We start from the raw sequence: 134,281 nt of genomic DNA, 5'->3' as shown, positions 1-134,281 counted from the left end.
GACATCACTATCATTACCTTAAAATCCATCCCATCCCTCCTAATACCATGGGATCTGTCCGGCCAAACAGGCCCTAATATTTGCATTTTACCTACATCTAGGTTTGCGTCACTAAATCAAGAGGTCGGATGGCAAATAAAAATTTCAATGGGCCCTATTAAATCACCGCTATTTCTTTTGGTGTGGTTTACTTGAGATTTAGATCTTCTTCATTTTTTGGCTAATGGCTTAAAATAATGATCTAAAATGGATGTACGGCGTGGATAAAACATATACTTCGTAGGGCCCACCTGAACACCATTGTCATGATGCAATCGCCTTCCTTTTTGGGCCACACAGTAAGCAATCCGCAATCCTTTGTTGGCCCGCCCTGCGTGGTCACTCCGTCCATAGCTGCTCTCAGTCTAAAAATCAGCAGATCCATGGCTCCAAGTGGGCCACACCACTGAAATCAGTAGAGATAGGACGCCCACCGTTCGAACCTTCTTAAGGCTCACCGCCATGTCTATATAGTATTCAACCCGTTAAAAAGGTCAGTCCCACGTGAGGGTGGGAGCGGCTTCGGTGGATCGAAGTGGGTGAGACCACTGACTGTGGGAACCACTGTGATGCATGTACCTTGCATCTACGACCGTCCAACCATTTCGACATTTCATTTCAGGGCATGATCCAAAAACTGAAGTAGACCCAAACTTTAGGTAGACCACACCTGAGGAAATAGTTGTGATTGAATTCCGACCATTAAAAACTTCTTAGAGTTCACTAAAATATTTATTTGGCATTTAACTTGTCAGTAAGGTCACAAAGACCCAAATGACGAGACCATCTTCATCCAAAGCTTCTGTAACCTGTAAAAAGTTTTTAATAGTTAATTACTATAGTTTATAAGTATTGTGGTCCATTTGAGATTTGGATCGTGTCCTAAAATGAGTTTTTAATTAGCATGGGCTGTGTGCATGTAAGGCACATACATAGTGGGCCCCACAGTCAAGGGTCCCACCCCCCTCAGGATCCACCAAAGTTGTTCCCCACCCTAAGATATCCTAAACACAAATATCAAACTTTCAAAACTTGATCAATATGATGCCAAAGCTTAGTCAAAGTTATTTCCTTTAACACTTCTCTATCTTTAGGTGGAGAAATCTATGACATCTAAATAACTTTCAAACATGCTTTACATGCTCTCATCATTTATAAAAAATTTCTCGTTCAACCATATCTCCATTGGGTGAAGGTGGCTATCTAGAAGGCACTTCACAACCTGCCCAACCAAGGTTTCGCCACTGATTAGGTACCATCCCCTCAAGTACCTAGATAGACACGTGCAGTTCTACATAAACATTGTGAGGCCCACTGTAATGTATATATTTATCCATGTAATGTGTTCATCTACATCAATGTATTATTTTAGAGCATGAGTCCATAAAAATGCCTGATTAAAGGCTCAAGTAGATTACACCACATGATACAATGGAGATGGAAAACTTCTCAAGTGCAATAAAAGTTTTGAGTTTAGCTAATATTTATGTTTACCCTTCTTCAAGATCTAAGTGACCTTATGAAGAAGTTGGATGGCAGATACATATGATTTTAAAAAGTTTTCAAATCTCTACTACTTATGGTGCGGTCCACTCGAGCTTCCCATCTGCCATCTTTCATGGTCATGCCCTAAAATAATATGTTAAAATAGATGAACGTATGCATCATGGCGGGCTCTACAAAGCCCTGACAAGACCATTTGTCTCGATCTAGGTCCCGGAGGGGGTGGCCGGTGGTACCAATCAGCATCCCCAAGGTTTCAATGGTGGGCGCCCATTCCTGTGATGTGGCCCATCAGAGCTGCAGATCTGTCAGATTTTCAGGTTCACCTTTTGGTCTGTTGCAAGGGATAGACTAGGTCGATGTCACGTACACATGGGTTCCACCCAGCCACCTGTGACAGGGCTTGCTTTTGGTCTCCCACCGTGAAGAGGTAGTATTTATTGGGTTACCCAAAAAAGGATAGCACTCCCTTCCTCATTCCAATTTTGGAAACTTAAATATCTCTTTATTCACTGCAGGGTTTGAAATAGAGTTATTTGATACTCCGTCTAAGTACGACACTCAATACACAGTCACTTGGAAATTACATCTAACCTACATAATTAACTATATTTAACTAACTAAATTGTGGAAATCAGTCTCTAAATCGCGGTCCCAGAATCAGTTTGAACAAATCTTGTTTTCTGATTTTTTGTCCATGTTTTTGTTGTAGGACAGCTGGATATTCATCATTTTAAATGTCTAATAAATGTCCACCAATCTGATAATTAGTTAAACCAGTAACCTTGAATTTTGAAAATGACACATCTAAATGGGACCCTCAGTTTGGACAGTTTAATTTGAATAAATTGCATTCAAAGTATGCAATGTCAAAGTGCTTGCGCATCATCCATCATAGTCTCCGGAAGTTTTTCTCCATCTGATGTATAGCCAGACCTAAGCTTTGTGGGGCCCACCATGTTGTATGTGTGAACCCATCAGAGCCATATCTAAGCTTTGTGGGGCCCACCATGTTGTATATGTGAACCCACTCCACGCTATCAGGTGAGAACCCTTATTTGAATGGTAGACACAAAAAATCAGTCTAATAAAAAACTAAATGGACCACACTAATGGGAACAATGTAAAATCATAGCAATGTGGACCCCACACCACCTGTCTTTTATCAGGCTGATTTTTGTATCTTTGGTATATCTTGGTAAGCTACACATGATTAATAAGTTTAATGAAAGACACAATATGGCGAACCTATAGTCGAGATCATCCCATGTTTTTCCAGTTTGTGTGGCCCAACTGAATTGTGTGTTTGGCTCATTTTTACACCCGTGGCCTACAATTGAGAATAGAACTATTGGATTGTACAGTTGCAAATCTCCTATTGTAGGATTTTCCTTTATTAGATTGTACAGTTGTAAATCTCCTATTATATGTTTTTCCTTGTAAATACAGCTAGTAATAGGTTGTACTATACCTATAAGAGGGGTTTCTCTCCTTCGTATGAGATATACGGAAATACAATTGATTTCTTCTCACCTTAAATGGTATCAAAGAGCACTCTCCTTTGTTTTTGTTTCTGTCTCCTCTGCTGCTATTGTGATTACTGCCTCCACCATCAACACCCACCACCACCATTATCTTCACCACCTCGTTAATACACCATTGCCGGTGCACATCAGGCCGTACACACAAAAATACAATTGATTTCTTCTCACCTTACAAGAACCTGATGGACAAGTGGAAAAATTTGTAGAACTAATGAATATAGGATTTCTCTTCATTTTATTTTTAAAAAGTAAGCCATTTAGCCTGTGCTAGTATGTGGGTGGGCCTGATCTCTCGTGTCATTTTAATTCGTGGATGATTTGGAAAAAGAAAAAAAATGGTATTAATGGCATTTTTATCATTTAAAAAAAAAAAATTAGACCTGTTGAATTATAATCAAAGGTTGTTATATAAAAATGTTAATAATTCTATGATAAGTAATATATTAATGCAAGCATTGAACCATTTCAGTAAAATATGACTAAAATGAGGACCATTTCACAAAAAGTTTTTTTTATTGGTAGTGTGATCTGAGACTGTAACCGAGTAGGATGCTTGATACATAGGCATTCAGAACATGTACATGTTATATGATTGATTGGAATTAAACCAATGAAATTGTGGAACCCACCAACAACAGTCAGCTCAAAGAGTAACAAGGTTGACTGCAACCACAAGTGATTGCCATGTTATAGTGACACATAGAGGTGGGCATCAAGCCGAGTCGAGTCGAGGTGGGCCAAGCTCAGCTCGGCTTGTCTATGTTGTACTTGAGTTCGAGCTCGAGCTCAACATTGAAGCTTGGCTTGTTTGCCGAAGTTGTCGAGTCGAGTTTGAGTCGAGCTAGTGGTTTGAGTCGAGTCGAGGTCGAGCTTGTTGGGTGAGAGAGTAATGGATTCTATTCTTGATCCTCCTCCGTTGATGAAAAATTTAAAAATCTTAGGACAATCAAAGCAAAACCCGATGAAAAAACCAAACAAAGCTTCGAATCGGATGAAGAAACGTGTAAGAACCAATCTATTCTTGATCTTCTTCCACCAATAGAAATCTAAGTACTAAAAAAGAAACAGAGCAGAACACATAAAAAAATCCAAATAAAGAACTCTAGCCAATCAGATCATTGGATTTCCTTAAAGCTCTAACAAATCTGAGAAGAACTCATCTCGGATTTCTTGAATTTCTTGCCCAAGAAGTAGTTCTCAAGATATTGAGATCATACTATTGTGGAGCTGAAATGAAATGAAGAAATAAAAAATTCCACTAAACGGGTTATAAGAAAAGTAAGGTAGAGACTCTCTCTCTTGAAAATAATATACTTATTAATCGAGCCAAGTCAATATCGAGTTCAAGCTTCGAATCGAGTTGAGTTGAGTTGAAATGTCCCATGGTCGAACTTGGCTCGAACTCAACTCGAGCTATACAAAATGAGCTTGACTAGGCCTGAGTCGGCCATTCAAGCCGAGTCAATCCGAGATGACTCGAGCGAGTTTTTGAGCTAACTCGACTCGTGAACAACCCTAGTGACACATGTGCTCTTAGCAGGAGCAAATTAGGTGCGGCCTAACCTCACCCAAGACACTGCAGCCCTTACCTTAGGCCTCAGCTTGATGTATGTACTCCATATATCCACGCTATCCATATGTTTTTAATAATTATTTTAGAGAATTAGTTGAAAAATGAAGCTGATCAAAATTTCCAAGGGAACGAGCTGAAAAATGAAGCAGATTGAAAATTTTAAGGTAATGAGCCGAAAAATGAAGCAGATTGAAATTTCAAGTGGACCGTACCATAGAAAATAATGGTGATTGAACACTCCACTAAAAACATTTTAGAGCCTACTATAATATTTGGTTGGTGATTATTTGCCATTCAACTTGTTGATAAAGTCACTAAAACTTGGATGCAGGGCAAAAAACAAATAAATTTCTATGGCCGACAACTAAATTTTAATGGTAAATCATCGTTGTTTCCCATGGCATGGTCTATCTAAGATTTTGATATGTTTGATTTTTAACTTATGCTCTAAAATAATATGGCAAAATGAACGGACAACATGAATATAGAATACACACATCAAGGTGGGCCTTATGGTAAGAGCCACGCCATCTTATGTGAGGTATACATCCATAGGCCCACCATGATTTATTTGCGAGATCTAATCTGTGAGTTAGGCCAATTTAGGAGGAAGTAAATTTAAAAAAAAAAAAAAAAGAAATTATGCCAAACCAAAACTCAAGTGGGCCACACTATAGGCAAGTATAGGATTAAAGACGTCCACCGTTGAATTTTCAAAAAACACAGCATGTTGTTAAGATGACATACAACCCATTCATAAGGTGAGCATATGCAGGATAAAGCCAAAAGAAAAAAAAAAAAAAAAAAAATCGTGTAAGGAAGATTTGAGCTGTGTATCTTATCCCACCCATTATTATATGTGGTGTGGCCCACCTCAGCTTTTTATATGCTTGACTTTTGGGACCAACACTTACAATGATCCATCCCAAATGATGAGCAAAAGCGAATTTCACTAAAACATCCTTATCAGCTTTGTAGGTATGTATGCTGCACTCTTTGCCTTCTTGGAGAAAGAACTTAAAAATTTTAATTTGAAATTCTCATAGGCTGAGTATGCAATTTCTATGTAATTTTTGTAAATACCAGCCAGTGTATCAACTGTCACACACTACCAGAGTATTAAAAAAAATTCCCCATGACATATATGGTTTTAACTTTTTAGCAATCACCCTGCGATGGAGCCGGAATAACCGTAATATAGTATGGGTGATGGAGCCGGAATAACCGGTAGTGTAGGACAGCCATCTCTCCATCCGACGCCGCTTTAGTGGATCCTTGACTGTGAGGCCCACCTTGATGTATGTGCCTTACACTCATGTAGTCCTTCCGTTTTGACAGATAATGTTAGGGTATGATCTAAAAAATGAATTAGATTCAAATCTCAGTTGGACCACACCACGGAATCAGTGGTGGTGAATGAATGCCCACCATCAGAATGTTTATTTTCCATCGAACCTGTTGATAATGTCTCAAAGACCTGGATGAAGGGACCGGACAAATATCAGCTTGACCCAAAACTTTTGTGGCCCACACGATGTTTTAAGTGTTAATAACCACTCTTTCCTTTGGTGTGATCCACTTGAGATTTGGGTCTCCTTCAATTTTGGTATCATACCCTAAAATGAGCTTTCAAAACAGATGGACAGCGTGGATGCAAGGAATATATATCAAAGTGGGGCCCACTATCAGGTACCCACCGACCTCTGCGTACCTGATATCCACCGAACAAGTGGCAGGGTTATATGCAAATCAAATCCGCCCATATGCATGGCCCTATCACGGATGGTCTATGTCCTGGTTTTTCTACGGTTTATCTCACTGCATTTCGGCCGTTAACTCTTTTGTTTTTCATCGTGACATTAATGGTCACAGATCAGATGAATGTGATTGCAGGAGTGATTTTTGAGATATAAGCCGTCCATATAGAGCCCTGCATATGGACGGACCTGATTTGAACATAAGCCGCAACGTGTCCTGTGGTGACTGGTGAGATGGTTCTATCATGTGGTGACTGGCTCTACCGTATCATCTCCCTGCCACGTGTCCTTTGGTGAGATCAGGAATTTGATTCTTATGTTAGTTCCGCCCACGTGGCACTGATGGAGAGCTATCTAGATCATTGAAATTGGGATTCTAATGGACTACATCTCTAAAATCACACTGATCAAGCAATTCTAACCGTCCAATTAATAGCTATAAAATGGACGGTTAAAAGTAGTAAGTGGTCCAGAGTTGGAAGGGAAATCAGATGGTTAATATTATCTTTTCAGTTTAATTTTTTGGGTATTCTTTATCCAGGGTTGGGTCAGCGATTTGGACGGTCTGGATTGTACCACCATGCCGCGTGTACGGTTGAAGAATCATCACCATTTTTATACGGTGCGAAACTAACATAGGATTCTAGCCACGTGGCAGAATGTCGTATATTACATTTTCAGTTCATTTTTTGTCAATGACGAAACGATAGTGGGCCCACATTTGGACCGTGTAATTTTGACGTACGTGGGTGGATGACGCGTACTGCCTGCGTGTGGTGGAGTCTGCCAGAGTATCAACATTGTTACTCTGAATATGCTTGTACCTGCGCGGATCTTCCACACGCAGCCACGTGTGCCAAAGTGTGCGATATCTAAATGTCCGGGATGTGGACCCCACCTTTTAGATTCCATGCTCATCAGGCCAGTTCACTAATGAGGCGGGTCAGGGTGGATTAGAAAAACTTGATTAAGCTTTCCTTAAGCGTCCATTTGTTTTGAATACTACTGCAACCCACGTATTGAGTTAACGGACCTGATTTTCATGAATTGGCATTTAAATGGTAGGGTTCACCTCACAGACGGTTTAGATCACGCGAACTTGTTGGCATTGTGATAGTGCACGCGCATGGACTTGGCAAACATCCACATCGCTCAGCAGCATCGAAGAGGCTGAGATGTTTCGAAAAAAGTACCAAAAATTGCTGGGTATTTTATTAAGGAGAAAATCTTTGGTACTCTGAAAGAGTGTGATGGATGATACGCAGGTACTTAGAAAAATGCACGAAATATGTATATCAGTTTAGATGCATCGTGACCCAAAAAATATACTTTTAAATTATTTGATTATCTTATTCCACATAAAAATATCCAAAGGTTAATAAATAAAAAAGTGTCCATGAATCAAAGGTTTGGATTGTTCCACCAATTTGAGTTTTGGACTGTAATTTAACTACAATGGTTTCCACGGCTTGGTCTATTTATTTTGAATTAATGCATGCCATCGTGTGTATGTGTATGAAGCGTCATACACAACCAGAGTACCGGATAACTCTCCTTGATTGCGAAAACGACCATGTCCCGTCTTGTATGGGCCGAAATTTCGGTTAGTCTGTCACAGACAAGAAATTTGGTGCTATTTTACTCACCGATTCATGGTGCGTTTTGCGTGTGAAGAGATTCCAATTTTCGGCTGAATTGACGTGAATTTCTTGTAACGGCTGTAGCGTACTGTGCTGTGAGGCTCTCACCACCTTTTATGTGGTGTGAATACTCGGTGGGGCCCACCAAGATGTATGTATTTTATCCACACCCTTAATCTGTTTTTTCAGTTAATTTAAGGATGTGAACTAAAAATTGAAGCATATAGAAAACTCAAGTAAACCACACCACATAAAAGAGTGAGATAATGACATTTACTGTGGAAACCTTTATGGGCCCACAATCACACAGTCCTAGATGAAGGGAAAACACAAATATCAAATTGATCTAAAACTTTTGTGGCTATAAGAATTTTTCAATGGTAGGAGTTCAATTTGAATTATTTCCTATGGTGTAGTCCACTTGAGCTCTAGATATACTTTAATTTTGTTTTCATGCCCTAAAATGAGCTAGAAAAATGGTTGGACCATATTTATAAAACATTTATATCACTGCGGCCCACACAATCTTCACCTCAAATGGTGGTGAGCGGCTCCCTACACAATTCCAGCATGCATAACAAAAAAGTCGTGTGGGGCCACCTTGATATATTTATTTTACCATAATGTTGATTAAACTGCCTTTCCCAATTCAACTAGGTCCCTGTCATTGCTCTAGCTATAAGCTATGGCATCTCCTGTCACCCAAAGGGGCCTGCCTTGCAAGAGGTCAAAGTGGGCTCTGATTCATTGCTCCAATCGGTATCAAAAGGAAATGGTACATAATTTCTTTCCTTTTCCTTATCTATGTAAATTTGTGTGTCATTCAATAGAAAATTCCTCAAACTCATGTAGTATAAGGTTTCTCAACGTTTGAAAACGCGTTGGGCTTGCTTTCTTGGATCGATTTCGAATGAATGGTTGGATGAGCCTCGAATCCATCCAGTCAGAATTTTAGCCCCACACCTAATTCATTAAAATTTTGGTAGAGTATAAGGAAAAAAAGGCCTACCCATTTATTTATTGGGTTAGGTATGGCATTAAGAGCACTTATATCTAATACAATTTATCTCATGGGTCCGAGTCTTGGTCGAGCCTAAATGAGGGATAAAAGTCACAAGTGGGATTTCACAAAAACAAAATTTTAAATGGTTTTGTTACTTTTCCCCAATCCTTTTAAGTGACACCTGGAGTGTCCAGTCACTGATCTGGATCATCCATTCATTCCTATAGTTAGGGTCAAGCCATGGTAAAAAAATCACATCGATGAGATTATCAGAACCTTCTTAATGGAGCCAACTTGTTATAACCGTCTATTTTTATGAGCCATAGCTCAGATGGTTATAATCATCAAACCATAGTGCTATTTTGGAATCATAAGCAATACGAAATTGGATCTATCCAATAAAAGTTTTAAGATGATGCCTGGACCTATTTTGTTTCTCCACTCAATCTTGACTGTTCTTTTTTCGTGCTATTAATAATGTGTTAATGATAATCCAATCTGTATAATGGCTTGGATCAATGATTGGCCACTCCACATGTCACTTAAAAGCATCTTGGGAGATATTGGCAAAATCTTTTCTTAAATATGTTAATTAGTTGTATAAGGTTTAAATCAAATGAGATTCAAGATTGTGATGGGTATTAGATAGTTTAGCTGGAGAGGTTATTTGCAGCTAATACTCTACACAAGAAAGTTTCTAATGCAATTTCTTCTTAAACCCAAACTGCATATTTGAATTTTAACTGTAGGAAAAGTTATAGAATTATATTTTCTGTAAAAAAAAATGAAAACCGAAAATCCAAGTTGATATGAAATAAGGACATGCTGAAGCACGTTTGGAACGCTGTCCTTAAAGCGTTATTTGACCCTACTAAAGTGAATTGAGTATGCTGAAAGGTTACAAGCAAACTGCTTCTATGATACGACGAGGCTGATATGGGTCCGCGTTTAGCAAACACGAAAGCCCACTAATGGAACTCTATTACATAGTCTGACAGAAATATATAAAAAGAAAAATCCCAGAAGAAAAAGAGAGAAGTAAATTTTTGTGAATTAGACCGCTGCACTGGTCTGTTCTTCCTGTTCTTCAGCTATTAGTTCAGTTGAACAGTTCTAGACCACACTGTTGGTTTGTTCTTCAAGCAATGGTTTTGATCAACCTTACTGTATTGCTGAATTTTGGTCTGTAGGAGAGGAGAGGCTCCAATTCATATTGCTATTGTTAGAGTGTGTTGAGATGCTTTGGAAATTCATCCTGGCCCTCTTTTATATAGGTCATGGTGGCTGGGGGTTTTGGTCTAGGGACATAAATCCTATTAAACCATTTTTTAGCTGTTAAGAAACTAGTCGTTTATGGCCGTTTTCTGACTGTTATGCATGAACCATAATAGCTGCTGCATGCTGACTGTTGTGAGAGCAAGCTAGTCGTTTTTAACTGTTGGGTTAGCCATGCAGCAGTTTCAGCATGGCTTTGCAATCAATAGCATAAGGAGTTATACCTCTGCTGCAACAGTCATATTTCAGCCTCTATATATTAAGAGAGACTCTCATTCAGTCATTTAGTTTTTCTTTCCAGCCAGCCATCCGCCTTAGATACTTAGTCGCACCGCGACTCGCTCCGGTTTGTGAAGGAGCAACACACAGCTGCTACATGCTGACTGTTGTGAGAGCAGGCTAGCCGTTTCTAGCTGTTGGGCTAGCCATGCAATAGTTTTAACATGGCTCTGCAATTAATAGCATGAGGAGTTATACCTCTGTTACAACAATCATATTTTAGCCTCTATATATTCAGAGGTACTCTCATTCAGTCCTCTAGTTTTTCCTTCCAGCCAGCCATCCACCTTAGCCACTTAGTCACACCACGTCTCGCTCCGGTTTGCCAAGGAGCAACATGATGCGAACGTGCGAAGTACAAAGTGCGCCTCTAGCGCATCTACAACCACACTGCCTCACATGCCCACGCCCTCGTACCGAGCCTGTGACCGAGCCCGAGCGCTGGTACGCACTGGAACATGCAAATTTCATTCTCCTTTGGACCATGTGGGTAAGTATTATAGTACTCCACTCTGTTACGTAGCACGCCAATAATGTAGTGAACTGAGATCCAATCTCTGGTCTCACCCACAAACGATAAATAGAAAGAAATATAAAATAGAAAAAGAATCAAAGCATTCTAAACAAACCATAAGAGAAGATATACGTGGAAAAACCTCAACAAAGGTAAAAAATCATAAATGCAAACTTCCACTGTGAAGAAAAATGAAAATTACAAGACAATATACTAACATCTCCCTTGGAAGTATAGAGAAAACCATTTACCCACACCTTAGAATTATTTCTCATACTCTAGAAAAGCCCTAGGGATACCTATTTATAGTTTAGGCAACTTCCCTTTCGTACCTCTGCAAAAATCGACTCAAAAATCTGCAGTCCGCATCAAATCCGAAAACGAATTTGTGTAACTTTGACTGGTCGAGTAAGCTGTTCGACCGGTCGGTGGACCCTCGACCGGTTGAGCATGGGCCACGACCGATCGAGCACCTCGGAACCCAAAACTTGACGCTCGCTGGACTTTGAGTTGAGCTAGTCCTCAACTAGTCGAGTGGGCCACTCGACATGTCGAGCAGGGCACTCGACTGGTCGAGCGACCCCCAGATGTGACTCCACATCTCAAGAATCTCCCACTTGGAGACACATCGCTATAAACATTCGACTTCTACATCTGGAGTGCACAACGTGAGCCACCAAGAGACGATACCTGTGCCGGTCCCCACACATCAGTGTGTACAAGCTCCAACAGATGCGTCTTTAGAACGCGTCATGTCTTCTTGAAGCTTACCCTCTTCTGCTTGCCATACACGCAATCTTCGCAGAATTATAAGTCAATAGACCTCAGCCATGGTAGCTTCCCTTTTGACAATAGCACTTTCATCCCTTTCTCACTCATATGTCCCAACCTCTGTTGCCATAACTGCCCATTCACTCCAGTTGATGCGACTGCAAATAAACTATACGATCCCGAAGTTACGTATAATGTATTTTCCTTCTTCCCTCGAGATATCACCAAGGCACCTTTTGTGATCTTCCAGAAATCACTGGTGAATGTCGTTACATAACAGATATCGGCCAACTGCCCCACTGAGATCAAGTTCCGTTTCAAACTCAGTATATGTCTGACATCCTTCAATTTCAAAGTCATTCCGTCTTTCTGATTTACATGAACGTCTCCCTTTCCAACGATACTGCACGACTCATCATCACCTAAGTAGACTATCCCGAAGTCACCTGATGCATAATTATACAGAATTTCCTTACATGGAGTGGCATGAAACGAATCACTCAAGTCTATAACCCAAGACTCATTCCTCACATCAGGAGACAAGATCAACGCCTCTGTGTCACTCTCCTTAGATAGATTCATTGAATCTTTTCCGCCTTGAGAGCTTCCTTTTTGTTTCTTGAGCGCCATGCAATCATGTTTCATGTGCCCCTTCTTGCCGCAATGCCAACACCTGTCTTTATCTTTTGATCCCTTTGACATCTTCCCCGACCTAGAACGTCCGTATTTATTGCCTCTTTTGTTCAGCGATCTTCCTCTTCCTTCAACGTTTAGAGCATTCCCTGAATCTCATAAAACTCCTGATGTCTTTTTTATAGATTCTTCGCTGAGAATTTGAACGGCCACATCATTAAAATTCAGCTTTGTCGACCCTGAAGAATTGCTCACAACAATCATCAAACCATCCCAACTGTTTGGTAGACTGGATAAAATAAATAACGCCCTCACCTCATCCTCAAAAACAATGTCAATGGATTCCAACTGGCTCATGACTGTATTGAACTCGTTTAGATGTTCAGCCACGCTCCCACCATCTGACATCTTCATGTTGAATAGTTGTTTCATAAGATGAATCTTGTTGGACGCTGGGGGTTTTTTATACATGGTGGCTAGGGCTTCCATTAATTCTTTTGTAGTTTTCATCTTGGATATATTAAAGGCGACACTCTTAGACAAAGAGAGTCGGATCGTTCCTAAAGCCTTCCGATCCAATAAAAATCATTCATCATCTATCATCTTTTCTGGTTTTTTCTCTTTTTCTCCTAAAGGAATATAGATGTCCTTCTGATACAGATAATCCTCAATCTACATCTTCCAGAAGGTAAAGTTTGAACCATCAAACTTCTCAAAGTTTGAACCGTCATCTCTCTAGATAGAACTAAAACCAATAGTTTTGATACCAGTTGTTGCGCAGCACGCCAACAACGCAGTAAACCGAGATCCAATCTCCGGTCTCACCCACAAATGATAAACAGAAAGAAATATAAACTAGAAAAAGAATTAAAGCATTCCAAACAAACCACAAGACAAGATATACGTGGAAAAACCCCACCAAGGATAAAAAATCATGGATACAAACTTCTACTATAAAGAAAACGAATATTACAAGGCAATATACTAACCTTTCCCTTGGAAGTAAAGAGAAAACTTTTTGCCCATACCTTAGAATTATTTCTCATACCCTAAAAAAGTTCTATGGACGCTTATTTATAGTTTAGGCAACTTCCCTTTCGCACCTCTGTGAAAACCGACTAAAAAATCTGCAGTCCGTATCAAATTCGGAAATGAATCTGCGTAACCTCGACTGGTCAAGCATGGGCCACGACCAGTCGAGCATCTCGGAACCTAAAACCTAATGCTCGCTGGACTTTGAGTAGAGCCAGTCCTCGACTGGTCGAGTGGGCCACTCGACCAGTTTAGTAGGGCACTCAATTGGTCGAGCGACCCCCAAATGCGGCTCCACATCTCAACACACTTTCCACATATAAACCACAAAAATCCCTTCTCTTTTTCCAATGTAGGACTATTCCCAAAACCATGAAAAATGTGTTTTGCAAACACTTTTTGTATATAATATTTAATATTTTTATTATTAAAAAATATTTTTAAAATCAACATTTTGCAACAATAACTTGGGATGCATTTAACATTAACAATAAATCTCATCCAAAATGGGCTAATTTTCTTAGTTTGGGTTGAGTACGACCTTCGGCTATATTTAGCTTAGGATGGCTCAAATTGTACACATTTAAATATTAGGCTTAGATTATAGAAGCTTGGGTTAATTGTAAAAGACCCGGACCTAATTCATTTAGTAATTTAAGTCGAACTTTTAGACTCAAACCCTATTATCATTGGGCTGAATCAATGACCCATCAGGTAAATGTCTTGATCAGCGTGTATTGAGTATAAAGATAAACAATGTTACAACTTAGTTTTATCAAGGTTTTAAATTAGAATGAGATTCAAGAGTGTGATTGGTATTTGATTGAGAGATTAACTGCAATTAATGAACATTGATGTGTTGTATAGTGGACCATTGCTTGAAAAGTTAAGATTGAGTAAATTTAAATAGTGGGATACTAGGGAAGTTTAGGATCAAAGCAAATAGCATCTACACAATAGAGATAGGCATGAGCATGTGTGCATGTCCTTTCTCTTGCACCGGTGGTAGACTCTCAGGAGTTTCAACACCTGGTCAAGGGTTCAGAAATATTATATCTTTGAAATAAAAACTGTAGAGAAATGCTGGAGAGCGACTACCATGAAAGAATCACGCTGATTGGATGATCATATCTATCTTTGATTTGCATGCTTTCCTGTAGTATTCTTTTTTGAAACGATGAATGAGAGGATGGTAACAATTACCTAAAGGAAGTGATTCTAAAAAATTATAAGTAATTCATGATGGGCCCTAACAAACAGATGGATCTAATCATTGAAGCAATCTTATTCTCTCTTTTTTTTTTTTAATTATTATTATTAAAAGCCATTGATCAAATGATTAATATTTGTTGGACTTGCGATATTTACCAGTAGCCTACAAAAATTGCATTTTCTTTCCCAACAAAGTGTTCACTTGTGCAGAACATCTAACTGAGTAGAACATCTAACTCGATGGACAACTAATGGTCTGGCCCAATTTATGAGTGTGGACCACCAAATGAGGGATCCAACCAGGGCGGTTAGAACTGGGTGGAGCCCACAATGATGTTTGTGAAATGTTCATATGTTCTGTCAGATCGCGTGGGTACATAGGCCAAAAAATAAGGCTGATCCAAAACTCAAGTGACTATGCAGCAAGAAACAGTGGGGAGGGAACGCCCACCGTTGAAATATTCACTGGGCCACGAAAGTTTTGGATCAGGCATTATGTTTGTGTTTTTAGCTCATCCTAGTGGGAATGGATAATGACCTTATAAACAGTTTAGAAAGAAAATATACATCACTGTGGACTCAAAAGGTTTCAACGGCTGGCATTTCCTCTCACTATTATTTGTGGTGTGGTCTATTTAAGTTTTATATCTGCCTCATTTTTTGGACGCACTTCCTAACATGAGCCGGCAAAACAGTTGTACAGGGTGGATTTCTCACAAACACCATCGTGGGCACCACCTAGGCCTGTGTATTGGATTGGTCTTTGCCCCACTCGATCTTCTCAGTGAAGCCCGCCTTTTGCACGGCTCAGATGTTCTACACATGTGAAAAATTAGTAAAAAAGAAGGCATTGTTTAATGAAAGCTAACATACAACACTTTTAAGCATTTCTTTATGTTTTATTAGATCATGTTTTACTTTTATTTTTCTCAAATTCATATTTTAATCACATGGCTGATTAACCCATATTCCATGAAATCGTAGATGTCTAAAATTGGGTCCCTACTCATGACTCGATGGTAAACTCACGAGAGTTTCAACATAGAGGTCAAGGGTTCTTGTGCTTATTATAGTATGTTTGGTTGTGCATTAAAAAATGAAAAAGAAAAAGGAGAGAAATATCCAAAATAATATATTAGTATAACAATAATGTGTAACCAATGTGAGGCCCACCAACATGAAAATAATGGTCCGACGGAGAATCAAATCGAATTAAGAATCATAGTTATATGAAAATATATTAAAGATAAGAACACCACCGATGCCTCGGTTTCAACTGTTTCTTGTCTTCTTCTTCTTTTTTTATCTCAATTTTGTCATATGAGAAAGCACATCGAACTGTGCCATGCGAAGTTAATCGGTCCACCTACAAGGATTTAATTTTTGGTATTTAAATCCTATGTGGTTCCTTTAATCTACCTCAATTGATTTATAATTAGTTGGTTTTAGAGGCAAAACAAATAAATTAACAATGACTGAAGAGAATTGGTTGGATTATTTTATTATTGGTATAGAGATGGTGAGAGGTGATCCAATGATCGCTATGTACTATAAGTTAAAATGATCTTAGTTGCATTTCTTTACTTGGACACTCCAATCGAATAGATCCGAGCTGTCCATTAAATCCAAAACACATTTCATGGGCTACTATATAAAAATTGCATTGATCGATGATCCAATGCATCCTTGATTTGGCCTTTTTAGGGTAGCCATCCATTTTCTAATCCATGGATGGGATGTTTATGATTGTCTAACAAAATTGATTCTTTAGAATTATAAGCAATCAATGATGGGACCTAATAAATAGATGCATCGAATTGTTGATTGGACCTATTTTTGTGTAAATGTTCTCAATCGTCCATATTAAAGGCCATTAATCAAACGGTCAACATTTATCGGATTGGTGTCATGTCTGCATTTCAGCCCATGAAATGTCCACTGGACCTAATGAACGGTATAGATAAATGGATTGGACTGTCTAAACATCCCAATACAACTCGGAGCATTGCATTAGGTTATTTGGACAGTTCAATTGATCAATCTGAATGGTCCATTACGTATACAGTACATTTCATGGGCTACCATATGAAAATTGGATTGATCAGATGATCCAAATCATCCTTTATTTGTTCTTATTTTTGGTAGCCCTCCTTTTCCTAAACCATGGATGGGATGGTTAGGATTGCCCAACAAAAGTAATCCTTTCCAATCATAAGTAATCCATGATGGGTCATAAGAAGTACATAGATTAGATTATTGATTGGCCTATTTTTGTGTAAGCGATCTTGATCGTCAATATTAAATGCTATGCATCTGACGGTTAAGATTATCAGATAGATGTGATGTTTTCTTGGTAGCCCATGAAATGAGAATTGAACCTAATGGACAATCCAGACCAATGGATTGGATTGTCTGACTGTCCTAGTCCAAATTGGAGAACTATAACTTAAAGTGCTCTCTCAGAGCACTTTAAGCATTTCTCATTATTATATTAGGAATGCATGTTAGGTTAGGTTGGATTAGGTTAAGATGGTATGAAAGAGATTACATGTGGGGCCCACCGAAACTCAAAATCCCATGACAAGAGCACTCATTGATACATCCTAATCATACAAAGACACAATACACCTATTTTAGTAAAATAATGAATGGAAAATGTACATGTTTGCTTGTCTTCCAAGCTTAGGATACTGTCCAATGAATGGGCTTTTTTATTCATTTATTTTTATTTTTCATTCAAATAATCAAATTTTTATCATGCTAGTGCTTGCAACATGCAGTTGGGCCTGTTTGGCTGCCACCTTAAAATGATTTGTATTAAAAAAATTGCATTGTTGGAGAAAGAGCACGATGAATTTATATATGAGTCCTGCGGCTTGTGCTGATTGGTAATGGTTGAGTTGGATCCAAACCGATCATGTGTCACTGAATGACATTAAAGCACCATGCTCAAGATATAAGGTCCATCCTAAATTTAGAATGACCACAGTCTAACAGAATGCCTGAATGTTCATGGTAGATTTAGGTGGGGCACACTATGCAAGAGAATCCTAATTGTCTGAAGGTTAACTGACAGACATTGACAGCTACTATAGCACCTATTGACTAACAATCAATTTAGTATCATGCTGTAAAGAAAAAAAAAAATGAGGTCATCCTAAATTTAGGTGGGTCTCACAGGGAGGGAAGGTCCATCCTAGATTTAGGTGGGCCACATTATACAAAGAGAATTTGACAATTTGAGAGTTAGCCAACAATTGGATTGCCAATTAGATTAATTGACAACTACTATATCACCTACTGACTTAAAACCAATTACATTAATTTTTCGATACCACCCATGTAGGACCTCAACAGGTGGCATTAAATAAAAATACAATGGCCGCGGGGCAACGGACGCGATGAGAGAGACAGAGGAAGGGAGGAATTTGAGAGAGATGGAGAGAAAATTACGCCAGAGTTTGAGTAGAGAGAAGGTTGGAGTGTTGACTTTTTATGGGCCACATGGATACCAATCACATTTTCAGGTTTTTAAAATATCATTAAATTTTTTTTTTTTCAAGCTTCATATATGCCTTCAAAGCATAAGAGCCTTTTCACCCTAGAAAACGAATTGCAGGGGCAAAAATATTCAAGACATACTTGCATGGCATGGTAGAAATAGGGGATAATTATAAACACCTCCCTTTTTATTTTAACAATTGTAAACATCTCCCTCTAGTTTGGATTATTTCAAGTACTTCCCTTTTGATTTTAATATTAGTTGCAGATTCCTCCACTTGTTGTGCTTAGAGCTGTACACGAGTTGAACCGAGTTGAGCTTGGCATAGCTTGGTTCGGCTCGGCCAGTAGCTAACTCTACCTTGAACTCGGTTCCCTAAGCAACTTAGGTCAATTTAAGCCGAATTCAAGCCTATGAGACATTTCCTCAAAAACATATAATGCATCTTCAATCTTTCACAGAATGCAAAATAGTAACAACACCTCACAAGCATTTTATCAAATAGTCAGCAAATAATATAGACGGACTCGTGAGGATATATATATATATATATATATATATATATATATATATATATATATATATATATATATATATATATATATATATATATATATATATGTTAGTAATTTGTTTTGTATCTATTCCTTCCTAGCCACCAACTGATTCTTTGGAGAATGCACACATCCGAAACAATACTTCATTGAGTTATTTTATCAAACACTTAGCGAGTAGCATCATGATAAAAATTAACTGAGTCACCAAATCGATTCGATCTGAGTTGATTCGAGTTGAGGTTCGAGCCAAGCCGGGTTGGGCTTGGGCAAGCTTGAACATGGTTCAAAAATTTCTCAAGCTCCAAAAACCAGCTCGACTTGATCCAAATCTAATTTTGAGTTGAGGCAAATCAAGTTTTTTTGAGTCAAGTCAACCGAGTTGACTGAGCTAACTCAACTCATGTACAACTCTAGTTATGCTAGCACCGTTAATAGCTGCGCATGAGCCTATCATAGTGTGCCTAAGTCATCTAGCCCATTAAGCATAATCATGACACCATAAAAATGGGAAACACAAAAAAATCAGGCTACTCCAAGCATTAAGTGGCCTACCACATAAATGTTGGAAGCTATTGAGTTGGGATGGCCCATGTGAATTAATATATTTTTTTGAGTGTCGAGTATTTATGATGTAAAAATCTAATAAATAGGTGTGTCCCAAACTCAGGCAAAACAAACTCTTAATTAGAAAAAAGTTACCATTTGATTTAGATTCTTACAACCACTCTAGCAAAAGGGAGGTATCTAAAATACGAGTGTATGTGTTTACAGTTATCACATAAAATATTTTACCAGTGGGATTAGAAAAGAAGTATCTTTCTTTATAATATTCTTGGGGTAGAAAGATGGCAGCATGGATAACTGTTTTTGAACCGTCCAAAAATTATCTAATTAGTACCAATATATATATATATATATATGTGGGAAAAGGTACTATGCGCTCGACCTCACAATAAGCTCCCGTGAGGTCGAGCTCTGTGGGCCCCACCGTGATGCGTGTCGACCATCAACACCGTGCATTTGATGGGTCCCCTTTAAAGTATGGGATATCCCAAAAATCAGCCATATACGGAACTCAGGTGGGTCATACCATCTAAAATCATGTGAACACATGCCAAAAACATATAAAAGCACTTGGTGGGGCCCACCTGAGTTTTGAATGTTGTTGAAACTTGGTCTGAACCCTCATCCAAGTGAGACACACATAATGGATGGGCTGGATTTGCAAACCACATCTCGGTAGGCCCAAAAAATGATTATGAATGTTTTAATGGTGCACCACCCCTCTCCACTTCTGTACGTGGTGTGGCCCAAAAAAGTCACGGATTGACTTGATTTTTGAGACCTACGCCCACGATGGAATGGTTCATCTGACTGATGGGGTAGATGTTCGAAAAGCATCACGGTGGGGCCCACACAGCTCGACCTCATGGGATGTTCCTATCCGCTCGAGCGCATAGTACCTTTTCCTTTTATATATATATATATATATATATATATATATATACACACACACACACGGAAACGCTCACCTGCGAACCAGTTCGTACGTACTACATACGAACTTTTTTGAGAACCCATCATACGTTATGTGAATTCAAAATCTGAACTGTTCATGTGAAGCAGCACCTCGTAAAACCTCATGGGGCGAAGTTTTACTTTGATCTAAAACTTTGATGGGCCATGAAAAATGAAAACAGTTTTCTCCATTGATTTGCATTTCTCTTTTCTGTGGCCCACCAGAATTTTAGATCAGGATGAAAATTGGTGACAGGGGGTTTCATGGGATTCCACATCACATGGAGTGTTCAGATTAGACACACATGACATGTGTGCAAAAGTGCGCACGTGCATAGGTGCGCAGGGGAGCATGGCTCTCTCTCTCTCTCTCTCTCTCTCTCTCTCTCTCTCTCTCTCTCTCTATATATATATATATATATATATATATATATATATATATCTTCGGTTACTCTCTCTATTCGGTCTATTCGGGTAGGCCCATATTGGTACCAGAACTTGATGGACTAGAATCCAACCCTGACTGTGGGGGCCACTTTGATGTATGTTCCTTAAATCCATGCTGTCCATCCAGTTTGAAAGATCATTTTAGATTAACATCCAAAAAATGAAGCATATCCAAATCTCAGGTGGACCACACCACTGGGAACAGTGGTGATTGACCCTTAAAAACTTCTTGTGGGCCAAAAGTTTTTTAGATCAAGCTGATATTTGTGTGGTCCCTTCATCCAGGTCTTTGCGACCTTATCAACAGGTTGGATGGAAAATAAACATTCCGGTGGCCCACAAGAAGTTTTTAATCGTGGATATTCATTCACCAGTGATTCCTGTGGTGTGGTCCGCCTAAGATTCGGATCTGCTTCATTTTTTGGTTCACGAACTAAAATGAGCTGTCAAAATGGATCAACGGCATGGATGTAAGGCACATACATAATGGTAGGCCCCACAATCGAGGATACACCGAAGCTGCGCCAGACCCCTTCAATGGTTCGAATACAGGTAACAAGTCATGGTTTTAAGACTCAGGACGGCCCACCCAACTCGACTGAGTGGACTCGGACTCTATTAGACCTTATCACCCGACTCGGGCGAGTCGACCCAAGACGGGACCTGAGCTTGACCCCTTCACCATCTTAAATATATAAGTTTTAACGGTTCAGATTGGACCGCCTATCAATCAAACGTTTGGATTTTCAAGAGGCCACAAAAAATCATGGATAAGTCTAGCTTTTCAAAGAGATTAATTAAAAAAATCAGACGTTTTGATGGAATATGGGCCCCACATGGAATCTACGGCTGTCCCATTATATTGTCTTTTGACATTTTGACAAAGTTGAAATAAAAGCAAAGGGAATGCACTTTTCTTTTATATCTATATCTGTATCATCTGTCCGTTGCCTTTGTTTATAAGTTTAGAACAAAGAACAACCATTGGGCACAACCCCAGTATCCTATACTTACAGTGCTACGCCTTCTACCTGCCAAAGTGTCATGTATATTGGAAATCCCAACCGTGAAAAACGCCATCCCATCATGAAGACTATATATCTAGAAAATTTGGCCGATCTGATCATCAGGTGGACCATACTGTTGAAATCATTGGACGGATGAAGACTGACCCAGTAGATAAGTGTGCCCCAATTGATAATTAGATTGAACTGATATTTATGCCACGTGAACTTCATGATGTGGACCAATATTTAGACGGATCAGATTTCCTAATGAAGTGACACTTGGGAGGAAAAATTGTATAGCATGGTGAGCTTTCAATCACCACGGTGGTACCTCATCATTGCTCACAAGGAACAAATAGGTTACAATGGGGAGTTATTTGATACTCTGGCAGAGCATGACGCTTGATGCACGGGCACTAAGAATTACACACGTGGCATGCGTTAACTCAGATTCAATTGACTAAATTTTGAACCATCCCAGACCCCAGTTTGGGGACACTTGTTTATTGAAGTAAGACCATTGGATATTGGATCCTTACACTTGCTCGGGTGGTAGACTCCCAGGAGTTTCAACACCCGGTCAAGGGTTCGAGCATCCATAAGTGGTGAAATCCCCCACTAAGGCGTGAGTGTGTAGGGGTGGGTGTGCGTGTGTTAAAATAAAAAATTTAAAAAAAAAATAGACCATTGGATATTTTCATTTGTAACCTTTACATAAATGTACACCAATCCAAAAATCATATAATAAGATAACATTTATTTTTGGTTCATGATTCATGTAAAAGGTGGGACCCAAAAATTGGATGGTTTAATTTGAATTGATTATATCCCATGTGCAATTTCTAAGTAACCTCTAAGTGCATGCATATAATCCACCGTGCTCTGCCAGAGTATCAAAGATTTTTTTTTTTTTTTTTTTCTTTTTACATGTTGCAATATATTCAAAGGTACTGATGCCTTTATAGAAAACAGTGGACACTATTCTCCCTTTGCTTTTAGACCAAAAAAGAGGGAGAGAATTTTATACTCTGGCTGGTGTAATGGTTCGTACACATGCCCTCAAAATTGTAAATATACAACATATTTTTCTAAATTAAACCGTCCAAATCACGGGGCCCACTTTAGATGGGCCAGAGACCAAAAATTACACCGAAATGATGCCGTAATTAGCCGATTGCTATATGTATAACAGATGGTTAAACCCATAGTAGTCCACGGTCACAATTAAACAAACAAATGTCAAGTTAGCAAAGGTTAGGATCATCCGAGCAATCTGATTTTGTGGTTAAGACCTTCATACAGTACGCCACTAGATGTGGACGGTCTAATTTGATTTGCATATATACCGCGAAGTAAAATTGCTGAGTGCATGTGTATGAACTGTCATACTCAACCGGAGTACTAAATACTAACTACAACATGATATCTCCCTCCCAAATGAGTGGATGAGATTGAAAGAGGATTTTGACCCTTATAGGTGGAGAAAGAGACAAGCATTAGCCAAAAATAAAATAGCAAGAGACAACATAACATGGAAATATATGCCAGACTTCCCACTTTCTTCACTAGTTAAGCTAGCTATTAAAAAGTAAGGCCACGTTTGGATGCACAATTCAATTGAATTGCAATCATTAGCTTTACATAGTGGAAATGACCAAATTGCATTACACACTTTACTACTCATATGGAGTTGACTAGGCTTCAAAAAAATGAAATTATGTTACTCTTTGGACTTGAAAGAAAATATGATTGTGATTTGAGGGCTGCTTTCTCTAGGAATATAAAGCTAACTACAACTAGTTGAAACTATAATTGTAATTTAACTAAGTAGTGCATCCAAACACAACCTACTTATTCTGTTTTTACTAAGGGGGTGTTTGGTTTTCCATTTACAATTGTAAATTACTGAAAATGGATAATGATTACTTACTCTTATAATTGTGTAGTGATATCACCTTCATTTGATTGCAATAATACATTTACCATCATTGTTTGTTTCACTCATAAAGGAGTGTTAATGGGTTGGGCTCAGGCTTAAAAAATTACAATTTTGAATAGGCCTTGCTTAAAATAGTTCAAAATTCGGCCAGGACCCATACTTATAGGCCCAGCTTATTAACTGCCCTATTCACCGCGAAGCGATATAAATATGATAGTTTTATAAGGTAAAATGACTACAAAAATATTTTATAAGTGTATTTAGCTCTAGATTTATGAACTATAATTCTTATTTAAGCAAACACTTTAAAATGATAATGATAGCCTATTTACTTTGTATTAAATAAAAATCAAACACACCTAAAGAAAATTGATTGTAGCATCTAAAAACTTGACAATGCCATCTAAAATGATGGTAAGGCTTAGATGTTGCAGCTTGGGCGCCACCACAAATGCAGAATTCCATTTTGAAGCTTGATTTATGAGAAATGTTTTTATTTGCAGTAGGTTATTTTCGTAGCTTGATGTTTTTCAACATTCACATAGCTTTTAATTTTTTGATTAAACCTACATTTGATATCAGAAGCAGTATTAAATATCATATTTTAAGACATGAAGAAAGTCATAAGTAAAAATGATAATTTAAACTAAAGTAAGTGCCGCCACAAGGTGGAATAGGTCACCTAAACATAGCCCAAAATAATTGCCTTATAGATGTTGACTATAGAGCATATGGTGACATTATTATTTCAGTGATTTAAAGACTAGCTTGATGTGTTCTATCAAAATTGCAAAAGATCCGTGTTTAAGCCCGCTGTCGTTTCAACCAAGGGCCACTCTGCACATTGCAAGTAACATCTAAATGTGGTCATGAGCATGCTTCGATAATTTAATATTATGATTATAAGATGACTATAGGCTCGTTTGATCATAAAGAATTCACAGTTTGAATATTAATAATTTATAGTGAATATTTAATAATTGTTTCCATTTATATTACTAAAAAATGAATTCCATTTTTTTAGAGTAATATTTGTTTCACAAGTTAAAATTTCATATTCATATTAAAACAGTCATCTTATATTTTATGTTGAAGAACTACAACTATAAATAAGATTAATAATTACTTTGTAGAATTTATTTATTTTTAAATCAAATCAAGAAAAGAAAATCTTTACAAATTACTCCTGTTTAAATAAGACTATGATTAAAAATTAAAATTACATATATAATAATAGTTTTTGTTTTTTTTGTTTTTTCAAGGAAAGTAATTTAAGAGACAGCCATATATGGTTTGGAAGATGGGTTTAGGATTTTAGAGTTCACCTAAATTCTCTTTGGATAAAATGCCAAAGGAGAAAAGGAGACTGAGTACTTTTATCTTTCCTATTCTTTGGTTGGAAGCAAGCATCTTACATGTATGAAAGGTAGGGAAAGGAATATTTGTTCAAGATAATATTATAGGGAAATCATATAATCCTTGCCTCCATCATGCCTATGTGTTTTTTAGTTTGTGTAAGTAGGGGTGCACATCGAACCGGTAGAACCATGAAACCGGACGGGAACCAACCAAATTGTATGGTTTGGTCCAGTTCTAGAGTGCACTAGTTCCGGTTCTGGTTCCAAAAATCAAAGAACTGTTTAGTTTGGTTTCGATTCACGATTTAAGGTATGTAAAACCGAACCGAACCAGGAACCAATCCATAGAATTGAACCGTTGAACTGAACTTGGAACCTAACCAAGATCCAAACCTATATATATATATATATATATATATATATAAAACCCTAATACACTTCACCTATTCACGCCGACCCTGTTGTGGCTGCCCCCAATTCCCCTCCATTCTTTCTCTCTCTCACTTGGGCTGGATTATAAAAGGCCAAGAACTGTGGAACCGAACCGGTTTTAACGGTTCAGTTCCAATTCGGTTCTAAGGTGCCAACAGTCTGATTTCAGATCCGATTATCCTAAAACTGTTAAGAACGGTTCAATTTCAGTTTGACCCCAGAACCGGACTGAACCGACCCGTGTTCACCCCTACGTGCAAGTGCACCAATGTGGAGTGATACAAATGATTGGTCTATTGGCCCCACCATGGTTGAGCCATGACCCAATAGTCACCCACATTGGAAGATCCTAACCATCAATCTTGGGCCTCTTTTTTGTTGAATGTGGATAGCCGGTGCATTTCTCTTCTTAACCATATACTTGTGGGCCAATTTCAAAGGTCAAGATTATCCTTAGAGGAGATTTAAAAAATAAAAATAAAAATCGTGGCCCATTCATGGAGGAGTCCAACAAACAAATGATATGGATTACTTGAACTTGGGCCTAGGCCCAGCCTATTGAGGGCGCTCAATTGGCCACTGTCAGCCTTCGGATCTGGGTCATATTTTAATTATCCAAACCGTTTATATGACGGGTCACACCTTTTATGGTGGATATCCAATAAATAAAGTATCTTAGATTGGAAATATCTCAACACTTTTAATCATTTGACTCTTTTCCTATTGCCATACATGGGGATGGAACCTATACCTCTCCTACAAACTGGTACTTGAGTATGTCTAGGATCTTATATTTCCTCTCTCAGACCAATGGTCTGGATCTGTTAACCATGGGCCCCACTTGTAGAAAATGAAAACCTGATTATGCCTGCCTATGAGGATCTTATAATTCCATGTAACTTCATAATAGGAGAATGATCGCATGCGTTCCAACATACAGTAATCCCAATATGTTTGAGCTGTGTGGGGCCCACCATCATTTGCCAGCCTAATCTATAACTCGGGTGGGTCAAACCGTAGAAACTTTGAGATGGAATGTGGGGTCCAACATGTTTTGTACATATCATCCAATCCAGTCATCGGGTGTGCCCCTTCAGGATGAAGGCACCCACTAAAACTCAAGCCATTCCAAGACTTTGGTGGGCCACCACAAGTGAATATATAGGTTTTATGCATGATTGTACATTGCTCCCTGTAGTGTCCCACCTGAGTTTTAAATGGTGAAGATCATTGGAAATACTGTGAACATGAGGAGGTGAACCAGATGCACGGTTTGGATTCCAAGTACACATCACAGGTGGGCCCCACACATCCCAACCTTTCATATTAATGACATATCCACAGATAAACAAAAAAGAATATCTGTTAGAATATGCTGATAAAACCTTTGAAAATGCACAACTTTGCAGACAAAGAAAATGTCAGATGAGTGGAGGAAAAGTGGGGTATTGAGGATGATGATGGGGCCTACCTATCGTGCACATGATACATGTGATTGTGACAGTTTTATTTGTTGGTCCACTCAGCATGGTGGTTAGTTATTTCTTTAAAGTTGGTTTATTCAAGCCATCGATCTGATGGGCCCCATCATGGATGGCTTGTTCCCCAGAGAAAAAATCCGGTCATTCGGTTCACAAATACATTATTAAAAAGAAATGCACAAACAAGCCACATTCAATTGAGGAAAGACCAAAGATTCAATGGCTAGGATCTTTTAATTTGGGAGAATGGTCATTTCATGATGGGGACCATCAGATCAATGGCTTGCTAACTCTACAAACTGAGTTTCGCGCAGGAAGTTACCATAGGAAAATCAGCCTATGGGAAGACGCCCTGACGGAGGGATGTACGTGATGAGGTCGAGCACCGTCTTTTTCTGGGGATGATTACTCTGAATCCACGGAGCTTCCCTGGACTCCTTAGAGAGATTCCTTGAATTCAAGAGGAGAGATAGAAAATAGAAATAAATTCTAATAAAATCCAAAATAAATTGATTGATAATAAAAAACGAGTTTACAATAAGTGATAGGAACCCTAGTAAGACGTTTCAGAATCAAACTCTAACTCAAACTCTCTAAAATTGTGACTTACTATAAATAATAAACTTACTATTTATATACGGTCATGATTTCCATTAGACTTCATGGTTTTTTGCCAAAAATAGTAAGTGTCCTATTTGGCTTAACCATGTTATTCTCCTAATTTTTCTAAGAACTTTTCATGTTGGACAACTCCTAAAACTCAATGGATCAAAAGTTATGATAGAACTAAAACTTACTATAAATAGTATAAATGGAAATAAAATGGATTTTCAACCGTCGATATGATGGAATCTCTCAAATTCGGCATGGGCAACCCGGCATAGAGGGGTTGATTGGCTAAAGTAGCTTCTCCTACCCAAAATCATATATGGTACGACGAATAACTCATTCCAGTTTGCGAGATATACTTGTTTTAAGGTTCTAACGGTCCGGATCACTTCCACCTCCGATCGGGTCTTCTCTGGTCCATCTTGGCCATGAAATTGTCTGTGACCCGCTCTACATCACACCTAAAAATGAGTCCATCTCATTTTAGTTAATCTTGAATGAGAGGAACTCATTTTTAGGCGTTTGCCGAACGGGCTGTATGAGAACCTGGAATTTGGGGCTTTTGAAGTAGAGCCCTCTTCTCAATTCCTCAGGAGAGGCTAGATTGCAAATTCCAGGTTGCCAAACCACCATCATTTCTCATCCTTTATTCAGTTGTGCCATGACATCTAGTCAGCAGGAATTCAGAAAGTAAGGGTGCCACAATCAATTTCTAGCTAATCATACTACAATTTCTTGAAATATATTCAGTTATTTAAAAATTACGCCCTCACGGATCACACACCTTCACCAACTGAGAGACATTGTCAGCTGCACAATTTCAGTAGACTAGTATGTTACAAGTTGGTGTCCATGTAATATATATATATATATATATATATATATATATATATATATATATATATATATATATATATATATATAGACACACACACATCACAAATGCACGCATCTAGAACATGTTTACACTAATCGAGTTCAAACAAAAACATTAAGCATCTCAATACCTTCATCTAAGCTTCATTAAACTCCCATCGAAAATTGGCGGTCGATCTTCTTCTTCATAACCTTCCCAACATTCGAAAAGTTCCGAAACACGACTTTTCTGCCATCCCACCACCCTGGGTGAGTAACCACTGCAGGTTTTGGGCTAATCCCAGTAGAAAAACCTTCTTCTTTTGTCTCTTCTTCCTCTTCAGGATCAAGGAGCAAGCCCGTCTCTTCAATAGGAGTATCCCAAAGATGTGCCGAGGGAGATGTCGACTTCTCGTGGGACTCTTGGAAGATGTCTTTGAATTCCTTGTTGGGTGGTTGTAGTTCATGCCTATGAAATTCATCTGGTTCATTGCATGAAGGACTAGAGCTACTGGAGTGGGATCCAAAAGACCAAGATCTTGAAGTTTGAAGGGAAGACAGTGATGGAGATATGATTAGATTCCCGAAGCCTTTGATCTCTTTAGAGACTTTGATAGCTTTCGAACGTTCGTCTTTGAGCAGTTCTTCTTCATCTAGGAGTTGAAGTATTCTCACTGACTTCTTTTGCATGGAATCACCCCAGTTGAAGCTGAAAGAGAATGAAAAAACATGAACTGATTTGGTTATGTCAATGTAAAAAGCTCTTTCTTTCCTTAATCTGAGTAGGAATGCCATTCTGGCATTTGTTGTAAACATCCAAGCTGTCCATCAGGTGGGTCCCCCCTGTGAAAATGCCCTAGACCAAAAATTGGGCTATCCAATTAACAGGTGGGGTACAACTTATGAAACAAATATACATTTAAAACCAGTTGTTTTTAAGCCATCCATTTGTTTCTGATGAGCCTACCAGCCCAATATTGGGCACAAGAGTCCACATGTGGCTCCCACTTGATGAGTGGGTGGTACAGGGAAGGACGTGATGAGGTCGATCACCGTCTTCGTCAAGGGGATAACTACTTTGAATCCACGAAGCTTCTCTGGACTCCTCGCAGAGATACCTCAAATCCATGAGGAAAATAAGAAAATAGAAATAAATTCTAGAAATTCAAAATAAATTGATTCATAATTGTCCAATGTGTATATGTCTGTTACACCATTAATATAGAAAAAAAAAAAAACAAAATTCGTAATTACCAAAAATAGAAAAATCCTAAATCTAATAAAAATCCTAATTCTAATGAAACCCTTCTAAAGCCTAATTTCTAAAAATAAAAATTTTGAATAAACTCTTTCTAGAAGAGTCCTACATGATTACAAGTTATTTTTTAAAAAAGAAAGAAATCTAAAACTCAAAAAATAAGAAAATATTAAAAAAATAAAAATTACTAAAAATAGTAATTTTTCCTTAAAATTTCGTTTTTGAGCTGAAAGTGCATGTTTTATGACAAAACAGACAGACACGACCCACTTTGTGGGTCGGTTCACCTCGGATGGCCCGTTTTAGTAAAGATTGATAGGTTATGCGCCCCGTAACAATACCCTGATCAAAAGTTATGATCAATTTACAGTCCACCTTTTGGTCCAACCATGCTAGCAATGTATTGGTGTCACATCCTACATCAGTGGGTAGGATCTCACGAGCATATGCCAGGTTGGCAAGTGTGCCTGTACGCAGATGAAATGAACCGGGCTACACAAGCATATGCGATTAGCGAAACCCCTTGCTAACATTCAACCAGTCGCTCGCAGAACTCACAAGAAGCATTCAGCACAGCATGGGCTGCCAATGGGAAGAGAAAATCCTAGGATTGTTGAACACTATGCCCTGTCAATCAGGACCTAGGGATAGTAAGGTTCTGCCATGGCCCACCAAATATAAGGGACCCTAAGGCAAAAATCCAAGGATCATGAGGCTGGTATCATGGCCTTGGTGTCATCTTACTCATTAGACAGAATGGATGCCCCATACTTAGAATCTAAGAATGTTAGGTTGTATGTTGGATTCAATACTACCCACCCAAGGGAAAATGACCTACGATTGATGGACCTTGTATCCTGATATCACTGTTTCAACAAAAACAATGAAATACTAGGAAAATCCCATATATGATGAAGAGTTTTTGTTGCAGTAGAAACAAGCAAGCATAAGACCCAATTCGATTAACGTAGTAGCTGGAAGTGGAACAAAATGTATGATCCATGCCTATCGATGTGTGATGCATGAGAAAATAAAAATTTTTTACCCACCAAGAAAATGGATGAGCCTTTATTAGATGCAAGGCTCGTGCTAGTTCAGTGGCTAGGTGATGTAGAGCAGGTTGCGGACAGTTTCATGGCCAAGATCCTTGAGGAAGGCGGTGATTGACCTCATCACGTTCATCCCTGTGTCACTAGGATACAAGGATCAGGGTCTCCTTGCCCACTAGAAAATGGAATAATTTATTAGAGCCAAGCTCTATAGGGTCTCGATGCATGGCTTAGTGGTAGAAGCTCTGTGTTTCAACATTGAAGTCCTAGGTTTGAGTGCCCATGTGAGGCGTGTGTGTGTTAAAAAAAAAAGGAGAAGCCCCATAAGGCTCTACATTAAGTCACAGAAGATTTTGATGGGCCTTTATCAGGGATATTGGCTCTACACCACATCCTAGCGGTCAGCCATAAATGTCTTGACAATGAGGCCAATGGCTCGACACCAACTAACCCACAAGAAAATTAATATAATGAAACATTCATTTGTAAAGAGAGAGAATGCAATTTCCCCTACTGTGATAGCCTCTTATGTTTCAGAAACCGAAAACGAGGGAGAAATTGATTTCCTTTCCCTGGCTTTTCCTCAAAAAATGAGTAAAACCATATTTTAAAAAAGAGAGTTAAACATAGATTTCCACGGTTCTTGCCGTTTTACCATTGACCTTTTAACATGGCTCATAACCGAACAACGGAATTATTGTTGGATTCTGTAGTTTTCCATTTCCTGACGACTCCAAGGGCATTTTCCATGTCCAAAATTTGGATTCTCTCTATCACTTGGATGAACAAATTCGTTCATGTTTTCAATTCAATTGGAATTAGAAGATTGCCTGACCCAATCTTAGCTTTGTAAAAGAAAATACATGAAATAAAGAGGAATGCAATGACCAGTTGAACATATGGGAAAATCCATCTTATGCTTAGGCACCTCTCTGGACTTTCCCATCATAGGAAAGATTTTCCTATCGGCAGCACGACTGGCCTTAGATTCCTCACAAACAAATTACCCTTGTTCATCGATGTGCTTGAAACTTCCCAACTCCTGAATGACATCCATATCACATTGGAATTCTTCAGCAACACTTTCAGGTCCATGAGTCAGTAAGAAATCCAGTAGCACTAACGCTTTGTATTGCTGCCTCCATTGCTTCCAGTCAACAATATACAACCTGCATTCCCAATAACATAAATAAATAAAAGTTCAAACCCACCCATTCGACTTTTGGTAATGCAATGGTACAACCCTTGCATGGAATGCACTTGAAAATAGTAGCTCCTCTTGAAAGGAGGATCACCCTGTTTAATCACCTTGACAAAATGTCCCACATAAGCAATTATTAGAAACTATTTGATCTTTGATTAAATTGAGGTTGTTTGGCCCTGAATATTATTGTTTTTAAACGGTGGGCCATGCATCTAACAACCATCCAAATTTTTATTTTTATTTTTATTTTTTATTTTTTACACACGCACTCACACCACAATGGGATTTCACCACAATGGGTACTCGAACCCATGACCTTCGTGTTGAAACTCTTGTGAGTCTACCACTGAGGCATGAGTAAGGACCCAACCATCCAACTTGCAATGGCTGTTTATTCATTTCCTTTGAAGTATGTCTGTAAGTGGTTAGACCAGATTGTTCCTCTTTCATTAAAGATTAATGATTTTTATGTTAGTTTTCAGTTGAAAGCCTCACTTCCACACCAAAACTATTTAGCAATGACAAATAAAAATGAGAATTACTCCGATGATATCAGAGCACTGTAAGTTAATAGTGCTCCTAGTTGCATTGGGTAACTTGGACAGTCCAATAGATCGATCTATACTGTCCATTAAGTACAGAACACATTTCAAGCTACCATGATAAAATAAAACCGATCTGATGAATCAAATCCATCTTAGATTTGGCCTCACTTTTTGTAGCCATCCTCCTTCCAACCCATGGATGGGATGGTTGGGATTGCCTAACAGAAGCAAGGTATTCAATACGGGAATGGTGGCCGTTAACGGCCACCGTCAATACTGTTACGGCCATTAAAAAAAAAAAACTGTAACAGCCGTTATGGGAGGGCCATTTTTTCTGTAATGAGCCGTTACAGCTCTGTAACGCCAAACAGTACACAGCGGTACCATCAGCCATTAGGTAACCGTTTTGGGATACCTTGAATGGAAGTGATTCTTAGAATCATAAGCAATCCATGATGGGAACTATCAACTAGATGGATTGAGTTGTCGGTTAGACCTATTTTTGTACAAATGAGTTTGACAGTCCATATTGGAGGCCATTGATCACATGGTCAAGATCATCACAGCAGTGTGATATTTGCATGGGCCTAATGGACAATCTAGGTCAATCAATTGGACTGTTTAAATTTCCCAATGCAAGGAGCACCATAACTTAATAGTGTTCGGATAGCACTGCAGCATCTCTCAATAAAAATCAACTAGCACCCAACAACAATCTATTAGAAATTGTTTGAACCATTGGATTAAAGAAAGAGACAGAGAAAGAGAGAGCAATAAAAAGATAGAAAAAAAGAGAGCATGATTTCAATGCACAAGGTCAGTGCAAAGAGTTGGGAGGTGGACATTATCTCTCACCATTTAAAGGCAGTTGGTGGGAATCTATAAGATACTAAGAATTTCAAACTTGTGAATTTTCAAATGCCTGTTCTGAAATGTGTGTGGAGATTCCCATCCATCAAAATGGGAGGGTGGGAGATTGTTTATAGACTCCCCGTGTGCATACTGGGCACACGCATCTTCACCAAAATAAAACAGAAAACACCACAAAACATCAAACTCTTCAGTTAATTAACTAATCAAAATTACCTCTGATGCAATAGATCGACAATTCTCCAATAATCGTCTATGTCAAAGGCGGCCTCCGATATTCTAGCCATTGTTCTGGCATCAGGACCGGACGGGTCATTGTTTGTAGCTTCCTCAGTCAATCTTTAAAAAAGAAGAAGGAAAATTGCCAAAGTTATGCAAAATAAACTGCAGAAATGATTAAGTAATTCCTAGCTAGAAAACTGTTAATTATAGAACGGATCTTGCTAGGTTTAGTTGACAATGGCCTTTTATGGAATCAATGGCCAGTTTTCCATGCCAAGGAATTCTATGATCCTCAAGTGATCCAGACCTTTGGTCTGTTGGACCCCCACTGTGGATGGGATGCCCACCAGATTGGAGGATCCTATCCCCCAATCATTGTCCTTTCCAGCTGTAGGTGTTCTGTTGCTCTATTTTCTCTTCTTTGCCATCCATTTGCGGGCCAAAGCTTGAGAGGTTAGGAATGTCCTACTGAAGAGATTTTTGGTGCATTTTCCATCCCGATGCAGCGCAAGAGATCAATGGTCTAGATCAGTGAACCATGGGCCCAGTTATACAACTGCAAACCAATATCCTCAGCCATAATAGTGGCAAATTCATCATTTGAGTCTCCATGAAGATTAGCCATTGTCACCTTTAGTGGTGGCAATGGATTGGGTTCAGGTCATGGTCAGAGCAAGTCCACCCATTTGCTGGTAAACGGGCCAAGAATTCTGGCTTCGAACCTAAACCCGAACCCATAACCATGTGGCCCTTTCCAACCCATTTAATTTAAATGGGATGGGCTTATCAACCCACCATGACCCCACTCGGGTTAAAGAATGGTTATGGTCTACTAGTTATTTGTTTTGGGTTTTGGGTTCGGTCGGGTCGGGTTGGGTCAGGTCATCTGGACTCACCCCATTGATAAGCTATATGGGTGGGTAGGTTGAGAAAGGTTCAATTTAAGCTTAATCCATTTACTTAAAAGGGCCACATTTTCTAACCCAACCCTACCCCCTGGCCATTTAGCTTCCCCAAACTCACCTCAGAAGCAAGTTGGACCACTTGACCCACGTTGGACCGGACCCATTGCCATGTGAAAATAATCAAAATTATTCTAAAACATGAAGGGAAAATCCTGATATCCTTTTTTCTTTTTCTTTTTTTTTTAATGAATAGATCAAAGAACCCAACAGCTTACAGTTCTGCTTGAGTAACATCAGTTAAGACAAGCCTAGCACTTTTGTACTTGTCATGAATGAAGGAGGATGCTTGCTTCTTAATCTCACTCAAAAACATGGTTCCCATTCCTCAATTTTCAAAACTGCTATTTCCTATTCTACCCCAAGAAAATGTGAAAATTGACATTACCCAAGAAAAAAGACATGAAAAACCACAACCTAAACAGTAGAAAAATCCAACCTTTTATTTTCAATTATTAAACTGTTGGCTTCTGACTTCTCAAAATAAGATTTCAACCAATCCAAATCACCTTTTTTATCAGAACTTTTGAGAGATTTCCCTTTCTAAAGTTTTTTTTTTTTTTTTTAAAATCAAATAAAGATCAAACCCAAAGTTTCTTCTTATAAATTCAAATCAAATCCCAATGCCTAATCAAACCCAAAAACCCTAAGCAATCAACAAGCAAAATCCAAAATCCTAATTATTTTTATTTTTATTTATTTATTATTTTTTTAAAAGGTAATTTCCTAAGTTAGCTGTTATCAAAAACTAGACCCAAATCTAAAAACTCAAAATGCTGATTTTCTCATACCAAAACGAAAACGAGCTCCCCAAAACCCGATATCTACATCAAATGATCAAAACCCATTTCCCCAAACAGTTAAAAAGCATCAAATTCCATCAAATAACAATACAAAAAACCGAAATTCAAAACCCCAATTTCTCAAACCAAAACAAAAACCAAGACCCAAAAACTCAAAATCTCCACAAAACGATCAAAACCCACTTCCCAAAACCGATCAAAAAATACAAATTTCCCTCAAAAACCATGAACTAAACAAGAGCCTGATCTGAGAAAACTGCAACTCTGTTCTCTAAAAAAAAACCAAAGGATTTTAATGGGCAGCCTTAATTTTCGATCAGAAATCCAAGGGTGGAATAATTCAAAGGTCATATCATAGAAAATGGCAGATCGACGGAAAAAGTTGGAAAATTTTGGCGTATTTTGCTCTGATATTGACTCTTTTTGTACTGAAATAGCAGAAAAGTGAGGATTTTTGGACAAGTGGGAACTGATTTTTTCTATCTTTCTGCACTGATTCCTGAATTTTTGTTGGAAAACTGCAACTGATTGAGGATTCCAGAGAACCCATGTGTCCAATTTCGCAACGATTGGGCCGATTTTCCCGAACGGAATCTCTGACATTTTCGGCAGTTTGCCGCGAAATCGGATTGCGTACTGAGTTACTCAGAACGCTTTTATCGTACTGAGTTAACTCAGTTGGGCCCACTGTTAATGTATGTGGTTTATCTACACCGTCCATCCATTTTTAATGATAATTTTAGGGGTTGATACAAAAATTGAAGCGAATCCAATGCTCAAGTGGACCATTACACAGGAAACAGTGTGGAATAATGATTTCCACCGTTGAAATCTTCCTGGGGTCCAAATTAATTTTTAATTGTCATCCAACCTGTTCATAAGATCAAAAATACATGGATGAAGAGAAACCACAAACATCAGCTTGATCCAAAACTTCTTTGGCCTCTAAAAACTTTTTAATGGTAAAGTTTCAATTGAATTGTTTCCTGTAGTGTGATCCATTTGAGATTTTAATTTACTTAATTTTTGGGATCTAGTATTAAAATTATCTTTTAATATGTATTAACGGAGTGGATAAAATAAATAAATAACAGTCGACCCCACACAGTTTACTCAGTATGCTAATGGTACTGAGTTACTCAGTACGCAATCCGGTATTTTGGTCATTTTCTCAAAAGGGTATGTGGTGACGCCGCGATGCACGAACCGAATGTTTGTACGGTACCCTTCGGGGCTTTCTGTTTGTACAAGGTGGGACCCTGGTCAAGTGATCTGGACCTTTGATCTTGTGGGCCCCACTGTCAATTGCCCATGAGAGGAACTTCTTCCACACAGAAGATCGTAAAAATTAAATAGGCGGTCAAACTAATAGACGGTTGATAAACAAAAAAGATCAACCGTTCAATTTCAAGAATCTCCCAACACGGATGAATTTTGTGTTGAGCCCATCATAGAAAAGATTTTGTTCCCTGAACCATGGCTCTCTCAAATCAAAGGTTGTTTAGGGTTTTCAGTTTGTACGTGTGGGCCCACCTCTGATATGATGGGCCCATGCACAAAAGTTTTCCAAGATTGGAACATCGTAGTTGCACGCAGGACGAGGTTTTTTCTTGGTTGAATGTGAACCGTTGATGTATTTTATCTCTCAACCGTCAACTATTGAAGGGTTAATATTCTTCTAATTCAGGGGGTTTTGAGGGATGGACCACCCCTTTAGCCCACAATATCTTTCGTTTGGATCACTGAACTGTGGACCGCTGCCCTGCGGACGTGGTTTGGCTAGTGGTCGGTGCTCTGTGGGCCCCACCATGATGTATGTGTTTTATCCACACCGTCCATCTATTTTTTTGGGGTTCATTTTATGGATCGTTTTAGAAAATGAGGCAGATACTAATATCATGTGGACCACACCACAGGAAAACGGTAGTGATAGAATGACCACCATTAAAAACCTCCTAGGGCCCACTGTAATGTTTATTTGATATCCAACCGTTGATTAGGTCATACAGACCTGGATGAAGAGAAAAAAATATATCAGCTTAGATCGAAAACTTTTGTGGCCCACAAGACGCTCTTAATGATGGGCGTTCAAACAACGTTTTCCTTTGATATGGTCCATTTGAAATTTGGATCTACCTAAATTTTGGGCTCATACGATAAAATGATCTGGAAAAATGGATGGACGGCGTGGATGAAACAAATACATCATGGTGGGGTCCACAGAGCACTGATCACTAGCCATAGGGACAATAGCCTATCCGCGTCCGTTGTCCCAAGGGCCTGCATCCTTGCCAGTTGCCAGCATGCATGGTTTCTCACTTCTGAGTTCTGACAAGTGAGTGCCAAATTCCACTAATACATACCGTTGGTGATGCAGGTCACATTTGGGCAACATTAGTTTCTGCCGTTGATCTTCATACATTCGATATCACGAACCGTTGGAAAAACTAGATTTTCGAGGAATTGTGTATGGATTGTCATCTTAACTACGGAGGATCATGATTACCAGCATTTGAAAGTAACATCGTGGAATCCCACATGAAGGGTCCATGAAGAGTCTTGTTGTTTATATATATATATATATATAGATATATATATATATATATCTATATATATATATATATATAAACATATATATAATTTTTAATTTTTAATTATAGTTATTTAAAATTTTAATTAATATTCCTTCATTTTTCTTCCCACTCACTTTTGGAGTATCAAACAACTTTGAAACAACATAAAATTGGTCAACGTATTAAGTCTCGTGAACGCAAATAATGCAATTCTTGCAATATATATAGTTACGACCAATTTTTGTCATTTTTAATATTTTGTTTGAATAAATGGGATTAGAAGTAAGGACATGGAATACATAGTCATAAATTAACTATAATTAATACTTGGTGTAAATATTGTCATTGCATTGTAATCTAATGGTTGATGTTCTAATTTAGTTTATGGGTTTTTTTTTTTTTAACCCTCCAATTTCGTCTTCTTGTTGTTGAACCACTCTTTGATGGACTATACTTATTGTGTATGTTAGATTGTGGGTGAATCACTTTTATGGCTGTCTTTTTCAAGGGTTTTCGTTTTGTGTACTTGAGACGTGAAGGTACTATATTTGACTAGACCATGTAGAAACTTCAGAAAAAGGAATCGGAGGATCCCCTGTCCTAAAATTACTAATTGATTTAATCGAAAATTTTAAGGAATGGACCACGGTTACAAATAGGGAAGTTGTTAGGCACCCTCTTTGCCCTTACAATTGTACAATCTTTTTTTCGCCTGACTAAACAATTATCAAGGATTCAGATGGTTCCTGCACATGAATGATGCAGGTGTGTGGAATGTGGTGTAATAATGCGATGGCCTGGGTAAAATAAATCTATCATGACTCACCTACTTGACAAAGAGGCTGAGATAACCAGTCAATTCGAGTTTTTTATGGACAAAATCTAATATTTCAACAAGCTGCAGTCATACGCTCAAATCAATTGGGTGCTTAGATGCAATGCATGTAATATATGATGCTGGTGGGCAAAATGAGTAAGAGGGTTGCGAAATGAATAATGTTATATGATCAAAGTTGGATGGATGGATGAACGATCTTGTTGCAAGGGTCGGATTAAGTAGCTTGAATTGGTGTTTTTGGTTGCTAAAGCTGTTGAGTGTTAAGTTATGCTAGGTTGACATAGGCTAGATTCCTCTCCTTTTACTCTCTCCTCCTTAATGGAGGGATGAGATGGGTTATGTGGATGGCAAAGGGGATGGGAAAGGCTTCGAGGGATGTTTGAAAAACTTGATGGATGCTTAGAATGGGAGAGGAGTAGGATATTTATAGCCCTTTGGACTGAATTATTATTATTATTATTTAGATTTTTAATTTTTTTTTTTTTTTTTTTGTAATAGTTGGGAACTCTAAAGTTAAAAAAGGTTCAAATGTTGGGATCTCATATTGCCATGTGATGCAATCCAAGCGGTTGGAACAGGGGTGAAACTTGCAACTTCGATGAAAAGTAAGGGCAACGTTGTCCTTTTCTCTCTTAGTGTGATTACCAAGAAATTCAACTGATGTCACCACTCCAACTAACACTCGCGAAAGTGGGAGAATTGCCACATGCCAGATAGTATACTATGTGATGCCTGACACATGGGATTCTCCCTGCTTTTGCAAGGGGCTCCTTGGATGGTGTATTATCCATGTTTCTTCCGATTTTGCATTACTATGGTCCTAAAGTCTAGCGGGCCTAGGTGTGGGCTTGAACTGAGTTTTGGGCTTGGACCTAAAATTGAGCTTGGTCTTGGGATGTTTGGTTGAGTTGACTAGGTCGATAGGGCTAGTTGATTTGACTGGGTTAAGCGAGTTAATTGAGGAAAATTTGACCATACTAGCATTGTGGTATACCCAAAATCTCGAAAAGAAATGAATGTTTCAAATATTATTAGACTAGTCATTTGACAGGTTTTGAAAATATTTTCGAATCAAATTATCAGTCACTGTATCAGCAGTTTTATGAATTTTGAGTGAAGAAGAAATTATGTAGTATACAATTTTGAAGAAGTGAAATTAATGGGATTAGTTATTGGGCCTATTAGAACCTAGATATAATATGTTTATTTTCTTTATAACGCTCTATTTATATGAGAAGATGCTAATTTCTTACTGACATGATCTCTATGTGGCCCACAAGACCTAATAATTTATAACGGTGTCCATTAGATATTTGATGTGGTCAATGTGACTGGTCGATGTTGATCATGCTTCCAACCACGGCATTTCATAAAATTTCGAAGTTAATGGATAGAGTAGATTCCACACATATGCGATGATAGATCCCATAAACGGTGTACGAATGCCCTTAGAAGTTTTTTTGTGGTGTAGTCCATTTAAGAAGTTTGTGATGGTAGGAGTTTAATCACCATTGTTTCTTGTGGTGTAGTCCATTTAAGAAGTTTTCGATGGTAGGAGTTCAATCACCACTGTTTCTTGTGGTATAATCCATTTAAGCCTTTCGTCTGCCTCCTTCTGGGGCGGCTCATGTGTTAAGGGTCGATGCTGTTATGCATTAAGGGTCGAGGTTGTCATGTGTTAAGGGTCGATGTTGTCATAGTCAATGTTGTCATGTAGGGTCAAGGTTGTTAGGGTCAAAGTTGTCATTTGTTAAGGGTCAAGGTTGTCAGGGTTGATGTTGTCATGTGTTAAGGGTCGAGGTTGTCATGCATTCATTAGCATTCACTATTAAAAATGGATCAAAGGCTACAGATCATCTCTTTCATTATCTTCCACATGACAATCACAACCATCCTTATCTACATTAAATCCCTTCCGATAATCGCTTTTCCTTACCATCCCTCTCTATTAACAATCAACAGTTACTTTCATCTCTAGAAAATGTTATTGCACAAAACATAAAATATAAAATTCATTTAAAATGTCTTCCACGTATCAGTGGCTTTTATTTCTAAGAAATGTAGTCGGAGTAAAAATAACACTTTTGTAAGGCCTTAGAAGTTGTTGACGGTGTCCATACGCCAAAGAAGCTGATGGTAATGAACGTACACCGGAAAATGCAGTTGAAAAGAGCGGTGGTGGTTCCTTAGAAAAAATGTTTGAAAAGAAAGAAAAAGCTAAATATAAATAAAAAAAAATCATAAAGGACTAAGTTCCAAAGTAGGAGTATTTTCATCCACTAATTCTCCAAAAAGTGATCAAAAAGCCAACTAAAGAATATATATATATACGAGAGAACAATTTTCCATTGACTAAGTTGACTAGTTTGGACTAAGCTGATTAGTTTCGACTTAGTTGGATTGAATTGATTGCGTTCGACTATGTTAATTGGTTGGCTGATCAACCTTGGCGTGGGGTGTCTATACTTGTTAACTTAGTTTTGAAAATCAATGTGCATATGGTTCCTTGATAACTTGGCCTGCATTGGTATAAAAGAAAATGCATATGTAACTAGTACTTAAGATTTCACCCAGTAAATGTTATTCTAGTGATGTGAACGCACTAAGCAATTGTATGATGGTATTTTAATGGCATACTTGGCACGTACACATCCCAATGGGTCAAGTTGGGCTATGGAACCTTAAACTACTGAGGTAGGTTTAATTGAATCTATCTGTTAGGCTTCAATTAATTCCACAAATTGATTTAGATGACCTATCTGTTAGGCTTCAAGCTTAATATGGTAGAAGATTCATTAATTCCATAGCTAAATCCCTCTCTAATTTTCTATAAGAATTTGTGGGGGATAACTACTTAAACTACTTCAACATCCATCTTTTTTCTTTTATTGTCGTTTTGAACATCTAGAATTAAGATCAAGTACTGTATCTTTAGTGGTTAATACAAGTTGGCTGAAAGACTGAATCTAGGTAGGTTTAATTGAATCACAGAGAATCCTGACACAGTTGGGAAGCTTTGACTATCTTAAAAAAATGTACAGTAGAATGTACCTTTTAAGTCATTCTTGACATTCCGTAAGTATAAGAAAAAATTTCATATTTTATATTTTAAAATACTGAGGTGGTTGGTGAATATGATATACTATTTAGTTACTCACCGAATTACAGTATCATTTATCAATCGGTAATCACCATCGTTATTGCAGATGTGATGGATCTAGTTTTAGACCATAGGAACGGCCATCATTAATTGGTCTGTTGCAATTTTCCATGGATAGATTTGCCTCAAAAACGTCCTTGATAGGGCAATCTTGTTCTTTTTATTTATTTATTTATTTATATATATATTTTTTACACACATGCTCATGCACACCACCATGGGGACGTCGTCTGCTAGTGGCATAAGGATAGGGGATAAAAAGGCAAATACATGAACACTACAAAGGGTCCTAAACTCCTATTCGTGATAACTAGGATCTTCCAACCAAGGTGAGCTTTGCGGTATTCTCTATCCACGATCACGGTGGGACTCGACAAAACCAACAGTCTAGATTAACTAACCATTGGTTTGTTGTTGACATCACATCCTACCACAGTCAAGAAAGACAACTCAAAACGAATTAAAGGAAAATCATCCTCTCAAAATGGATGCTGAAAATATAAGCAATCAGCAATCCACCGGCACACTGACAAGATGACTGGGATTCCTTCTATCCATGATGGGACCCACCCTGCGAACGAACCAGATCATTGGGGAAAATTACACAATGCCGAAGGAAGCTTTCAGTTTGTACTGGGGCGCATCATTCGATGATCTAAACTGATAGGATCGGACTCACTGTGGATGACCCATGAGCCTAAGATATCCAAAATGGGAAAATCCTAACCATTCAATACGTAGCCAAGTAAATAGACGGACGGGTAACAAATAAAGTATTGCAACAGACATTCAACCATAGATGGGCCTATATTCAATGTCTCGGATCTTCCAATATGGGGGACTTTTAGGGTATGATGTATCCAGTGTGTGCCCATGATATCAACGGTTCGAGTCACTGGATCATGGCTGCGCTGCTAAAACCCAAAATATCCAACCCATGTACTAGCATTGCAAAATGCAAAAAAAAAAAAAAAAAAACTTGATGCTCTGGGGTAAGTCAATTTGAACCATCCAAACGATGGTTCTCAAATTAGATGGACCATAAACCCAAACTTCCACTAATTTGATTGCCTGATTGGCAGACAAAAAGTGGACGGTTGAGATGAAAACTAGCCAGTCCTGCAAATAAACAAGCATTCATGAATCAAAGGTTTTGATTGCTCAACGAATCTGATTTTCAGATAATGACCCATCTGCAGTGGGCCCCAAACGTTAGACAGTTCTGTTAATGGAATGCCAAAAAAAAAAAACCCTCTGTTCAGGGCGAGTGCATGGTAACGTTCCAGTGCACCTAGTTGCATTTTGGCACTTGAACAATCCCTACAAAAATTACAGACCACCCATTTAGATCAACCACCACTCTTTTGTAGGCCACATTGAAAATACCATCCTGACCAGACGATCCTCACCATCAGACCAATAGTGCAGGCATAAATGGGCAAAAAGATAGCTAAAGAGAATAGGCCCAATCATAAGCTTCAATCACCCTCAGATGCCAAGTGGATGATCCTAACCATCCAATCTACATAACAGAAAAATGAACCAACAAGATCATTTCTAGGTGCAATCATAAACGTCTCAACATCCATTTGACGACCACCGACCTTGGATTGTTTATGCTTTTAAAGGATCAGATTGGTGGGGGGTACCAGCTATCTAATCTTGGCACTAAAAATAGATGGCAATAAGAGAAGAAGAATAAGAAAGCAGTGATTCCAGTGCATGGAGTATTTACAGATACACAAATACCTCCCACCATTTAAAAATGTTTGAAGGGAATCTAGCAGCATTTCAAATTTCAAAACAACCAAAGCCGATTTTGACGTTTGTGTTAAGATTCCTACCACCATTTATAGATAAAAAATGATCACATATAACCTGACATTTCCTGCTTGTGTCAGTTCAATTGAGCATCCATGTGCTGAAAAAGAGTGGACCAGATCATGAAGATCACCTTGAGCAAAAATTGGAACAAGCCATTCATCAGGTGGACCGCAGTCATTCATTGATGGTAAGTCAGACCATCAGCTGTACATTGATTTCAATAGTGTAGCTTGCCAGATGAGTTTTTGTCCCAGGTAATCTTTATGTTGCACCCATCCTTATGCGCAGATTGGATGTTGTAAGAATAAAGGTGCTGGAGGTTGAGGTTTTCTAGGATACATGGGCGGAAAATAAAAATGTTAGAGATCAGTCTTTTTCGATGACCCAAGCAGTCTATATTGCAAACCATTCATCAGGTGGGCCACAGTCACCATTGATGGTGAGTACGATTTCATTCTTGAACAAAAATCCAATTTTGGATTTATTTCATTTATTCATGACCAGAACAAAGGGGGATACAGGAAAAAAAAAGAAAAAAAGAGTAAGAGATCAGTCTTTTTTAATGACCCGAGCAGTCTATATCGCAAGCCATTCATCAGGTGGGCCAGTCATCATTGATGTTGAGTCAGACCATCAGCTACACATTGATGTCAATGGTTTAGCTTGCATCTTTATGATGCACCCATCTTTTTGCATGGCTCGGATGCTGTAAAAATAAAGGTGTTGGACATTCAAGGTTTTGTTCGATATATGGGCAGAAAATAAAATTGTTGGAGACCAGTCTTTTTGAATGACCCAAGTGGTCTCTACTAGAGAAACTTCGATACTCTGGCAGAATGCGAAACTAAGAAATTGTATACCTGCTATGCTAATAAGTCAACTTAAACTATCCAAATAATGGTTCCTAGTATAGATGTATCATGAATCAAAGATTACACATTTATCTGACCACATTTGTGGATATTTATTGGATTCTAATCCTATTTCAACAAAAGAGTGTCCACTCCAGCTCATTAGATGAGATGGTACAGACATCCCCTGTTAGGGGAAAGACCTGGCTTCAAAACTGTTTGCCTCGCCATGGCCTTGGAGAATAATCCGCCAACGGAAAAAAAAAAAAATTGGTCCACAAAGATCTTAGGTTAGGATTGTTCAACTAAGCAGATTATGGAACTGTGACTTAACAAAAGTGGGTTCAGCAACTTAGGCTGTTTAACTTATGTATACCATATGTACAATTTCTCAGCGCCTAGGTATATCAAGCATCATATGCCTGCCCAAATATCACATAACTCTATGGATCACAATGTTGATGGGGGATAACCAAAATGACCTCAGATCCAAACATTTCAACCCTTTGATTATTCAAAGGTTAAGGACATGTCCACATTCAAATGTAAAGGTCAAGTGATCAAAGGATTGAAATATTCCTATCTGAATTGTTTTTAATTCTTTTAGAACAACCTCACATAAAAGGTTTAGATCATTGAAAGATGACCATGAATTAAAGGCCAAGTCTCGATGTATCCTACAGCAATACATCCAAATGTATTCTAGCAAACCTGAAAAGGTTGCATGTTAACATACGATTTAGGTGATCTAGAAATGTTTCAAGTTAACCTACATTTTATGTGAAAATTTCCCTTTATCGAAGATTACAGACATTGAGTACGCAAACTCTCACAGCTAGACTTGCCCATGCCATCCTTTCACAAGAAGGGGGTACATGTTCAGATGGATACCCATCACGGTGATGTGATATTTATAACAGTGGCTTTTGATTCTGTTAAAAGCTACACACGAAAAATAATAATAGCAATAATCATAATAATGTAGTTCACCTTTTGCGGTTATAAATGACGTGGCCAATGCCATTCGAATCAGGAGGACACCAACACAGTACTCAATAGCAAAATTTCAAAAGGCTAGGATTCATCTTTATGCAGAAGGTGCATTGTGGATGACAACACTCAATGTCATTGCCTAGTATAAATGATTGGAAAAAGCCCACAGATTTGGGTTACAATTCTGTCAAGTCCGACTTGAAAGCAATGGGATTGCAATTTGTAGGCCAGACCCTAAATAAAAATGATTAGGAAATTACAATTTGGTTATTTCCAGAATATTATATTAATAATTGCAATTCAATTTGGTTGTGCATCCCCTTTTCCAAAAAGGTTGTGCATCCAAACGAATCCTTAGTATTTATAATAGTATGAAAACAGGTGAAGCTGAGTCTGTTTAAGGCACGCAAAAAGTAATGTACACAACAGGACTGGCTCATCCAGTATTGAAGGGGCCCACCTTGAATAAGCCCAATTATCAACAATATGTCAGTATTTATCAGGAAACAAGAAGAAACCATACACTACCTAATTTTTTTTCCCCCTTCCTGACAAAATCCAATAAACAGACAGCATCCTAGCTGTGGACCACAAGCAGAAGAAGAAAGCAACCAGCCATGGCTGAGGCTCGCGGATAAAGACAAACATGCTCCCCATACTTCCATGAGTTGCCATGCAGAACGAACAAGAGAAGAAAGCAACCAAACATGGAACTGATTTTCTTTATAAAAAGAATTGGCAAATATTCTGAAACTATGTTACCTCGTTCTGGTTGATGATTTAAACACAGATCAGGGACTGCCCTCCTTGCTGAGGCATCCAGCATCGTTAACAAAGAATTTCAATGCAGTAATCAGGAACACCGCTCGCCTTCACTTGCACAATGGCCAGATTCCTGCCTGGCGGAGAAATAGACATGACGAAGATTGATTTTGCATGGAGTAGCAAGGAACTTATCATGGATGAGGTCACAAGATGCTGCATAGTTCATCTAAGAAGCATATACACTTGACGCCCATTGTTGCTTTTAATGACTGGCTTAAGTAAGCATCCTAGCTTCTTTAGGCACCTGATGATAAAAAACCAACAGAGAAACCAGATGAATTTCCTGGGAAAATCAACTATAGTGTTAGAAAATTTTACACATACATAAATGAGCAATAGCTAATGTATATATCACTGAGAACAGGCCAGCCATGGGAAGTGGCTCTGTTCGACCATCACACACCAAGTTTTCATCACCTCACTGGAATGACACAACAAGGAACCAAATCATGGACCCATTGGAACCTCATTTCTTTGCAAACAAAGGAGAATGACACATTGTGTATGGCATTTCTTTGCAGACAAATGAGAATGATGCAGTGTATATGAAATGAGTTTGAGGCACACAACTGTCCAATCATACATCCATTCCCATTGCTTATTTCAAAAATCTTTTCAAGATCTCGGACAGATATTTTTACTGATATAACAGATTTCAACATTTAAGGGCACAAATTATATGGCCTAAAACTGAGTGACAAGGTACATGATGTAGTTTTAAGTTTCTTGTGTTGGCTTCTCAGGGAATATAAGTAATTTGTGGTATTTTGAGTATTTATCACAATTTTGGGGTACGGTTCTCATCTGGTTGAGACTAGTCATAGCACAAACCTTAGCGCAAAAGTTTTATTTGGTCATAGTGAGGGGTACGATTCATTCTCCTTCTCCTCCTGTTTTTTTAAAGGTGACACTACCAGGGATTGAACCCTGGATCACCCACACACACTACAGTCTACACCGGCTCATCTAACAAGAGAACCTCCTTTTATTGCTGGCCTTTTCTCTTCTCCTGCACAACTTATTGGACAGTTGATTTATTTATTTATTTTTTTTTTTCTATTTTCTGTTTTCTGATGAATGGCTAATTTTATTAAACAATCACGAAAACAGCAAAACAAAAATAAAATAAAAGATAAGCTATATACGAAGGCATGGAAAAGATGAGAACATGATCGATTCATATTTGTACTGCATTGGGCAGCGACAATGTTGGTATGCTAGCTTCCGCAACTTTGGTGGCCGTCTGAACTGGCATAACCATCAAAACTGCTTCTAGAAGTTTGGGAACTGCATGAATGGTTCAACAATGCAACTGTGAACCACAAAAAGAAAGGCAAGACAAAACAATGATGACAAAAGACTCACCTGGTTGTTGAAATTCAAAAAGGAGCCTCAAGCGACTCATCCCACACTTCTGCACTTCCATTGGAGGCATCTTCACCATCTTCTTCCATGGAAAGTCTAATATATTCTCTATGGGCAAACCGGTCCCACTCTGTCAAGGTAGGATCCTCCCTTTCCTGCTCAGCCAATTGAAAGCATATATAAGGTTATCAGTAAGTCTCTAGGCGAACACTACCATCTCTCAGGTTAGTGACCAAGTTCAAAGGCACACACGAAATGCGAAGTGTTGCAGTTACCTGGCGAATGAGAAATGGATCACGACTTTCAAAAGCCATGAACTTATTCAGATTGAAAAGGATATTGAAAACATTTCCTGAAAGTTTGCAGCCTTTTAGGTCACGTAGAGTAAAATGGGACTCTTTCTGCAAGGCAAACTTGAAGGTGTCATGGCTAGTGATCTTTAGTTGGAATACAATAAACAACCATCCACAAGACAATTAGTAAAAACAAGATAACCTCTGGTCCAATCATGTCAACCATTTGGCATAAAATATCCTCAAAGAGCACAGGTTCCTGGGCCATGCATTCCATACGATGCAACTGCTCCTCATAGAAGAACTGCATTTCATTGGGCGTGAGTACTAAATTTCCATCCAAATCTATACATTTGAACCTGGAAAATAAAAATGAGTAAGATGAATACCATGTACAAGCCATATATAATGAATAAAATTATGATTTAAATTGAGACCACATTGGACAAATACTAAAATAGAATCTGTACAGCATTCATAATGACATTCATCTCACAGAAATTTGAAAGGGAAGAGATAAAAGTCATAAGTTCTAGCTTAGTGTTATCATTTCCAATAAACACTATGCAGGACCAGTCAAATCATCCAATGGAAGACCAAGAGTCATCTCTTCGCTGGTTGATTGAAGACAAGGCGCATCCAAACGTCCTGATTAGAAATTTGGCATATCCAACCGTCCAGATTAAGGATATGGACCATCCAACCATCCCGATTAAAGATCTAGACTGTACGGGTCCAAATTAAGCTGACGAAAGACCAGGATCTCCAATCAATGGTCCTGATGGATGTTATGGACCAGATCAGTGCTCCAATTGGACAGCGGAATCCACATATCCGATCAGATAGCTCATCTAATGGAACAATTGACCAATGGGACCACAGGTTCAATCAGACGTCTTTACAGGTTAACATAGAAATTTGAAACTATATTCAATCGGATGTCTTTACGGCTCATAGCATGCAGGGCGGACCGCCCTCCAAAGTCCTTCAAGAACACAGTTTTGGGAAAATAGTTACTATGTAGGAAGGATATGGAGATGGGAAGCAGGTCGTTGTTGTTGGTTTTTTTTTTTCAATGGTTGAGAAGCACCCCAAGGGCATTGAGAACTCGTGGGTGGCTCTAGAGTGGCGCTTAGTTGCTAAGTTCCACCTAGTGTTCGAATTATCTCTGATATTATCTTTATCTCCACCTCAACGATACCAATAACACTGGTAGCGATACCGATAACGCTGGTAGTACTCGAAATTCCAGGTATTAGCAATGTATCGCTAAGTATCGCCAACGTATCAATATCGCTAATGTAATCACCAATATTTTCAACCATGTAAATTCTAGGTGTCGCTTGTATTGCCAATGCATCAATATCACCAATGTATCACCAATATTTTCGACTATGTAAATTCTAGGTAATCCTTGTATCATGAGTGTATCGACAATATTTCAATAATATCACCAATGTATTGGTATCATCAAAATTTTGTTTATTAGAAAAAAAAAATTTATTTCGATTTTTTTCATGGGCACATGGTTGTATGTAGTGTTCAATTTGCTATTTGATAATATCTCGATATTGTCGATATCGCAACATAAGCGATATTGAGACCACAATATTTCATTTCCTTTCCAATTGTTGATGATTTCTTAGTGAAATATCATGTGTAGTTGATATTTTTGCAATATCGATGAATGTTTGGATGGAAGGTTGGATGGTAAAATAGGTTGGATGGGATGGTTGGATTGATTTCTTATAACAACGCATGCTTTTAAGGCCCCATTAAATGGAAACTTGTTACATATGCATTCTTTTTTCAATTTTTTTTTAAATTTTTTATTATTGTTTTTTTAATTTCTAAATATGCAAATATATACATTTTAACATCTTCTAAAGTCTCGCTGAAAATTCCACCGTTTTCCCCATGTTTCCCTACATTTTCAGTTATCAACGATATTATCGGCGATATCGATATTGTTTCTGTATCCCTGGCCAGCAAAACTTGTAGTGATACCAATACTTCAAGCACTGGTTTCACCCATGATCCTCAGAAGTGCAGACAGAGGAGTGGTTCAAGAATAGTGGCTCGATTTTGGCGAACTTCATAATCAAATCTCTAGCCATATGTGGATCTCCTTGCATCGAAGGGAGGAATTGGACCGTCTGATTATTATCGCCATTGTCTTTGGAGATGGCTTCATTGTATCGTTAACGAGATGGTAGGATTGGTCTATTTTTTTAGTAGAGGAGGTGCGGATCTTGGTGATGGACCTTCCACTGGAGCTTTGGATTGTAATAATATTCTCTGTGAACGCAACTTCTATAGGAGAGTTGGTGGAAATGGACCTACGAATAGATGAATGCGAAGAAACTAGGATTGGAGCTTCAGATGACTAGGATCAAAATTAGGACAAAGAAACTAGACGTATTCCAGGCAATTTGATGATTGAAGTGGTAGAGATGGAGCTAGTCTGCCAATTCAGTTGACGCTTAGGCCAAGTCGTTGATGCGAGGGAGGACCAACATCGATGGACTCCAGGGAAGAAGAGGTTTCAAAGGCATTCAAAGTTGAGAGAGAGGTGTGGCTGCTCGGAGTTCAGTGCCTCGCAGAACAGCATAAGAAGGGTAGGATAGGTGTCCTCAGTCTAGTGTGTTGGGAGGGTCCATAGAAGGACAACATCCAATCAATACAAATGGCCAATGTTTCAAATTTCAATGTGGCAGAACATCAAATTCTCTTGCTTTTGGGCCTCCCTTGGAATCTACTTGTGGACCTTTGGACCCAATTTCTTTCAAGCATAGTTGCAAAACTCATCAAGTACTAAGTCTGGTCGACGGTGATGGCCAGTTGTGGCCAGCCTGCCTCATTGGGTCCTCTTCAAGGATAGATGTATGGCAATCAGATGATGATGGGGATGACAGTGGGTGGGTTAGGACACGTGGCTTCCTCTCTTGTTGAGTTGGTGGTGGTAGCAGCACGTGAACATGGTAGAGAGGAAATGACACGTGTTTCGCCTGCAGTTGTTCTCATTCACAGTGGTCCTAGTGAAGGAACAACTTTAAACTTCAGGGAGGGGAATGGCACAAGATGCCCAAATCTCTATAAAAGGCGGCGCATGCTAACATTGAATTAGGGCCTTGGCATCAACATTTTAAATATCGACAATATCGGTTGATACATCCCACGATATATCTTGTATCCCACATGTGCGATATGAAATGCACAAGTAGTGCCGATATATTCCACATGTTTGATCCGGTGAGCATTTTCAATTTCTGATCCCTTTTTTTTTGTTGAAATTATGTTAAATCAGTGTCAAATGGTTATAAATCCATTAGTTTTTCATGTTTTGCATGAAAAATCATGGAGTTGGAGCTTTGATTTTGATATCCATTGGTTTTTCATGTTCTCCATGTTTTTTTCAAAATTTTCCTTCAACCAGCCGTCAATTGAGACTAATTTCGAAGTATTTAGGAGTATCTGATGAAATGATCATCACATACATTCTAATTTCAAATTTTGAGTTTAGGTGGTTTGGTTTGGGAAAATTTCCCCGATTTCTACCAAATTGCTTGCAATGTTGCACTCTAAACATAAAATCGAGCATGTATAAGGGTTGATCTATTGATTTGTTAAGTCCTTATCAATTTTCAGAAAATAAAAATCATTTTTAATTAAAAATTATTAAAATATTAAAAAATCAAAATTTCCCATCAACCAGCTGTCAATTAAGACTAATTTCAAAGTATTTAGGAGTATTTGATGAAATGATTATCACATACACTCTAAAGGCCTGTTTGGGCAGCTGTATTAGGAGGGATTAAGGTGGATGGAATTGTAAAAGTTGCAATAAATGCAAATGTATGGTATTGTCGGTGGATTTGGTTTATCCCATGTTTGGTATGTAAGTATAAAAAAAGCAAAACCTAGGATTTAAATTCAAATTACGTTTGGATTGGATGTGGATGCAGCAAAATCTGCCATCCGGATACGTTGTTTGGAACTATCACAAGCCACCGACGTGACCTTCTTAGTGTGTTGACGTCAACAAGTTTTGTGGTTCCCACCATGATGAATGTGTTATATCTGTACCGCCCATCCTTTTTGCGAGATCATTTTATGGCATGGGCCAAAAAATGAGGAAGATCTAGAGCTTATGTGGACCACACTAGTAAGCAGTTGGGACAGTGACGCCCACCATTGAAACCTTCCTTGGGCCCACCGTGATGTTTATTTGCTATCCAACTTGTTCATGAGGTCACAAAGAACTGGATGAAGGTAAAACACAAATGTCATATTGATCCAAAACTTCTGTGGCCCCTAAGAAGTTTTCAATGGTATGCGTTCAATCCCCATTGCTTTTTATGGTGTGGTCCATTTGAGCTTTGGATCTGCCTAATTTTTGGGCCCATGCCCTAAAATGATATCGGAAAATGGATGGACGGTCTAGATATATCCCATACATCATGGTAGGACCCACATAACTTGCTAATGTGGATCCCACACCTATTCGCTGGATTCGCATAGTGCAGGGCGGGATGGACACAGTACGTTTTGAATTTCAGATGAATTTGGAAAGCAATGTCGAATGTTGAGAGGCATTCTCATAACCCTTTCTAATACAAGGCTCATATTCCAAAGCATATAAAGCTAATTTTGATCGCATCTCACACACCTTCCAAACATGACATCCCAAATTCCAAAGTGGGATTAGTAATACAATCCCATCTAATACGGCGTAATACCACTGCCCAAGCAGGCCCTAAATGGTATGCATTTAATTTGAATATAGTTACATTAATTTAGTTAGACAGCGAATAGCTTAGGACCCTATGCAAAGGAAACCTATTATGTATACTTCTTTTTTGAGATGTTATGATTTAAAAGTGTGTTAAGGTCTTTTTTAACAATCCTTGAAGTTTCATTGAAAAATTCAACAATTCCCCCAATGCTTCCCCATGTTCCCAAAAAGTGCGACAAGTACTTGATACAAACGATATATCCTGTGCGATAACCGATACATATTTGTATCCCAAGGATGTGAGACGTAATGCGATACCGATATTTCGAACATTGCCTGGGTGTGTGGGATTCAGCTAGTGGGGGTAATGCCTAAGTTCATAAGACCATGGTGGCAAAAAATATCTAGTGGGATGCCATGGGTATGTGGGATTGGGTGGGGAAGGAAGCATCTAAAGCTCTGATTTCTATGCAAGGAGGTGAGCTTGATTCAGTTGGTGGGGGTAATGCTTGGGAATCTCTGTGGGTTAGGGAAAGTAGTCGGGGGCCAATCTAGAGGATGAAGAGACATTCAAGGAAGATATGGATGAAATGCAGAAGTTGTGGAAGCAATCAATTGCCATCTAGCTCATGCATGAGCAAATCTAAGGAAGAAAATGGTTATTGCGCCTCAAATCCTCCATGAAATACAAGGGTAAAAAGGTGAGGGAAGGTATGTAGGGGGTTGGGATATTCTTCTCATTGAGTACCAATGAATATCTTATCATAGAACATTAGAGGTCGGGGGTGATTCTAAAAGGTTGGCGATGAAAAATGTTCTCCTCAACAAAGGCTAAGGTAGTAGCCACTCAGGAAAATATGTGCAAGGTTGTGGACAGGGAGTTGGTAAGATTGATTTGGGGAAATATGACTACTTGGGAGTACATTAACGTAGTAGGGCGATTAGGGGGCATTCTTATCATTTGGAATGCATTGGAGGTGGATAAGTCAAAGGTGATCAAAGGGCAATGGTCGTCGTCGATCCAGTTCAAACTAATTAATTAGTGCTCAGAGTGGACCTTCATAGCAAAATACAATGCAAACCCTTTGGGGCAAAGGCATGATAATTTTTAGGAGCTCAGCTTGGAACACCCTGTGGTGTTTAGAAGGAAATCTTGATGTGATCAAATTTGGCTTTGAAAATCTAGGAGGTTCTTGGATCGTTGCAAACATGTCAGGATTCAATGATTTTGTGAAGAGATGGGAGCTTCTTGATGTCCCAATATTGGGTGCTAGATTCTGTGGTCAAATAATCAATAAAGCATGGTGATGAGTAGGTTGGACAAATTTCTTTTTAACGGAGGGGGGATAGTTTTTCCCCTAACTCGAGTGTGCATGCTCTTCCTAAATCAATCTTCGATGATAGGCCAATTTGTTCATCTTCAGTGCTGTAGTCGTGAGGCCCAAAGTCATTTCACTTTCAGAGCGTGTGGCTCGATCATCTAGAGTTCTTGAATGTAGTCAAGGATAGTTTTTTTTTCAAGGCAAATATTATTGCAAGGCCGAAGCCAAAATAATACAAATACAAAGAGAAAAAAGAAGAAAAATAGAAAAAGCTAAAACAACGAGGAGAAGATTGAAACTAGCCTATTGCCTTAAAAGCAATCGCCCATTCCAAAACATACACTTCAACCCTCTTGAAGACATCTGATGCCAGACTACACCTATTGTTTCTCTCTTCCCATACAACCCAAATACCAGCCATCAGTGATATCTACCATAATCCCTTCCCTTCCTTTTCAATGCCTCCCCCATGCCATGCTCGGAAAGACATTTCAATAGCTCCTGCCATAACCCAAGATATTCTAAAACCCTGCCGCTAATTCGGAGGGCGGAGCCTTATAATGAAGACCCAACCCATAAATGAAACTATAAAAGGATTTAATTGAATTTCCCGGATTTTGCTTCAATCCACACCATAGAATCTCTCTCGCCCGGCACTGACGTGACTTTTAAAAGCAATTTCAATAACTTAATCATATCTTTTACTTCATTTCCAACAAATTCCTTCTACATGAAGGCATCCATATCACCTCGTTTCTTTCATAGGAGAGGCAACTAGCAAGCAAAATATTTGGATCCATTGATCCAAAGATATAGTAGCCAAACTCGAAAAAACTTCTTGAAGAGGTTGATCACCCATCCAAACATCTTTCCAAAGCCTAATGCTACTACTACCCCTCAAAGAAAAGCCAACCCCCTCCTTAAATTTCCCCCGAAGACCTGTTATTGTTTTTCAAGCCCCTGATGCTTTATATAGAGAAGTATCATATCCATCCTCCTCCTTACTCTACTCTATATTTCTTGACTATAACCTATCACCGTAACTTACATTCCTCCCCACCAAGCCGCCACAACCACTTACCCCCAAAACACCATAATCAATTCCAAACTTCTTATACCAGCTCCCCCTTCTTGAAATGACTTGCATACCTCTTCCCAATTCATTAAATGAAATTTGTGTCCTCTCCAAAGAAAATCTCTCCTAATTTTGTCCAAATGATGAACATTGAGCTTGGACATCCAAACAACGACATAAAATAGAACGGAAGATTAGACATTGCTGCCTTTATCAACATCAATTTTCCTTTTAAAATTTAATGTTTTCTTTCCCAACTTGATAGCTATCTTTCGAACCTTTCCACTACCTTGTCCCACTAGTATTTTAGCCAATTTACCTATTCATAATGGTAAATGATCCTGATCGACATCCAAAGATTCTAGCATACTCGCCAACCTTTTCCTTGGACATCTAAATCCCCAACAATTCATTTTACTTATGTTCACCATTAAACCCAAAACTGCCTCAAAAAACAACTGTTTTCCTTAAATTATCCACCTGTTGTGAATCCACATTGCAAAACAAAATCGTAGCATCGGCATACTATAGATGAGATGCCTAAAATTCTGACTAATCCACCTTAAAACCTTCTATATCCACTCCTCTTTATAGCATACAACTTAGAACCTCCATCACTACAACAAATAAATACAGAGATAACAGATCCACTTGTCCTAAACCTCTCAACGCCAAGAAATAATCCTTCGGAGATCTATTTACCAAAATAAAAAACTTAGCTAACATTACACAACTTCGCATCCAACTTCTCCATCTCTGACCACAGCCCAATTAACCTAACATATAATCAAGAAAACCCTAGTCCACATAATCATGTGCCTTTTCAATATCCAATTTACAAACAAACCCCAGTCCACACTGTCAAGGATAGTTAGGATGCATCAGAGGTAGTGGATAATGCAGGTCTCTGCTTCAGCCTTGAACTCAAAAGCGTTTTAGTAAAAAAGAAAGCAGAGGTCTTTGGGAATGTCTTTCAAAAAAAGCAGGTACTGGTTGACAAGTTAGCAGAGCTGGATATCATTGACAAGGAAATAGGAGGCCTTGATGGGGTGGAACAGTCCAAGCGTTTGGGCAGAATGTCAAGGGTAGAACAGTCCAAGTGTTTGGAGTTCTCCTCCAATCTTTCGGATCTACTCCGAAGAGGAGATGTTCTGGAAGCAAAGGGCTACGGAGCAATGGATCATGGGAAACAGCAACACAACTCTCTTTAATAAAGTGGCCAGTGCCTGAAGAACCAATTGCATAAAACTGATCAAGGTGGGGGATTTTATTATCAATACTATGGTGAGGTGTGTTCTAGCTTTGTAATTTTTCTTTTTAATCCTTGTTTGGGGAGAGTTCTCCTATTCAGTCCCATCTTTATAGGCTAGACTGAGCTCTATCCCTATCAATTAAACTGCAGATATTGAGAAATCATTTTTTATTGAAGAAATTAAAGCAGTCATATTTGAGGTGGCAGCGGATAGAACTCCAGGCCTGGATGGCTTTCCTTGACTTCTCCTTCAACGATGCTTGAGGTCATATCAAGAGATCTTATGGCAGTTTTTAAGGAATTTTATCAGGAGTATTTATCAACAAGTCTTTTAGGGCGTCATTATCGACATCACTCGTAAGAAAGACAGCAGAGGCCCTCTCTTACTTCTAGCCTACCAGTCTGACAAGCAGTATTTATAGGATAATTGTGCTAGTCTTGGTGGGCAGATTGAAGAAGGTTATTAGGATGGTAGTGTCTTCTCTTTAGAGAGCTTTTTTTACAGGAAGATGTAAATGAGTTAATTGATATTCTCAGGAGAAACAGTCATCCAAGATTCCTATTCCAGATAGATTTGGAAAGAGTGTATGATTGCATTACTTGGGAATTCTTTCTCCTACTAATTAAATGCATGGGGCTTGGGCAGATGGCAGGTGAGGGCATGTATTTCATCCGCATGGTTTCTATAATTATTAATGGCTGATTCTTCAAAGGTGCTCAAAGTTGCAGTAGGGTGATCCAGTCTCTTCTGTTTGTGATAGTTGGAGGAGCTTTGTCGCATATGATAAACAAAACCGAAAACATGGGTTTTATCCAAGGTATCTGCACAAATAATGGGGGGATGGCTTTCATTCTTCAGTTATATGCGGATGATACGTTACAGATTGGTAATGACTCAACTGAGGAAGCTTGAAGGTTCAGGGACATTTTACTCTGTTTGAAGCCATTTCCGGCCTTAAAATGAAGTGTTACAGGCATAAACATCATCATCATCATCTAAGCTTTATCCCAACTAATTGGGGTTGGATACATGAAACATTTTCTGCCATTCCACTCTATCAAGGGCCATAACTTCAGTTAGGGCATATGTCATCAAGTATTGTTTTACTACCTCCACCCACGTCCTTTTAAGCTTTCACAACAATTTGGTGGATCAAATAACTGCAGAGGTGGACTGTGGAGTGGTTTCCTATAAAGCATTTAGGGGTCCTGATATGCTCAGGAAAACCTCCGGTGGCAATGTTGGGACTCGATTATCAAGAAGATGTAAAGATTCCTGGCAGAAGAAGGGGAGATTTCAGGCAGATGTAGAGATTCCCTATGACGGTAATGATGAAAATTTTAAGTGATCCAAAAGAAGTTTGTGTGAAGCGACGAGAGGGATGCTTGAAGGATGCATCTGGTTCCGTGGGACTTCATATGCATGCCAACGCAGTCAGGTAGTTTGGGCATAAAGTCCATCAGAACAGTTAAATGTTGCTCTCTTGTGCAAATGGTGGTGGAGAAATTGGATGTGTGGAAGCCGTGAAGGTTAAAAGACTTCTGGAAGCGAGATATAGGCTGGCTAAGAATGGATGGAACATAAGTCTTGTGCCGTGAAGGAAAGGTTCATTTGTTTGGCATGCAATCTCTTAGGCACAAAGATTCAAGGAATCAAGAGCAATTTTACTTGTACCAAACTAGGTGATGGTGCTAGAGTAAGATTTTGGAAAGATGGCTGGTGTTTGCCGTCTCCTCTATGCGATGTTTTTTAGCATCTGTTCGCTGCAGTGACTCATAGGACAGAACATTGGCCCAGGTGATCCAGAAGATAGGAGACAAGATATGCTGGTTTCCAATCTTTAGGCAGCATCTCACAGATTCTGAATTGACAGTTTCACTAAGGTAATGAAGTTGTTGGACAGTATTTTTATTCCTGGCATTGGGAAGGATATGCGTATTTAGTGCCTGCAAGCTGATGGCAAATTATCGGTGAAGTCTCTTTCCACATGTCTGATAATACTTGCATTGTTCCCTTTATAGTGGGCAATCTATGGTAAGCTTGCCTAGGGAAAATTTGATGGTAGATCAATTTCCACGTAATCTCCTTGTCCAAAAGATGTTTGATGTGTTGCAACTTGCAAGGCTGAAGAATCAGTGGATCTTTTTATTCACTGTGAGGTAGCGCAAGAGATTTGGTCAGCTGTGTTAGCTAAATTTGGAATGTTGTGTATTCCTGGAAACTGTTTCTCATCTTTATGGAAGTTGGTTAGCTATGGCATGGGGCAAGGTTGGGAAGTGCTGCAGCAAGGGGATATATGCAGTTATTGGACTGTTTGGTTGGAAATGAACGAGCACATATTCCAAGGGAAAACTTCATCTGGTAAGAGTATTCTCAGAAAAAAATAAGTAGTATGTTATTGGACAGGGCTAGGGTTAATCAGAAGATGAGGGCTTTTTTTCAGTGCTATGTTATTACAAAATTGGGAGGAAGTGTTGCATCCTGAGTAAGAGGGGGTGGCTCAGACTGCGACAAGTAGAACGATACATCACATGTGATATTTCCCTATGTTTCCCACAATGTTTTTGTACCCCAAAGGTGCAATACATAGTATGATGCCAATACTCTGAACATATGACGTCGTGGTGGCAGCAGCAGTGGCAGTGGTTGTAGTAGAAGTAATCGTAATGGTCACAATAGTGGTCGTGGTCGTGGTGGTGGCAGTGGTAGCAGTTAAGGTAGTAGTAGTGGCTGTGGTAGCAGTAGTGGTTGGTGGTACTGACAGTAGCAGTCGTGGTAGTAGTGGCAGTAGTGTTGGAGGTAATCATAGTGAGAACAATAGTGGAGGTGGTGGGGGTGGTGGTGGTAGTGGTACTATAGTAGTGGTCATAGTGGTGATGGTTGTAGTACCAGTAGTGGGTGTAATTGCAGCAGCATTAGAGATATTTTTATGGTTTTTGTTCTTTGTTATATATCATTAAAAAAAAAAAAAAAAATTTGTGGTTTTTGTAGTATGTATTTTTATCAAATAAGTTTATAATTCAGTGTTTTAAATAGCTTACGCTATCTACTGTGCAGCTTACACTAGGTAGTGTGTAGGTTACACTACATAGCATAGCTTAGCCTTAACACTGCGTAGCTCATGAAAATAGCTCAAGTCATGTGTAGCCTACACTACACACTAACTTGCATAATCTACAAGCTACATGGCCTACACCACATGCTACATAGCTTACTTCAAAAGATATCTTTCACAAAAACATTAAAATTAATTGATGTTTTTGATGATTTGTTACATTTTCTATTTTCAATAAAAATTAGATCATTTTAATGATTTTAGTAAAATAATATAAGTAACAATATTAAATCAATTTAGTTGCTTTTTCTTCATTTTATACTTACTCTTTGCCCTATGTTTCCTATTATTTTATGTTGTGTTTGTTGCACCAAATATCATGAAATTTCACTATTAACTAGTCTAATTTGGTGGCAACGAAGCACAACCTTAATTAAAAACCTAGAAATAGCATGTAGCTAACGCTACACACTATGTAGCTTATGCCTCACGCATTAGAGGGGTGAATGCTACACAACATGCTATTTGCCATTTAAAAGACTGGTTTATGTAGAAAACATTTCGTAACCCACTTCATTGATCCACAAAGTCCATATTGACCTGACCTAGTGATTGGCAGACTCTCGAGCCATTGCCATTTCCAAATTATGCATGTTTGTTTAAGTTGATAATTTCACTACTTTCTAATCATGCCATACTTAGGGCATGCTTGGATGGCTGGATTCCACCATAATGTTATGTAAATGGGTAATGATTATCACTACCACAGTAGTCCGAGGTAAAGCCATATGTAATACAATACTACTATTGTAGCTTCAATTTTTTGATATGCATGCAATGTACTCACGTGATTACATACATATGGATATAAGTTGCCTAATATGTGTTATATCCACGCCATCCCTTCATTTTGCAATATCATTTTAGGGCATGGCCCCAAATATTAACTTCATCCAACACTTCTGTGACTGCAGGAAGTTTTTAATGGCAAGCATTAATCTCAACTGCTTTCTGTGGTGTGGTTAATTTCTGTTTTGGATGTGCCTCATTTTTTGTCTCTTTCCATAAAATGATCTCGCAAAATGAATGGATGGTGTGGATATAACACATACATCATGGTGGGGCCCACGAAACTATGCCACCTTGATGCTCCTTCGCCCGTCCAAGTTGGTGGTAAGTCTGATGGATTACTATGATTTGACAACTTAGTTTCTCCAATCGGCTACAAGGAATAATGATGTGAGTTTTACAAAACATTACCATGGAATCCAGCCATCTAAACACACCCTTAATGTATGGCTAAATAATCACCTGTATTAACTCATTTCATGGAAGGGTGAGATGCTCAATTTGCCTACTGCAAATTTACCATGTAGTTATTGATTATGATTTTTTTAGTGAAACCCTAATCATATAGAGTAACATGAATCATCTTAAGACCTACGTGAATCACAGATTACATCCAAATAATTTTTTTTATATCCTACGTTTACACCACCCAGGTGCCAAGGTGGGACTCACTGGCCCTGTTCACTCATCAGTTGAGCTACAGTTTACGAAACAAATGGATGGTCAGAAACTTTAGGCAGGTTTTTGTGAGCCATCATTCATTATCCAACATCATGGACTATGGCTATTTGAGGAGAGGATTGGTCTGATACATGTGAAAGGGAATCTAAACAGTGTGACAGACAATGGCCTGGATTTCAAACACATATGCCCTGTTAGTACATAGTGATGTGTAGATGGGCTCCCTTTTACATGTGTATGGACTTAGCAAACCTTGGGTCTTTTAAGGCCACTGATTCAGCAAACCTCAGGTCTTTCAAGGCCACTGATTCTAAGTTTCTAACAGACAATCTGCTCAAAGGTCATACAGCACACTGAGCAAATTCATGTGGCAACCGAAAAAACTTAAGCTCAGAAAGGTCAATTGTATTCTTCCCCAATGAAGAAGGATCCTTTTTTGCTTTTTGCTTCTTTTCTTTCTTTTTTTTTTGAATGGTCCCAATGAAGGAGAATTTTCAGATACTGTTCTTCAGTGGGTTAATCTTTGACATAGTTTCTTCTAGCATGAAAATTCCTCTGGCTACTAATGAAGCACGCTTCCATTTCGAATCATCACAATTAGTGAACACAGTCAAGAGAAAATCCAAGAAACATTACATAAGCTCACAAAATACTTCAAATGGCATTAACAACATTCTTCCTAGACATCAACATCAACAACAATAACAATCAACATAGTCCTACAAGCAACTCTTTCCTCTAGCTAGATGAAAGTGACCTTAAAAACAGAAAATACAAGATGAAGGGTGAAATCATGCAAAACAATGGCAGAGACATATGGATGCCCTTGTTTTTTTCTTTTTGAAGGGTGACAAATAAAAGTCAATCAAAATATTGCAGCTAAATCCATATATTCACAGAATACGGAGTGTGAAAGCTACCAATACTCAAGACCGGGCTCTGATGATTTATCCTCCTCAGACAGCATGAAGTAAACAAAATCCTCATAGCCCATCTTCCCTTCGACCTTGCTAGTGAACTTTTTTGGGACCTGTGATAAGAGTAAAACATCACAATATCAGAGGAATACGAAAATGGGTGTACGTACAAAAGATTCTGTGAGAAGTTTAAGACGTTAATAATATAAGAAGGAAATCAAATTATGCTCTGAAGCTTTCCTTTTGCTGAACACAGAAATTGATTGATGCAGTCTGCATGGAAAAAGTACAAACCTGTGAAAATATTCTCTCGACGATCCTGTAAGTAAGAGAGTGGTTACCATATTTAATAAGGTTCTCCTTATCGATCAAGAAGTCGTGATCCGTATCCAGCTCCCAAAACTTGCAGTATATCACATAAAAGTGTTCATAAGAGAAGTACCTGCAGAAAGAACCAAGAAACAAAAGGAATGAACAGAAGATTTAGACTCTTGCAATACCAAATCATACAATAGGCAGCATTTTCCATGGATGGATGCATAAGATCAAACTTGCATTTGCTAACATCACATTTAGCCACCATGGCATTAAAGATTTGAGAACTGATTCTCACATGCTTCCCGAAGTAGGGAAATCGTTCAACCATTTTCCATGTCATCCCAAATATATGAAAAAGAAACCTTTACAAAAGACTACCTCATTATTTTGGAATTTACATCCAGCTACTCTTTCTAAGAAGGCTTTTCATTAAGATACCTTATTTAGGCATTTTTCATTCTGTATCCTCCCATTAGATTTCTCTAACTGCAGTTAGATTAAGTACTTATTTTTTTGTAAATGACAAAAATTCCCTCCAGTTTTTTGGACAGTTAAAAAAATCCAATGGTCCCATTTCAACAAATAAGTGATCATAAATCAGAGGTGAGGATCATTACATCGATCTGATTTTCTGGTGCAGTGGTGCCTCACCTACAACAATGTGGCCCATCAGATGACTGGGTCAGATCAGCAAAACATGAGCCACTTGTTGATGCACATGATTAGATATATGAGGGGTCCATGTTCCAACGATCCAAATCATTCATCTGATGAGAGACTCATTCTATATAAGGGATGCCCACTAAACTTTTCACATTCAAATGTCTAAACCATTCATTGTTTGACCTTTGTCGGTTTGTCCATCAGATGACCATTGCTGTATTTTCTCTCACCACCATCCATTTTTGGGTCAACATACCAAAGATTTGACATCTTTCTATTTAGAAGATTTAGTAAGCCCTACACATCCATGATTGGTCCTGGCAGATCTACTTTTGAATGTACGAAATCCCACAAGTTAGCGTCTGCACTGCACGTTTACTGTGGGCAGGACCCTGAAATTCTTCTCTAGCACAGGAGCAGATCGCTTTCAGGTAATTAGATACCATCTGATCCAACAATCTGTGAGCCACTATTACACACCACCCTTTTGTACCAGGATGTAAATTCCAAAATAATGAGTCTTTTTTTAAAAAAAATAATAATAATAATAATCCCTATGAAATATAATACAAATGGTTTCCCACAATATAATTCAAGCAAATGCCCTTGGAAAGGAAAGATTGGTTTCCATGTAACAGTGTTTAGAGATCTGCTGGCAGTGAGGAACAAAAATCTGAACACAGAGATTCAAGTGGCAGGCACAATATACAGATATTCTCCCCTATGCAAGAGAAAATAAATCTCAATTGCTTCGTGAGTTGAGGTTTCTCTCATGAGCACTTCACAGTTAGAAATGCATATTAGATACAAAAAAGAATATCCATAGTACACACCTTATAAAGAGATCTCTTTTAAAAATAAATAATTTACAGACTCTTCAACCTACCTCAAGACTTTGTTAATATCCTCCTCTTCATCTGCATGTTGCATTGCAGCAATTAGATTTCCACGTTTCAGCTCCCTGAGGGTGAGACGGTCATTTGCCGCTCTATTCACATAGTAAAATATTCTGTATATGACAGTTTCAGCTGTTCCATATGACAATGTATCAGTGACAGCAAATTGCATGGTTATTAAGGTATTAGTAACTCAATTATATAAGGGCTTCAGAGCTAGTATGTTGAACTAGGCATCAAGAAGTTGAGAAGACATGCATAGATTAGTCAAAATGAAAAAAACAATGAAGGCCCATATAACACGTTATGAACGTTAACAGATATGTTAGGGATCAAGTGAACATAACTACCATATACTTAGCAATTATTTCCCTTATGGAAGAGGTGTTCATTCCAGATGAGAGTACTGATAGACGGATTTGGAAACAGGTTTGATTTTGTGCATACATTATTAGATGCATGAAATTGCAGTTTTGAATCTAAATGAGCAATTTTTATTTTTATTTTGGTGGTACTTATCTATTCTAGCAGTCAGGTGGTCCACTAAGAGAGATAATCAAGCATTCAAAAATGCAAGTCAAAATATCTTCCAAGTTTAATAGTGTGTGTGTGTGTGTGTGTGTGAGAGAGAGAGAGAGAGTGATCTCTTGGGCTATGGTTCAAAATGAATTTAAAGGAGTTTCAAGGGACAGTCTAAGAAGAGGATGGAAAGAAGCCATGGAAGACAAAAGCAGTTTAGTTGTTTCTCGTTTCATTTGGTGATGGTTGCGTAGTGGAAAGTGGAAGCTTGACTGATGGGGACATCAGAAGACCTACTCGAGTGTACCAGAGATGGAGACGACCACCCACATCAGAGCAGCTTTCTTTGTGGATGGGAGATGAGTTCCAGATGGGGCCTGCCAGACCATTTTGAAGACCCCACATGCATTGGACATGCATCAGGAAGACCCCATCTTGGGACAATGCATGTGGGCTGCTTAGGAGATCATTTTAGTAATACGATTTCTATTTCGTGTTGATCCGACCATTGGAGCTTGTCGATCAGGCCATCGGGCCACCAGATCTTCCTGATTTGGGCCCATTGGAATCTGATCTTGCTTTCTTTATGTTTTTTGTTATTTTTACGATTTATTTGATGGTTGGGATTGATAATAAATGTTTTAGTTTTCTTATTTTGGATGATGGAACACTTTACTTAAGTAAGTGGCATAGTTGTAATTATGTTGAATTTTAATTCCGAATTTTTCAATTATAAAACCACAAGGGGAGTGGAGTTCCAACCCTAGTGGAGATTTGAGAAGAAAAAAAGAAGAGAGAAGCTATCTTGTGTGAAGGAATTTTTCTCATTATTTTCTAGGGTTTTTTCCCTTCCAATTAAATTGTGGAATGGTATAAACTTGTTTGGCGATGGATTCCCCAAGGTACATCATTCCTCTTCTTCTTCTTCGAAAGGTAGTCTTCTTCTTGCAGCATGCCCCTCTCTTCTTCGAAAGGTATTCTTCTTCTTCTTCTTCTCTTATCTTCTTCTTTTCCCTTCCATTATAACCTTCTAAACCCTAGATCTTCAATTTTCTATTTTTTCCAATTTCTAAAAACCTTAATTCCAAAATCCCCAATTCCCATGAACCCTAATTTTCCAAATTTCAGATTTTCCCCTTCCCAACCCTAATCATAAAACCAACGAATTTGTCCCTTGAGCATGGAATGTGCATATGCTAAATTGGAAGTTCTATCCTTCCATGGTCCTAGTTTTAATTGATTTATATGATTTATTAGAATGTGGGCATGTGATTTAGGTTAAATTAGATTTTATTTCCTATTGTTTACTCTTAATTACTTGGTAGGTTAGCATCTTTTGTTAATTGAATTACTATATGGACTCTTTCATAATCTCCACATTGCATGTTAGCATTAAATCATGTATCCTGCATCATTGACTTTGATGGGTTCTCTAGAGATACTCTAGGCCCAGCTGGTAATGGAGGGTTGTAATAAATGACTGATGCGAAGTCCATCACACCACTGTGCCTTCTCTAGTCCTATTCTGATGAGGTGGAGGTTAGGGCCCTATGGCAGGGTATGCATGTTGTACTCCAACTATTCAAGGATACTCAATTAATGTGATCAGATCAGATTCTTCCTAGGTTGCTTATCCTTGGTGCTTTGCTTATGTAAATAAGGCAATTAATGATGTAGCCAATGATTCGGCAAAGGGCCCTAATCTCCAGTAGCTTGATTAGAGACTCCCTCCCTCATTTATAACCTTACATTTTCTTTTTAATTAAATATATTCTTTAAAAGAAAAAATAATAAACACAGGCACGATGAGGTACACATGTACAACCATCAGACCAAAAGTATATAAAAAAAAAAATTACAAAAAGCACGCTGAAGTTCTTCACTGCAAAGACAAGTGGGAAGCTAATTGATACATGTTTTCAAGAAAATATTATTGCATATTTAGAGATATTCGCACTTCTCCCAAACCACACAAAGGTGAGGTAGCAAGTCCCATTGCGGTAATAAAATGTGATTTTCGCTACAAGTCAATGGACCACATGTGGGATCTCAGGATCCTCCTTATATAATCCGATAATGAAGGCTTTTATTAAAAAGGACAAAAGGGCAAAATTATATTATATTATATTATATTACATTATATATATATATATATATATATATATATATATATATATAGAGAGAGAGAGAGAGAGAGAGAGAGAGAGAGAGAGAGAGAGAGATCAATGGTAGAGAACTCCTAAACAAAGACAAGCACAAAGGATCCATTTCCTAGTACGAGAGACCATGATACAAATAACCTCTCATGGAGCTTCATGATGGAACATATCCATGGACAAGAACAAATTCATAAATCTGGTAAGGACAAAACACGAAGGGAGCACAACTCCCCGGAGCCAAGCAATAATTACCAAATACCCCCTCCACCAACAAAGATCTGCCCTCCCAATTAGTAAAACCTCCCACACCAAGTTGATGGTCAACAACTCTGACCTATTTGGGAAATTGGAGCCCAATGGTCCAAAAAAATCGATAGCACCATGCTCATCATAGAACCAAATAACCAAGACCATCACATACCAAAAAAAAAAACTGTTAGCCATCATGGACTCACGAACTCTCTCTCTAGGCTAAGAAAAATGTCTTCGCTCTTTCCACAACCCAGCCCAAGAACGAGGACTTGTTTTTAAGATTACAAGTTTGAAATAGCATATCATAGCAAAGACAATGGCACTCTTCTACCAAGACCTCAACAATGCCCAATTGAACTCCTCACTTATACCTGTGCACCTCTATCAAGCTAGCAAATCAACCCTTCAAGCGGAGGAACCACCAGCCTTAAGCAAAAAGCAGCGACCTTTGGAAAGGGAGGCCCATCTAAATCCTCTACAACATTTTAAATGAAGTCTTCAATTCCTTTCCAGGCAATCATGGAAAAGGAAAGAAGGCAGCATTGCCTTAGCGCCTTAGCCAGATCAATCCACCAAGAAAAATAACATCCTGCCACCAAACAGACCTTATGATTCTAGTCTAACCATGGATCCAACCTTGGGAGCTAATACCACTATTTTTTGAAGGGTTCCCAGTACCTCATCTGCTAAGAGCCCAACTACAATAGCTCCTGAAAATGATGATTGTCAAGGTTCATGCCAACACAATGTTCCTACCTAGGGATATGTAGCTTGGCTCGGTAAGAGTGGGAATTAGTATTAAATATCTAGCTTGGTCCACGGAAACTTCACCAAAAAACATAAATTCATTCGCGTACTGACTTCACAATAAATTCTTCTCCCTGGCCCCATTAGGCATTAAAGTTAAAACCCATGCCATATAAGTAGGGGTGGCAATGGGTCAGGCTAGGGTCAAGAAAAGGTTGGCCCAGGCCCAGCCCTAATGGGCTAAAGAGGCCTTGATCCTTGAAGGCTGGACTAGGCTAGGCTAGGCCAGGGCCTGGAGGGATCAAGGTCAAGTCAAGGCCGACCCTATAAGTTAAGATCTATACAACTAGTGAATGTATGTTTATGAACCATCAAGCTCTTCCAAATGGAACTCCTATTTCAAATAAGATCATTCATGATTAACCACACGTACACCTCCCAACTATTCACCATATGCATGGACTTGCATGAGTGCGTTAATGTATTGTTCCCCATCTAAAGTGGGGTCCTAACTTGGATAGTTTATAAGTGCTTGCTATCACCCATCAGACTCTACCGGAGTATCAAAGTTCTTCATATTGCTATATATACTAGTATACAGACTCTATGGTCTACATTACAAATATTTATGTATAGTATAGTATACAGCAAGGCAAGAAGACAACAAGCCAGTCCAGGCAAGGCGGGCCAAGCATTTCATCATTGGCCTAGCCCAGCCCTCAACCAAGTTTAATGGCCCAAGCCTAGCCCTTCAAGGCCAAGTCAGATGGGTTGAGCCGGGTCGGACTGCCCGGATCATTGCCACCCCCTATATAGAAGTAAAAAGGAATTGGAAAAGAGGAACCTTTGATTATGGGGAGTTGAAAGTGGTGCAACCCGATTATCAAATCAATGATATTGACACTGAATCACAAAGAAGTAAACAAGAATTAGACTCACAAGAATATTTGAGCAGAGTTGGAGAAATACCTTTATTGATATCAAACTTCTTTTTTTTTTTTTTGATAAGTGACGAAATTTTATAAAAAGAGAAGAAAAGGATACAAAGGAGATGGCCCGCTGAGATAGCAAACCAAAACCCCTCAACAAAAGAAGCTAAAATAAAACACTAGAAGCATGCAACCCATGGGAGGCCCATTCCACTATAAGAAAATGGACTCTCCTAATAAGAAACCCAACAACATTGGACTCCCCATTAAAGCTTCTCCCGTTACGCTCTTCCCAAATTGCCCACCACACTGCCGCTAACACCAATCTCCAAATCTGATTTTTCTGCTTTCCGAAATCCGCCCAATGCCAAGCTTAAACCAAACTGACAGTAGAAGACAGGAAAACCCATGAAACATTAAACCAAGCTAGCACCACTGTCCATAACTGAAACGTGAGGGGGCAAAGGATAAAGAAGTGGTTCACCAATTCCGCTTCCGCCATGCAACAAAGACATGTTTGGGATGCACATACCTCACTTCCGGAGATTGTCCACTGTTAGCACCTTCCCGTTGCTAACCAGCCAGCTGAAAACTGCAAACTTAGGCGGCAGTTTATACTTCCACATGTGATCTGCTGAAGGGCTGACGAGCGCCAAGGTCTGATTAGAATGCGACTGCAGAGGGACTTAACTGAAAAAATCCCTTTCTTGTCCTGATGCTAGAGAATACTGTCTGGGCTATCAGGATCAATGTTTCCCGTATCAGTATCGGTTGATGTAATGGTGCCCTCCGATACCGATACGGATACGGGGGTGTAACGGCGACACGGGGACGTAACGACTCGTAACGGTGCAATTTTTATTTTTATTTTGCCAAAAAAAATATGGATTAAATCCGGAGTATTCTAAGCATTCCAAATATGCATTCATTTATAAATTGGAACATGTTTATGGTGGTGTAACAGTCCACTCTTTGGTGAGGAGTTGTATCGGACTGTCTGATGAATTTTTGAACCAGATAACCTGAATTTGACTCCAAAATTCATATATTTAATTTTCTAAACATCTAATTTATATACTTAACAATTTGATATCATTTTTCCCAATAGTTCTTTTAAAAAATGAAATTAAATTCAGATAGATCGCGTTGCCAATTTGGGGCTGACTTGGAGGACCAATCCATGCCCCAAATCAGCCTCAAATTCATGCAATTTATTGGCATTATCCAACTTGTGAATTGGTGGACATTTATTGGATAGTAAATCATGAATAAAAATCAAAAGGCCCTATTTTAAAAAATAAGCATCCACAAATTAACAATTAAAACTATTCAAACAATTTGATTTTGGCATTTTGAGTTAGCAATTACAGTCCATAATTTAATTGGTAATTTTTAAGTTAATACATGTCTCGTGTACAATTTTTTAAGGGCCCGAATTAGGTAGGACTCGGATTGTGAAGTGTAGCACACAAGTGTCAAAGTTTTTTGGACCCCACTCGTGATGAATGTGTTATATCCACACCGTCCATCCATTTTGACAAAATAATTTTAGGGCATGAGCCCAAAAATGAGGCAGATCCAAAGCTAAGGTGGACCGCACCATAAGAAACAACAATAATTAAGCGACCACCATGAAAAATTTATTGGGGCTACAAAAGTTTTAGATCAAGCTGACATGTGTGTTTTCCCTTCATCGACATCAGTGTGACCCTATTAACAGGTTAGATGGAAAGTAAACATTACAGTGGACCCTAAGAAATTTTTAATGGTGAGCATTCTATAACCACTGTTTCCTTACTAATTTTTTGAATCATAACCTAAAATGATGTGGCAAAATGGATGGATGGCATGGATAAAATACATACATCATGGTGGAGCCCATGTGGCACGTGTACATTTTATTAGCTTGTGCGACGTGCTGCGTAACTTGTACGCGGTCCATTCATTTGACGTCAGCAAGTCCTGTGGGTCTGATCATGAGGTATGTGTTATATCTAAACCATCCATGCATTTGACGAGCTCTTCTTAAGGCTTGACACCAAAAATAATACAGATCTAATTATCAAGTGGACCACACTGCAAAAAGCAGTGGGGGATTGAACATCTACCATTGAAACCCTTTTTGGGATCACAAAAGTTTTAGATCAATATGAAATTTGTTTTTCCTCTTCATTCAGGTCTTTTTGACCTTATGAACAGATTGGATGGAAAATAAACGTTATGGTGGGGCCTACAAATTGTTTAACAGTGAAAATCATTATCTCTGCTGCTATTTTTGGTGTGGTCCAGACGATCTTAGGATATGATTCATTTTTTGGATAATGCTCTAAAATGATCTCTAAAAATAGATGAACGGTGTAGATATGATAAATACATCACATTTGACACATGGATAATTTTTTTTTCGTTAGGCTGTTATTACTCCTACCGTAAGATCACACTTAACTGTTAGCCACCCGCGAGGGGATCCATGCTAATAGCAGATTTACAGATAATATCTACAGCTTTGGATATGACAGTTATCTGATTTATTCCTTCCTTAATTAGGATATATTAGCTGTACAGTATATTTAGATAGATGTATATATGGTAGGGGCTGAAGATCAGCTTGTATTTCTTCCCTAAATAGCTTGTAATCTACCTATATAATGGGCAATTGTCAATGAAGAAAGGCAGACTTTTTCAAAAGGACTCTAAACTGTCATGGTATCAGAGCTATAGCTCTAAATTTCCATTTGTCTCGTGCTCTCAAGTTTCTTAGTCTCGGTTATTCTTGTTCTAGTTCTGTTGACCTCATGTCTTCCAATAAGTCTGATGTTTCTTTGATTCGTTTCAATGGCAAGAACTACTCTGCTTGGGCGTTTCATTTCAGGATTTTCGTCAAAGGTAAGGATCAGTGTGGACATTAATATTGAAGTAACCTAGCTCCTGACAAAGACAAAGACAGACCGACACGCCAAGTGGGAAGTCAAGGACGCACAAGTTATGGCATGGATTTTGGGATCCGTTGAACCCAACATCATCTTGAACCTTCGATCTTCTCAGACTGCAGCTCAGATGTGGACATACCTGAAGAAGGTCTACAGTCAACAAAACACTGCTCGTCGTTTCCAGCTTGAACATGAATTGGCCACTCTCCAACAGGATAGTCTTTCTATCTCTGATTTTTACTCTAGATTCACTAATCTTTGGGCTGAATACACTGATATAGTTTATGCTGACTTACCATCCGAAGGTCTTAGTTCTGTTCAATCTGTCCATGAAACTACTCAGAGGGATCAATTTCTAATGAAACTAAGGTCTGAATTTGAAGGCACCAGATCCAATCTTATGAACCGAGAATCTGTCCCCTCCTTGGATACATGCCTAAATGATCTTCTTCGCGAGGACCAGCGCCTTCTCACTCAAACCACCATGGAACAACGACGATCTACATCTGTTCCTGTAGCCTATGCAACACAAGGCAGGCCACGAAGCAGGGATATGAGCACTGTTCAGTGCTTCTGTTGCAAGGGATTTGGTCATTATGCTGCAAACTGTCCCCGAAAATTCTGCAACTATTGCAAAAAGGATGGCCATATCATCAAGGAATGCCCAACTCGACCCCCCAAGAAATCGGAGACAGCATATACTGTCTCAGTTGGCTCTTCTAGTGCGGGTAGTTTGGTGAATACAACACAAAGTGCTCTTGCTCCTGCTCCCGTTTCAGTCCAACCCGTGACCCCTGACATGATTCAACAAATGATCATTTCTGCATTTTCAGCTTTAGGACTCTCAGGTAAACCCTTCACTACATCATCTCCTTGGTACTTTGATTCCGGGGCTTCCCATCATATGACAAACAATGTTGCTTCTCTTACCAATGTAAACAAATATTTTGGAAATCTCAAAATTCATACTGCTGATGGCAATCATTTACCTATCACGGCCACTGGTGATGTTTCCTCCTCTCTCACTGATGTCTTCGTATCTCCCGGTCTTACCACCAATCTTGTGTCTGTCGGTCAGTTAGTTGATAATGATTGTAAAGTAGAGTTTTCTAAATCTGGTTGTGTTGTGCAGGATCAACAGTCAGGGCGGATGATCGCGAGGGGGCCTAAAGTGGGACGTCTTTTTCCTCTTCAATTTCCTTTGTCTTCTTTTTCTTTGCCTTTTGTCGCTTGTAATTCTGCTCATGTTGATTACCGAGCGTGGCATAAACGTCTCGGACATCGAAACTCTAATGTACTTCATGCTTTATTGAAATCTGGTTTTCTTGGGAATAATGAAACACCATCTCTTAGTGTTGTTCAGTTTGATTGCAATTCTTGCAGACTTGGCAAAAGTAAAACTCTACCCTTTCCTTTTCACACACCGCATGTTGTCAAACCTTTCGATCTGATACATAGTGATGTGTGGGGTATGGCACCAGTCACTTCGCATGCTAATTACAAATACTTTGTCACTTTTATTGACGACTATAGTCGTTTCACATGGATTTATTTCCTTCATTCCAAAGACGAAGTATTTTCTGTTTTTAAGATTTTTCATGCATATATTCAGACACAATTTTCGGCCCATGTCAAAATCCTTCGTTCTGACAATGGGGGTGAGTATATGTCTCATTTGTTTCAGGACTTCCTACAGAATCATGGCATCATCTCTCAATGGTCTTGCCCTTCGACACCTCAACAAAATGGAGTGGCTGAAAGGAAGAACCGTCACCTTCTTGATGTGGTTCGCACTCTTCTGTTAGAATCTTCCACGCCCTCTCGATTTTGGTGTGAAGCTCTTTCCATTGCTGTCCATCTCATTAACAGATTGCCTTCTCCCACATTGAACCATGACTCACCTTTCACCAGGTTATTTGGTTACCCTCCAACTTATTCTAACATTCGTACCTTTGGTTGTGTCTGTTATGTTCATCTTCCTGCACATGAACGCACAAAACTTACGGCTCAGTCAATTAAATGTGCTTTTCTAGGATATTCAGTACAGCAGAAAGGTTTTCTTTGCTATGATCCAAATCTGTGTCGCATTCGAGTTTCTAGAAATGTGATTTTTTTCGAAAATCAATATTTCTTTTCTACCCATCAGGATCATGTTTCTCCTTCATTTTCTGTTTTGCCTATGTTTCCTAACTCTCTTGCAAATCCAGTCCCTTCTAAACCTCTCCTAGTGTATCGACGACGCTCCACCGCCACTTCCCACCAACCTTCAGCACCTCCTGAGCCCCCTCAAGCTTCTTCCCCGACTGCTGCTCCTGTTTCAGCACCTGCACCTCCCTCTCTCCGACTCAGTACTCGGGTTCGTAGACCCCCAGATAGGTTTGGTTTCTCTTCTCCTTCATCCTTCACAGCCACTTTGTCGTCTATTTCTCTTCCTTCATCTTATAAACAGGCAATGGAGCATGAGTGTTGGCGAAAAGCAATTGAAACCGAACTTCTCGCACTTGAAGAAAACCAAACATGGGATGTTGTTCCATGTCCCTCCTCCGTGAAACCCCTTGGCAGTAAGTTCGTGTTTTCTATCAAGCTTAATTCCGATGGGTCCATAGATCGTTACAAAGCTCGGTTAGTGGCACTTGGCAACAAACAAGAATATGGTCTCGACTATGATGAGACCTTTGCACCGGTCGCCAAAATGACCACTGTCCGAACTATACTCGCTCTTGCTGCATCCCAATCCTGGCCCTTACATCAAATGGATGTTAAGAACGCATTTCTCCACGGTGATCTCAAGGAAGACGTTTACTTGAAACTTCCCTCTGGTATGCCCACTTCCTCACCTACTGATGTTTGCAAACTGAAACGTTCTTTGTATGGTTTGAAGCAGGCACCAAGAGTATGGTTTGAGAAGTTTCGATCCACTTTGCTTAGTTTTTCTTTCACTCAAAGTCAGTATGACTCCTCTCTTTTTCTACAAAGGACATCCACAGGTATCGTCGTCCTCCTTGTTTATGTGGACGATATCGTCATCACTGGCTTTGACTTGGAGGCAATCTCTGCAGTTCAGACTTTGTTGAATTCTACATTTCACATGAAAGATCTTGGCCAGCTCACCTATTTCTTGGGTTTGGAGGTGCATCATCAGCCGCACGGTCTTCTCTTGCATCAGCACAAGTATAGTCAAGATCTGGTTCAGCTAGCCGGTCTCACCAACGCTACTTCGGTTGACACCCCCATGGAACTTAATGTGAAATATCGACGTGACGAAGGGGAGCATCTTGAGGATCCTACTTCCTATCGGAAGTTGGTTGGTAGTCTTATCTATCTAACCATTACCCGACCAGACATCTCTTATGCTGTTCATACCGTCAGCAAATTCATGCAAACACCGAGGCATCTCCATCTATCTGCAGTCCGCCGCATAATTCGCTACATTCTTGGGACACCTACTCATGGCTTATTCTTCCCTTCCGGTTCTTCACTTCAGCTACAAGCCTATAGTGACGCTGACTGGGCTGGCTGTATGTTTCTTGGTGATGCCCTTATCTCTTGGAAATGCAAGAAGCAGGACCACGTCTCCAAATCATCTACTGAGGCCGAGTACCGAGCCATGTCTGCAGCATGCTCCGAGATCATTTGGCTGCGTGGTCTCCTCACAGAGCTTAGTTTCATTCCCGTACATCCTACTCCACTCCATGCTGACAACACTAGTGCCATCCAAATTGCCGCAAACCCAGTCTATCACGAACGCACCAAGCACATCGAGGTTGATTCACTCAATCAGTGAAGCCTATGATCATCAAGTCATCACTCTTCCACATATCTCCACAACTTTGCAGATCGCCGATATCTTCACAAAATCCATGCCACGTCAGCGCCCATTTTCTCGTTAGCAAATTGATGCTTGTCGATTTACCAAGATCAATTTTGAGGGGGATGCCAAAGGAATTAGATTTACAATTGATGGATTTAAATTTACAACGATTTAACTGGATGTGCCTACAAATGATTTACAGTAAATCTACCTTTATCATTCGCTTACGTTTATTCTTCTTAATTGGATATATTAGGTCAGACAGATATTTAGATAGATGCATATATGGTAGGTGACATCAACTTGTATTTCTTCCCTAAATAGCTTGTAATCTACCTATATAATGGGCAATGGTCAATAAAGAAAGGCAGACTTTTTCAAAAGGACTCTAAACTGTCACACTGTGGTGTGTGTATGGCTGATTGGAGGAGTGTCAGCGCTCGTCTTAGCATGACATGTACCTACAGCAGCTATATAGTTGGTGTGTGGTACACCAGCCAATCCGCTTCCGATTTTCTTTTTCAGATACCAAATGAAAAAGAAAGGAGAGAGAGGGAAACCGAAAAGAAAAAGAGGGAAAGAAGAGGGAGAGAGAGAGAGAGAGAGAGAGAGAGAGAGAGAGAAGAAGAAGTAGAAGAGGAGGAGGAAGAGGAAGAGGAAGAAGAGAAAGAAAGTAAGGTGGGCGGTTAAGTGAAGCCGAGTTAACTCAGGTGCCAAATTGAGTTGATTCCCAGCCGTTACGGTCACAAAATTTTGGGGGGGGGGGTGTTTATACCTCGTATCGCGTAACAGTGTCGGCCGTTACTGTTACGTATCAGCCGATACGGCCGTATTGTAACAGATACGGGACACCTTGGTCATGATCTGGTTTACTGTTATTGAGAAGGAGAAACAAGGCCGTTAACTCGGAAATTTCGCTGTCTTGCAAATTTCTACGACAAGTGATATCCCACACTAAATTGGAACCAAGAAAGGGGAAGCTATCAGAGACTGATAACTCACGATTTGAGGTGAGCCAATAAATAAGAGGGAACTCTTCTTTAAGAGGGTTCTCCCCTAACCAAATATCATTCCAGAAAGAGATGTTTTCTCAGTTGCCCATCGAGAAATGTATCCCTTTGATCACCTCCTGTTTCATCTCTAGAACCCCCTTCCATAAAGCAGACGCTCTATATGCTGTTGAGTTTTTGGTCCACCACCCTCCAGGAGACTAACCATATTTATGTTTTAGCAGTGATTTCCATAATGCCCCGGGAGCGGATCCCAGCCTCTAAGTCCATTTACCGAGCAGGGCCATATTCATCCATTTCAGCTTTCTGACGCCAACACCAACGCCACCTTCTCTAGCGGGGAGGCATACTGTGTTCCAATCAACCAGATGAAATTTCTTCTTATCTCCTTTTCCGAACCAGAGAAAATCGCGTCTCAATCTTTCTAGCTTGTTGAGAACCGAGCTTGGGCATTTGTAAAGAGACATGAAGTATAATGGCAGATTGGAGAGGACTGCTTTGATCATAGTAAGACGGCCCCCTATAGATATATACTTGCATTTCCATGATGCGAGATGCCTCTCAAATCTGTCGATGACTCTGTCCCACATTGATTTGGGGGGAATACCTACACACAGAGGGAGACCAACAAAGGTCGAAGGAAGAGAACCAATGGCACAGTTGAACAGATCAGCATAAGCAGTGACCTCTGAATCTTCCATGTTAACCTCGAAGATGGTGTATTTTGACAGGTTAACCCGAAGCCCCGAAACTGCTTCGAAGCAATGGATTATAGTGCGGAGGTTGCTCGCCTTGTCTAGCTTGGCTTCACAAAAGAGAAGCGTATCATTCGCATACTGAACGTGGGAAATGAGAGGCATGTTTTTGATTTGAACACCTCCAATTATGTCGGCGTCAACTCCTTTTTGAAGCATCTTGGACAAGGCTTCGGCCACTATCAGAAAGAGAAACGGAGATAGAGGATCTCCCTGGCGAAGACCCCTGGAACTGGCGAAGTAGCCCTTGGGAGCTCCGTTGAGGAGGATCGAAAATGACGCAGTCCCCACGCACTCCTTAATCCAGCCGCACCATTTCGCACCAAATCCCATCTTCTGCATCATATATTGAAGAAAATCCTAATCCACATGATCGTAAGCCTTCTCTATGTCTAATTTGCAAAGGATATTCTTGGACTTAGCTTTATGAATGGAATCTAGGCATTCAAACGTGATCAAGGCGCTGTCGATGATTTGTCTTCCTGATATGAACGCACTTTGATTTTCTGAAATTATCTTCCCCATGACCTGACTTATTCGAGTGGCGAGAACCTTCGCCAAGATCTGGTACGGCCCTCTTAGAAGGTTGATCGGCCGAAAATCCTTCAAAGTCGTTGCTCCTGCTATTTTTGGGATAAGGGCGATGAAGGCTGCTCCCGGCTCTTTAGAAAGCTTAATAAAAGAACTTAACATGGAAAAATAAAAAATAAAAAATAAAAATCATTGAATGTGGAACCCAGAAAGTGCTCTGCATTCAGTGTTGTTTATTAACACCGAACCTGTAAAGTGCTCCGTGATTTTCCCTGATTTTTTTTCGATGATGGAGGTCTGACTTAACGGTGAATACGGAATGCGCTCCACGGATTCTTCTAAAAAAATTCCTTCCAAAATCGCCCCTGTGCACGTTGCAACAAAGACCTTACGGTCTTGATCTTTGGCCGCCTAAAGTGGGCTTCAACGTGATGGTTAAGTGAAATCCACCCTGATCATCATGTGAGTCACCCCATTTAAACCGTAGGGCCCAAAAATCAACCCCACATGAGATTCGAGTGGGCCATTCGAAGGAAAACATTTTGAAAGAGGGGGGCGCACCCTTCAAACAGATATGTCCGGGCTTGATTTTTTCATATACGTCCATCCATTTTGCCAGCTTATTTTAGGGAATGGGACCAAAAATGAAGTAGATCCTGATCTCAGGTGGACCACACCACACGAAACAATGGTCATTGGAGATCCACCACCAAAAAAAAAAACCTTCTTGGGGGCCACAAAACCTTTAGATCAAGCTACTATTTGTGTGTTCTCTTCATCCAGGTCTTTGTGACCTTGTCAATAAGTTGGACATCAAATACACGGTACGGTGGACCCTAGAAATTTTTTAATGGTGGGCGTTCAATGACCACCGTTTCATGTGGCGTGGTCCATTAGAGATTAGGATCTGCTTCATTTTTTGGGCACATGCCTTAAAATGAGCTGGCAAAAGGGATGGATGGCATGGATATAAAACAAATGCATCACGGTGGGCTCCATGGCACCTAACATATCGCACACCATTGTTGGGGGTGGTGTTGGCAACAACACTTAATCCAATTCTAACCTGCATACTGACCCTACCACTACTTGGGTCTTGGAAATGCTTATGGCCCCACCATGATGTATGTGTTTTATCCCCACCGTCCATTCCATTTTGCTAGCTCGTTTTAGGGCATGAGCCAAAAAATTAGGCAGACCCAAAGCTCAAGTGGACCACACCACAAGAAACAATAGGGATAATGATGCCCACCGTCAAGTATTGCTTGGAAGCGTCAAGCATCTCATTCACTTCTCCATTTGTGAAGTTTGTTGAAGATTTGTGCCATTAGCTGTTTGTTTAGCTTCTCTTTCTGTAGAAGACTGGAAGTGCTCCTTGGCAGGTCTCTCTCTCTCTCTCTCTCTCTCTCTCTCTCTCTGAACAATGGGTATCCTACATTATCAGTACCTCAATTTGTTTTCCTTTTTAAGTTTTGAAAGTGTTTGACCATTGAATATGAAGTTGGAAAGAACAGACTTAGGCCACCATTCATCTATCTTGTTTGTTTGTGGGAACTAGAAACATGCATTGTAAGATCTCTCCACTATGTTTCCTAATTATGAGAACACTTAAACTAGCCATTGCGTATATCATTTATGATTTGATATGTTGCTTCTTTAATAAACATGTTATGAGAAGACACTTGTGAAGTTTATGGAAAGACATCAAGCGTCAAGTTTTGGATTAATTTTCTTGAATTTTCTCTCTTTCCTATCTATTTTGATCTAGTCAGTCTTTCAATTTGTCGCTCAAGATCATGAGAAAATATGAATCGTTTGGTTGTGTCCAATACCATATATTTTAAGGCTTTGAATTCATTTATTTTAAAATTTTTATTTTCTTTTTGAAGATTGCAAGAAAATCTAGGCAAAAGACAAGTTTTTACCCAGTTGTTCTTCTTCAAATGTTCCTCAATCTGAAATATACTTCAGGTTTTTACCCTAAGTTCAAACAAGGCTACCGTAGAGATGGGTTCAAGGGATGGTGGTAGGGCAAAATGGAGTGATTTTGAAAAGAAAACGTTTATTGACTACTGTGTTAAAGAAGCAAATAAGGGTAGTAGGTTAGCGTCAACCTTGACCAAACAAGCTTGGAACAAAGTCATAATCAAGTTTTTTTTTTTTTGAAAAGTCACTTTATATATAATAGAGAGGAAAAGAGGGAAACAAAACAGGGGAGAGAAGAGAGATCGCCGAGGAAGCAATCACCACTAAACTCCAAGAAAAACAAGATTACAATTCTTAAGATCCACACCGAAAATTGCCCATTCGATCATGAGGCGCTTAGCCTTACTGGCAATAACCGCTTCCGAACTAGATATATCCCTGAAAAATCTATCATTTCTTTCTTCCCAGACCAACCACCAAATCGCGATACTTGCCATTCTCCATAGCTGTGTCTTCTGCTTGCCCAAACTGACCTCGTGCCAAGCTTCAAGGAGAGAGGACACCGAACTAGGAAAACACCAGTTAATGTTGAAGCAGATGAGGAATTCTTTCCAAATTCGATAGATGAAAGGACAAAAGAGCAGTAGGTGATCAATAGATTCTTCATTTTTCAGGCAGCAAAGACAGATGTTAACAATGGGCATTCCCCGTTTTCTCAAATTATCCACCGTGAGGTTCTTTTTGATCCCCACCAACCAAGCAAAGGCTGCATGCTTGGGGGGACCGAATATTTCCAAAATTGGAATGGGGGACGATCATCATCAAAGACCGATTAACGGCCCAGCAGGGAATAGAAAGATTTAACTGAGAAAGTACCATATTTATCTGCCTTTCAGAATAGCTTGTCTGGACTATGGATGTCTGGAATACCCCTATATATATGCTCAAGAAGGCTCACATATTCTTCGACCTCCCAATCCTGAAGATTTCTCCTACAGGCCACAGACCATTCCATTTTGTTGGCCGAAATACAGAAGCAGTTAGCAAAGTGGATGGTGGGGTCGAAGGCGAGACTGAAAATGTTTGGGAAGTTATCTTTCAAACATGTGTCACCTACCCAAATTTCTTCCCAAAACTGAATATTAAATCCATTGCCCGGGATGAAGCCGATACCTTTGAGCACGTCCTTTTGCAAAGATAGAATCCCTTTCCAAAGGGATGAGGCCCTATAGCGAGAAGAATTTTTGGTCCACCAACCACCGATAAACTTGTCGTATTTTGAAGAAGTGTACAGGGAAAGAACCAATTCAAAAGCAATTGAAGAACATGCTGACAACACTAGTGCCATCCAAATTGCCGCAAACCCAGTCTATCACGAACGCACCAAGCACATCGAGGTTGACTGTCACTCAATCAGGGAAGCCTATGATCATCAAGTCATCACTCTTCCACATATCTCCACAACTTTGCAGATCGCCGATATCTTCACAAAATCCATGCCACGTCAGCGCCATCATTTTCTCGTTAGCAAATTGATGCTTGTCGATTTACCAGCATCAATTTGAGGGGGGATGTCAAAGGAAATATCAATCTACACAGCAGATTTACAGCTTTGCAGATTTACAGATTTACAGCAGATTTACAGCTAATATCTACAGCAGATTTACAGCTAATATCTACAGCTTTGACTGATATGACAGTTATACAGATTTATTCCTTCCTTAATTAGGATATATTAGCTGTACAGTATATTTAGATAGATGCATATATGGTAGGGGCTGAAGATCAGCTTGTATTTCTTCCCTAAATAGCTTGTAATCTACCTATATAATGGGCAATTGTCAATGAAGAAAGGCAGACTTTTTCAAAAGGACTCTAAACTGTCATGGTATCAGAGCTATAGCTCTAAATTTCCATGTGTCTCGTGCTCTCGTCTTCGCATGACACGTATCTACAGCAGCTATATAGCTGGTGTGTGGTACACCAGTCAATCCGCTTCCGATTTTCTTTTTTCGATACGAAAAGAAAAAGAAGGGAGAGAGGAAAATCGAAAAGAAAAAGAGGGAAAGAAGAGGGAGAGAGAGAGAGAGAGAGAGAGAGAGAGAGAGAAGAAGAAGAAGAAGAAGAAGGAGGAGGAGGCCCGCAGCAGTCCGAGAAGAAGAAGAAGAGGAAGAAGAAGAAGAAGGAGAAGGAGAAAAAGAAAAGAAAGAAAGAAAAAAATAAATCCCTACTTTTTTCTCTCTTTTTTTCCCTATTTTCTTTAGCCCGTAACAGCCGTTACGGTCACAAAATTTGGGGGGGGGGGGTGTTTCTACCTCGTATCGCGTAACAGTGTCAGCCGTTACTGTTACGTATCAGCCGATACGGCCGTATTGTAACAGATACGGGACACCTTGGTCATGATCTGGTTTACTGTTATTGAGAAGGAGAAACAAGGCCGTTAACTCGGAAATTTCGCTGTCTTGCAAATTTCTACGACAAGGGATATCCCACACTAAATTGGAACCAAGAAAGGGGAAGCTATCAGAGACTGATAACTCACGATTTGAGGTGAGCCAATAAATAAGAGGGAACTCTTCTTTAAGAGGGTTCTCCCCTAACCAAATATCATTCCAGAAAGAGATGTTTTCTCCGTTGCCCATCGAGAAATGTATCCCTTTGATCACCTCCTGTTTCATCTCTAGAACCCCCTTCCATAAAGCAGATGCTCTATATGCTGTTGAGTTTTTGGTCCACCACCCTCCAGGAGACTAACCATATTTATGTTTTAGCAGTGATTTCCATAATGCCCCGGGAGCGGATCCCAGCCTCTAAGTCCATTTACCGAGCAGGGCCATATTCATCCATTTCAGCTTTCTGACGCCAACACCAACGCCACCTTCTCTAGCGGGGAGGCATACTGTGTTCCAATCAACCAGATGAAATTTCTTCTTATCTCCTTTTCCGAACCAGAGAAAATCGCGTCTCAATCTTTCTAGCTTGTTGAGAACCGAGCTTGGGCATTTGTAAAGAGACATGAAGTATAATGGCAGATTGGAGAGGACTGCTTTGATCACAGTAAGACGGCCCCCTATAGATATATACTTGCATTTCCATGATGCGAGATGCCTCTCAAATCTGTCGATGACTCTGTCCCACATTGATTTGGGGGGAATACCTACACACAGAGGGAGACCAACAAAGGTCGAAGGAAGAGAACCAATGGCACAGTTGAACAGATCAGCATAAGCAGTGACCTCTGAATCTTCCATGTTAACCTCGAAGATGGTGTATTTTGACAGGTTAACCCGAAGCCCCGAAACTGCTTCGAAGCAATGGATTATAGTGCGGAGGTTGCTCGCCTTGTCTAGCTTGGCTTCACAAAAGAGAAGCATATCATTCGCATACTGAACGTGGGAAATGAGAGGCATGTTTTTGATTTGAACACCTCCAATTATGTCGGCGTCAACTCCTTTTTGAAGCATCTTGGACAAGGCTTCGGCCACTATCAGAAAGAGAAACGGAGATAGAGGATCTCCCTGGCGAAGACCCCTGGAACTGGCGAAGTAGCCCTTGGGAGCTCCGTTGAGGAGGATCGAAAATGACGCAGTCCCCACGCACTCCTTAATCCAGCCGCACCATTTCGCACCAAATCCCATCTTCTGCATCATATATTGAAGAAAATCCTAATCCACATGATCGTAAGCCTTCTCTATGTCTAATTTGCAAAGGATATTCTTGGACTTAGCTTTATGAATGGAATCTAGGCATTCAAACGTGATCAAGGCGCTGTCGATGATTTGTCTTCCTGATATGAACGCACTTTGATTTTCTGAAATTATCTTCCCCATGACCTGACTTATTCGAGTGGCGAGAACCTTCGCCAAGATCTGGTACGGCCCTCTTAGAAGGTTGATCGGCCGAAAATCCTTCAAAGTCGTTGCTCCTGCTATTTTTGGGATAAGGGCGATGAAGGCTGCTCCCGGCTCTTTAGAAAGCTTAATAAAAGAACTCACACTTAGGGCCTATTTGTTAACATGGAAAAATAAAAAATAAAAAATAAAAAATCATTGAATGTGGAACCCAGAAAGTGCTCTGCATTCAGTGTTGTTTATTAACACCGAACCTGTAAAGTGCTCCGTGATTTTCCCTGATTTTTTTTCGATGATGGAGATCTGACTTAACGGTGAATACGGAATGCGCTCCACGGATTCTTCTAAAAAAAATTCCTTCCAAAATCGCCCCTGTGCACGTTGCAACAAAGACCTTACGGTCTTGATCTTTGGCCGCCTAAAGTGGGCTTCAACGTGATGGTTAAGTGAAATCCACCCTGATCATCATGTGAGTCACCCCATTTAAACCGTAGGGCCCAAAAATCAACCCCACATGAGATTCGAGTGGGCCATTCGAAGGAAAACAATTTGAAAGAGGGGGGCGCACCCTTCAAACAGATATGTCCGGGCTTGATTTTTTCATATATGTCCATCCATTTTGCCAGCTTATTTTAGGGAATGGGACCAAAAATGAAGTAGATCCTGATCTCAGGTGGACCACACCACACGAAACAATGGTCATTGGAGATCCACCACCTAAAAAAAAAACCTTCTTGGGGGCCACAAAACCTTTAGATCAAGCTACTATTTGTGTGTTCTCTTCATCCAGGTCTTTGTGACCTTGTCAATAAGTTGGACAACAAATACACAGTACGGTGGACCCTAGAAATTTTTTAATGGTGGGCGTTCAATGACCACTGTTTCATGTGGCGTGGTCCATTAGAGATTAGGATCTGCTTCATTTTTTGGGCACATGCCTTAAAATGAGCTGGCAAAAGGGATGGATGGCATGGATATAAAACAAATGCATCACGGTGGGCTCCATGGCACCTAACATATCGCACACCATTGTTGGGGGTGGTGTTGGCAACAACACTTAATCCAATTCTAACCTGCATACTGACCCTACCACTACTTAGGTCTTGGAAATGCTTATGGCCCCACCATGATGTATGTGTTTTATCCCCACCGTCCATTCCATTTTGCTAGCTCGTTTTAGGGCATGAGCCAAAAAATTAGGCAGACCCAAAGCTCAAGTGGACCACACCACAAGAAACAATAGGGATAATGATGCCCACCGTCAAGTATTGCTTGAAAGCGTCAAGCATCTCATTCACTTCTCCATTTGTGAAGTTTGTTGAAGATTTGTGCCATTAGCTGTTTGTTTAGCTTCTCTTTCTGTAGAAGACTGGAAGTGCTCCTTGGCAGGTCTCTCTCTCTCTCTCTCTCTCTCTCTCTCTCTCTGAACAATGGGTATCCTACATTATCAGTACCTCAATTTGTTTTCCTTTTTAAGTTTTGAAAGTGTTTGACCATTGAATATGAAGTTGGAAAGAACAGACTTAGGCCACCATTCATCTATCTTGTTTGTTTGTGGGAACTAGAAACATGCATTGTAAGATCTCTCCACTATGTTTCCTAATTATGAGAACACTTAAACTAGCCATTGCGTATATCATTTATGATTTGATATGTTGCTTCTTTAATAAACATGTTATGAGAAGACACTTGTGAAGTTTATGGAAAGACATCAAGCGTCAAGTTTTGGATTAATTTTCTTGAATTTTCTCTCTTTCCTATCTATTTTGATCTAGTCAGCCTTTCAATTTGTCGCTCAAGATCATGAGAAAATATGAATTGTTTGGTTGTGTCCAATACCATATATTTTAAGGCTTTGAATTCATTTATTTTAAAATTTTTATTTTCTTTTTGAAGATTGCAAGAAAATCTAGGCAAAAGACAAGTTTTTACCCAGTTGTTCTTCTTCAAATGTTCCTCAATCTGAAATATACTTCAGGTTTTTACCCTAAGTTCAAACAAGGCTACCGTAGAGATGGGTTCAAGGGATGGTGGTAGGGCAAAATGGAGTGATTTTGAAAAGAAAACGTTTATTGACTACTGTGTTAAAGAAGCAAATAAGGGTAGTAGGTTAGCGTCAACCTTGACCAAACAAGCTTGGAACAAAGTCATAATCAAGTTTTTTTTTTTTTGAAAAGTCACTTTATATATAATAGAGAGGAAAAGAGGGAAACAAAACAGGGGAGAGAAGAGAGATCGCCGAGGAAGCAATCACCACTAAACTCCAAGAAAAACAAGATTACAATTCTTAAGATCCACACCGAAAATTGCCCATTCGATCATGAGGCGCTTAGCCTTACCGGCAATAACCGCTTCCGAACTAGATATATCCCTGAAAAATCTATCATTTCTTTCTTCCCAGACCAACCACCAAATCGCGATACTTGCCATTCTCCATAGTTGTGTCTTCTGCTTGCCCAAACTGACCTCGTGCCAAGCTTCAAGGAGAGAGGACACCGAACTAGGAAAACACCAGTTAATGTTGAAGCAGATGAGGAATTCTGTCCAAATTCGATAGATGAAAGGACAAAAGAGCAGTAGGTGATCAATAGATTCTTCATTTTTCAGGCAGCAAAGACAGATGTTAACAATGGGCATTCCCCGTTTTCTCAAATTATCCACCGTGAGGTTCTTTTTGATCCCCACCAACCAAGCAAAGGCTGCATGCTTGGGGGGACCGAATATTTCCAAAATTGGAATGGGGGACGATCATCATCAAAGACCGATTAACGGCCCAGCAGGGAATAGAAAGATTTAACTGAGAAAGTACCATATTTATCTGCCTTTCAGAATAGCTTGTCTGGACTATGGATGTCTGGAATACCCCTATATATATGCTCAAGAAGGCTCACATATTCTTCGACCTCCCAATCCTGAAGATTTCTCCTACAGGCCACAGACCATTCCATTTTGTTGGCCGAAATACAGAAGCAGTTAGCAAAGTGGATGGTGGGGTCGAAGGCGAGACTGAAAATGTTTGGGAAGTTATCTTTCAAACATGTGTCACCTACCCAAATTTCTTCCCAAAACTGAATATTAAATCCATTGCCCGGGATGAAGCCGATACCTTTGAGCACGTCCTTCTGCAAAGATAGAATCCCTTTCCAAAGGGATGAGGCCCTATAGCGAGAAGAATTTTTGGTCCACCAACCACCGATAAACTTGTCGTATTTTGAAGAAGTGTACAGGGAAAGAACCAATTCAAAAGCAATTGAAGAATTTATGTGATTATCTGAAGGCATAGTATACTGCATAAGTTGACAAGCATTATGGGACATGCGTATAATGCATTGAAGGGCCAATTTGATTGGCCTAAAGAGAGATGGGATGAGTACATAAAGGTGCTTACGAAATTTAGTAATATATTTGGGGCATGTTTGTTAAATTTCAAGTCTGAAGCCTGAATCTGAATTTGAAGTCTGAAAACCTATTTAGTAAGGTGTCATTTGGTAAACTGAAAAATGAAGTCTGAAAATTAATTTGTGCGCTGAAAACTTAAAGTGCTGAATTTTAGTACTTATAAGTACTAAAAAAATCTGTTTGGTAATTTGTCTAGAAAGAAAAAAAAAACCCGATATCTGAAATTAAACACTTTTTCACAAAATATTGTTTGGTACACGCAACCAATAAATGACTGAAAATTGGTAAATTGTCATATTTGCCCTTATTGTCTTAATTTCTATTTTCTGTACAGCATGAGACAAAACATGTCGCAATTCATATAAATTTCTCAAACATATTCTTTTGATTGATGGACCATATACTATATTCTTCTTAATAGAATAATCATAACCCTTTTGTTAGTGTCCTTGAATTGGACAGCTAAACATCTCATATTGAACTAATAAAGGTTGATTTAAAGGTTAGGATCATCTAATATTTATTTATTATTATTTTTGCATGATCCATCCATAGTGTGCCCCCTGTTGACAGCATCCACGCCATCCCACCATTTTGCTAGCTTATTTTAGGGCATGCACCCCAAAAATGAGGCAGATCCAAACCTCAAGTGGACTACACCATAGGAAACAATAGTAATTGAATGCCCACCATTAGAACTTCTTGGGCCACAAAAGTCTTTTGATCAAGTTGATGTTTGTGCTTTCCCTTCATCCATGTTTGTGGTCCACTTGACCTATTCAACATGTTATATGGGAAATAAATATTACAATGGGCCTTAGGAGGCCGATTGAAAGCTCAAGTGGACCACACCACAGGAAGGAGTGGGGATCGAGAGCTTTGAAAACTTCGTAGGGACTTCTTAGGGGCAAAGAAGTTTTGGATCCATCTGATATTTATGTTTTCCCTTCATACAGGGGTCTATGTGACCTTATGAACAAGTTGGATGGCAAATAAAAATCACGGTGGGCCCTCGGAAGTTTTCAACGATAAGAATTCAATCCCCACTGCTTCCTGTGGTGTGGTCCTCTTAAGGCTTCAATCGGCCTCCTTTTTGGGCTAATGCCCTAAAATGATTTGTCGAAATGGATGGACGGCATGGATAAAACACACACACACACACACACACACACATATATATATATATATATATATCATGGTGGGCCCCACAAATCCCCTTTCAGGATCGTCCGTCTCTTGCTACGTCCGGGTGTGGGTATTGCCCAATCCGCACCCCCCATTCCACATACACAAAGGAGCAAATTAAGTGCGGCCCAGCCTCATCCAAGATAGTGCAACCCTTACCATGGGGGCCCACCTTGATGTGTGTATCCTGTATCCATGCCATCCATCCATTTTTAAATACCATTTTAGTGTATGAGACCAAAAATGAAGAAGATCCAAATCTAAGGTGGACCATACTATGGGAAACAATGGTGAATGAATGCCCTACCATTAAGAACTTCCTAAAGCCCACTGTAATGTTTATTTTCCATCCCAACTGGTTGATAAGGTTAAAAACTTGGATGAAGGGAAAAAACCAAATATTAGCTTGATTCAAAACTTTTGTGGCCCGTTAATGGTCATTCACCATTGTTTCCCCTAGTATGGTCCACCCGAGAATTGGATCTGCTTCATCTTGGGCTCATGCCCTAAGATGATTTGAAAAAACAAATGCACGGAGTGGATGTTGAATACATAATCAAGGTGTGCTCCACATAAGGGTTGCACCGTCTTGAATGAGGTCGGGGCTGCACCCAACCCGCTCCCATCTAGAATCCTCATTCACAATAGGAGCCGCAATACTATTAAAGTTCTGACGGCCCCACCATGATGTATGTGTTAGATCCACATGATCTATCCATTTTTTTAAAGATCATTTGAGGTCATGAGCCCAAAAATGAAGTAGATCGAAAGCTTGACCAAAGGTAAAATGGTTCGATGATAGACATTTCTTTCCCCACTTTTCCCTCTCGTATGGCCCACTTGGGTTTTGGTCCACTTCATTCACGTCTTAAAATGAGATCGATCCATGGAAAAAAGGATGGACGAAGCGTATTTCTCACAAACATCACGATGGGCCCCACAGCTTCCCAACGCAGGAACTTCCTATGAGAGCCTTTCGCAAGAGATCCGCATCTACCAGCTTGCATCCATATAACACAATGTTGCAATAGTTTCACATGGGAAAGTTTTGTGGGCCCACCATGATGTATGTATTATATCCACACCATCCATCCATTTTTTCAGATCATTTTAGGTCATGAGGCTAAAAATAAGGTAGATCCAAACCTCGAGTCGACCACGCCATGGAAAATACTGGGAATTGAATGCCTAACATTGAAAACTTCCTGGGGCCACAAAAGTTTTGGATTAAGCTTATATTTTTGTTTCCCCTTCATCCAGTTCTGCGTGACCTTATGAACAGATTGATGGCAAATAAACATCATGGTGGGGCCTAGGAAGGTTTCAATAGTGGGCGTTAATGTCCCTAGCTGTGATGTTGTCCAGTTTGCCTATTTTTTCACTCATGCCCTAAAATGATTTGGCAAAATGGATGGACGGTGTGGATATAACTTATACATCATGATGGGGTTTAAAAAACTTTGCCACATCAACACGGCTTCTACCTTATGCTCGCTAGAGCGGAGGAGCAAAGTTGTCATTTACAAAAAATATTTAATTCAAAATAACTTACCATATTCAGCGTTAAGTACTAAGCCAGAAGAGGGAAGCTTTAAAAAAATGGTATTTTTTCAATGAAAATCGGAATTAAGTGCCTAGTTTTTTGGATTTACCAAACGATCTGAATCAGGAAAAATCACTGAAAAATGCTTGTTTCAGTGATAAGGTCTGAAAATAAGTTTTACCAAACTGGCCCCAACTGTCTAAAATAAATGTTGAAGTCCGAAAATTAAGTACTGAATCTGAAACAACCTGTTTGTTAACAAACATCTGAAATGTCTCAAATCTATTAATTTGACACATTTGCCCATATTTCCTGTTTGGAGATGTTTTGAATTATGAAGGGTTTATTTTTTTTATTAAATGAAAAAAAAATCACTAAGTTAACATCTCTTTAATACAAATAAACTTAAGTACTAAATTGAAAATCAAAATGTCCTACATTAGTCCATGAAAACATAGCAAGAGTAATTTTTTTTTTTTTTAAAAAAAAATCAATGATTTGCATGTTTAAGTTTAGCGGCAATTTCTTCTCATATGTTGGACATAATAGTTTGTTCAAATTCTTTGAATACTCATTCCACTTAAGGCATATCATACTCTAATTTGACATTCCTCTCCAAAAGAACATTTTCATCATTGTATTGTTAGAAGAGTGGATCGGAGATGGATTCTTTTCTGATGTAATTGTGTAGTGTCATGCATGCAATAACTATCTCTTTGCATCGAGAAGGAATATGGTGTCATCCTCTTCAAAATTACAAAGCATGCCTTTAACACACCAAAATTCATTTCGATTACCTTCCATAATTTTGCATGCATGTGATTGAAAATCTCCTCTTTATTAGTAGGCCGGCTACCACTATGAAAGTCACCCAACCAATACTAAATATTGTGGTATGGTGCAATAAACTCTTGTGTATGTGTAAGCAACATCAACCAGATAATAATTATCTACATAAAAACAATGGAGATTTTTTAGCAAATTTTTCAGTTATAATTTTCCCAAGTAATATGAAAAAACGTGATAAACATTACTAGGAGGGGGCAACGGGATTTTTTTTATTAGATTAAGCAAAGCATCTATAAGAACTCTTGAATCATGTGTCACTCATTCCCATCCAGCTATGACATATGTAAAAATCGTATTAAAGTCACATATAGCCATAACATTCTGAGCACATTCACCACTTCCTCTTTCCCTGTAAGGTACTTGCTTATCCGTCAGTATGCATGCAGGAAAAAGAGTCCCATCTAACGCACCAACGGCACCCTAAACATAAAAGGTGAATGTTAACCCTCAAGTATATTAATTAAATTTGAAGTAACTAAATTTATTTATTTTTTTTTTATGGAGTTTTACCTTGGATATTTGCCAAAGATGTCGATGTGTTATGATTTCTTGAACATTTTGATCAAATGATGGATTAACCATGGTATGCCAAATCGATACGTATCGGTAACGGTGCGAACCGTTACCCGTTACGGGGCCGAAATGGCCGATTCGATTTTTTGTACCCGTATCGGCCGATACGGGACCGATACGGGGGTAACGGCCCGAAACGGTAACTTTTTTTTTTTTAGCTCTGTTTTTGCTGTTTTTTTGAAACCTATTGCTTCCAAACTGTTTCTAACTCCTTCTACTACTAATTTCGACCAACCTTAGCTAGGTATTTGATAAAAAACACATTATATTATAGATTTTTTTGAATCAAAGCTCGGTGGGCCATTTTTCAGAAATTCGTTAAAAATAGGTATTTATACTTTTTTTAATATATTTTGCTGTTTTAATCATGTCATATGATGTGTTAATCATAGTAGAACATGTTAATGTGCATTTTACAGATTTGGGGTGCCATTTAATAATTTTTTAATATTTTTTTCTATTTACGCATGAATTTTGGCCCCTTTTTTTAAAATTCGAAAAATCAGTTTTTAATGGTTGTTTTGCTGTTTTAATCATGCCATTTGATGTATTAATCATAGTAGAACATGTTAATGTGCATTTTATAGATTTGGGGTGCCATTTTATATTTTTTTAATATTTTTTTCTATTTACGCATTTATTTTGGCCCTTTTTTTGAAAATTCGAAAAACCATTTTTAAATGATTCTTTTGCTGTTTTAATGATGTCATATGATGTGTTAATCATAGTAGAACATGTTAATGTGCATTTTACAGATTTGGGGTTCCATTTTATATATTTTTTATATTTTTTTCTATTTACGCATTTATTTTGGCCCTTTTTTTGAAAATTCGAAAAATCATTTTTTAATGATTCTTTTGCTGTTTTAATGATGCCATATGATGTGTTAATCATAGTAGAACATGTTAATATGCATTTTACAGATTTGGGGTGCCATTTTATATTTTTTTCTATTTACGCATTTATTTCGGCCCTTTTTTTGAAAATTCGAAAAATCATTTTTTAATGATTCTTTTGCTGTTTTAATGATGCCATATGATGTGTTAATCATAGTAGAACATGTTAATGTGCATTTTACATATTTGGGGTGCCATTTTATATATATATTTTTTATTTTTTTCTATTTACGCATTTATTTCGGCCCTTTTTTTGAAAATTCGAAAAATCATTTTTTAATGATTCTTTTGCTGTTTTAATGATGCCATATGATGTGTTAATCATAGTAGAACATGTAAATGTGCATTTTACATATTTGGGGTGTCATTTTATATTTTTTTTCTATTTACGCATGAATTTTGGCCCTCAAAAATAATTGCAAACACCTAAATGTAAGATATTTTCATATTACATTCATTCTAATATATCTATCATTGATAGTAGATAGTTAGAAAATTAAATATATGAATTTTGTAGTCAAATTCAGGTTATCTGGTTCATAAATTCATCAGACAGTCCGATACAACTTCTCACTAAAGAGTGGACCGTTACACCACCATAAACATGTTCCAATTTATAAATGAATGCATATTTGGAATGCTTAGAATATTCCGGATTTAATCCATATTTATTCATATTTTTTTGGCAAAAAAAAAATTTTGCGCCGTTACGCCCCCGTATCCGTATCGGTTTTGAAGGTCACCGTTACGCCAACCAATACCGATACGGGACACCTTGGGATTAACAATCATCTCCTTGGCAAATTTTAACACCGCAAATAATATCTCATGAAAGTACTTGCGCACCATTTGTATTGAATGTTAGAATCAATTTCTTAGCAATCTATTCCTAACGTTATAACTAATCGTTATAAAAAACATGTCAATCTTTTCATCGAGTGATACATACCAACTATCTAACAGCCACCATCTAATGCAAAACAAGTTACACAGACTAATGAATGTATCTTTCTTCATTCTAAAGAATTCGTAGCAAACCGAAGAAGGGTCATCTAGCAACTCTTTCACAAAATATGATCCAAGTACAACAGAAGAAGTAGCTTGTTCTCTATTGGTAGACGTCTCTAAATAATTAAATAGGAGCTTTAATATAATAATCTTCAATAATCTCCTCTGTTCTGTTGTTGATGTCATAGTTCTATCAACATTAAAATAAAGACTTTTGTTAGACGTTGTAAACAATCGGATGGTTAGCATTAACAAATCTCTTCTTCGTTTTTTATGACAACGGGATCTCCCCACCCTTTAAAGCGAGACTATTCCCTGCAGATGCACGCAATCACCCGCTAACCACGTGCATTAACAAATCTCATAAATAGTCCATACTGATAAATATCGACATAGCCCATATAATAATCTTCAATATGTCAATTAAACCAAGGGTAACTGCAGAATTAAAGATATCCATGAATGAAAGAAATAAAAATAATATCATAATTGTCCAAAATTATTCAACATGAACTACACACAATCTAAAATCTCTATCCAAAACTAATGTGAAAACATTAAAGGGAAAGAAATAAGAATAATGTCAAAATTATCCAAAATAAACCACACACTAATTTAAAGTTTTTATCCAAATCTTCACATCTTCTTCTTCCTCGAGAAGCATCCATGCTTCTTTGTTCTCCTTCTTCTAGGTAAACGATTTTAGAGCTTTGAAGTACAATGGATTTGGTGTTCTTATTGATGGCATGCCTTTTAATCTCATAAAACATTCTTTGACAGTGGGTCCTTCTGCATCTGTCTTTTCCAACTGATGTATGAGTACATCTACGCTGCTTTGAATATCATTCTTCTTATTTGGTTTGTGTCGTTTGCCTGAATGAGCTCCTAAGTCAACAAATGAATCGTGTTCACATTCTCACGTATCCAGATTTATATCAATGTCGGGACTATCTAAATTGATTTCATTGCCACTCATAGGTATATTCGAAGACATTTGTGATGAGGATCCAAAATATTCGGCAGGAAGATCGTTGTTACATGTTGTGTAGGCTTGAGCACCAGCTATAGCAAAACCCTCAAACAAGGTCCTCAATTCGTTCTCGAATGCTAGTAGTCTATTTCAGAATTGGGTTGCATTCGTGTTTGCCTACAATAATAATATCATAAAAGCATGTCTTAAATCGATGTAAAGCAAATTCTTATTTAGCTATAGAACAAATTTTCATAAGTACCTTTATGTACTCATCCCATCTTTCTTCAAGCCAATCGAATTGGCCCGTCAACACATTATACCCATAGCCTGTAATGCGTGTTAGCTTAATCTACGCAATATACCGCGCCTTCAGAGAATCCCATAAATTCTTCGATTGCTTTTGATTGAGTTCTTTTCTCGTATGCTTCTTCAACTTGATTATTACTTTGTTCCAAGCTTATTTGGTCAAGGTTGACCCTGGCTTACCACCCTTATTTGCTTCTTTAATAAAGCAGTCAATAAACGTTTTCTTTTTGAAATCACTCCATTTCGCCCTGCCGCCGTCCCTTGAAGCCATCTATATAGTAGCCCATTATGAACTTAGGGTAAAAACCTGAAGTATATTTCAAATTGAGGAACATTTAAAGAAGAAGAACTAGGTAAAAACCTAAGTTTTGCCTATTAATAGATTTTTTTATTTTTTATTTTTTGCAATCTTCAAAAAGAAAATAATAAATAATAAATGAATTCAAAGCCTTGAAATATATGGTATGGGAAACAACAACACAATTCATATTTACTCATCATCTTGAGCAACAAATTGAAAGGACTAGAAGAAACACTTCCAAAACTTTAAAATAAAAAACAAATAAATAAAAGAATGAAAACAAACAAACAAACAAACAAACAAATTGAGGTACTGACAATGTAGAATACCCCCATTCTTGAGAGAGAGAGAGAGAGAGAGAGAGAGAGAGAGAGAGAGAGATTGAAATACCTACCGAGGAGAAACACTTCCAATCTTCTACAAAAAGAGAAGCTAAACAAACAGCCAGTGACGCAAATCTTCAATAAACTTCACAAATGGAGAAGTGAATGAGACGCTTGATGTTTTCGAGCAATACTTGACGGCGGGCATCATTATCCCTACTGTTTCTTATGGTTTGTGATATGTTGGGCATTGTGGGGTCCATTGTGATGTATTAGTTTTATATCCACACCACCCATCCCTTTTGCCAGCTCATTTTAAGGCATGGGCCCAAAAATGAAGCAGATCCTAATCTCTGGTGGACCACACCACAGGAAAGAGTCATTGAATGCCCACCAATAGATACATGTTGATATAAACCCTTTAATATGTGTTATATCCACGCCGTCTATCCATTTTGCAATATCATTTTAGGGCATAACCTAAAAAATGAAGATCCAAAGCCTACGTGGATCACACCACAAAAAGTAGTGAAACAATGGTGCCCACTGTTGAAACCTTCCTAGGGCCCACCAAGATGTTCATTTGCCATCCAACTTGTTCATAAGGTCACATAGATGAAGGGAAAACACAAATATCAGGAGCATCTTATACTTTTTGGACGACAATAAGTTTTCAATTGCAGGCGTTCAATCCCCACCGCCTTTGTGGCGTGGTCCATTTCCTCTTTAGATCTGCCTCATTTTTTTGTCACATCCCATAAAATGATCTTGCAAGATGGTTGGACGGTGTCGATATAACACATACATCATGGTGGGGCCCATAGAACTATGCCACATCAACACACCTCCACCCACAGAACTATGATTTGACAGGCGTGGATTGCATACTACCCCCACCAGGACCCAGGCAGAGACGGACGATCCTGACAGGGGCTATGTGGGGCCCACCTTGATGCATGTATTTTATCCACGCTGTCCATCCATTTTTATAGATCATGTTAGAGCATGAGCACAAAAAGGAGGTAGATTAAATTCTTGAGTGGACCACACAACAGAAAGTAGTGGTGAAAATGATGCCCACCGTTGAAACCTTCCTAAGGCCCACTGTGATGTTTATTTGCTATCCAACATGTTCATGAGGTCGAACAAACCTGGATGAAGGGAAAACATATATATCAGCTTGATCCAAAACTTTTGTAGTCCCCATGAGGTTTTCAACAGCCATCCCCACTACTTATGGTGTGATCCACTCAAGACTATTTTTGCCTCATTCTTGGGCTCATGACCTAAAATGATCTGTCAAAATGAGTGGACGATGTGAATAAAATGCATACATCATGGTGGGCCCCATAAGGCCCCTACCAAGATCGTCCATCTCTAGCTAGGTCCTGGTGGGGGTAGTACGCAATCCACACCCTAATTTGACAGTTGTTTATATAAAAGTGTAATGATGTGAGTTTTAAATTGCTTACTCTGGCATTCAAAGGATCCAAACAGGCCCTTAAAATTTTCTAGGGCCCACTGTACTATGTATTTGCCATCCAACCTATTTATATGGTCACACGGACATGGATGAAGGGAAAACACAAATATCAGCTTCATCCAAAAGTTTTGTGGCCCCCACTAAGTTTTGTGTGGTGGACATTCAATGACCATTGTTTCGTGTGGTGTGGTCCACCTGAGATCAGGATCTACTTCATTTTTGTTCTCATTCCCTAAACTAAGTTGGCAAAACGGATGGACAATGTGGATATAAAACAAATACATCACAATGGACACTACAGCACCCAACATCTCATATACCACCGCCACAATCCGCGTTCCAGCATAAAATTCGAGTTAAAAATGGTCACATAACCTTTGTCAAGTTGTCATCTACAAGGTTTACATAACCTTGTTGTCTAACTCAAGTGGGTCCCACCATCATGTATGTCAAACATCCACTCCGACTATCAGGTGATTGACTCAATTTTATGTGTGGGGATGAAAAACCAGCCATTCAGGTGGACCACACAATTAGAAACAACCATTCAGGTGGACCACACGATTAGAAACAATGTACAAGGTGACACTCACCCTCCAAATTGTTTTCCCTAGTGTGGCCCACTTGAATTACGAATAGGACTGAATTTTGGGCCATGGGCCTAAATTTGAGTGAGTGGTGTAATGGTTGGAATGGATTTCATATAATCATCATGGAGGTCCCTGAAAAAAAAAGCCCGGGCATATCTATTTGAAGGGCGCCCGTCCCTCTCCCAAACTGTTTTCCTTCAAATGGCCCACTTGAATCTCATACAGGGTTGATTTTTTAGCCCTACTGTTTAAATGGGGTAACTCACCTAATGATCAGGGTGGATTTCACTTAAACATCACGATGAAGCCCACTTCAAGCGGCCAAAGATCAAGATCGTAAGGTCTCTACAGCAACATGCACAGAGCCAATTTTGGAAGCAACTTTTTTCTTAGAAGAATCCACGGAGCGCATTCCGTATTCACCGTTAAGCCAAACCTCCGTCACCGAAAAAAATAAGGGCAAATCATGAAGCGCTTTACGGGTTTGGCGTTAACAAACAGACTTAATGCAAGGCGCTTTACGGGTTCGGCGTTAACAAACAGACTTAATGCGAGGCGCTTTCTGAGTTCCGCATTCAATGATTTTTTTTCAGTATTAAAATACAGGCCCTTAGCATGCTAAATAAGAATTTGCCCTAGATCCAAATAAGACATGCTTTTTATGATATTTTATTATAGAAAAACAAGAATGCAACCTAATTCCGAAATAGATTACTAGAATTTGAGAACGAATTGAGGGCATTGTTCGAGGGCTTTTGTTGCAAATGGTACTTAAGCTTATATAACACATAGTAACGATCTTCCAGCAAAGTATTTTGAATCGTAATCACAAATGCCTTTGAATATACGTATGCATGGTAATGAAATCAATTTAGACAATCCCGGTGTTAACATAAATCAAGATACTCGATAATGTGAACACGCCCCATTTGTTGATTTAGAAGCTCATCAAGACAAACGGCGCAAAGCAAATAAGAAAGATATCTAAAGCAGCGTAGATGCACTCATACATTAGTTGGAAAAGACAGATGCAAAAGGACACACTATCAAAGAATGTTTTATAAGATTAAGAGGCATGTCATCGATAAGAATACCAAATTCATTGTACTTCAAAGCTCTAAAATCGTTTACCTAAAAGAATGGGAACAGAAAAGTGTGGATACTTCTTGAGGAAGAAGATATGAAGATTTGGATAGAGACTTTAGATTAATGTGTGGTTTATTTTGGATAATTTTCACATTAGTCTTATTTTTTTCCCTTTAATGTTTTCACATTATTTTTGGATAGACTTTAGATTAGTGTGTGGTTCATTTTGAATAATTTTGGATAATTTTGATATTAGTTTTATTTCTTTCACTCATGAATATCTTTAATTCCGCAGCTACCCTTACTTTATTGATATATTGAAGATTATCATATGGGTCACATCCATAGTTATCGGTATGGGCTATTTATGAAATTTGTTAATGCCAACTATCCAATTGTCTACAAGTTTAATTAAAGTCTTTCCTTTTAATATTAATAGAACTATGGCATTAACAACAAAATTGAAGAGATTATTGAATATTATTATATCAAAGCTCCTATTTAATTATTTAGAGAAGTTTACCAACAAAGAACAAGCAAGTTCTTCAGCGCTACTTGTATCATATTTTGTGAAAGAGTTGTTAGACGGTCCTTTGGTTTGCTATTAATTGTTTAGAATGGAGAAATATACATTCTTTATTCTGTGCAATTTGTCCCGCATTAGAAAGTGGTTGTTAAATAGTATGTATGTATCACTCGAGGAGAAGATTGTCATATTTCTAATGATGATTAGTCATAACCTTAAGAATAGATTGGTAAGAAATCAATTCCAACATTCGACACAAACGGTGTACAAGTACTTTCACAAGGTATTATTTATTATGTTAAAATTTGCCAAAGAGATGATTGTCACTCCATCATTTGATAAAAATGTTCAAGAAATCAGAACACACCGACGTCTTTGGCAAATATTGAAGGTAAAACTCCATATAAAAAATATAAATTTATTTACTTTGAATTTAATAATTCTACTCGAGGGTTAACATCGACTTTTAATGTTTAGGGTGTCGTTAGTGCATTAGATGGGACTCTCATTCCAACATGCATCCCGATGGATTAGCAAGTACCCTACAGGGGATGAGGAAGGGGTGAATGTGCTAAAAACATTATGGCCATTTGTGACTTTCATATAATTTTTACATATGTCAAACCTGGATGGAAAGGAGTGGCACATGATTCAAGGATTCTCATGGATGATGTGCTTAATCCAACAAAAAAAAAAAAATTCATTGCCCTCTCCTGGTAATATTAATTATGTTTTTTCATATAACTTGGTAAAATTATAACTTGAAAATCTGCTAAAAAATTTCATTTGTTTTTATATAGATAAATATTAACCGGTTGATGTTGCTTACACACACACACGGGAGTTTATGGTGCCATACTGCAATGTTCGATATTGATTGGATAACTTTTGTTGTGGTGGGCGGCCTACTAGTAAAGAGAAGATTTTCAATCATATGCATGCAAAGTTGCGGAATGTAATCGAAATGGCTTTTGTCGTGTTAAAGGCGCACTTTGCAATTTTGAAGCGGATGACACCATATTCCTTCCCGACGAAAAGAGACATAGTTATTGCATGCATGACACTACACAACTACATCAGAAAAGAATCCATCTCTAATCCACTCTTCCAACAGTACAATGATGAAAATGTTGTCTTGGAGATGAATGTCGAATCAGAGGATGATATGCCTGAAGTAGGAGTATTCGAAGACTTTGAACAAACTATTATGTACAATATGCGGGAAGATTTATTTTTTTTATTCTTGCTCTGTTTTTATAGAAAAATGTATGACATTTTAATTTTCTATTAAGTACTTCAGTTTATTTAAATTAAAGGCATGTAAACTCAATGGTTTTATTTTCATTTAATAAAAAATAAATCCTTCATAATGTAAAACATCTCCAACCTAGAGATACGGGCAAATGTGTCAAATTAACAGATTTTAGACGTTTGTTAACAAACAAGTTGTTTCAGATTCAGTACTTAATTTTCAGACTTCAGCACTTCTTCAAAACAGTTATCAAACAGGTTTTTAGACTTCAGATTTAACAAACGGGCCCTTAGAAAATTTTGGAATGAATACTCCGAGCCCAATGGACTCTAAATGAATCCTTCATAAAAATCCCTCCAACTAAGAGATTGATTTCAACAAGATCATGGTTGCTTCAAATCAATCTAATCTACCTACGAAGGTAAAAGCCTAACAATAGTAAAAGTAAAATATAAAAAATCCTAATTACATCTCTAAATCAGCCCCATATCTTCAATCACATCAATCACATCCCCCTCATATCTTCAATCACATCTTCAAATTAAACCCTTTGTCCCAAAAACAGTAAATTGCAATCCTTGATTTAGGCCCCAAAATCTATAAATATTCAATCCAAAAGTCGGCATATGTTGGGCCCGACAATGGGTTGTAGGCCCACGTCATTGTTAGGCCCTATAGTAAGCCTAGGTGGGCCTGCATCAAAAAGGCTTTTCTATGATAGGGCCTGCAAAAATTCATTTACTAACTCGAGTCTATGGTTCAAAGAAACACCATAAGATTAATGATTTGATATTCTTTCATCAGCATATGTAACTTGTACTAAAAACAACAATGAGAAAATTTCCATAGTTTGTTGTCTTCAACGCTTTGAATGCAATGGAAAATCTTATCGAAGACTACTAGAGTACTCCATCCATAGGAAATGTTTACCTTTTTTATGTCCACATACAGCATATTTTCAATAGACCATGAGCCATCCCTAGAGAGTTAATCCGGTGGGTGTTGGCAAAGAAAGGAGCCTCAATTCTCAAGAGGACATATTAACATTGTTAAGGATCAAGGTGTTCTGTTGCGGTATCGGTAGGCGTAACGGTGTCCACCGTTACTGATACAGATACACCCCATAACGGCCGATACGGGGTGTGTAACAGTGCAAAAAAAAAAAAAAAAAAAGGTAAAAAAATTATAGAAAAATATCCATTAAATCCGAAATATTCTAAATATTCCAAATATGCATTCATTTATAATTTGGAACATGTTTATGGTGGTGTAACGGTCCACTCTTTGATAAGAATGCTATATCGGTTTGTCTGATGAATTTATCAACTTGACAACCTAGAATTAACTGCAAACCTTTTATATTTAGTTTTCTAACTATATAATATCTATATAAATTTACTATAATGAATGTAATACCAAAACATCTTATATTTTCAAGTTTTCCTTTTATTTATAGTGCTAGTGCATTGCATACTTCGTGACTCACATACATTTCATCTCAATATATAGAGTTTAGGGACTTTTGTATCCTATTATGTAATTCATATACCCAACAATTTGATATCATTTTCCTCAATAGATCTTTTTTAAAAAATTATAATTAAATTGGGGTAAATAGTGTTGTCAATTTGGGACTAATTAGGGGACCGTTTGATGCCCTAAACTAGCCTCAAATTAATGCAATCTATTGGCACTTATCCCACTAATGGATTGGTGGACATTTATTGGACAGTGAAAAATGAAAAATATCAAATGGTCCTATTTCAAAAAATAAGTGTCTGCAAACTAATAGTGAAAATTGTTCAAACAATTTAATTTTTTAATTGGTTAATTTTGAGTTGATAGGGCCATGTACGTGGGGTTCACTCGATTACGTATTATATATACATGTCATTCATCCGTGAAGAAGAAGAAGAAGGTATGTTTTTTTTCATTTTTTTTTTCATTTTTTCCATTTTTCTTTAGGGTTATGGCCCGTAACGTCTGTTACGGTAAGAAGAAGAAGAAGAAGAAGGTATGTTTTTTTTCTTTTCTTTTTTCATTTTTTCCATTTTTCTTTAGGGTTATGGCCCGTAACGTCTATTACGGTACCATAAAGGCTGTTATGGGCCGTGACGGCCCCGTAACGGCCGTTACGAACCCAAAAAACAGAGGTGCCCCATTTCGGGGCCGTATCGCGTAACAGTTGATACCGTTACCATTACGTATCAGCCGTTATGGCCGAAACGTAACAGATTTTGAATACCTTGTTAAGGATATAAATGAGGGAGTGGCAACAAATGTGAGGACCGCACTGGTGGAGATAAGTTCCCGCTTACTGTAAGCTTATAATAGGGATTGGCATTCAGCCCATACCTTTCGCATTAGTTATGGACAAGTTGCTAAAGCATTTGTAGGAAGACATCTCAGGGTGTTTGTTGTTTGTAGATGACATAGTTTTGATTGACAAGATGAGAGAAGGCATAAACACAAATCTAGAATTAGGGAGTGATGCTTTCGAATCTAAAAGATTTAAAATTAGTCAGACTAAAACGGAATAAACGGAGTGCAATTTTAGTAATAATAAGAGTGAAAACGAGGAATTAGTTAAGATTGTTAACTAAACACAAAGTTTTCCAGAATGACCACTTTTGATACCTTGGGTTAATAATTCATAAGTGGAGAGACTGAAAAGGATCTTGCCCACAGAATTCGAGCTGGGTGGAAGAAATGGATATATGCATCTGGAATTTTATTTGATTGTCCTCAAACTGAAAGGGAAATTTTATAGGATAGCTATAAGACCAGCCATGCTTCATGGGATAGAATGTTGGGCAGTTAAAAAACAACCTGTTCATAAGATGAGTATAGTTAAAATGAGGATGTTGAGATGGATGTGTGGCAGGAAGAGAAAGGATATAATTAGAAATGAACACATTCGAGAGAACTTAGGAGTAGACGAGTAGTACCAATAGGTAATGATACATGGGAAGGTAGACTAAGATGGTTTCATTATGTGCAATGGAGACCAAGAACCACGCTGGTTACGAGTGAGTTGCTAGAAGTTGAAGGCTCTAAAGGGGCAAGGGGAAGGCCCAAAAGGATGTGGATAGAGGTAGTAAGAAAAGGCTTGACCTATGGTCTAACTGAAGATCTGGCCCCTGATAGAGTGGAAGCGGAACAGGATTCATGTAGATGACCCCAATTAATTGGGATAAAGTTTAGATGATGATGATGATTATGAGAGACAATTTTGCAACAATTTTTCTACTAATCACGTGAGCCAACTAGGCCCTACAGATTGTACCCTTTGGGTTCATCCATAAAACACAGTGTGAAACATCAGTCACTGGACAAAGAGGTTAGCTGGATTCCACAAATAGATAGAGCTTAAATTTCTAAAAAGAAAATAAATAGAGCAAATTATAATGAAATAAGAATTCCCAATAACATGCTTCTGTAAACCAAAAATGCAGTTAATGAATCATTAAGCAAGATATCATAAACCAAAAGGTACTCTTGAAACAAAAGATAAAGAATGTGTGCTAAGACCGAAATAACATTTACTACATCTTAATAAATAGACAGCTGACTAAGAGCATACCATATCGTTCCTGAAACTCAGGCGTGCTTTGCAAGAACTCCAACCCTGGGTGAGTCGCCAAAAGTTCTCGAAGAACAGGTTTAAAGTCTTCCTGTATCCAAGTTGAATTTAATTGAAAACATTGAAGAATAAAGGACAGACCCACACAACGAGAATCTAATTTTACAAATACAGCAGCTCAATGTCTCATAGTGACTTCACCACTGACCCAGATTTAGGAGGCATGCTGATCATATGTATAGAGGAACGTTGGGAGTATGATGATCAGAGCATCTGGAGAAGAAGACAGACCTGTGTAAGGTACTTCTGATCTGGTTGCTTTAATATTGTAAATATTTGGGTGGCTATATCCATCATCATCATATTGCCATTAACCCAATAATCAATAAATGCATCCCTACAAAAATACAATAAGGGCCAATTACTCATAAACAGCACTAGGAATACTTTAAGAAATTTTCCCTCTCGGCAGTCAAACCTCTTCGAAGAGATTCAATTGTTGAGACTAGCTATGGTGTCTTCTGCACCTTATTATGTTCAGTTAATGGCAATCCAACTCTACTCTATCTAATGCCTCTGATAAGGCACAACCAGGACAAATGCTGGGGGAAAAGAAAAGGGGGAGAGTATCTATAACATCATCAGGGAGTCAAACAGCTTATAAGCAGAAACCGAAAAGAAAAGAATATCAGGCTTGGGAAACTGTCAACAAAGTAGTTGCATTTATGAGTAGCAACAAGCCATGGAAATTGGTGAAAGAACATAAAGGAAATAACATGCTACAGAAAATAAATAGTTGTCTGTTCTACCTTCTTTCCAGACAACGCACAAAGAATAGAATAATCACAGGCTACAGAAAAAAAAAATTGTTACCTATTCTACTTTCTTTTTAGGAATGCACAAAGAGTAAAATAATGATACACACCATACAACTTTTACATGCTTTGTTTGAGCATTCAATATTACAGTCTGCAGTCCATAAGGTCAACGAGAAGGTCCCATTCAATGGACCAGGTCATACCAGAATCTGTCCTTACAAAGAGGGGACACCATGATCAGATTGTTCAATTGTTTGTGGGTGCATGATCTGACCAATTGTTTTATGGATCCGCTGGTCCACACATTTGGATATTTCTTAACTAAGCAGTTGATTAGTAAGTTAGTCTAAATTATGAAATAGCAATCCTAGTTCTACCCAATTTAGTTACTCAGGGCTTAAGTTAGTTATTTTCATCACTTATTTTGTAGGCCACTTTTCAGGGATCAAATAACGTCCAAATGACTTAAAATTGAGCCTATTTGAAAGCCTCTTGAATTAGCTTTCAAAAGAACCCAAGATCTTGTCATACTGCCATGAATGGTTAAAGTCGTGGCCAATTTAAGGAAAGTTTGTATGGTTGTGACAGGATTTAGGCATGTTTTAGTCCTTAATATCTATTAAAATAGATGGATTAGCTTAGATTAGGGTCTCTTTTGCTTTGGAAAAAGGCATATATACACGTAAAGGACTCTTCATAAGAATAGTTGAATAGAATTTTTAAGCCTTTATGCACAACCTCATCGAACTTGTTGGGTTTGACACTCTATACAAGCAATTGTTGGGTTTGACACTCTGTACAAGCACCTGTGTGACTATGCTAATACAGGGTGATATGCTTTTTACCTAGTTAGTGAGAAACTAACCCTATCAATGTCTGAATGATAAATCTGTGTTTCAGCATTTAATGGTGTTCTTTTAATTTGTTACTGCTCATTGTCTTGCACCAGTACCCAGAGCAAGTTGGATAATGGGCTTAATTAGGCATTCTTCTTTTTCGATTCCTAGTTCTTCATTTTTTTCCCTAAAAGGCGATAAATTTATTAATAGAAAACCAGAGCCCATTAAAAAATCGAAGGGCTGACAATGAGTGACCCTCTCATCACTCCATCTTTGGCAAGCCTACCAGCTGCCTCATTGTCTTCCTTTAAAACCACAGAACATGTAGCTCAAACTTGACTAATAAAGCCATATTCTCTCTACTCAAAGAAGCAAGACGGTGTGGCTAAACTTTTCCACTGAAACCCATTTACACAATTCAGAAGAATCTCTGGAGTCTCACTGCTTATAACCAGAGAACATACGGATGCTTATAAGCATGAGCACACGGCAAGATGGCCGGCTCCAGGAAGTCATCACTACAATGCCTTTGTTGATACTTGATACTCCAATCCCACATAGGCCCTTCCTCAATCATCATAAGGGATATTTCAACTGATCATTTCCTTTGGAGCACTTTCTTCTCGACTACCCTATTGTTCCTTTCCCTCCAAAGCCCCCACATAATAGTATAGGAACCATTATCTAAAGGAGGCCAACACTTGAATTAAACGAACCGACAGACTACCTATCAACCAACTCCTTAAGATAGGCATTCATGTACCAACTAACCCCAAATGGATGGAAGAAGTGGCTGCAAATGGAACTAGCTATAGGGAAATCGAGAAATATGTGATCCATTGATTCCTAACCCCTTGAACAAAAGAATAGAAAAAGTGGATATAGCTTACCAACTTATCCCAAATTGATGGGAATAGGTGACCAACTAAACCCAAACGAATGGAAAAAGTGGCTGCAGATGAAACTAGCTATAGGGAAATTGCGACACATGTGACCCACATATGCCTCATCCCTTCAACAAAGGATGAATGTATTCAGGAATGCCACTTGCCACTTCTTGAGGTTGTCCAAAGCAAGAACTTTTTTTATTCACCAAAGCCACCCATGCAAAGGCTCACACACTATGCCAGACAAGAGATCCCAAACTTTCACACAATGCGAAGACAGATATCATAGACCTCATCTTTCTAAAGAAAACATCTTTTCTTTTCTTCCATCTTCTGACCAAGACTAATAACACTAAATTTCAAAATCCATCACCTAATTTTTTCTTCCATCTTCACTTTGTGGCAAGATCTTGAGACAGTTTTAGATGGCACAGTCAATGTCCATGTCTATTCAGCAGTCGTGTGACAAGTGGAAGATCCACCATTCTCGGAAGAAAAGGAAAAGCATTTGGGGGTTGAGCTTCACGGCAGTCTTATGGGTTGAACAATCATAATTTCAATGGTATGTGTTCCTGTCTCAGCAGTTATCATAATAGTTAACCAGCATGTCTATCTAGGACGGAAGCGGCTGTCATCAATCTCCACCATGTTCTAGGGGATGCTTCCATCTCGTGATCAGCTAAATATATCCACTTTCCTTTTTGGCCTCCAGTCCCCTAAATAAAATCTTTTTTATTGCCAATCAAAAAAATCTTAAAACCTAAACCCATCTTCCCCATCATCCAAAACCCCAAAAATATGTATCCACAAGGTGATATATTTAGAACTAGGTGTATGAGATGCACGGAAGGATCGTTAAGATGGTCAATTGGCAGTAATGGGAATAGCCATGAGAACTACATCTCCAAGGAGGCGATAACAGAATTGTTGAATGTGGGTTATTCTCCAAACAGTGGGCATTCCCATGGACCAATTCCATACATACGTGATTTGAAACTCAACAATGTGGGGAAGAATACTTATTCATTCCTAAAGGATAGGGAAAGGGTCATAATGAAACCAACATCTGAGAAGATCTAGATGTCAATGAATCCTAGAAGATGTAAAAGAGAAACGGATGTAAGAATCAAAGGAAGCATCACCATCCATAGATGAATCTGCAGATGAATACATAAATTGATCAATGGCCAGATCAAAAGATGGGTCAAAAGGATCAACAAATAGATAGATGAAAGAGTACACTTGGATCAGTGAATCTTTTGTGTGTGTGTGTGCGTGTCAAAATAGGCATATGCACATTGATTGCACCATTAGGATTGAAACAGACGGATTCAAAAAAAGATAAATTTGGAAACACAGATGATTGGGTTGGACAGTGAGAAGATCAACAATAACATGCAAGACACAGAGGAAGTCTCACTTTGCAAGTAGACAAAAGGCGATGATGCGGAATACAATGGGATCCAGCGAGATTAGGGAACTCCATAAAAGCCAACGGTGAATTGATAAAGAAGCAGGCCATGCTGATGGATACAAAGTTCTATGATCTGCCATCGCCTCATGCAAGTCTTTGATATTAAAGAGTTGTTTTTGTCTCTCCCTACTCAAATATTCTCATGAACTGTGTTCTCACACAACTGCTCTGCCTCGACAATCTCATGATTCCAATTGCAGCGATTCCATTTTCCTGGATCTTCCATTCACAACAGAGCAATCAACAGTAGTTCATCGCATTATTATGGACCATCTGATTCTCCCCCACTCAACATAGGCTTTCAATCACTGACCAGTTACCCGAATCCGAAGTGGGACAGGACTCTATGTTGAGACATCTGCTGTGCATCAGATCAGAAGCTAGTGAGACATCTGAAGAATTTCCATGCCCCATCCATCTCCGATCAAATGATTCCAGTCACCTCCATCTCTGAATAGTGAGGATGACACAAACTGAAGTGATCACAAGGCCCTGGGATATAGAGGGCACGTAGCATGAGAAGAAAATGACAAAGGAGGAAGGATGTTACACTCAACCCTCTCTTCTCAGCAAATTGAGGTGGCAGCTTATCAGGCATGATTGCCTCCACGTCACACAAAAGAGCAGCATCAGTGTTGATCCTGAATTTAAAACAGGGCTTTTTGCAACCATAGGATCTTCCAGGTGCTTGCAATTGGGGACACCTTCCAGACTCACAAATCTGCACATTGGGCACATCGAGCAAATATACTTGCCATCAATCCAACAGGTGTAGCCAGTTGTCTCCCACTTCCTACCAGGACTTCAAGGGAGACTTGCTTCAAGCCCAATATCACAGCCCCGAACCATGCATACAATAACACATGTCCAAAGTAGCAGATGATGATCCGTAGGGCACTGGAAATGGTAGACCTCTCGCTCCCCCCAGGCTCCTTTGATTTCAAAATACTGATTTGCATGCATTGTTGCTTTCTTCTGCAAGTTGCAGTTGTCAATGGGGGTCAGCGCTGGGATTCCAAACCTCCACCGCTACCTCGAAACCAGTCCAGCTCCGCTTTATCTGAACTAGGGCTGTCAATGGTCAGGCTTCGGGCCAGATTTGAACTGTTTGGGTGTTTGCATTTGCTAGGCCCAAGCCCACAGACCATTGACAGCCCTAATCTGAATTCCTAACATTTTTTGTCATCAGAATCCATCCTTTTTCTTTTGACCTTCACTTTTGCTTGGGATACATCTGATTTCAGCAGGCTTCTCATCGATTTCTAGCACCTCTCCCATGCGAGATCCCACCACCTTTAATGCCTCCTTCCATAGCTTCACAGGAATGCCCTTAATGCTGACCCACTCTCTGGTATCCCATGGGAAACTAGTCTGCTCCAGAGCAGGGTTTTGACCTGTTCCTGCACAAAGGACTCCCTGGATGCCATAATCCTGTTGGTGTTAATGTGGTCAGCTATCTTGATCCAGAACTCCAAAGAAGTCTAGCCCGCAGACGTGACACTCCCCTTCCAGCAAACCCCATATTTCCTTCATCCACAAGGAAACCACAGAAGAAGATATTGTCCCATTGTGCAGGCTTTTTGCTAGATCAGCCTGGGCTTCCTCCGGCAATGCCAGAGAGACCTAAACTATTCATCTACCTTCTACCACTTCCACCCAAACATTTTTCCCCACCCCCATCGCCACTGTCACAAGAGGTTCAAGGTTGCACAAATTGGATCCTCTCCTGATCATCAACCCCTGCCTCCTTATAACTTGCAACTGTCATCGTTATTCATGGGTCAAGTCGCATTCACTGAGCACAATCAAGGATGCTTGCTTACTTGCCAGGACCCCTTTCTTCCCAATGCATTCAAGTCCAAATCTAGCCAAATTGACGAGCATCATTTTGCTGACAACCATCTTCCATCAGTAATGGCTTTTTGCGCCTCTGACTGGATCTTCAATTGAATGAAAGCAAAGCCCCAGTTTCCATCTTCCCTTTATCTCTAGGTATCACCACTTCAAAGATGCTCCCTGATTTGCCAAAGCAGCACGGAAGGTCCATCGCTAACCATCCCTCCAAAAAATGGCTAACAAACAAGGTAAAGGCCCTCTCCTCATTTGAGAGAATCAACTTCAGAGATTCTCTTCTGCTCTTTAGATTTTGAACCATTACCCACCCTTCCCCTCTAGTATTGATTGAGCATTCTTCCTCTCCAAGGCCCACTTCTCTGCAAGCCTTCGCTTCTCTTCTTCCAACATCATCTTCTCATCTTTTTTGGCAAATGTATTGACCAAATAAGGTATACTTTTCATCAATCTTCTATGTTGGGAATTTCTTCCCCCTTCATTGATGTATTCTCTTCCTTTCTAATATAGTTCAATATTTTTTATGAAAGATGAATAATTTTATTAAGAGAAGGAAAGAGAGAAACACAGAGAACTGCAAAACAAAAACTACAGAGAAAGGAAAAAAGAAAAATAAAAAATACAACCACCAGGCCCACGCCTGGGAAACCCCAAGTCCTGAACCAACTCACAGTACTCAAAACCTAAAACACAGTTGGACAAAACTACCCCCAAGCAAATCACGGAGCCTAGTCCCTAAACATGACAAGGACTCTACTGAAGACCCCCACAGAAGAAGCGCTCATATTTCTAAAGAAGCGATTATTCCTCTCAAGCCAGACTGCCCAAAGAATAGCCAGCAATAGAACTCTCCATTTTTAACTACCCAGAGAGCCTCCCGCATCTGCATGTCGAATCTGAAAGAGGCAATCAATGGAGGGAGGCAAAACTCATTTGGAGCCAGCCAACTGGAGAGCTTGCCAGCATAACTCAAAGACAGAAGCACAGTGAAGTAAGAGGTGATCCATCGACTCCACAGCACAGAAGCACGTGAGACAAACATTAGTGAGAGGCATGCTTCTCTTCCTGAGTTTCTCAACAGTAAGCACTCGATTCCTCTCCACTAACCAAGAAAAGTTTGCAACATCGGCGGGGCACCATAGAACCAAGCTTCACCAAGACGGCTAGCAGCAAAAGCCGAGGGAGAAGCGAAATACTAATAGAAAGATCGCACTGAGAAAGAGCCCGAGGAATATGACACCCAACACAGAGAATCCTCCCAGTACAGAGAGTGGGTCAGACCCTACAGAATAACAAATGGGTCATAAAGTCCATAATCTCCTTATCTAAGATGTACCTCCTAAATGGGAGGATCCAAACCCCATCTTCCTCGTCCCCCAAGAAACAAACAGCAACTGAGATGTCCAAAGCATAACATACAGCCGTGAGGGAATGGAAGGAGGAAAGAGACCTATTACCACACCAAACATAAGTCCAAACCCATTTACCAATCAAAGCAACATTCATCCACTCCAAATTTTTTATCCTCGCACCTCCTTCCGAAAATGAAGAACACACTTCTTTCCAATTAAGGAGGGGGGACTTACCTATTTTTTGTGGAAATCCCTTCTAAGCTTACTAATCCTAAGAATGACCAATTTTCAGCAAAGGAATAGGGACATATAACTCCCCGGGGCAGGCTCTAACATTTCCAAACCAAGAGCCTTCTTTCCATTCTCTCAATAATAACATCTTAAAGATCTAGTGGGTTTTCCAACACAGAGGAAGACCTAGATAGGAAGTGGGTAGAGCCAACCCGGCAACCCAAGGAATCAGCTAGAAGAGCAGTCACCTCCAAAGTCACATGAATACCAAAGAGAACACTCTTTGAAAGATTAACCTCCAAACCTGACACTACCTCAAACCAAGACTATTTAGGTTCACAAAACAACAGCATGTCATCAGCCAATTGTAAATGACAAATAGGACACGAAAAATTTTCTACCTGAAAACCACTAAAGAGGGCCAACAACTGGCCTCTAGAGAGCAGACAGTTGAGGGCTTCAGAGACAATGACAAAGAGCAACGGGTATAAAGGATCCCCCTGCCTGAGCCCACGGGAACTCCTAAAAAAGCCAAAGGGCAAGCCGTTGACCATAACAGAGAACCTGGCTGAAGAAACACATACCCAGATCCAAGATCTCCATTTGTCCCTGAACCCCAATCTAGACAACATGTAATCAAGGAAAGACCAATCAACATAATCATATGCTTTTTCAAGGTCTAGTTTACACATAATTCCTTATCTGCTTGCCCTAGATTGGGAATCCAGACATTCATGCACAATTAGGATACTATCAAGGATCTGCCTACCATGAACAAAGGCATTTTGAAAAGGAGAGATTATCGAAGGGATAACAACTCTCAATCTCAGTCTTAAAATCTTAGCCAAAATCTTATATGGACTTCCAATCACTGTTTTAAGAATCAAAAATATCAGCTGATATATCCCACAATATATCTTATATCCTCCCTGTGCGATACAAATTGCACAAGTAGTGGCATATATCCTATATGTTCAATCCACCAAGCATTTTCGATTTTCAATTCTTTTTCTGTAAATCGTGTTAAATCGGTGTCAAATTGTTACAAATCTATGATTTTTCATGTTTTGCATGAAAAATCATGGATTGTGAGCTTCGCTTTGAGATTTGGAGGAGATGGGCTGAGTCGCAAAAAATTGAAATAAAAAAAAAAAAAACAAATTTTCCAAATTTTCTCGCAAATCGGTTGCAATCTTCATGTCCAAACATAAAATCAAACATGTATGTAATCTAATCTAGTGATTCTTCTTTTGCTTTTAAATGTATTGCTTGTGCTTCTACACATCTTCCTATATTTATAAATTATATGAATATACTTGCATCAATTCAGTTAGACAGTGCATGGATTAGGACTCCATACAAAGAAAACCCATTATGTGCACTTATTTTTTGTAATGTTTTGATTTATAAGTGTGTATTGATGTCTTTTTTAACAACCACTAAAGTTTCACTAAAAAATTCAACCAATTTCTCGATGTTTCCTCATGTTTCCAACAACAGCAATACATTACGCGATACAACCGATATATCCGATGTGATAATTAATACGTAACACAATACTAAGAATTCGAACACTGCTTCCAATAAGGGTAATAGGCTCTGAAGACCCCTTCCAACTTCAGAATAAGGGCAATAAATGTACTACCCATTTCTGAAGGTAGACAACCATTCTCAAAGAAATCAGCCGCAAAAAAAAAAAAAAAAAAAGATTTAATCATATTCTAGAACGACTGATAAAACGCAATAGGGAAGCCATTAGGCCCAGGAGTCGAGGAGAATAGGTTTTTCCAAGTAATCAACTTCCTCACTATACAGCAAAGAAAATCACAATTATCCAGAAGTGGACGTTCAACCTAATTAGAAGCCAACAATTTAGAATAGTAATCAACAATAGAATCACAAATCATATCCTTATCAAAAGAAAATTCACCATCTATGATTAGGGAAGAGACGGAATTCGCACGAGCTCTAGCACTAGCAATGCCATGAAAGAATTTCGTATTATGATCACCTTCTTTTAACCAGGTAGCTCAAGAGTGTTGTCGCCATTTAATTTCCTCCTAAACTCTTGAACATAAAGTATGGTTCGATATTTCTCAAATGAATAAAGAGGAGGTCTTGGACTCATACAATTCGCCATAGTGCATTCTCATAACTTAGCAAGCGTTGTCAAGAGATAGTTGTGCACATAATCATTCATAGATTGAAAATTGAACCTAGTGCTTGTTGTCTTTTATATTCTTTATTACTTTTGATAAGTTAAAAGAAAAGGACTTTGAACTTTGAACCCCTCTTCAACTGTTCAATGTTACAAACTTGCAGTCATCAACAGTAGGGCAAACGGAAAAGATTCAAATGTTAGAAGAGATAAGCATGCATACAAACCTTAGTTGCAGGAACCTTCTACCAAAGTGTCACTCCCCCTCCCTAGCCTTTTATGCATGTTAACATGGTGAAAAAGATGCTTACCCACTCCCACACCCAAACCAGTTGCCACTACCCTTAACAGTTTGAGAGACTATAGGAACAAGATGCCTCTAACAGAGTACACAAATAAGTGACATTGAACCTTCCAATAAATAAATAAATAAAAATTAAATTCCTAAAAATAATAAAGACAATGCAGCTGAATCCTACTACTATTTAGAACTTTTGCTTTAATTGCCATAGGCAAGTGTTCAGTTTCCAAAATATGCGCAAGAAGCTATTTGAAGTATAACAAATTTCTTCATGATGCTCATTATGAATTCAAAACAACATTGTTAACAAAAGAACGAAAGATATAGGCACAAATGACAATAAAGAAGAACAACTAAAGAACCAGTTTTGGAAGATACAGACTTTCAAAACATAAGACTAAACCAATAGTTAATTCTTGAACAATTTGATGCAAAGAGAAGTGTTAGATCATTTATCCTACATTTTTAAATAGTAAGTCGATAATAACAAAATGTGTACCTTGTCACCATCCCAACACAACCAGCATCAATCTTTCTGAAAAGGGTGGTGGAGAAAAACGACGGCAGCTTGCAAATTTCCCTTGTGACAGATTTAAATTCTGATATTATAAAAGGAGAAAAAATCACCAGCTCGACTTATAATAACATATAAAAATAAGGAGAAATGTTCACATGCAACCACTGTACTTTAACTTTCACATATAGTGTTTTATTGTAAGCTGATGCATCCTCCGGGGGAACATCTGAGCCATGAAAAGATGGCCCGTACCATGAAGAACATCTGAAGAAAAATTTGAACAATCCACTCATCACGTGGTGTCCACACAAGTACACTGAATCAGACCACCAGTTGTCCACTGATTTCAATGGTGTAGCCCACCTAATAAATGGACCATCTTGGTTTTCACCCTAATTGATCTTTATGATGCAACCAACCTTTTCTCATGGCTTGGATGTTATAAGCAAGTGATGTCAGCGAGAAGCTGAGAACTCATATGAGTTGCATCTGAAAATGCCCACACAATGTTGTATGGGAACATTAGTTTAAACCAAAACAGGATAAACACGCACAAGTTTCTCACCTTGAACTTGCAGACCATCAGAGTGACCAAAGAAAAGCTGGTCAATTCTAGACAAACATTGCTCTTTCAAATCATTTGAAGGTGGACGACCATTCTGGAAATAGAACTGCAAGATATACAGGCACCCTATCAATGCCCATTTCCTTACCCAATGTCATTGATGGCTCTAAGATGTGATATTGTGGGGAAAAGCATAATACAAACTAGTATTCTAAGTTAATATGATTCTATTATTTATCAAAAGAGATGTTATTCCCAGCCCCAAATAGCTGGGAGCCTGGGATAAAGCTATGATGAGTGAAGATTTATTGTCTGGAGACTCCGGAGTTTAATATAGTTAGACATTCAGTACCTGAGGTATGACTTCTCTCATTGGTTCACTGACTAATTTTAGTGGAGAACCTAAATTAGAAGGCCCTGCCCCTGCACGTTTCACAACACGTGGGGAACCAGAAGTACTTCTTGGAGAAAGTGGAGGTGTACCCCCAGCAGGAAACATGGAAGGCAACAAATTGCTTGTAGCTGCATTTGTACTAGTAGGGTTCCCAAGAATATTCAAAGGTGCACCTGACTTGGCATCATCAAGCAAGGTTTTTACCTGCAGGTAAATTGAACAATGAGAAAGAAGATTATAGATATGTACTTACAAGCAGCCTAAAAGTACCAAGAGAAAAGGCAGAAAATTTAGTTTTAAAAATGGTGTAGACTTTATGGTGCAAAAGATGTATTGAATACTTAGGTGCCTAAAAAGGAAGCAGATGAGAGAAGTTCTGATGTTTCAGCAAGGCATCAGATTTGCTTATAAGCTATGTAAATGAGAAATATAATAACCAATGGAAATAAAAGAAACAGAAAATTAACAATCTTTCCAAAGCCGCAAAGCTAATGATAATTGTCCATAGAAGAGAATTTGCTTATGGTATTAGAATGAGGTTATAGATTTAACGCACACAAGGCACAAACATTCGACAATTATATTATTATAACACATAATGAGTGGGATCCCCAAATACCTAGGACAACTAGACGACACTCTGATGATGACCTTTTCTTTTAATGGTAAGGCTACCGCTACAACAATGACGATGACGATGACGATGAAAGAAAGATGGAAATGCGACTCTCCATGCTACTTATTGGAAATTTGATCCTTACACGTATTTATGCTTCATTGGCCCAATGTAATCTTTGTTGTCTATTTTTAGGGCATTTTCATCATTTTAATCATCATTACTGATAATTATTTCTTGGGCCTCAGGACCTACCCATTACAAAGGTCGTAACTTGGATAACATTTTAGGTATCTAGGGGAAGACTCTCTCCTCTTTAATTGGAGGTCCTGGGATGATTTCTCATCATCCCTTTTCTATTCTCTTTTTTCTTTGTTATTTTTCTACTATTTTGTTTGGTGCTAATAAAATCTTCTTCTTCTTTTTTGAAGATTGTGCTAATTAAATCTTTCAAGTTACCATTAAAAAAATTTCAAGTGTTTTACCAAAAGACTATTAGCAACAAAAAAATAATAATGATGATGATTATGTTAGAAGGCTAGCAAAAAACTAGAAACAAAAAGGTTTGAGAAGAATATAGAACACAAAAAAGAACGCTACAAAAGTAGCAAGCTAAACTTAAGGCGTGTGAAGATTTGAACAATACATAGTGAAAAAGATGTCCTCACACTTGCAAAACTGAGGGAGAGGAAATGTAAGGACCAATATCATGTTAGATGCATTCAGAGTAATGACCGAAGGTTAGTGGTTAATGATGACAAGATCAATGAAAGGTGTGGAAGTTATATACAAAAGTTGTTAAATGATGACGCTCTAAAATCTTAGGGATAGAAGGAATCATTAACTGAAAAGGCTAAATATTTCAGATACCTTTGTAGGATTAGGATATTTGAAGCGAAAGAGGCTTTAAGAAGGATGAAGACAGGAAAGACCTTAGGGCCATATGGTATGACAATAGAGGTCTAGAAGTGCACGAGAGACTTACATTGGTTGACTATGCTGTTAAACAAGATTGTGAGAACAAAAAAAATTTCCAGAAGAATGACAACAGAAGTACCATGTTGCCTATTTACAAGAATAAAAGAGTATAGAGCCGCATGATTAAATTTAGGAGTCATACTACAAAACTTGGGGAGAGATGATCCATCAAAGTGAAATCTCATTAGCTTCTTGCGCGCGCGCGCGCACACACACACAAAAAAAAAAAGAAGAAGAAGATTCACATCAAAGATTAACACATGAGACCAATGTATCAACAAAACAAAACAAATATATATATATATATATATCAGCTTTATGTCAAGAAGATCATCCATTAAGGCTATTTTCTTTGTTAGTTGATGGAAAATTTTGGAGAGAGAGGAAAGGATCTCCAAATGGTTTTTACTGACTTAGAAAATGCATGCAACAGGGTCCCAAGATAGATGATCTGGTGAGTGATAGGAAAGAAAGGAGTCCCAACTTTCACGAGGATATATTGACATGATTAAAGTAACTGAGTTAGGGACTGGTAGTAGAGAGATAAGTGAGTTTCCACTTAAAGTAGGCCTACACCAGGGATCAGCGTTGAGCCCATGTCTTTTTGCACTGGTTATGTACAAGTTACTAGGCATTTACAGGATGAGGCCCCATGGTGCATGTTGTTTGCAGTTGACATAGTTTTGATTGACAGAAGGGAGGGAACCAACATAAGGTTAGAACCATGGAGAGATGCTTCAGAATCTAAAGGTTCTAAAATTAGTCCGACAAAAGCATAGCATATGGAATGCAATTTTAGTACCAATACGTGTGTAAACAAGGAATTGGTTAAGATTGATGGCTAAGAAGTACACCAAAATAACCATTTCCAATATCTTCAATAGTGCATGAGAACTAAGAGATTGTGGACGATGTTGCTTATAGAATGAAGTTGGATGAATGAAGTGGATATGTGCCTCTAGAGTTTTGTGTTATCGCCCCCACACCAATCAAAATGAAGGATAGATTTTATAGGACAGCCATAAGACCAACGATGCTCTAGGGGACAAATGTCGGGCAGTCAATGGACAACATATTCATAGAATGTGTAGCCAAAATGAGGATGTTGGGATGGATGGCTGGGAAGACGAGGAACAATACAAGTTAAAATGAATGCATTCAGGGAAACTTACAAATACCCCAATAGGTAATAAGATGATGAAAATAGACTTAGATGGTTTGGCCATGTGCATATGCAATCAAGAACTGCATTGATTAGGAGTTAGTTTGTTCAAAATTGAGACTACAAAAAGGGAAATAGAAGGCCCAAAAAGACATAATTGGAGGTAGTTACAAAATACTTGTTGGCCTATGGTTTAACTGAGGATATAGTCCTTGATAGAGTGGACTGATGGAATGAGATTCCTGTAGCCAACCCCATTAGTAAGGTTAAGACTTAATTCCAAAACCCATTTGGCAAAATCAAAACATTTGCCATTTATTCCAAGGAATAAGCAGCCTCATAGCACATAGTAGATTATACTGGTACGGAAGATAGCAAAAGCCTGAAAAGGCCCAGTGATGCTGAGACCAAATATAACGCAACCTCCATGAATGCTCTTATTGACACTATTTCAACAGTTCTAAAATTTGAAATGCAAATAGCGTCCGCCTCCATGAACACCCCTGCAGTATGAGAACTTTCATTATATAATCTGTGTATTACTCAATGGACTTCATTCCTGTTTAAAGTTAAATGCTCAGCTAGTAATATTTTAATTTCATAAGATTTCCTGCATTTATATAGATAAACCATACAGAACATTTCCAACAGTGGACAATGTTTGGAGGAAGTTAGACGTTATCTAGGGGAAATGCTTCAAAGGATGGACTAAACAGGAATCCATTGATGATCAAACTAATAGATTGTCAAGATATAATTAGTAGGCTTTATCATCATCAATTGGGGAATAAATCTCGATTTTGCTAAATGGAACCATACAGACAGTGAACTCATTCATACTCCTTCCTGACAGCAAAAGCTCTGCCAAGCTGTTTACATAATGCATTGTTTTCCTAGCTTTCCACGTACAAATTTTCTTAGTTTTCTATGTGCACATGCAGGCTAATTTGGGTGGCAATTCAGATGGCTACCTCAATTTGAAAAGAAAATCTCCCAGGAAAATTTCACTTCAATTTAGATAATACAGGCACTATCCTTGTTTCTCATTGTAATCTCTTCAAAAATCATTGACCTGTCCATAAATGCACTCACAATAATGCAGTGAAGTGCTTAAGCCATAAAATTACATGGATGACCATCCCAAGAAACAGAAATCAAGCATGCAAAAAAGACAAACCTAGGCAAGTCCAAAACAAATTTATTTTTTTAATGCAGAAATAAAAAGAAGAAGAATATTAATAAATACCAATCGACTGGTGTCCGGAAGCGAAAGCCACTGTGAGAACAGCCCATCGGCAATGTTCGGGTTCGACTTGAGAGCGAACGGAGAAACCTCCGCCAGCTGCAACAACTCCGGGTCAAGTGACGCCACGTCTCCCACGAGTTCCATGTCCATCACAATTAATACGAATTCCTCATACAAACCAAAACAGATAAATACCAGGAAAAAAAAAAAAAACCTAGATCTCAACACCTCTTCACCTAGTTGAAAGAAATCCTAAACCCAACAAACCCTAGATTTTCCCCTCCATTCCTGCAATTCAATCCCTTTCTCTTCTCATACATTAATATATCAACATCCACCTCGCCAATTCCCATGAAACCCTGTTATTTTCAGCTCTTGGACTCAAAACGACAAAAAAAAAGCCCTAGATACTCATGAAATGTGAAAATCGTCTGTTTTTCTTCTGCCCCAAGGGTTCGTAGATTGAAATTGAGCTTGAAATGAACAGCTTCAAGATCAGACACGATCGGAGAGGAATCACGGGGCGTTTTCTCACAGATCGGATACAATTTCAGGCGTATTTCACCATTTTCGCAGAGGATCGAGAGCGACAAACCCTGAGAGAGAGAGAGAGAGAGAGAGAGAGCGTCTCAACAGGCAACGCCCCGAAAAAACTTTATAACAACTGAAACGGCCTCATGGTCGACTCCAAACCAGCCAATACATTATACGTACGAAAATACGGTGGAAGTATAAAACTACGGTCACGTGCACAGATAGAGGTCTACACGGTCCTTAGTGATGGACGGAGGGAATTGACAGCGGCTGTACAAGATCCGGACCGTCCATCAGGTACAGAACCAAGTGACCACTCTTTGGTGAAAAATCAGGCTCCGTCCGATCATCATGCAGGCCAGTACTTATTTGAATAAATGGACGGTTTAAATAGTCGTCAAATGTTCTTTTTGCAGCCCAAAAAGTGGAGCCCGGAGCTCTATAGTGTCTGCATCACCGCCCAAAGTTAGGTATAACATCAGCCAAAAAGTCCAAAAAAAAGCCTCTTTAACTAAGTAGGCAAAAGCAAACGCTTACACGTTATTCTGCCCGGACCTCCCTTCTTTGTTGGTTGAGATGTTGAATTGCCGTACTCTCTCCGTGAATGAAATTACAATCTACACCTTCCAATCTCATTGGTGAAGATGAATCCCTAGTATTATAATTCTCCTTGAGAGATGTCATCGTACTAAATTTAAAAGTGGATTGGCCATGATATTTGAAAACAGTTATATAACGGCCATTGCGTAATTGTAAAGGTGGGACCCACCGTGCGATGTGAAGTTGTATTTTCGATTCTGAAAAGGACTAATTAAAAGGAGTTTGATTTTTTTTCAGACGCAAAAATAAATAAATAAATAAGATCATTATATGCTAGTAATGGTCGTGACAAGAGACATTATGGCCATTATTACATTATATCATAATGGCCCCCACGTCGGCTACTACCATTAATATTATTAAATATGTTAGACCAGAGTAACTTTTATATGCGTACATGCATAATACTAATGCTTCAATCGTTAATTGTACTTATCTATTTTTTATATTTAACAAATTTTACTTGGATAAATTCAATATCAATTATAATATATAAATAATCTTTCAAACTTGTTTTCAACAAAATTTGACCGACATTCAATCAAACACCTGGAATAACTCCATTACATGCCATAATCACTATACAATCATTTAAAATCCTCATCTAATTCATTTGTGTACCCTGTTTTTGATTTGGCTACTTTTCGAATGTGCTTGACCTGGTTAGAGTAATAAAGACACATAAGCCATCTACCAGAGTCGCAATCTCCCACAATGACAATATTAAAATTAAGCTATCACCTGTAGGTAAATGCTTATGTAGCATGTGCACAAAACCTTAAGAATGTACATGAAAATAGCATTACCTATTTATGACGTCGTTGCGTGGCTTAGAACAATAAAGACACATAAGTCACCTATATGACTAGCAAACTCCCACAACAAAATTATTAAAATTTATGTCACCTATAGGTAAATGGTCCTGGAGTATGTGTGACTTTATTTACGCATCCCTACTAATTATAAAGCATTCCTTGTGTATGTAATTATCACATTGAATTTGCCTAATCTCTATCCCCATTTCGGGTTGTAGGCTTACATGAATTGGTTGGATACAATAGATATAAAGTCAATCGTGATGATCTTAATAAGACCTCATCATGATTGTCTTATAGATCAAAGCGAATGTACATTTCATGTGTATGTTCCTTGCATCATGCATCTTTCTTATTAGGCATACCCATACAATGGTATACACATAAAAAATATAAATCGAGCCTTTAAATGGTAATTATCATCTATACTTCATTGCTTTGTTGATTATTGGCAACACCTCATTATCTTGTTGGCAATAATACTTTTACTTCATTATTACATGCATGAGATAATCACATTTATATGTGTGAGCATGTGCATGTACTTATAAGTGATTATTGGGCCATATATAATCTAACTTAACATAGACAACAAAGACTCATCTTCTGCAATCACGTAGCTTTAACATGCATGAGTCATGAATGAGTCACATAAAAGTTGCTAGTCATCAGGTCAGCCAACATTTCCCGCGTAGAGATATAACTAATGAAGATCCAAGCTCAATGACCTACTCACCAATGTAGAGATACCTCATCTTATTGTACTTGGATCTCTTATGAAACTTAGAATCTCCATATAGTGTTATCATTAAGTATTGTTATAGTGTAGAAGTACAAAGTTACTAGTACATATGACAATACCAAGGCTTATCACATGGCCTCCTATATTGCAATAATGCAAGCGACTCATACATGATAGTAAAGTATGATATATTTCTAACCAAAGTATAAAAAATACATTTCATGTTAAGCATAAATGTATCTGAATATATATTTACTATTGTCATCATATCTTTCCCTATCAATATTAATGAATCATAAACTATTGAATCACCTCTACGATACTACAACATAAAAATCTAAATACTTGATTACTAATGAAAAAAATCTCTTAATGATTGATCAATGATAAAATCTATATTTAATCATATGATCAATGACACAATAAATATCAAGACAAGTATATATCTTAACATACATGACACTACCAGCTGCTTTACGTACCATAAATTACTCGTGCCTTCTTTTTTCTTTTACATTTTCAATTTATCCATAAGGTAAATACTCAAAGTTAATTTATATTCTTATTATTTAAGAGATTTATATATTTACAACTCAACATTTGAAAACAATCGAAAATACATTCTATATAAAATTATTGAATAATCAATAATCTATTTTAAATAAATTATTTTAATTTTGATCTATAATACATAAATGACATCACCCATGAGTAAATACCCCTATCGTATTATTCTTAATCTTGAAACAAATGGACAAAATGTTGAGGAGGTGGAGACACACTGTCCTAGGTGTTGATGTCTCCTAGTGCGAGACGCCTCTCCCTTATTTCCTTATTTCTCTCTAACTCCTCTCACTCTGTCTCCTACGTATGCCCGTACACATGCATAGCTATGTGCGGTGAAGCCTATTTAGATGTGATTGGTTATATGTCATCTCGCATAATGTGTTCCATATAAGGAGGGTCACAGGTAGAGAGAGGTACACTGTTCCATTTATTCATCTTTTTTCCCTGGTGTGGGATTCATTTTATGGGTGGGAGAAAGGTAAGCCTTATATTTTTGTTTCTCTTATTTTTAGTGAAGAATGAAGCTTTGTTATTACCTCATGGAGTAGGAATATTTCAAACTACATAAATCATTGTGCCTCTTGCTCTTGTTTTGGTTTAACCCTTTCGACTTTTGTTTGGCTATTTTCTTTTGTATTTTGGCCTCACTGACATGGATCATGTGCGAGTGTTTTTCCACAATAATTGATATTAGAGCCAATGGTTAAGAAATATTTTTAGCACAAATGTTGTCGTTTGTTTCGCAGTTGTGTTTTAGATGGCTAGATCGAGTTCTATTGGATTCGAGGTGCTAAAGTTTGAAGGATCCAATTGCACATCAACATAGAAACTCAAGCTGAACGCAATATTGGTGAAGGAATGGTGTGCAATTGTGATTTAAGGAAAATAAAACAAGCCTAAAGAGATGAAAGACATGGTATTTAATGAGAAAATTAATTCGTCATTGCAGTCATTCTTCTTGCATTAGATGAATTGGTTTTGTTGAACATATCCAATAAAACCGGTGTAAGAGGTTTGTTGGACAAATTGTGAAACCTATATGAAAGGAAATTGATGTCGAATAAGATATTTCTCCGATGACAAATGTGCAATTTAAAGATAAATTAAGGGTCCTCTTTGTAAGAACACTTTAATGGGTTTAACACTCTAATTAGCAAATTAACGATCGTCAATGTAAAGATTGATGATGAAGAAAATGTCACACTTATGCTCTCTTTGATGATAGATTCGTGGGATGGTTTGATCATAAATCTCAATAATGGTTCAAATTTCAATATAGATTCAGCCTTGTCCACATTGCTTATTGAAGAGTCTTGCAGAAAAATGTGTGAAGAATTTGCAGGTGATGCTATGATGGTCAAAGTAAAATCTATTAAGAAGGATACTAGTGGAAGAGATCGAACGAAATCCAAGTCGAAAAGGCATAAAATAATTAAGTGTTGGAATTGCTAAAAGAAGAACAGCGTGCATAAACTTTGTAGACTCGAGAAATTTTTTTTTTAAAATAAAAAATTACAAACTTGATTTACATGATCAATAATCAATTTTATAGGGTCCTAAAGAAATATATTTGACAAAGACAATTCATCTGATGACGGAGAAGTATACTTTGCACTGATTCCACGAGAGAATGCGAGTCATCCTGTAACACCTCGAATTTTCGCTATTTTGAATTATCAAAAATTCTTAAAATTTTCTTTTCTTATAACTACCCATGTCATCACTTACTGACCCTCGACACTTGAGATGGGCTTATACGCAGCTGGTACTAACAAAAAACTGTACTAATAAGATTGATCCACCGTATAAAACCAATGACTCTAACCGATCACTTGAACATCGAGTTTAGCCATATAATTTGTTCACATAGGGCCCAAATCTAATCGACTTGCTACTGACTAATCAAACAACCGTAACTAAATTAAAGATTTACTCAAAGCCAAGTCAGCCATGACCCAGACCTCAATTAATAAACCAAATCAACCCAATTACTTTTTTAGTTTAAAACCAACAGTTTATAGTGATCATGACCAAATCACCATTTTCGCTAATTTCGAATAGGTCATACTATGAACTTAGTTAATCGATACCTCAATAATTGTGCCCAAAAAATCTCCTTACCCAATTTATTTCAGAAATGTCCCAATTTTTCGAACAAGTTCTAAACCGCTCGTTAGTAGGCCGCTAGTTCCGAAATCATAGAATAATGTCTATCTCACTGAGCTTGTGGTCCATTGCGGACAATGGACTCAAACGACACCTAGAAATGGATGATCTGCGTCATCCAGCCAGCGTTTATAAAATGCAACTCTCCCAAGTATTCACCAAAAATATGAATTTTAAAACAAATAACCCCGCCACTTAGGATAATAAATTAGGATATTTCAGCCGTCGGATTCCACCCAAATTTGCACCATATGTTGAAGATATTTTCCTGCACTCGTCCGCCAAATCTGACCCCCGATTGAGAAAAGATGACCGTTGATCACGAATCGGACCCCTGCGATAAAATTTCGCATCCGTTTGCCGTCAAACTTTACATAACCCTTTATCAGGCCATGAGGCACCTATCTCATAAATTAAATGGGTCAGGGGGCCATTAGGGCAAACCCAATAGTAAAAAATGCATCCCACAGGGCCATTTGAAGGAATTTATAGAACTCAGGGCCAAATGAAATAAAAATCAGCGTATATAACCCATTTCGGCCATCTCTCCCTCATTTTTACAACCATTTCCAGCTACTGAGAGAGAGAGAGGAGGGTGCATGTGCAAGGGAGCTAAGGAATTGAAATTCCTGCACTCCTACCACCGCCACACGCCGGAAACCTCGGCCCTATCACTGTAGAGACGAGGTGTGGCTGATCCAAGGTAACAATCTCGACTTCCCCTTCATTTCTCTTAAGCTAGGGTCACATGCATGCATCTTGACATGCATTTCCTTGGCACAGGGCCTAGACACATCGAGTTTGCGGACCCGACGCCGCTAGAGTAACCGCAAGAACTTCCGGTCGATAATAGGTGTGGACCATTACCTTTCGGTAGCTGATTATCGTGCCTAACATAGATTTTAGTAAATGTGAGTGATATATGTACTTGCATATTGCTAAATTTTTAGAACTTCTTGATTTGGAACATAGACAAAAGTTTTTCCTAAAATTGAGAGAGGGATTTAGGTCCCGAGAACTTCCTGATGTGTGAATGTCGGTTTGTTGGTTTATTAGGAATTGCATGTGTAATTCTCCAAATATATTGCTAATTTGGTATCTTGAACTTCATCACATGCAATTGCTAGGTGTAGATTGGATGCATTGTTTGTCTACCTGTTGATTTGTTGAAATTGTTGTGCTTAGCTTCCGCTACCTTGCTGAATTGTATGATTTATGTTGGCACATACGAATTAAATTGTTGTGAATGGGTGTATGGTTGTCCATCTTTGTTAACTAACTGAATTATGTTGATCCTGATCTCCAATTGCTGCTAAAATTGTAATGTTGACTCTTCACATGCGGATGTTTTGGCGGAGTTTAGCATATTACCGTCCATATGCCTATAATGCTGAAATATGCTTGTCACTTGTGAAATTGTCCCTGAAATTATTGAATATATGTTATCTACATATGCACATGTCCCCTTATGGATCGGCCAATCAACCGGAACTCCTTTGGGCCCCCTTTTCGTTAGGTCATTTCATGGACAAGTTTGGCTCGACTAATCAAACCGCGAATTGTCGGCCATAGTTGGACTATACGAGATGATGTTCTCAGGCCGTATAGTCCGTGGTTCATCTTGTGGGGGCATATTATCCCATTGATTGGCCATCTCTGGATGTTAACCATGATTATATATGCCTGATTGAACCTGAGGTACCCTGTGACCCTTGCGCTTATTATTAATCATGATTTATGGCCCATAAGACTCATGAGCTGGGGATGGTGGTATGAGATATTATGCCTGTGCTGTTGGCCTACGCTAGGGTAATGAGCCTCCATGTAGTGACCAATGAGCAACAAAGACTCGTGAGCCGAGTATGGTAGTAGGGTACCCTGTACCAAAGCTGTCGGCCTACGCTGGGGTGACAACCTCCCCATAGTGATCACGAGTGGGACTCCTAAGTCTTAACTATTTTCGTATGAGCTTAAGTGCTATGGGAGTGATGAACCCACAAAGGTTAAAGATCGTGAGAGTCATACGTCCACGGCTATTAGAGTCACGCAATCGGATTAGAGTAATGTTTCCGACAAGGGTATCTTGGTTTCCCTAACATGTTGGATGAATGAACCTAATTAATTAACTTGGCTATCATTTACATAACATTGCATTATTTACTTTGGCGATTCGGTAGTTAAGGTCGCACTAAAGGAGTGTTGGTCATTCGCAATCATTAGATGTTGTCGTTCAAGGGAGTGTTGGTGGTGAGAGGCATGCATCATATCATTAAATCATGCATTCCATTAACCAGAGTATATAGGATTCTATGATATATTTTGTTCACTAAATTTACTCTTCTGTATGATAATTTGTGTAACTTATTATTAATGGTACCACTGAGTTAATTCACTTACACTTTGGGACGGTGTTTTAAAACACCAACCAGAACCTGTCATAGATGCAGGAATGATGGAGCAGGATGCGTTGGAGAGTACCGGCATGGACGACGAGGAAGAGCGGGCGTACTTCCAGACCTTTGGCAGATCATACTAGCTTGGTGGACGATCGAGGGACTAGGCCAGGGCTTTGGTCATTTTTGGTTGTTTTTATGGATGAAACTAGATCCCTAGTTGGATATTATTTTGGACATTTCGGTCTTATATTGGATGTTTATTTTATTAGTAGCACTTGACATTTTTGTATGAGATTTTGTTACATTATGTTCGGTTTAATTCTCTATTGCCCACAAGATACTTCATTTACAATTGCATATGGGGCCCATTAGGACATACGTGGCACTCGGGAATTCGTGAGCCGACTTCCTACTCACCCCTTGAATTTCGGGGCATTACATATCAATAATGGAAATTATATTCTGGTTTTTTGCTTCATATGACTCCACACGAAATTATATATATATATATTAGTCATGTGATGGTGACATGGTTTACATGGGTGATGATAGCAATGTCAAAATTACCATGTTTGATGGTATCACATGTACAATTTCTATTGTGCAGCACGTACCAAATACGCGGAAGAGTTTTCTATCAATGAAGATGGTTATAAAATTTTTGGTGAAAAGAGTCAATTAAAAAGTATAAAAGGAGCAACGGTAGTGGTGAAAGGAAAGTTAATGGGCAATTTATATTGTTTGATTGGAGATACCGTGGTTGGCGATGTTATTATTGCCGATGTCATGAAATACTCTACTACAATCTAGCATGGGTGATTGGGCTACACGAGTAAGCAATGACTAAATGTGCTTATTGATCAAAATTTACTTCCTGGCTTAAAATCTATTCATTTATATTTTTTTTTTAGGATTGTCTATTTAAAAAGCTTCATATAACTAATTTTCCTTCATCCACTACTGTAACGCCCTGAAAATCGGGGGTCGAGCACAAACTCGACTCCCGAGTTCCAACGCATCACTTATGCAACATAAATAATGATGAATAAATGTTGTCCATATTAGTGCATTAAACATGAATGAGATTATACCAAAACAACATATCATACTCCAGAGACAAGTGAATTTTGTAAGCGGAAGACTGTATTAGATGTATAAGATATATGAATTATAGTAAGTCTCCGAAGTATGATCAGGTTACTAGGTTTAACATGTACATGTATACCCCCAAAATGTACAAAATGAATATATATATGTGCTCCAAAATATAATCATAACGAGTGTAATGATATCTAGTCAACATCCCTGTAAGCCCCGTCGATCAGAACATGGTCTACATAGACTCACCTGATAGCTGCATATAGGAGAAACCCTCATCATCATAAAAGTTTGGCTCCACCTCGTAGGCATCGCCACCACCTGTAATTAAGACAGAGTCTGGTTGGTGTGTACAACACCGTCCCGTAACGTGGGAGTGAGTGATCAACTCAGTAGAACTCTAAAGCAAAGGTTAACATGTTATCAATTCAGTCAAGCAGTAATGATAAAGCAATACAATCAAACATCCCTAAATACTCTGATTAATGCAAGAATGATATGAAATAATGATGCATGCCCTCACCTACTCTCCTTTAGCGACTTTATCTCATGATTGTAGCATGCAACCCTTCCTCAGTGCTTGACCTGCTACGCCAAACGTACACGTAATGCGGTGCATGAACATAATTACCGAGTTTCTTGTTAGACCCTTTTCATACAGCAGGATTGGGAAGCTAAGGTACTTCCCTTATATCAATTCCCAAAAGATGATCCATTCTAAGGTCGTCAGTCCTAATAAATCTCATACGATGTTACGGTTCTAGGTCACTGCAAAGGGCTCGTCACCTTATCAGTGCAGGCCTAATATGTACTCTTATTGCTACGTAAAGGCTCGTCGCCTCTATGCGGTCTTAGAGTATGCTTGAGGTCACTACAAAGGGCTCGTCACCTTATCATTGTAGGCCGACAACTTGAATACAATATCTCATACCACCGTATTCGGCTCACGAGGATGTGTTGCTCACTAGACACTACGGGGAGGCTCGTCACCCCAGAGTAGGCCGACAGCTCGACCACGGTGTCCCATACCACCATGTCCGTCTCATGAGTCTTAGCGGATCGGGGTATTAAGGTTAACGAGATTTCCAGTGGTAAGTTGGTACCTTAGGTTCAAGCAGTAGCGTCCATACATAGTGAACATACATCGGGTCAATCGGGTTACTTGACGAGCTCGACTGGTATAAGCGCACCTCGAGTTAATTGACATGAAGTGCGTAAGCACTCTGTGTGGCCTAACCACCGTCGACAACCAAAGTACGGCTCGGATTCATCGAACACGTCCTGCGTGGCGAAACAACCTTAGCCACCAAAATAGGGCCAGTTACCGATTGCCTGAACTATACCATAGTCCCAAACACATTCGGATATGAGAAATATGTACACATGACAATCATACAGCATTTAACAATCAATGCAAACATGGAAAGCATTTGAATGTATAATGAAACACATATAACATGTTATTCTACATATACGTATTCTACACAAATCATGCTATTTAGATTACAACAACTTGAAGGAATTTATACATATAACTACGGTAGTTGGGAATCCTATCCCAACAACCCTATTAAGTACAATTCATCTAACAACTTCACATACAGTCATTGTGTCACACACTTATACTACACATATCAACATACACAACATATGTTGATTATAACACATATGTGGACAAATCCTCGCAACAAGGAGTTGTCACGCATATAACAAATCATGTATTTGCATTCCATAGACATGGCTGACACAAATCATAATTCCATGTCCATTCAGACATTTCAACAAAAACATAGATTACACACTTTAACATATATGTATTAGACTAGTTATAACATATATCCTGGTGAGCCCTTTTACAAAGGAGTTGCCACATACACAACGAGCATATATTCATAGTTAATAATCATGGCAAGCACAGATCCAAATTCTATATTCATTAAATCATATCAACAAACACAAGGAATATACTATATTCAGCATAATTCATATATATGTGTAAAGCGCAGAAAACGTCGTATTTAGGCATGTGATAGCAATCAAGTCAGTCATAAATCATTAACTGACATTGAAAGCCTTGAAAACCATAACTTAAACGTTTATACTCCGTACCTTTCGCCGGTAAACCCGTACCGAGCTTAGTTTGAACACTACGTCTTTGTCTATGGCACAACGGCTACCTGAATCACGAAATAGATTAGATATTTCATCAATATCTCTATTTGGATTTCTAAAATGAGATTAGGGTTAGGATTTCTTACCCAAATCGAAACCGAAACAAGTTGAGTAGCTTAGTAGAGAAGCGAAACGGCATGTGGAGTTGTGGGAAAAGATCCCAACGACAATCCCCAAGAATCTCTCCTCCTTCCTTCCTCTTTTGTCTCCTTTTTTTCTCTTTCACCTAGGGTTTCTAAGAAATTCGTATGGATTGGGAGTGAGGGGGTTTAAGGGCTATTTATAAGCCCAGAGTCGATGTCAATGGCCTCAGGGCCATTGTATACTTAGGTTATAGCCAAATAATGGCTATTTCAGTCCAATGGAGCACTTTTGAAGGCTCCTTTTCTGCATGTAGTCAGACTTAAGCTCTCTGACATTAGATCTAGGTTAATCTAAGTTTTCGGTCCGATCGGATTTATAGATTGACCATGGCAGACCAGTTTCAGTTCAATAGTCACCGGTACTCGATCAGGGCCATAGGTGTACTGACATGTGTTGGAAATTTTTCCTAATTTAAGGGTATAGTTGGGTCAAATTCTGACGGCCAAAATCCTAAGATTTGGCCTACAAGTGAACCGACTCAATTCACTTAAGTTTTAGTTTATTTTCTAAAGATGTTCGCATTTCTCACACACTTCGCTCCAGACTCAAGTTGTGCATTTCTGGGTATCATTAGGACTTGATTTTCGAGGTGGATGTCAAGTCCAGTGAGGCGGTCTTAACCGTATGATTTCACGGTAACCGGACTTTCGACGTGCGGTCCAGGTCCGATACGAAGTTTCAAGGTGCTTTCGAGAGCAACTGAGTTTTAAGATGGATCCTAAGTTTCAAGATAATGTAGCATTAACGATTTTACATATTTTTTGTCTTGCAGTTTGTATTTAAAGTAGTTCAAGCTAATTCTATTGATTGTTCAGTTTAACACTTAACTAAATCGTGCCCTAATTACGATAGTATAAGGTCCTAGGGCAGTTCTACGTCCCTTTCTGATACTTTTAATTAGTATATTATTTTAATTATTTTTTTAGTAGTTCATCATCAAGCCCACTTCAGCCCTACTAAATTTTATTAGATTTTGTGTTGTAGAAAAATTCTAAAAATTCTAGAAGTAGCAACTGTCCAAACTAATAATTTTCAGATAGTTGCCCCAACAACCTATATTTTACTATTTAAATTATTTTATTATATTTTTTACTTATTTTTATATGAAACTAGACTTATCAATCTTCAATCTGACTTTTGAATCACCTAAATTGGAGTTATAACGAGGGAGATATGACTTTTCGAAATTAGACAAAAAGTGCAGAAAATGGGACAAAAAACGGGCCACCCGACCCGCTGCGACCCGCCAGGCCAGCTGGTCGGCGAGGCCTCGCGGAACCGGTGAGTTCCTCGCCAGTCTCTGGACCTTCCAGTGAGGGGTCACCGGTGGGGTGAGGTCCTCCCCCCCGGGGTGCCGGAAACATGCGGGGCCCACCTCGGATCCCCCCAATTTGCATCATTTGTCCCCCCGAGTCCGTTTGATGTATTTTTGGGTCCCCTTTGCAAACAGGAATGAGTTATTTAACGTGCAATATATGATTTTGGGGTAGGAGAAGCTGATCTATCTAAATAACCTATGTATTTTATGAGATTCCAAAAGGTTAAGGGTCAAAAACCCATTTTATTTATTTTATTACTATTTATAGTAAATTTTAGTTTAAGTATTGTTCTTCATCACCTAAACTTTAAGATTCATGTCTAATATAATATTACTTAGAAATATTTAAAAAATAAGGTGGTGAATGATGAGATTTTGAAGGAAATGGGTTAAAAAAGGATTTGACGCTTTGGGATTGAGTTCTAAGAAGTTAATAAGGTGTTATGATCGAACCATTGCCCAAGGACGTCTATTTCCAAGTTGGCAAAAATCCGGGATGTTACAACTACCAAAAGTTTTTTTTTTTTAATGTTTTAAATTTAAATCATTCTGATACTCAAGAAGTTCTAGTTGAATCCTTGAGAAGTTTAAAATATTTTATTTATTTTATTAATGATTTATCCATAAAAGTATGAGTTTACATGTTCAAAAGAAAAAAGTAGTGCTTTTAATTATTTTATTAAGTTTAAAGCATTTGTTAAAAATTAAAAGGAAAATAAAATTAAGTGTCTAAGAAGTAATAATAGAGGAGAATACTCATGGAAAAAAGTTAAGAATTTTTGCAGTGAGTATGGCATTTAGAAACATTATATGGTCCCTAAAAGTATACAATAAAACGGAGTTGCAGAACATATGAACTGTATGCTTATGAATCGTGCTAAGAGCATGTTGAGCTTAGTTAGGCTCGAATTATATTTTTTAGTGAAGGTTGTTAATACGACTTGTTACTTGATAAATCGTTCTCGTACGATTGCACTTGATTGTAAGATCCCTGAAGAGGCATGGTTTGAAAAATAATTAATTATTCGTTCATTTATAGTTTTGGTTGTGACGCTTACATATAGATTACCAAAGAGGATAGGATGAAGCTAAATGCGAGGTCTAAAAAGCGTTTTTTTTAAATATATATATATATATATATATATATATATATATATATATATATATATATATATATATATATATATATATATATATATATATATATATATATATATATATATACGAATGGAACAAATTGTACAGATTGTGAGATCCTAATGCCCACAAATTAGTGAGATCGAGAAAAATGGTGTTAGGCTCAGATGAGTTATCTTGAGGAGTGGGAGTCAACTTGAGCAAGAAATTTTGGGTGATAAGTGAGCTTGGGAAGTCACCTCATGATAAGTTCAGAGATGTTGAATGGCTGTCAGTTTTGAAACTATACAAGTTATGGAGTAGGGTCAGAATCTACAACACCGGTCATCTCTTTTATATATAAGAGTGCATGATTTTCCTCCATTTGTCTTACATCTTCAAAAGTCTACGTTAGAATTCCACACATAGTATTGAGCATTTTCATTATGCTTTCCTTTTCTCTACCATTTGTTTACTTACACCTTGTCTACTTACACTACAGATGTAGCTGATCTAAAACTCCAATAAATCTTTGGGAAAAAAATGATATGTCATAATGTAGAGACCATACTCCATGAAAGTGAAAATGGGTGCCTAATACCTTTCTTTTTTGGTCACTAAGTCCCTTAGGATTAGAGCTCTTAATGGAGTAGGTCAAATCCGAGATCCGATTCACTCAGAACCCGTATAATGAGGAGTTGGATCTTAAAATAGGTATGATTAATTAAATGGACCGGATTCAATTTCACAAAAATAAATATGAATTATATTAAGGTCAAATTTGAATATAGTAGTGAGATCCAATCGAATCCTCACTATTGCATGCTTCAAGCCTTTAACCGTTTTGACTTCCACAATAGTGAATTCTGTGTGGATGTTTGACTTTTCATATTGGCTATTCACAGTGAATATTAGCTATCTACGGTGAATATCAGCAAAACGCAGCGTGTATGATTACAGTTACAAATACTATCTTTCAAAGAATCCTTATGTGAGGCGAGAAAACCTGGTCTGTGCTTAGATTACGATGGTGCAAAGGTCTCCCTCAGGTGCTCAATATCATTGAAACGAGTATCGAAGGAAATTTTCAGCAATTGCCTTGTTAGGGCAAAGATGTTCAGAAATACCTAATTCGAAAATCTGCTTGATTTCGATAAAAGTGGATGGAAGGCAAATGGACCGATGATCTATTGCTTGATGCAGAGACACTTCGGTGACCTTCAGTTTGACGTATATGGCACAATTCTCATATTTACAGACATAAACTTCACCTTAATTATGGGTATCAATTGGTCAAGAGAGAGAAAATTGAACCATACTATATCGGGACTATGAAGAGAAGCTATCAGGAAACTATATTTTAAGCATAAGTTTATAATTTTGAATAAGGATTTGAAAGTTACATGCTTGCATATTTGAAAGACCAACTTTCACATGGACGCCGTAAAGCTACTTATGTTGATGTGTATAAAGAATTTAGTTGTTAGATTGTTAGGGAAGAATGCACGTATAAATGAATATGTAGATTTTGTAAATGATAAAGATGTATTCGATAGATACCCTTAGGGGGCTATGGGGTACGTTATACTAAAGGTATTGTTGGGATTTGAGTCGTGGAATCACACAAATCTAGATCTAGGATAGCAATCCAAGAGCACCAAGCAATTACAAGAGAACACAAAGATTTAACATGGAAAAACCCTTGCGGAAAAAAAAAACCACGGCACAAAGCGACAAATCTTCACTATGAAAATAGAAATTACAAAGAGAGAGGACTTACCCGATTCGAACAACCTCGAATCTCACCCTTGTTACACTCTTGATAACCCTATAACCCTTTTAGAAACATTTGGAATAATTTTAGGATGCCTTAACATTACTTATAAAGACCCTCGGAACCCCTATTTATAGTTTAGAAAACTCCAATTACGCACCCCTCTTAAATTGCCTCAAATTTACGTAGTCCGCGCAGCATCTGCGTAAACTTCAACTGGTCGACTGGTTGAAGACCTTGGGATTTTCAGAAACCTTGTCGCTGGACTTCGAGTC

General features: G+C 38.5%; 3 protein-coding genes across 6 annotated transcripts; 1 reads left to right on the top strand and 2 right to left on the bottom strand.

The window, feature by feature from the left end:
* Window positions 1-26,980: 26,980 nt before the first annotated feature.
* On the bottom strand, window positions 26,981-35,250 carry LOC131240421 (uncharacterized). Of its 2 annotated transcripts, XM_058238637.1 has the most exons (5): window positions 34,809-35,250; window positions 33,623-33,745; window positions 31,795-31,956; window positions 28,633-29,189; window positions 26,981-27,466 (listed from the first exon to the last, which is right to left on the bottom strand). In XM_058238637.1, the coding sequence occupies exons 1-4, from the start codon at window positions 34,913-34,915 to the stop codon at window positions 28,649-28,651; spliced, it is 933 nt and encodes a 310-aa protein (XP_058094620.1). In that variant the 5' UTR covers window positions 34,916-35,250; the 3' UTR covers window positions 26,981-27,466; window positions 28,633-28,648. The 2 variants fall into 2 exon arrangements, with proteins under 2 accessions (XP_058094620.1, XP_058094619.1); XM_058238636.1 differs by lacking the exon at window positions 26,981-27,466 and having other exon boundaries at window positions 28,537-29,189.
* A 10,752-nt stretch (window positions 35,251-46,002) lies between these two features.
* On the bottom strand, window positions 46,003-119,218 carry LOC131240419 (serine/threonine protein phosphatase 2A regulatory subunit B''beta-like). Of its 3 annotated transcripts, XR_009168751.1 has the most exons (14): window positions 118,565-119,218; window positions 114,521-114,766; window positions 114,169-114,274; window positions 113,586-113,685; window positions 103,467-103,572; window positions 103,176-103,266; window positions 63,870-64,011; window positions 62,297-62,444; window positions 62,006-62,115; window positions 48,318-48,474; window positions 48,098-48,223; window positions 47,823-47,977; window positions 47,626-47,744; window positions 46,003-46,701 (listed from the first exon to the last, which is right to left on the bottom strand). XR_009168751.1 is itself a non-coding variant. In XM_058238632.1 (13 exons), exons 1-12 carry the CDS (start codon window positions 118,712-118,714, stop codon window positions 47,837-47,839), a joined length of 1,623 nt encoding a protein of 540 aa, XP_058094615.1. In that variant the 5' UTR covers window positions 118,715-119,217; the 3' UTR covers window positions 46,003-46,701; window positions 47,823-47,836. The 3 variants fall into 3 exon arrangements, 2 of the variants coding, with proteins under 2 accessions (XP_058094615.1, XP_058094616.1); XM_058238632.1 differs by lacking the exon at window positions 47,626-47,744 and having other exon boundaries at window positions 118,565-119,217; XM_058238633.1 differs by lacking the exons at window positions 47,626-47,744; window positions 114,521-114,766; window positions 118,565-119,218 and having other exon boundaries at window positions 113,586-113,666; window positions 114,169-114,190.
* On the top strand, window positions 71,423-72,661 carry LOC131240420 (uncharacterized). The gene is made up of 2 exons (XM_058238635.1): window positions 71,423-72,263; window positions 72,548-72,661. The coding sequence occupies exons 1-2, from the start codon at window positions 71,471-71,473 to the stop codon at window positions 72,583-72,585; spliced, it is 831 nt and encodes a 276-aa protein (XP_058094618.1). The 5' UTR covers window positions 71,423-71,470; the 3' UTR covers window positions 72,586-72,661.
* Window positions 119,219-134,281: the final 15,063 nt, after the last annotated feature.

Source organism: Magnolia sinica, chromosome 3 (genome assembly GCF_029962835.1).
Source record: "Magnolia sinica isolate HGM2019 chromosome 3, MsV1, whole genome shotgun sequence".
NCBI lineage: Eukaryota > Viridiplantae > Streptophyta > Magnoliopsida > Magnoliales > Magnoliaceae > Magnolia > Magnolia sinica.
This window is presented reverse-complemented; position numbering and strand designations above follow the sequence as displayed.

Coding starts and splice junctions, on each gene's coding strand:
- LOC131240421 (XM_058238637.1), bottom strand. CDS start 34,915: ATGGGAACCATGTTTTTGAGTGAGATTAAGAAGCAAGCATCCTCCTTC. Junction 33,746..34,808: donor GATGTTACTCAAGCAGAACT/GTAAGCTGTTGG, acceptor TCTTTTTTAAAG/ATTGACTGAGGAAGCTACAA. Junction 31,957..33,622: donor GTCGATCTATTGCATCAGAG/GTAATTTTGATT, acceptor TTGGGAATGCAG/GTTGTATATTGTTGACTGGA.
- LOC131240420 (XM_058238635.1), top strand. CDS start 71,471: ATGGCATGGATTTTGGGATCCGTTGAACCCAACATCATCTTGAACCTT. Junction 72,264..72,547: donor TTCAGCTTTAGGACTCTCAG/GTAAACCCTTCA, acceptor TGTGTTGTGCAG/GATCAACAGTCAGGGCGGAT.
- LOC131240419 (XM_058238632.1), bottom strand. CDS start 118,714: ATGGACATGGAACTCGTGGGAGACGTGGCGTCACTTGACCCGGAGTTG. Junction 48,475..62,005: donor GAGCCCGGTCTTGAGTATTG/GTAGCTTTCACA, acceptor TTTATTTTCCAG/GTTCAAATGTATAGATTTGG. Junction 47,978..48,097: donor ATCCATTTCTCATTCGCCAG/GTAACTGCAACA, acceptor TTGGCTGAGCAG/GAAAGGGAGGATCCTACCTT.